This window comes from Phyllostomus discolor, chromosome 7 (genome assembly GCF_004126475.2).
Source record: "Phyllostomus discolor isolate MPI-MPIP mPhyDis1 chromosome 7, mPhyDis1.pri.v3, whole genome shotgun sequence".
In the NCBI taxonomy this organism is placed as follows: Eukaryota; Metazoa; Chordata; class Mammalia; order Chiroptera; family Phyllostomidae; genus Phyllostomus; species Phyllostomus discolor.
Window position 1 is genome coordinate 134,893,465 of NC_040909.2, and position 141,809 is coordinate 135,035,273.

Consider the following 141,809-nt stretch of genomic DNA (forward strand, 5'->3'; position numbering starts at 1 on the left):
GGCAGGCCAGGCTCCTCCCCTCCAGCCTCAGTCGGAACACTGAGAGCACTCAATGTGTCTTTTCCTATTGTGTGTTTATGACCTGTCTCTCCCACCAGACTGTGACCCTTCGAGGGTGGAGTTTAAGGGATGGTCACCTTTGTGCCCTCCATGCCTAGGAAACCAAACAATTGATGTGAACAGAGGTGGGCCAGGTACTCTGCTGATGGCTTCAGGGCCTTTTTTATCATCAGACCCATTTCAGAGATGAGTAAACTAAAGCTCAGATGGGCACAGGCATAGGCCAAGGTGACTCAGATGAGTGACAGAGCTGGGGCCCCAGCACAGGTCTCTGCCTCCAGTCTGGACGCGGTGCCATCTCAGCATGGCCCACCCGATGCTTGGGCGAGATCACCTTTCTGCAGTGTCGCTCTGCATTCATACCTGGGCCTATCAAGTGGCCACCAATACCTCGTGGTTTACTGAGTAAAACTGATACTCATTGTCCCTCATCTGTTCTTCTGGATTCTGGTCTCTGGCTGATCTCCGTGCCTTTCCCCTTAAAGCTCCCCACCAGCTAATGGAATGCTAGGGCTCACTGCTGTCCCCAAGCTGGCCTGCTCCCAGGGGTCAGCTCCACTATCACTCTTCTTTGGAATTCCCTCCCCCGTCTCTCACCCCAGTCCCTGCGAAGACTAGAAGTGGGAAGCCTGTCTAGTCTACAAAGCGCTGATCACAGGCCACCTCCACCAGGAAGCTCTCCCCAACTCGCCCATGTGGGAGGTGTCCTTCCTTCCCCTGAAGACCCACCGCACTTCTTCCCTGCCTGGCTTAGGGCAAGCGGTCACTTCCCTCCCTGTATTAGAGTGGCCTTCGGGCTCTGCTGGGGTCAGGCGAGAGGGTGGTAACAGTGAAGGGCAAGTACATGGGGCTGTGGATTCTTCCCATTGAGACCAACCGCCACTGTATCTGTGTGTCCACCTGCTAACACACCTGCACAAGATTTTATGTCAAGAAAGCACTTAGAGACGACAAATCTTGACTTCAGTGAGCCGGATGGTGGGCGATCAAGTCAAGCGACCCCAGGGCTGGGCAGGCGCAGTAGGGCCCACCTGGATGCCTGCAGAGCTGTGCACAGAGCGGGGGCTCCAACAGGTGTGGGGCTGACCTGAGCGCCCAGACGGGAACTTAGACAACAGCGTCCACAGAGACCCGCCTGTCAGCTCAGAGTGTGCAAAGTGGGACAGAGGGGCGCTGCCAAGTCTGGGCTGGCGGCCCATGGACCGCTGGCATGGGGCACGAAGGGCGGGGTCCCCAACCTCCGACACTGGGCCGCAGAGCAAACCCAGTGCTCTAGAGCAGGGGCGTCAGCCTCGAGGTTGCCTTCAAAGGGCCCAATGTAATTTCAGCTCCTTCACAGTTACGGAGCGCTTACGTGTATACAGCCCTGAACTTGTTTCGGCCCTTTGAAGGCAACCACGTGGCTGAGGTGGCCCCGTGAAAACGAGTCCGCCACCCCTGCTGTAGCGGGAGACACACGTCTCGGTCTCACTCTAAGGGCCCCGGTCTTGGGTGCCGTGGGTCTGGGTGGGGCCCAAATCCAAGGTCTCGGTTCAGAAGTGGGAAACCGTGCAACCCAACGGAGGAACTGAAACCAGGCAGAGGTTGGTTTTATTCTGTCCACCTCACCTCCTCAGAATAGGAGGTGAACAGTAGAAAGTGCAATTTTTGTAAATGCAGAAGAATGGCAAGACTGTAAGCTGAGACCCCACGGGTGAGGGCAGTGGACGAGTCCCCACGGGGTGGTCACCCCCCGCGGTGAGAAGCACCCTCGGTGCTGGAGGAGGGGATAACTGAAGAGCCCGGACCCCCCCTTTGCCTCGTAAGGTCACGCTCCCTGGGATGGCTGTCTCCCCGGCCCCGGGCTGCACGGCAGTCCCAGAAGACGACTCGGCACCTCGGTGGGGCAGGAGTCGGGGTGATTCAGGGAGAGGCTGACGGGAGTGCGGAGCCTCTGACACTTGACGGAAGGGGGCGGCGCGGCATGCGCCAGGTGGGAGCTGATGCACAGGTCTTTCCAGAAGCGGGTCCTACTGGGTAGGCAGAGGTGTGGGCTGGGGCGGGGTCCTGTATTGCTGGTGATGCCAGTCGCCTTGCCCACCCAAAGGAGGGTAGGGAGAGCCGCCCTGGGGGCCGACTGGCGGGAAGCACCGAAAACAGCACTGTGGAGGGGGAGTGCCGGTCTGCAGCCTCGCTGCCCCGGGGCCCCTGGGTGCCCTGCAGAGCCCGCAGGCCCCCCCGGCTCTGTGAGACGTGCACGGCCCCTAGAGCTCCTGCGTCGGCGGCCCCCCGGCCGGCTCCTCCAGGGGCTGCACGGCCTCCTGCACGTAGACGATGAACTCCGAGGCCTCCCCGCCCTGCGTGTAGACGGTCACCGTCTCGATGCCCTCCACGTCGTCGGAGGACACGACCAGGTGGTGCTGCTCGGCCAGCTCCACGGATGCCTGCTGCAGGGTCTCCTGGATCATGACCGTGTGGTTGGTGCTGGGCTCCTCCTCGGTGACCTGTGGGAGGGCGAGCGAAAGGTCACACTCGGCCTGCTTCCGGGTCCAGCCGCGGCCACAGAGCCACCACCGCTGCTCACGGAGCAACCAGTGCGCGCTGGAGCTCCTGGCCCCCGCAGGGACCCCCCCACCACCACACTCTGCGCTCTCCTCCCTCCCAGTGACAGGTGTAGACTGGCACTCGGTGCTGCCAGGCCACACAGCCAGGGCCAGCTGTCGCTGAGGGTGGAACCCAAGTTCAAACCAGAGTCTGTGCTCTCTTCTTGACGCCAGGCTGGCTCCCACTGGCGTGGGGTCGCCAAGGGTGCGAGGTTAGGAGGCGCCTTAGCACTTAGGTACTGCAGCTGTGCTGGTGGGCAGGCGGGGCGGCTGGAACTCCAGGGCGGGTGCATTTGGCGGTGAGAGAGGGACTAGGTCCAGCCCCGCCGTCTGCCTTTCCATGCGCCCTGGGAGCTCCCCCGTGTCTGGAGAGCGGCCTCACACTAGGACGGAGCGGGCACCCTGTGGGGTGCTTTTCCCCCGGGGAACGTCTATCAACACTAACCCCTCGGCCCTGTGGGGGGACGGCCTGCCCAGGAGAGTTCCCGCCACACGGCTGGGCGGGCGAGTGCACCGGCCAGGGGAGGGGACTGCTGAGTCCCAGGCCAGGGGAGCCCGCGGGCTCCTGGAGGGTGTGAGAGAGAGACTCTCCAAGGGGGGTCCCAAGGCAAAGCGGGAAGAGTGCCTGCTCCGTGCAGCTCCACTGCTCCCCGCCGGGAGGCCCGACACCCTGGCCTACGACCCTCCGTTCCCCACGTCACAGGACTGCTGGGAGAGCTCGGGGCTGTGGGTGTACAGCGGGCGCTGACTCGCCCCGCTGCCCTCCCCATGCCTCCGTTCCTTCACCCCCAGTGCTCCTGACCCCTACCTGAAGGGGCTGCGGGGTGCCGCCCACCCACCCACTCACTCACTCACTGCACCGGCCCGCTGTCAGTCCGCCCGGTCCCACCGCACCAAGCGGGACGAGGGCAGGGGCCGTGCTGTCTTGCACAGCCCTTCCCCGGAGCCCAGCCTGACGCCCGGCACACGGCACAGGCTTGTACTTGCTGAATGGTGACCCACTAGCTGCCAGAGGCCGCGCCCGGTGTGCAGGGGAACACCGGAGTCTGCCGGGGAAGCCGGCTGCTGAGCCACGGGACTCGGGCAGCAGTGTGGGGGGGCGGGGAGGGATTGTCAGCGGAGCAGAAAGGCAGAAGGCAGCAATGACCCCCAAGAGAGTTGGGGAGGGCGGGCTTGCTTGGGCAGCTTCCACGAGCTGCTGTTCGTGACGCTTCTGATTCCTGTCCCAGCTGCCACTGAGGGCTTCCTCCTGTCTGCCCACCCCTCAGGGACGTGCTGTGACTCCACGCCGTCTCTGGAGACCCCAGCTGGCTTGGAGGGGTCTCGCTGCGGCCCCCTGACTGCACCCTTCCCTGTGAGCAGGGGGCACTGTGACAGCCAGGGGGGCTCAGGTTTTGTTCAGAGAGAACAGTGGAAAAGGCCCGCTGGGGTGGGCCCCCTACCTAGGCGTGGATTGGAGGGAACTTTTCATTTGGCTGACGGAATTCACCAGAAGGTAGAGCGCCATTCTGAGTGGGAATTATTAATACATTTTGCCTGATTTGTTTTTCTGGAGTGAATTGAGACTTTTTTCCCTTCTCTTACTGCTTGTTTCCATTTCATTTAAATGGGAAATGTACGATGAACTAAGACTTCGGAAGTCAACACTGACGTATTTCGCCCTGAGAGCGAGCACCTGACAGAAGGCAGGGGGCAGGGGAGGGCGCACACACACGCTTCTCTCCTCTCAGCCGTCGGTCACGTCCGCACGGAGGAGACAGACGGGAGCACGGTGATTCACGCTGAGGGCCGTGCCCTCCAGGGCGTGCAGCAAACCCACTGCCGGTCAGGCGGGCAGGTGACGCAGGTGGAGGGGCAGAGTGCGCGCAGGTGCCCACATCCCCCCACCGCCCCGGCCACCGGCCGCCCCTCAGTGGCCACACCACCGGGCAGAGTTCCGTCTCCACCTTTCCAGAAGACTCGGTGCCGCCTGGCACTGTGAGCCGGCCTCCTGGCCGCTTCCGCACCCCTCCGCGGGCTCCGGTCCCGGCCCGGCCCGAGTCCCGGCGTTCCCGCTGCTCCTCTGCCCGCCCACACCCACGGAGCCTGGAGCACTGCTCGGCCCCTCCCCAACTTCTCTGGACTCCTCACCTGCACCCAGGCTTCGGCTCCCGGCAGAGCCCAGCGCCAGCCCCCACCAGCCCCCCCCTCCTTGAGCCCCATCACGGGCCCAGAGACTGAGACGGGACTCCGCAGAGGAAGGCGGGGCAGGGCATGGGAGGAGGGCCCTGCGCCACCCAGCCCGCGGCCCCCTGTGGGTGGGCGCCGGCCTGGCACAGCCTTCCACTCCGCTCACCAACAAACACCGACGCTTATTTGTCCACATTCCTTCTCTAAGTGTTCAGTCTACTCGAAGGTAGTCCTTTCTCCATTTCTGTTTCCGATTTTCAGCTCCAGCATTTTGTCCGCTAGAGTCTCCATTAAATGCATCCACTGCTAATTCTGAGAACAGCCCACAGGGTCCTTGGGGACGGAGAGAGCGACGGAGACAGAGGTGGGAGGGCCTTGCACAGACGCCCCGCAAAGAGCACCCTCCTTGGTGGGCACAGGTGTGATGGGGCTGCGCCCTGCTGCTGTCATTTCACGGAGCATCCAATGCTAGCGACATCCAGGGTCCCCGAAGGCCCCTCTGCCCGCCCTCAGGCCGTCTCCCCACCCCCAGGAGCTTTCCTAGCAGCTGTGCCAGCCCCTAGGCGCCGCCGCCCCTACACACACTGTGCTCTGCACACAGCCCGCGTGGGGACCAACACTGCAGAGGGTCTCGGGGTGGGAGGCTGCTTCACAAAGGGGTGCACGCGGCTCCTGCGGAGTGTGCCCCTCCCCCACCTCCATGCCCCCAGTGCGACCTGTTTCACACTGTCTCTGTTTCGTGTTGTTGCAAATCACACATGGACTTCCTTCCGTCCCTGAGAACCCAGCGTCCACCCAGCCCCCTGGACTCTCTTACCGGACACATCCCTAGCATTTCCGCATAACGTCTCCTGGCAAGGGCGTTTCTGTCCCCAATCACAAGCGGGGACACGGAAGCTTGGTCAAGGGACTCATCGGAAATCAAACAGCTGAGAAAAGCAAGAGCTGGACCTTGCTCTGGGTGACCCCATGTCCAGAGACCTGCCTCAGAGGGTGCAGTGTGACAGGGGCTAAAGGGACCACCTGTCACAGGTGAACAGGGTAATTCTTACTCCGACCCATCCCGGGTGGTTTACGGCCGGCTGTCTAGCTCCCAACCATTCCCTGTTCAAATGATCCCTCCAGGAGCCTAATCTGTTAGCACAGCCTGAAAATTGTTCTCCACGGGGGAAATTAGATGGCTCCACAGCGCCATTATCCCCCGAGACGGGTACTCCATTCTCCCCAAATGCGGGATCTAACACATCTTGCAGATAAATTATGAGCAGCATAGATAGCTTAATAGAAATCCTTAACCCCGGGGCCCACACAAATTATTCCTGAAACCGGGCCCGAGTCCCGCACTCGTGCCCACCTCCAGTGTCCGCCCGGGGTCTGGACCGGACCGCGGTCGGACCGGGCGCTCTGTCGGGCTCTGCCGCTGCTGCGGAGGGCTCGAGGGCTGCAGGCTGGCCGGAGCGCACTGGCTGCTCGCTCTCCTTCCGGTGCCTGTGCCTCACACGTCTGGCCCGTTCCCGCTTCCCCTGCCTGCCCTGCTTGCTCCCCACCCCCGCTCCCCTCTCCCCTTCCTCTGAAAACACCTTTCCAAGCAGGCTATGCTTTCTGCCCACATCCCAGCAACTCCCTGGAAGTGCCCTGGCCGGGGAGCCCTCAGTGAAAAGGGGTTCCCTGCGCTCCCATCCCTGTGCGGCCCCCACAGAACCCTCTCCCATGGCTCTACCGTAGTCCACGCTGCACTCACCATTCCCCCGCCCCCACCCCCACAACAAGGACGAGCTTCCCTGTCCCCGCCCCGCGCCACAGCCTGGGCAGGCACACGGGAGGGGCTGGTGGCAGGTCCAGAGCTCCGCACAGGCAGAACAAGCTGGAAGGGGTGACACAGAGGACAGTCTGGAGCAGTGGCCGGCCCAGTTTCTGTCGGACAGGAGCCCACCCAGTGACGTGGAGGTGGGGAGGGGCACACTGTTCATAGAAGGGCCCCTTTTGGCCCCAGAAGTCCCCAAGGCCCGTCCCCTCATCTCACAGAGGAGGAGCCCAGGCCCAGGGAGGAAACAAGTGCCCAGGGCCCCAGGTCCGGGGCCAGGGTCCGACCTTCCACCTCCCTGTCTCAACGTTGTCCCTCCCCACCCACCCACCCTGCGTGTGGCGGCCTCAGCCCAAGTGGCAGGGCGGGTTTGCTTCCCGGGAGAGCACAGGTGAAAGCGCCACGGTGCCCGGCCCTCGGGTGCATGATAACAGGCTGTCCCACAAACACAGTGATGCTGAGGACACACCGAGGCTCCGAGGTCACCTTGTCTTGTCTCGGCTGAGGGCTTTCCGCACAATCTGTAATGAGGAGCTCCCAGGGGCTGTGTCGGACCTGTGTCAAGCACTTGGCCTGCAGCCAAGGGCATAAGAATGCCCGGGCCCTGGCTGGGTAGCTCGGTTGGTTGGAGCATCATCCCAACATGCCGAGGTTGCAGGGTTCGAGCCCCGGTCAGGGCACATGCAAGAATGAACCAAGGAGTACATACATCAGTAAGTGAAGCTACAAATCCATGTTCATCTTCCCCTCTCTCTCCACCCCTTCCCCTTCCTCTCTCTCTTTAAAATCAATGAAAAAAAAAAATAAGAACACACCGTGGACTCCTCTGCCTCGGACGAGATGCCACAGGATGCCCGAGAGAGGCAGAGGCAGAGGCAGGGAGCACCGCTTCCCCCCCCCCCCCCCCCGGCCACCGAGTCCTCGCAGAGCCCCGATACTCTCCGGAAGTGTGTGAGGGGGCTGTCCTGCCACACAGGAAGAAGCCAGGAACGTGGGGGTCCACGGGGACCCCAGCCTGGTGTCCCCCTAGGGTGTCCCCCTCTCAGCTCCCGGGGGGCTCCCAGGACCTGCAGGGGGCCAGCTACCCCCTGCCCTCTGGTCAGGGCAGCATGCAGCACTCAGCACGCCACCTGGGGCCCAGCCGCTGTCGTCAGCGCACTGACAGTAGCGAGCCCCTGCGTCGGGCAGGGCCTAACGGGACCCAGTCTGGGAGGCCCGAAGAAGCACAGACAGGCGCTCCCGCGAGGGGGTGGGCTGGGTGTGCGCAGTGTGCGTGCGTGCATGCATGTGGGTGTGGGTGTGTGTCGGGGAGTGATTCGTGAGTGTGTGTGCATGTCTGTGTGTGCATGTCTATGTGCACATGTGCGTGCCTCCATGCAGGAACACGGGCAGGGGTGTGTGTGTGTGCACGTGTGCCTGTGTATGGGCACGGAGGTGTCGCATCCTCAGATGGCGTCAGGGACGTGCAACGACACCGCCACACCAGCACTTGCTCCGGGGGATGCAGGGAGAGCGGCCTCCGTGTGTGGCCCCTCCAAAAGGCGAGCAGCTGATGGAACAGCCACGGCTGACAAGATGCACACTCACGCTTCTCGTACACAGATACGTCAGGCTCCTCCTCAGCTCTCTGCTGTTCCACCGAGAATGTCACACGCGCCAGACACTGGCGGGCGCTGGAAACACCCGTGAGTCCTGTGCCCGCTCCCCGTGCTGAGAGCCTGCGGTCCGGCGGGAAGGACCTGGGCACTTCCGAACGCCCAGGGCGGGGTGGGGGCAGGGAGTGAGCAATGATCAGGGATGGCCCCCTGAAGGAGCTGACCCTGGCCTTGCACACTAGGGTTCCCAGGAGTCAGACAGTATGAACACCGTCTACGGTCCCTTCCACCACAGAAAGAAAGTCTCAGGCTCCACGACAGGGCGAGGACCCGTGGGCGGCAGACAAGAGCCCGCGCAGAACCAAACCCCAGGATGAGAGCCAGCACTGCATCCCTGCTGTTAGGCGGACGGGCCCCCTGGGTGCCCCAAGCTCTGGGGGAGGAGCTTTCCCCCCGGCAGGCGGGGTTTCGCTCCCTTAAATGACTGCCGGCCCAGGGCCTCCCCTGGCGCGCTCCACGTGGCCGGCCCACTTTGCAAGGTCAACAAGCAAGTGCACTGACTTTCTCAGCCCCGGGCTGGGACGGTGTGGTGGGCACTCGAGACAGAGGGAAACGGTAAATAGCACCCTGAATTTATAGAGGAAAGAAAAGGCATAAATAAGTATGGTTTATGTGGGGAGAGGGGCATCATAAATCCCCAACTGTAGGGATTTATAGGTATACACAGGACCAAACAAAGGGGAGAAACTTGCGGAAGCAGCAAAATATATTCACGGGCAGGGACAGGCCATTCACGGCCAGTGGAGACAAAGCCGTGGAAGGGGGATGTGAGCAGCGACTCACAGCCCCGGGAAGAGGGCAGGAGCCCCCCCACCCCCCGTTTTCCTCCAGGCCGTGCGCAGACAGCTGACACTTCTTCTTTTCTCAGAGTGCTGACCCCACCGACGGCCCACAGCCTGAGCTGTAGAGATCTCCAGCTAAGCGCGGCCAGGCCCACCCCGTGCGTGCCCCCTGCTCTCTGGGCCACCTCGGGGCCCAGCTGGCCAGCATCCTGTGACCCTGTCCTCACCCCAGGGCACTGGAAGGAACCTGTCCACGGGCTCTCACCTGCTGGGAACAGGAAGGGCGAGGCTCCCGGCTGGGGGAGAGGCGCCTCCCACCACCCCTCCACCCCCACAGGAGGACGAAAGGTTCCACGTTGGCCAGATGACACGATAGGCAGAAGGGGTTACAGACAGACACCTAGGCGGCAGAAAGAGGGGGCACACGGCAAGGACAGCCCACGTGCCTCGTGCCCAGGGGTCTGAGCACACTGAGTGTGTGGTCTCTGCGGTCAACTGACTGAGGACCACGGCCTTCCCTAGCTGGTTGTGGGAGATGGGGCGGACGGTGTGAGAACTCAGCTGATGGGGTACCCGTGTGCCTGCGCGGGGCGGGTGCTACCGGGCACCCTCCCCCCAGGGGGTGCCCAGCACACCCCTCCACAGCACACCCACAGGGCACCGGGCCCACGGCAGGCACTCGGCACCCACCGAGCTGCATTATCCTCGTGTGCGTCCCCGGACATGACTGGGAACCGCGCTGCGACAGTCGGAGCCCATGCACGGGGTCAGCAGGGCCAGAGGGGGCGCCTCACTGCCCAGGCTCCGGACAGGTCACTGTGCACAACGCTGTGCTTCCTTGACTCTAAGCCCAGACATGCGGACTGATGTTCTGTTTAGTGCCAGGGGCTGCGCGGGGGTGCCGCGTTGTCGGCGGGCACCGTGAATGTGGGGACGTGCTTCTCCCTGAGAACCTCGGCACTGCCCAGCAGCCCCTCCGGACAGGCAGGGATGGGCAGGGTCGGGCAGGGCTCGCTCACACTCCTGTCCCTGAAATCCCACCACCACCGCCGAGAGCGTTCCCCTCTGCACGTCACCCAGGAGGAACACCCTGCACCCTCCTGACCTTCACCGCCGCGCCCCGGGCGGCCGTCCTGGCAGGCTCCGGCCTTTCTCACGGCGAGCGCCCTGGTCGCCTGACGGGCAGGTGCTCCATGAGGCCGCGGGGACGTGATGGACCCCGCCTTCCTGGCTTCGCTCCCTGGCCTCCCCCCGTGCCCACCCCCACCCCCCGTGCTGGGAAGCCCTTGGCTTCCTTCCCCCAGTGCAGACTCCTAGCCCTCGGGCTCGACAATCCATCTCCTCCCAGCTTCCCTCCCTGTCCTTCACAGGGGTGACCCGCAGCCTCCCTGGGGCCGAGGGGACAAGGATAATGCAGCTGGAAGCGGGGCACCAGGCTCCTCCCAGGCCCTCCCTCAGCCACAGCCCCCGCCCAAGAGAGAAAGACACGCTGACCTCCCAGGGTGGAGCATTTCCATGTTCCACTGAACAGTGTTTATCGAAACGAAACGTAAACCATTGCAGTCACTCATCAAGCGGAGCCAGGCAAGTGTGTTAGTGGCCAAGTTGGTCTGAGGTCAGAGAGGGGAACCGTGGACCCCGCTCTCACGGGTCCTCCATCTCTGGGCACCCCCCCAGCACTGTCTCAGCTTGGATGTCCCGCCCCCTGCGCGGAGCACACAGTCTGAGACCCTGAGCTTCAGCCCCGCGAGGACATTGCCTCCCGGTGGGCAACCCCGCCCGCCCGTGCCTCCTGGCTCCCGGGGCTTCTCTCCCCGGCGGGAAGGGCCGCCAGCCTGACTCTCCTGGCGCATCTGCCCCTTGGCCAGCTCTCCCGTCTGTGCAACCCCTCTTGCTCTGGACCCTCGCCCCCTTCCCTTTACTCTGGGCCCATGGCCGCATGACGTCAAGGCATCCCCTCTTCCAAACCAGCCTGCCAGGGCCTTCTCTAAGAGAAGTACTCAGAATGGCTGCATGATGGGGGAGCTCTGGGGTTAAATCATTCCCAGATGCAAAATTAATGCATTTTACGTAATGCAACTACGTGCTTGCCTGCCTGGAGCGAGCAAAAAATCTGCCCCAAACCTGAAAGAGACCAAGTAATCTCAGCTGGCAAGGTGACCCCAAAGAGCAGGGAGGACCAAGGACAACCCAGCCACCCTGGCCATAGACTTGCCCCAGGACATGGGGACCCAGACACACAGGGGTAAACCAACAAACAGTATTCAAGCTCACAGAAAGTGGGATCTTGAAAATTATACCAACCACGCAGCCGCGGTGTGGAGTATAATAGACAAATTGGGGCTCAGGGAGAGGAAGGGGAGAGAGAAGCAGAGTTCAGGTGAGCTAAAGGTGCTCCACATGAAAGGGGGCTGGAGCCGAGGAGGGGAAAGCCTTTGCCCTCCGCTTTTTTCAGACGGCTCCCCATAGGGACACAGACACATCACGGGCCTTATTTTTGCTTTTAATCTTTTGCGGAGAAACAGAAATTGCAGCCACTGCTCTGGAACAAGAGGACTCGGCGGGTCACAGAAGCGACGGCAGAGAATGTGCGGTTCTGGAGACAGGCTGCCGGAAATCACCCCAGGGACGGGAACCTCTGAGCCGGGTTTTATTTAACGCAGAGAGAAAAGACTCCAGTGGCGAAGGGGGACAAAGGAAGGCCACAAAGCACCACGGATGGCGTGCAGTGACAAGGGACAGGAACCCCTGGCCGAGAGCCTCAGTAAGGCCTTTGTCTCCAGATGCCCGTGCTAAAGGTCCCCATCCGGTGACAGCGGAACAAATGTGCCGTGAGGGGCAGGAGGGGCGGGAGGTGCGAGAGCGTCTCCTGAGGATCTTCCTGGGTGCGGCAGTAGGACTGCGGTGTGATTAATGTCGGCGCGGCCCCAGGATCGAATAAACGGCACCAGCACCTCAACGTTCTTCGGGCAGGGGCCGAACCTAACCCATCAGAGTGTGCGGCTGAACACCGGTCACTCCCGTAACAAGGACCAGGACCAGGGGAAGAGGGAAAAGAGAGCAGCCACCAGGGCTTTGGTGTGAAGACAGAACGACGGGGAGGGCACAGATGGGAGACCTCCGTGGGGACCGCAGGCATCGGTGGGCCGAGGGACGGAGCCCAGTTGGCCCATCTGAGGCCAGGAGGCAGGGGCGGCGGCGCTCTCAGCCCCCGAGTGTGCAAGGGTCCGCTCGCCCACGGAAGACGCATGCTATCATCCCCTTGCACCGGCCTTCCAAAGGCGTGTGAATCTATCACACGCGCCATCACACCGCACTGTCAGCCAGCGTGAGACGGATGGGACGACCCGGCACACGGTGAGGAGAGACAGGACGCACGAGCAGTCACGGCAGGCGGAAGCGGCAGGCGCCATCCATTCTCTCGTGGTGCAGACACTCCTAATCTTGCGGGAAAGACTCCTCCGCTGAGCCACAGCAGCGGCCCCGCCCCGGCGGGGAACGGGGAATGAACGGTGGGGCAGGAGACACCAGGCTTTCGCTGCGGCGTGGAAGCAGCACGCAAACCCGCCGCAGTGGCAATGCCTCACACTCCCGGGCACGTGACCGGGACACAAAGGAGGCTGTGAAGGGGACAGGGGCACAGAGGAGAGCAGGACCGGCCTTCCCACTGTGGGCGGGTGGACGCCTTGAGTCAGGGAAGGTCTGTCTACACTACTGTGTGAGCCCCAAAGTGCTCTGGGGGACATGGAAAGGACGATCCCAGGGGCTTAGAATGTATCTGAGCTGGAAGGGACACCAACACAGGAAGACCTCACCCCGCCCCTTCTACGGGTGGATGGGGAGATCTCGGCTCAGCCCACCTCGCAACAATGCAGGGGCCCGTGTCTCCTGTCCTGACCGGAGGGGGAGGAGTTTCTTATGTTGACGTGAATCTTCTCTTAGCCTCTTGTTCAGTTAAACAATCGAATTAATAGAATGGAATAGTTGTTTTAATAAGAAAAATGGATTTTGAAGCCTCACACAAATACTTTCTGGTCCCTCACCCCATTATTTTGCCACGAGTCTTAAGAAATGGTCAACACCCTTCCCGGGGTGGTGGGGGCTGATTCTGGGCTCCCCCTCCTGTGAGAGCAGAGGGCGAGGCGCCTCCAAGCACAGCGGCTTCTGCCCACTGGATGCCCCTGTACAGACGGACAGACAGACAAGGCAGGAGGGGTTCAGGGACCAGAGGGCTCAGGGCCCCGCATTAGACACAGGGCGGGCTGGATCCGAGCTTCCCTGCAAGCAGGCAGCTGGGCTCTGTGGTCCGCCACAGCAGTGGACAGTGTGTCCTTGCAACACTAACGAGCTCCAGACAACGGGCCACAGCTCCGGCATGGGTTGGTCACCCACACACGGCCCCCCTTCCAGAGAGGTCTGCTGCCGGAACCGAGGCTCAGACTGAGCCCACGTGCTGGGCCCGGACTGAGGCTCCGCCTGCTCCTCTCCTCCTGTCCCGCCCTCAACTTCACCCTCCAGCTCCACCCACCACGGGGCACCTGCTGGAGGTGACAGAGGCATGGGAAGTTGCTGGGAGAGCTGGGCTGCTTTGGGCAACACTGGAATTTGGGGGGTTTGTTTTTTTTAAATCAGCAGCTAAGCACGTGGGGAGAGCACCCGGGAACCTGAACAAGATCGTGGCGGCACAACCCTGCCCACGCCAGGCTGAGGGTCTGCGTGCGGGCGGGCACTGGACCCTTCCCAGTCCTCCCCGCCCGGGCCCCAGCTGACAGCTTCGAAGCGTCCAGCACGTGGAGGGAAAACAACAGACGGAAGTGTGACAATCCTAAGGGGCACACAGAGAACCAGGGACGGGGCCAGAGACACAGGCCTGTCAACAACCGCTGGAACCGCTGGTCAGGGTCACTGCTGCAGGGGTCCCCTGAGGGAGGTGGCACCAACAGAAGGTCTCCCACTTGTGCTGAGCCCGGCCCTCCCCAACACCCAGCAACCCTCCGGGAGTCTCCCGGGGCACCGGGGCGTCCACGGTCCCCTCCTGCCCACCCGCTGCCCCACCCCAGACCCAGGCTCAAGGGGGGAACCCCCAGTGCTCGCGCGGCACCTGGGGCACCGGCCGACCTCTCCGAAGCAGCCGTCACTCTCGGTGGGGACTGCCGACCGACGTCTGCGTTTTTCAGTCTCTCGCCCGGTTCTGCTTGTTTTCTCCCATCTCCCTCTAACACACTATGCTGTTTACTTATTCGTGACATGCGCGTGCACCAGCTGCCTCTCTCAGTAGAGCGCAGGTCCCCAACCGCACCGCCCGTCTGCTTTGTTCACTGCGGCGTCCCAAGGGCCCAGACGGCGGCTGGCGGGCAGGGCCAGCGCAGGGGCGCTTGCTGAGTGAAAGAAGAAATCGTTCCCCTCGAGAGTCTACTTGCCTCTTGAGATCAGGCCCCAGCTGAACCACATGACCCAGCTGAACCACGTGACCCAGCCTGGTACGCAGAAGACTGCTCCCTGCCCCCCCAAAGATGTGGGTCTCAGAATCCCTGCAACCTGAGAGTGCTACCCCTCGCATGACAAAGAGATTCTGCCAGGGAGGGTAAACTGAGGGTCCCGAAATGAGGAGGGCGCCCTGGATCACCCAGGTGGGCCCCAGGGAACCACAGGGAGGCAGGAGGGTCAGCCTCAGGCACGGCCATGGGGCGCTGGAGTCAGAGGTCCACGGTTTGCTTCCCAGCCTCCCTCAGCCCACATACAGCATCCAGGCCTGCCCTGATTTTCATCCCAAACCCAGAGCCCCAAAGGCTGCAGAGTCATCACTTCCCGTTATCATCGATGAACTCCGATACAGAAGATTCTCTTTAGCTCGTGCTAATGCAGCATGAAAGAATACAATTATAAACAGCATACACTGCTTCTTTTAATGTGGAAAAGAAATTTTGTTTTTGGCCCTGTGGAAGATATGTGTGTGTGTGAACCAGGAAACTTCAAAAGGGTCTCAAAATGTGCTCTCTGACGGTAATTTCACACTTTTCCTGCAATACACAGCACGCGCTCTCTGACAAGGTGTTCCTGCTTTTTTCTCTATGGGATGTAATAATTCGCAGGACACAACTGGAGAATTGAAACATGAAACCCACAGCGTACTCTGCCCTGTTTGTGAGCATTTTCTGAGCAAGCACTTGGGGTGTGCTGTGTTGAGCTGGAGAGACACGAAGTCCTGGCATCACAGGTCCCGCCCAGTGAAGGAGGAGCCTCGGCCATCACGGCCCCGCCCAGTGAAGGAGGAGCCTCAGCACCATGGCCCCGCCCAGTGAAGGAGGAGCCTCGGCCATCACGGCCCCGCCCAGTGAGGGAGGAGCCTCAGCCACCATGGCCCCGCCCAGTGAGGGAGGAGCCTCAGCCACCATGGCCCCGCCCAGTGAAGGAGGAGCCTCAGCACCATGGCCCCGCCCAGTGAAGGAGGAGCCTCAGCACCATGGCCCCGCCCAGTGAAGGAGGAGCCTCAGCCATCGCCCCAGGGCCTGTGCAAGTGCCCTGGGTGCCCTCCTACCACAGTCTCTACTGCTGAGTCCTGAACTAGTTTATTCAAAAGAGAAAACTGAAACTAGTTTACTTCTCTAATCAAAATGGCTACGTTTACATTTAAATGACAGCACAACTGAAATCAGAGGGCGTTCTTTCCAGAGAGCCCGCGGTGCTGCGATCCCAGCGCTGCAGGTGGGGGGTGAGCGTCCCTCCGCCCACCCGCCCACCCTCCTGTCCCTGACCTGCCCGCAGCCTCGGTGGGGGGCTGGGTGCTGGGCCAGACGGACAGGAGAATGGCCGGACACACGTTCTCGGGGGCCGTCCCCCATGCAGTCACCCGAGACTGTGTTCAACGGCGCCGCTTCCTCAGCCCTGCGATCTCGGTGAGCCAGAGAGTCTGCGTGCGAACAGTGCCACCGTCCGCCACTGCGGACCTGCTCGCGCCTGTTGTACCTACTGCTCATCTGTCGTGCTGTCAGCCCCGCGCCTTGCAGCGTGTCTAAGCCACACCCCAGGCCCCAGCCTCCCGCAGCCTTGCGGTGTGCAGTGAGTCCCGGCCTGAGCAGCAGCGGTCAGTCCCGTTCCTGGATTGGAGACGCGAATCACACACAGTCCGCAGCACCTTCCTACAACCCTCAAAGGACCTGGTGCGCCTGAGACGTCTAATGTCCTCCGGCCACCCTCCCAAGCCAACCATGCCGAGTGCCAGGGGGACTCCAGACGCCACGTGACGCTGTGCCAGGGAGGGTTCCAGAGCAGGTGAATGGGACCCCCCCAAGACTGCAGGCTGGGAAACAGGAAGGGGGGGCTGCAGGGGTGCTCTGCCGGGAGGACAGGAACCTGTTTCCACCACACAGACCAGCAGCCCCTGGTGATTAAGTGTGGGCCTCCTCCCGCCGGACTCCAGTCCAGGGCCTCCTGAGAAAACCCACTGTGTGGCGGAGGGTTTTAGGACACGCAGTCAGACCGCCATCGAGATGTGCCCAGTCTTCTCTAAGGACCGAGAAATCCAGTCGAAGCAGAGAACTGCTCAGCCGGGAAGCCGGGACCTTGCCTCTGAGGGGTGCCCTGGGCACTGCCCCGAAGACAGCACGGCCATAGCCACCTTAGGGTCACCGAAGGCAGATTGCTGGGACCCATGGCTCAGGGTCCCTCTCTGAGGGGCCCAAAATCCTTACCCCTTTCGCTAAGTTAACTGCTTCACGTTTCCTTCTTGTTTTCTGTCGTGAAACTCGGTGCTACGCTCACAGTGGGGCTGGGACAGCTCTCCCAGCACACGCCCTTCCAGGTGTCGGCTCAGAGGTTGGGGATCAGCCCCGACGTCCTTTATGGCACCGCCCCAGCCGCACTCACTGCCCCGCTTCCTCGTACCGCTGCTCTCTCTCCCCGCGCTGGCTCACCACGCAGCCTCCTTTCAGTCCTGCTGACCTGCGCCGTGTCTTTCCCGCTGGAGAGCAAGCCCCTCGGCGGCAGGCCCGGGTCCCCCTGGCGCTCCCGACACTCTGCCGGACGACAGTCGGCGCTGACCGAACGCTGCTGACCACAAGACTAAGACGGGTAACTGTGTCACACTCTGCAGCCTGCACGCCAGTCTTCTGCAGGAACTTGAACTTCGGTGCGTCCTGGTGCTGACGTGCTTAGTGCTTCTGTTTTTTCAGGTATTTGCGTGAACCAGACTAAATCTCTTGTAAAATAAAGCAGAGGATGGTACAGACGGAAGAAAAGGATGATCTCATTATCAAGCACGCTGCACTTTACCAGACGCGAACTCTCCGAGGACGGAGAAGAGGAAATGAGCCACGCAGTGTGACAGTTAAGTCGAGTGACCTTTATTCACAAATCGATCGCTTCCCTCCTGTCGGTTCCACCACCCTGTGTAAATCCGATCAGGGTGATGTCAGACACTTAAAGGGCCCGGGCACCGGGGACCCCTCCTGGCTTCTCTGGCCGTCCCCCCAGTCCCCGCTCACTGGCGCCTCAGGCACCGAGGGTGGCTGTCCCCACAGATGTGTCCCGAGGTGCCCACATCATGCTCACTGTCGCTCTGGAACTCTTCCAAAGGAAACGAATGAAAAGTTCCCAGAATTTTCAAACATTTATTATCCCTTCGCCCTGAAACACACCTGGCCACACGGAGCTACTGACAACACAATTCCGTAACAATCGAAGGCAGAAAAAGGGAGGCCCGAGACCACACCAATTCCACGCCGGACTCTCCTTGGGGAGGGGACAGCCCCGAAACACGAGGGGGCAGGAGAGGAGGAGGGTGGGTGGCAGTGCGAGGAGACAGTATTTAGGAAGTCGGTGGGGGGGGGGGGGGCCTTACCTGCTTCACCACGGTCACCGTCCCGGGAGCCATGGCAACCACCGAGGCGACGGCTGCAGTGTCGTGCGTCTCGGTGCCTAGCTCGATGATCTGCTGGAGGATGTTCACCGCGGTGGGGTCCAGCCGGTCGCCTTCGAGGAAGGGACAGACAGGGGACCGTTGAGGAACCTGTACCGAAGGCTGCCGACCGCAACAGCAGCCCCTGGGAGCGGCCGCCCTGGCGGGGCGGGGGGGGGCTCCTCCCGGGGTGAACGGCGCTCGGTGATTGCTCACCACGAGAGCAGAAGTAATTTACAGGGCACCCGACGGCTTGCACAGCAGTTTTTATGGGAACATCTCGAAATCCTCCACAGCCCAGAGAGGAGAAGACGCCATGACGGTGTCACCCCCATTTCACAGATCAGGTCTTTCCGCACAGAAAGGCCGAGAGACTTGTCTCAGGCCGCTGGTCAGTTGCACCAAAGCCCAGATGTTCCGACGCCAAACACGGTGACACAGCCTGCCGCTCGGAACGGACGCCTGAGCAGCACCAGCCACCGCATGGAAGGCATGCAGGCAGGGGTCAGCCAGAGCCCAGTGCACCGGCTCTGGGCAAAACACCCAGGGGCGTCTCCATCGCCAACGGGTGTGGCGGTTCCAAATCAGCTGGAGCCGGGGCTCTGGTCTGATGGCTCCGAGGGTCGCAGCCCCCGTGGTCAGGCAGCTGCTGGGCCACCCGGGCCTCTCCTGGACACAGCACTCGGACCCTCCCCATGCCCTCACCGAAGGGAAATCACTGCCTGGTCCCCAGGTCAGCAGAACACCGTGAGGTCCCCGCCAACGTGCGCACCCTCCCGGACGGGCTTGCTGGGGGACGCGTCCCACCGCGAGGGGGTGAGGAAGAGGCGGGGGAAGCCGTGCTCTGTGGTAAGGGCAGGGGGTGGCATGACGACACAATCACGATGTTCGTGACCTGAAAACACTCACAGTGCACCGCCCTGGCCTCCCCCAGCCCACACACACAGGCTCACTCAGTCACTCGTGACTCATTCTCTCTCTCTCTCTCCATGTTTCAATTGTGCCTTGCAGCAACCACTCAGAACATCCAAAGACTAAGTAAAACATTTACCTTTAAAACTTACTGAGATAGGGATTAATCCAAAGAATGACCGATGTTTTCTGTAAGACGTCATGGAGATAAGGTGCGACCCTCGTCCACTTACTCCCTCAGTGACCTTGCATCAAGGCTGCCTGGCACCAGCCCAGGGCCTCAGCCCAGGGGACACAGACAGAGACCTAACGCCCCTCCCCTTCCAGGGCTCCCAGGCCCCGGGACAGGTCCAGGAGCAAATTCCTGCGGCTCCTGGACAGCCCCACGTGAGGAAGGCAATTCGGGGATGCCGTGGCGGAGTCGGGCAAGTTGCCAGCAGGTGGCACGAAACCCGAATCCCAACAATGGACAGGAGTTGGCAGGACAGTGCTGTGGGGGAGGAAACGGACCCCATCCCAGAGAGCACTGGGGCGGGTGGGGAGGTGGCAGCTGCGGGCCTGGTGGAGGCCAGGGCGGCCCAGAGGTAGGGGGCCGGCCGTGCAGGGAGCCAGGGCGGGCAGCTGCATGGCGGAGAGGCTGTGGAAGACGTAAGCCAGCCCATGGGTGGGGAGGGAGCTGCACGGGCTGCCTCGGCAGGGCTGCAGGACCACCCAACAGGAGGAAGGAAGCACGTTCACGCCAGGCCTCTGCTCTGGGAACTGCAGTGAACAGCTGGGTCCCCCAGGCCCATCTGCAGAACCCGCGGACGGCTCTGACGGCTGCAGAGCGGGGCCCTGCCCCCTGCAGCCCCGGCCGCAGTGAGCACGGCCCTGGCGACTCGCCGTCCCTGGCGACTGGCCCAGCGGAGGCCTCCACACCACTGTCTCACAGCCTGGGGCTTAGGGATTTAAAAACTGGTCAGAAACGGGGATTTTTCTAACTCTTATCTCCCGTCACTATTTAATGCTCTCTTCTTCACCCCCTTGCCTGTCCTCTGTCCCCCAAGTATCAGTAGGGCTGTGGTCCATTACATGAACTTGGGTGCTGCTCCGGCTCCGAAATGAGCATTCAAGAAGTGTTTTCTTCGCATAATGTCCCAGTCACCACTAGGCTGGCACTGGGTGGTTTGTTTTTTAAAATTGATCTCATGTCTCAAAATGAGGACGTTTGATACAAAAATCCTGATTTGGGTTTCTCAGAAGAAGCGGAAAGCGGGCAGCCCCGGGCCCACAGCTCTGGAGGCGGCAGCTGCATGGGGACCAGCTGTGCCCTCTGTCCTGGCCCTGCCACCCCAGCACCGCCTGCCGGGCGCTTCAGACCCTGGGACAAGCCACCTGGAGCGATGACCATGAAGTGTGGAAAGGGGACAGTGCCCCAGTGAGAATCCGGGGGACCAACTGCAGGGCCGGCTCCAGCCCCGAAAGCAGGAGTCTCTCGGCAGCGCGCTCACTCGGAGGAGCCCCGAGTCTGCACTGGAGCCAGGAGGCCCCACTGCCCTCAGGGGCTGTCCCGCACACTCGGTGGGACCTTGCGTGGGGACGCCTGGCAGTGTGGCCATGAACCACACCTCCGGGATGGCACCTGTGTGCTGCGACTCTCCTTCAGGGGGCAGAGGGCTCCCTGCCCGGCAACGGGGCCACTTCCGTGGTCTAAACCTGGGCCAGGGACTGGGAAGCCAAGCCACTGACGGACGGACGGCAGACCTCACTCATTCGCAAGCCCACTCGTCCCAAGTGTCCAGCACAGACCCGCTCGGAGGCGTGGGGCACGGCCTCTCACCGCTCTCGGAGGTGTATCTCAGGTCCTGCAGCGCAGCCACGGCGGCCTGCGTCCCCTGAACATCCTCTTCGGCCTCGGCGATGTGCAGATACTGGGTGGAGGGCTCCTCGGGGGCTTCTGCTGCCGGCTAAATAGACACAAGACACTGAGTGACCTTCTGGAAGACCGGCCGTTACCCAGGATCCCAGGGGGGTCACGTGTGGAGGCAAAACCAAAGCACGTTGCAGCACCTCGTCCACCCAGCAGACCCGAGAAGTCGGCTGCTCCGGTGAGAATCCCGCTTCCCACAGAGAAGCCTTCTCTTCGCAAATACAAGTCTCCAAAGCCAGCCTCGGGCGAGCGCCTCCTGCTGCGCATCCCTGCCTCGGGGACCAGGCCGTGCAGGTCAGGCCCGGAGATGAGACGCGCCCAGAGACTCGTGTGCGCTCCTCCAGGGGCTCCCCGTCTCCCCCCCCCCCTACCCCAACCAGCACTGCCTCTGACAGTCCCTATGCCCAGGGCCTCGAGCTGCCCAGCTGGCAGAATGGCCCAGCAGAACGGCCCAGCAGTGGCGAGGACAGAAGGGAGGGAGGACATGGTCGTCACAGAACACGGACGAGCCTGCAGCACACCACCCAGCACAGGGTCCGGCCCAGGCAACCTCAGCTACCCATCCGTGCCTTTCTCATTTTCGAGCGGTGGGTGCGATAAACAAAAGCGGACACAGAAAACACATCTGCGGAAAAAGAGACTTCCAGCTGGGAGGAGCTGAAGCGAGGCCCACAGGTGCCTCGTCCCCGGGGGGGGGGGGGGGGAGAGAACACAATTTCCACGAGGGCTGGACACCAACAACGACGACGACCTCTCTGTGGAGTGGACGAGGAGTCCCAGCAGAGCTGCACGGCGGGAAGCGTCACCGTCCCCGACAACGAACAGCGAATGGGAGGGCCGTCCGCCAAGCTCAGAGCAGCCAGTTGCGCCCCCTAGGCCCGTATCAGCAACTGACGCAGACCCCGGGAGGAGCAGGCGCGACTCTTTCACAGACAAGTCCATTTGGGTGTCTCAGCCTCACAGACACTTCACACCCAATAAATATGTGACAAACGTGTGAACAAGCGAAAGAAGCAGGTTTCCTTTCAATGATGGTGAAGCGTGTGCCAGCCAACACAACGCTGACCGGGTCCCAGGATCCCAGGACCCCCCGAGTCTGTGAACACCAGATGCTCCTGGGGCACGGCTTCCCCCTCCCCGTGGGGAAGCTCTGTGGGACCATGACCATGTGCAGGGAAGACGGGTCTTCACAAGGCGCTCCTGGGAGCCAGGTGGCGGCGGCAGCAGCAGCACAGCATCTGGGGGGGGGGCCTGCTCCCTCCCTTCCCGAGCCGAGTGCCCGCGTTTGCACCAACCCTTCCTTTGGGTCCACAGCTCCGCCAGAGGTGCGGGGACCCCTGCACAGGCTGCAGCACCTGGTGTGCCCCCCAGCAGTGCACGGGTGCTGGTTTCTCCTGAGCCGCCGCAGCAGCGGGGCGGAGGTGGAGCTTGTCTGGGTTCCTGCCAAGCTGACGGCCGAGAAACGCTGCCTCTGTCTAGTTTTAATGAACATCTATTCTGTGTGAGGTGATCGTGTTTTCGGATGTCTCATGCTCATTTTTCTTATTGGGCTGTTGATCTCTCTCATCCTTATTTTTAGAAGCCTTTATAGTGTACAGACAGTCATCCTTTTCCTAGGAGAGGGCTGGACATTTTTTTGTCATTTGTCTGAGTTCTTTTCTGGAAGACTTTAAAAATGTTTTCACGCAGTCATTTTTTTCCAGTCTCTCCCTTACTGAATCTGCGCTGAGACCTAGCTGGGAAAGGTCTCAAAAGGTCTCTACACTGTTGACTTACAAACGAATTTACTCACGTTTTCTTCTGGTATTTGTCAAACATCACTGTTTTTATATTTAAAATCTCTGTGCCTTTGGCTCAAGGCTTTCTCTATGTATGAGCTACTGATAATAGTATACTAATGATTTAATATATTGTCTATAGCAGTTTTCCATGGCTTTTACTGAATTCTCCAAAAACGTAACCCCGTCCCCTGCAGATCCGCATACTTTGCTGCTGCTCCCCCTTCCCGTCTCTGTTCGCTCTGCCTGGGCAGGGCCCTGGGGCCTCCATCTCCGCCGAAAAACGACCTCAGGGAGACACCCTCTACTCCTTCCCCATGGAGGAGGAGGCTGATGGGACTGAGACTCAGATGCTTATTTTTTCATTTTAAAGATACATTCATTAGCCCTGGCTGGTGTGGCTCAGTGGATCAAGTGTCAGCCTACAAACCAGAGTCACCAGTTCGATTCCCAGGCAGGGCGCATGCCTGGGTTGCGGGCCAGGTCCACAGTTGGGGGCACGCAAGAGGCAACCACACACTGATGTTTCTTTCCCTCTCTTTCTCCATCCCTTCCCCTCTCTCTCTAAAAGAAAAAAAAAGATTAAAAAAATATATATATTCATCACATTCCACTTCATGGACTGTTTGTAACCAGGGACCCTGAACTTCGGTGCACGCCTTTTCTGCGGGAGACGATCGCTCCATTCCCGCCGCAGTTCCGTCACTGTGGTGGGTCCCACGGGCACGGCCCTCCTACTGCACCACGCCCCCCCGTGCACTCGGGGACCCTCCGGCACTGCCAGGGCATGAGACTTTCCTCACACACTGCAGGGGCCGTCTCCGAGCCCCTGCTCCTGACCACTGGCCGTCCTCAGCTGGGTTCCGAGACAAAGCTCCTCGGCCGGGGCCCCTGACTCTGGGGCAGCGCTGACTGCGGTGGTTTGGGGGAGCACTAGGGCCACCTAGCAGGCAGAGGTCGGCGATGCTACCAAAGTCCCAAAACGCACCACAGGACAGCCCTACGGAAGAATTTCCAGGTCACCGGCAGCCCTGCTGATGGGTCATCTCTGGGTCTGTGACTAACGGAAGTAAAAACGGCGGTGAGCCACACAGACCCTCACAAAACAGGCTACACACATCCCAGAGGGAGAGACGCAGCGTGGCCCAGACCCCACCCAGTCACGCCCCTCAGATACGAGATATGACTTGAAAAGACCCCCCAGTTTCCCGGCCTGAAGACCCAGGGTTCCGAGGGACTGTCCGCGCCCGGGGCCTGGGCTTGCCTGGTTCGGGTTACCAGCGTTTAGAAACGTCAAGGTCAACACCGCACTCTGGGGCCTTACCTCCCACTTGGGCTCTCCTTCGCTCTCCACCAGCTTCAGGCCGTGCTTGTTCTTCAGGTGCCTGTTGAACTCCCACTTGGTGCCGTAGACGAAGCTGCAGACCGGGCACTTCAGGCCACCTGCGGGCAGACGGGGCAGGGGGCGCTCGCTCGCAGCACGAGAGGCACCCAGTTCCCCCTCCCGCCCCGGGGCCTCGCGTCTCAGGGACGGTTTTGTTTTCGTTTTTACATCCAAACCAAGCTTACCTTAGTAGCAGAACAGAATGGCAACAGTTTGCTTTTGAGGCAGAGGTTTTAAAACTTAATGTCTTTTTTTCCCATTTATTGAGCGAACATGTGCAGAGAGCGGCTTCTGCCGGCCCTCCACACCCAGGGTTCCCCATGCAAGGGTCCGTCAACCGCAGACGGAAACGCTCCCAAAGTTACATTGTTGCTCACGTGTCCTACACGGGCCTACCACGGTTGTGTCCGCAGACTGCCTTTTCCTGTCACTGTCCCTGAACAATACAGCGACCTGCACAGCACGCCCACTGGCCTGGGTACCATAAGCAACCTAGAGGCGATGTAAAGAGCACTGGAGGGGTGCTCGGGTCACAGGCAGACACTACAGTGGTTCACGTAGGGGCTCGGGCGCCTGGAACCACCTGCCACCAACACCGACAGGTGAGTGTGCACACCCAGTATTTCAGGTGCCCGAGAGAAGTAAGGTGAGTAACGGAATTCCTTCGGCTAAAGGGACAAGCGGAGCATGCTCTGTAATAAACTGTCATACATTTTAAGCTGGGAATGCTCAGGCACGATTACAGAAGTGTTTGAAAGGGCCCCAAGTTTCACACTCCGCCTGGGTGCAGGGAGGTATCGCTCCACTGAGCACCTGACCCTCAGGCCTCCGATGCCGACAACCACCCACCAGGCTGCCCTCTCTCCTGCCTGGGCCCTGGCACTCTGTCCGTCTGCTGCCTCCTGCCTGGCGGAGCAGGGCCCCAGGCCGCACGTCACCTACCTTGCTGGACAAGCGTGTCGGCCGCCAGCTCGCCGGCGCCCACGTTGGCGTACTCCTCGTTGGGGTGCTTCCGGTTGTAGTGCCTCTTCAGGGAGCCCGAGATGTTGCAGGAGTAATGGCAGTGGGCACAGCGGAAAGGCTGTGGGGACAGGGGGGTTGTGTTAGGGATGTGTGGGCCCGGCCTCGACCTGGCCCTTGGGAGAAGGGGTGGGCACGGCTCCCCCAAACATCCGCCGACAATCACCACCCTCCCACTGTGTGTGTCTGAGACCCCAGAAGCCTGAGGGGGCGAGCCCGCCCCGCTGGGCATGCTCCAGGGAAAGCGTGGCCTTGTTGTTGAGTCCTGTCTCTGTGAGACCAGCCAAGCAACAGGGCAAGGTGTCCCCCGACCAGGAGGGGCCCCTGCACACGCAGGCGCTTTCACTTCTTTCCTTTCTGTTCTCTCGTTTGCCCCAGAACTCACAGTTCCTGCTCAAGAAGAAACTGAGAAAAAAGCAGGACAGCGACACACCCCTCTGGTTCAGTGGACACCGCTCCAAGGGGCTCCCCCCGGCAGGTCACCCCGAGACGTGCCTGCTTCTCTGACTGAGCTGCTTCCTGCAGTGTCGGCCTGAGAGCACCAGCCCCGACACAAGTGTCCACCCAACGTCCACCACGAGGGAAGGCGCCCTGTTACCGCCTACTTCCGCCTGCCCGCACCCCCGCACCCCCCCCCCCCGCGCCAGACAAGGCACCTCCGGGAGAGCACACAGACGAGCCCCACAGCCCTGTGCTGCTCAGACCGCTGGGGGCCCGCGCGGGGAGACCCTGCCATCGGCCGGGTGGCGGAGGACATCCAGGTCACAGTCATCCGAGTGTCCCTCCAAACCACGTGCTGTGCGCCTTCACCGCGGCGGCTGGAGAAACCCCCTTGGGTGCCCAGGGCCCTCTCGGCAGCACGGCACCTTCCTGGCCAGCGGGAGTGGGGGAGGGGCGTGGGGGGTCCTGACGGGGCAAGTTCAACTGACCCCCAGCGCTGCCCGACGATGGAACCTCGGGCAGGCGGTGAGGCTCTCTGAGCACCGGCTCCTCATCAGCAAAGTGGGGGTAATGACACCCCCCCGAAAGGCTGTGAGCACTGAAGGACATCACGTGAACGGACACTCAGACGCCACAGAAACTGTCATTTGTTGTTTTCATCATCACTCACTCAGCCCACGCCGTGCCGGTGGGAGCCGCTGTGCCCGTGGCGTCCTCCACCCACCCTGACTCTGCAGCAGTTCGACTCATTCACCTCTCACCGCCGTGGCCCCGAAGGCCAGACCAGCTACGGTGCATCTGTGACCATGAGGCGCTGCCCCAGCGAGTAGGGCAAAGGTCCCCCCTCCCCTCTTTCAGTGGCCTCTTCCTTTCGGGTCTGCAGATGCACTGCAGCCTCCCATGCAAAGAGAGAGACCGGGAGGGGAAGGGGCATGGAGGAGGAGGGAAGAAAATGAAAAGGAAACCCTTCTGTCTGCCCCGTCCTCCTTTACAAGTCACTGCCCTTCCTCCGAGGCCCCGCCCACCCCAGTCTTGAAGAGCAGACCCCGCCCATGGCCGGCCCTCAGGGGTCCACCTCCGGTCCCAGGCCCCAGGATCCCCTCCAGCACTACAGGCCGTGCTCTCTTCCCAGACCTTCCACACACCCGTCATCTTTAGCTGGCTGCCACCTCCCGCCGTGACATTTGCTACCAGTGACAGGCGATCACCAGGCCCTCGGGGGGCCCTCTGAGCCGTCTCGGTGGTTTACTTGCTAGATCCCCTCCCCGGGCGGACAGTGCGTGCCGGCTGTCTCCCACGTTCTGTCCCCAGTCCTGCCTTGCCCCCTGCCACAGTTCCAGGGACCGCGTTCACGTCCTTGCCTGCTGGGTCTCTATGTCCAGTTACGGTTCCTCCTGAACCACAGGCAGGAACTTCCAACTATCTTGGGGTTTCTCTACAGCGACGGTCTGTGGGCGCCTCCAAACACACACAATTCCAGACTCACGCTCTTTCTGCAAAATCAACTCATCACCAAAGACAGAAACCTGAGCGTCATCCAAGATGTTTTCTTCTCTGACTGTTCCAATGCCTGAGTCTCGCGCAGGTTTCCTCGGAAACCTCCCCAGGGCCCGCCCCAGCCCGTCTCCACTGCCACTGCAGCCCAGGGAAAGGGGCTGTCCGCCCCGGCTGCGGAGGACCTGACGTGGCTCCCAGGAGGGCCCTTCTCGGAGGGGAGGACGACACAGGGAAGTTACCGTGATGAGCCACCCAGCTCCGAAACGCCCCATCCCCGGGAACTCCACCCCACGTCAAGGTCTCCCTTTGGTGGAGACGCTTTTTGCTCCGCTGCGTGTGCTTCCGTGGGTCATTCGTGCAGGAGAACCCTGTGGTTCGGCCCGCCGGGGCTTGTTACACAGGAAGACCTGGCACAAAGGTCAAAACCAGTCAGCCATCCATGGTGGGGCAGAGCGTAAGAGGACTAAAATGCCCATCCATGGTTGTTTGCAAAATTAAAATGGAAGCTAAAACATTTTTCAAGTGCATCCATCCCTGAATTAGCAAATACAACGCAATTGCGTTTGGAACGAAATGCGTGTGCACGAGAACCACTGGAAACGCCGCACTGCTGGCGCTGGGTGGGGGGCGGGCAGAGAGGAGGGGAGGGGCAGGTGAGTGAGAAACCGTCCCACAAACCCCACTCCAGGCCCGTCCTGCTCGGGCTCAGCTGGCAGACAGGTAGGCAGGCAGGCATGTCCAGGTGAGCCCAGATGAGAAGCCAGTTTCTGAGCCGCTGATTTCTAAGAGAACCTTCAGTTCTTACAGTTGGAAGGGAAGCTTTCAAAGACGGACTTTGACCCACCTTCCCTCCACGAGCAGACAGACAGTCCGTGAGCTCAGCGCCTGTCCTGTGCAGGGAGGACACCCCCCCTCGGCCCCTCGCAGTGCCAGGGTCAGCAGGAGAAACCTCCTGTCTGTGTCCTTCACCGGCTTTGCTTCCGCTCCCTCAGGCCCTCCATAACTTCTTACTGGAGATCCACCAGCTCCTAACTTCCACCTGGGATCCCCCCTGGGGCCCCGGAACCAGCCAGCACCGAAGAGATGATTTGGTTTCCCGTTCACCACTATTTTCTGAGCATCTGTCTGGCCTGGGAGCCCCCCGGGGAGGGGTATGGTTTGCCGCACAGGCAGCCCAGATCAAGTCCCAAAATGAGAAACACCCTGGTGGGCTGGGAGAATGGAGGCAGCGGCTGGGTGACGGCAGTGAGGCGGGGGCACGGAGGCTGAGGAGACACGGCGGGAGCGCAGCCAGACCGCGTGGGATGCGCACGGACCGTCAGCAAAGGGACCTCGGGCAATGCGAGTCCCCGCAGGTGTCGAGTGGGGGGTGGCACCCCAGCTTCACATTTAGAAATTTCACCCTGGAAGTTAATGAAGGGTGGCTTTGAAAGGAGCAAGGCGGGAGGCAGGGGACCAATCTGCCAGCTGTTGCCGACAAGAGATGTCGAGAGAGAGTTTGAGAGAGAGAGAGAGAGAGAGAGTGAGTCTGAGAGAGGTGGGGGAGGGAACGCCAGCCAGGCCTGGCAACCGAGACACTGCGGGGAGCAGAGAGGGGGACGAGTGCCCGCTCCCAGGGGGGGCGGGAGGAAGGCATCCTGCCAGCTGGGAGAGAGGGGGCGGGAGGCCAGCACCTTGGACCCCCAGGAGGTCAGGTCCAGAAAGGGGCTGGAGATAATGAGTGTAAGACTGAGGGGAAAGTTCTGGGCTCCGGAGGCGGAGCTGAGCATAGGCCAGGAGCATATGCCCTGGGACGGAGCTCAGCCACTAGAGAGCATGTGAGTATGTGTCGGGGGGGGATCCGGACAGCCCCCTGGAGCGTGGGGCTGAAGGAAGATGAGATTGTGAGGAAGGACAGAGGGAAGGATAGCAGGTGGGAGGGTCTGGGTGTCTGCTCTCACAGAGTCTGGGCAATGAGCTTCCCCCTGGAGCGAGGGGTGACAGTCAAGTGCAGTACGAATCCAATCAGATGGGGCGGAACAGGTGTCCACTGGCCCAGCCCCCAGGGTGGTGGGGGGGCATGAGCGCCCTCACTGAGAAAGAGGAGAGTTGGCTGAGTGCTGAGAACAGAAGGCAGGCCCAGGAGTGCAGGCGCGGGGCAGCGCTGGGCCTGGGGTGGACCCAATGATGTTTCAGCGGCGCGAGCATCTTTCTCCTGGGCCTTCAAGATGGTCAGTGTGGGCTGCAAGGAAACAACAGTGCGAGCGAACTTGCCTAGGCTGACACTTGACGTTCTCAGACTTATGTCAAGATAGCAGGGAAATTTTACTGTTTCATAATTTGAGGATTTACTGTTCTGGTTCTCCAGACAGAAGGACAGAAAGAAAGGAAACTAGAGGACGGCCAGTCTGCCCGCCGTGCGAAACCGGGTTCTGCACAGCTGGGTGAGAGGGCACGACCCGCACTGAACTTCCCAGTGGCGCCCAGAAAGGGACTCAGGCGACAAGCTGGGGATGAGGTCGTGCCCAAGGCCGTGACACTGGGAACGACTGTGTGCGCACTCACTTCTGACCGCCCGCCGGGCCGCGATTCGGGTGCGCAGCGTTCCCCGTGCTCCTCCCACTTCGCAGCAGGAGAAGTGAGGTAAGAAACGGATGATTACACAGGTGAGCACGTGACATGAAAAACCCTCCTTCATTTCATAAACGGTGTAAATGTCTAACCACTAACCACTACGGTGTGCACCTGCAACTAATATAAAGTAGTAACTGAGTGTCACAAAAGAAGAGAGAAAACCCTCTTCATGAGGCTTTGATGAGGACGAGAGGTAGCTTACATGAAGGACGCCGCACAGCACCCAGCAAGTGCATGGCCACTGTTACTAACGTCAGTAACACTAACGACACTTCTCCCTGACACGTGTAAAGTGCCTTGGAGGTTTACTTTCCTGCACCTGTGTGATGAAGTTTCCGCTGATGGAGAACGATGCTCTAACTCACCCACTGTAACCCCAAACGTCCCCAAAGGAGACAGAGGAGGAGCGGAGCCCCCCCCTAAGGACAGTGACGGCCCGGAGGAGCTGTTAACGGTAAGTCTGGCGCCGCCCAACTCAAACCGAGTGACGCCGGTGCAGAGGGGCCCCGGGTTCTCCAGAGCCGCTGGGGCTTTGCCTGCAGGACACCTGGAGGATGCAGGGCCCACAGCCCCTGCTGAGAAAACACGGCAGGGAGATGGAGCTTTTCTCATTAACGCCGCAGGCAGCCATCAACCCCCTCAAACGCAAGCCAGCACCAAGATACCCCGAGAAGTGCACAGCTGAGCTGCAGGGGGCGGGGGGTGCAGGACCCCAGTTCCTGAGAACCTCTAACCCGGGCTCTGCTCCCTCCCAGCCTTCACTCGGCTGCTGCTGAGACACGAGAGGCCTGTTGTCCGACCCAGACCTGGAAAGGACGGGCCGAAGGGAGCTCCTCCCGACGGAGCCTTCCTGGGTGTCACCTCGGGAAGATCACATGCAGAGGGATCCCCACGGGCAGCTCCGAGGGTCATGCCCACAGAGCCCCGTGCCACCCGACCTGCCGGGAGAGAAACCGGGATCGGGGCCACTGCCGGAGACCGCATCTGCACCCCTGGGCTGTTCGGGAAGGCAGCTACCCGAGAAGAAAAACAGGCACAGTCGTAGGGAAAAGAACCGAGATCGTAAACTGTAAGGTCCACGGTGCAGCTTACAGGGGAGACCCCCGTGAAGGGCACACTGACTTCTTCCCCCCATGCCCCGCCCCCCGGGCACGGGGTGACCAGGAGCTGCGCGCAGCTGCACCGAGGACGGAAAGCACCTGAGCCCCGAGGAGCCGCAGGGGCACCCGGACCGCCGTGCACTCGTGTTCCCGCTGGTCGCACCCAGGACGTCAAAGCCACGTCACCGTTCTGGACAGCCCCACCACGCCTCCTCCGTGTCTCAGCGGCCAACACCCAACCCACACGAGAGCCTGCTGATGTTTGGGGGCCTCATTCTTCGGAGTTGCCATGCCTGAGGTCCCAAGGCTGGGAGCCCGTTCCAGGGTGGGCCGCCACGGGGACAAAAGCACTCGGGGGCCAGGGGGCCAGGGGGCCGGGGCCAGGCCGTCCGGCCCTTCAACGAGCACAGAGCCGTCTCTGTCGTAAAATATGACCAGAGACAAATTAGACAATTTATAAGAATAAACGTTCCAAAACCACGGGGTGCCGCAAGTTCAAAAACGGCTTCATTGAGGCAATTATCTCATCACAATAAATAACGGTAAATCAATCCTCACTAATTGCTTTTCATGCCGGAGCTGAGATGTCTCTCCTGCTTTCCCTGATTATTGATTCTTTGTAATCACTTGTGCTGTCAAAAATGCAATATTTCCCGAGAATATACAGCTCATTATTAGACAGACAGGGTTTTAATTTAACATAAGTCAATCCAATTTCCTTCCCCCTCCCTCCCACAAGTGCTTTAAAAATCTAACGTGCAAGGCAGCAGAAGGTGGCCCAAGAGGGTTTCAGCAGGGGCATTTCAGTTCTGACAACCTGGTACATGGCCTCTGCGACCGCCCCCTCCCCACCCTGCCCTTCGTACTCCTCACGCACGGATGCGCGCTTCGAGGATACAAGGAAAACGTGCAACCCCAGACTCTTCACTCCCATCCAAGTTAAGAACCGGAAAGCCAAACAGCCAGCAGCAGCCAGAACCCTGCACTCCCCTCCCCGCCTCCCCGCCCCGCTCTGCCTGTGGTTCAGTAATTGCCACTGAACTCGGAAAACACTCCACCTGCCGAGTTCGCCCCGTCAGCGTTTTTCTTGAACATTTTGCCCGAGTTTGATAACTAAACATGTAACCGCAGGCTCGTACAACCAAAGCAGTGAGAGGGGGAATGGAGAAAGGGGCGAGAGCGTGCCTCTGCCCGGCCTGAGAGGGTCGCAGTCCTGGATGGAGACAAGGACCAAGTCCAGCGCCACCACTCACACGCTGGTGAGCACGTGACTGGACTGGACACTGGGTCTCAGTCTCCTTGCCTGTGAAATGGGAATATCAGCACCTACAGCACAGGAGTGTTGGGGGAAATCAGGTAACGTGCGAGGAACACCTGCTGTCGGGCCCAACCTGACGCTACTATAAAGGGACTGCCCACCCGTCTTCTGTATTCCGACACTAAATGTCTGAACAGTCCGCCTCGTGGTGGGACTCCTGGAGGCGAGACGGGACCGTCTCACGGGCAAGAGAGCCGCAGCACAAGGGGAGGCCCGGCGCACCGAGCAATGCAGGTGGCTCAGCGTTCTGAGGGCACTGAGAATCTCAGTCGGAGGACGAACTCGAACCTGCTCACAACGCCTGCCTCCAGAACCTCTGCCTATTTGGGGCCACGGCCGCGCTTCCCCCCCCCTTGCTCACCAAGTCCAGCCTGCGTGGGGTGAGGAGCGTGTTACCCGCACAGCTGCACCCTGGCCGACCCCGCCCGACGCCGCCTCTGCTCAGCTCGGCACCGAAGCCCCTGACCCTCCTGTGAGGAGCTCAGCTGCCCGGGGTCTCACGCGAGTGCGGCCTGTTCCAGCTGCCCGGGGACACACAGGGAGGTGAACGCCGCGGGGAGCCGTTTAGCTCTCCGGAGTGCGAGGAGGGGCCACGCCAGCTCCCCCCTGATCTGTGGGTATCTGTCCACCAGAGAACTTTCTGGTTGCTCTAGGTTGTAAAAGCAATAGGCTGGACATGACAGGATGATGTGTAACCCAATTAAAACATGGCTTTTAAAAGATGGCAGAGCTGAAGTGGTGAGGCGGTCTCCTGGGTTCCCAGTGCACATGGCACTTCCCTCTCTTCCAGCACTCCGCACGCTCGCTGCTGGTTCCACACCGCAGGAGCCGTGGACGGGGGATGGGGGACGGAGGCCGGGCCTCCTCCCACAGCCCCTGCCCCCCCAGTATGCTGCCTGGCCCACGGGGGCACGCAGAACAGGGGTGTGCCGAACAGGGGTGTCTGAGGCATGAGCACACATTCCGCGTGCTGCGTCCAAAGTCCAGGTGAAAATCTAGTACTTTGTGTGTCCTGATGTTGCCTCTTAAGATTCCAGATGTCGGACTGTGGTGTCGCACACTCCCTCTGGGATACTTAGGGAACGTTCGGCAGTGGTAACAAAGTCAATGGTTAAAACTTCCCCGACTTCTCACACTAGTTATTTATTTATTTATTTATTTATTTCACTGATTCCAGAGAGTGGGGGCAGGGAGAAAGACAAGGAAGGAAACATCAGAGAGATGAATATCCATCGGTTGCCTCTTGTGCGCTCCCTGACCGGGGACCAAACCTGCGACCCAGGCACGTGCCCTCACCCGGAATCGAACCTGTGACCATTGGTTTGCAGGATGCTGCCCAACCAACTGAGCCACACCAGCCAGGGCCTCACTGATTTTGTGAACATACTTTAGTTGAGGTAATTTTTTAAAGACTTTATTTTATTTATTCTTAGAGAGAGGGGGAGTGAGAAAGAGAAGGGGAGACGCAGCGGGGTCACTCAAAACAGCCGAAACCGGGCCGGAGCCGACTGCCCGGCATGAAGGGCTGACAGAACTACTCCTCCTTCAGTGGCCGCTGACCGTGGTCGGTACTTTCGCCCAACGTGACAAGGCCCAGGAACGGGTGACACACAAGCAAGGCGGAGCTGGGCACACCGGATGTGCGCTGGCACGCAGCGCGGCCTCTGGCCGGGGGTCGTGGTCCGCCTTGGCGGCGAGGGTTCTCCGCAAGCCGCCCGGCCGCTGCTCTCAGCCACGCTCCCCGGCACGGGCTCGCCAGCGGGGGCACGGGCATTGCCGTCTCCAGCAAGCAGTGGCTCACGTGCAGCGTGACCACGGTCACGTCTAAAACGGTACATGTCCGACAATTCCACACGGGAACGAAAGGCACACTCTAATTCTTACTTAATGAATGCTGTTGACTTTATTTTTAAAACGTATAAATAAAAACATGTAATTGTAAAAGGCAGTGTGAGAGCTCTTATTACCGTGCTTCCTGACACAAATGACACGCTGCTAATTATAGATGCAGACCTACAAACGCAAACCCGTTTCCTCTCGCAGGCCAGCCGGGCACACAGCAGTGCCATCCCGAAGGCTGAGAGGCCTCGTCTCGGCTTCGGTAAGACGGGGAGGGCGAGTTTCCCAATGACGTCTGTCACTGGCACAAAAGAGGAGCGGAGGAGCACGCACACTGTGTCTTTTCTGGCTCTGACGAAGACTTTCCACCACGGAGAGAACGTGAGGAGGAGTGGGGGATGCAGCAGGCAGCACGATGCGCCCTGCACCCCTGCATGTCCCCGTCCGAACCCCGGAACCCTACACAGCCGAAAGGAATTAGGACCACAGGTGGAGTTAGGGCCGAGGGTCGTGTGGCCTCAACATAAGGACACCGTCAGGTTATTCGAGGGGCCCTCGGAGTCACAAGGTCCTGGCCAGCAGGAGGAGGAGGCAGGGGAGAGTCAGACAAGAAGGAGAGGGACGCCGCGTCGTGGCTCTGAAGACGGGGGTGGGGAGGCCGTGAGCCGAGGCAGCCGGCGCTGCTGGAAGCCAGAAGAGGCCGGGGAGCGGGTTCTCCCCTCGGGCCCCAGAGGGAGCACAGCCCGGCGGCACCCTGGCTGGCAGGCCCCGAGACACTCAGCCTGTGTCGCACTGGAAGTGGAGTCGGGGGTAGCCTGTTACGGCAGTAATGGGCACGACCACGGGGCGGGCGGAGGGAAGGGACGGCGAGTTACTCCTCTCAGGAGGAGGGGGTTGGCAGGAGTCCCTCTGTGCGGCTCTGTGGGTCCCTGTCACCTGAGAGACACAACTCAGACCCTCGGGTCCCAGAAGAGGGCCTGGCCTGCAGGATGGGAGAAGCGAAGGTCTGGCTCAGTGGTTCTCAGGCCCGAGCCTCGTTCCCAGCGGGCTGCCACCCAGCGCGGAGGACGCCCAGACCCACAGGGAGTCCCCAGGAAACGGCCGTGACCGGAGGCCCAGCCTAGCTCGGCGCCCCCACCCCCCGCCCCACAGTGGGCAGGAACTGCTGGGGGCAGGAAAAGGTCGAGAACTACAACACGTGTGAGAGTTAGGCCTCAAGTCAAACCTCCCCCCCGATCCAGTGCTTCTGCACGTGCACCAGAAAGTGCACACGTCTCAGGAGGACGACGACGAGGACGTCAGGGCAGACCAGCGTTCAGCCACGTCTGCTTGGAGGAGGAACACCTGCCACACCGGAACCCACGCAGCGAGCCAAGAGTCCGGCTGCTCCTCTGCAGCAGCGAGGACGGCGGCAGGCCGAGCCGGTCTCAGGTCCTCGTCCGGACCCTGGGCGCCGCCGTAGCCCCCGGCCCTCCAGCACCACAACCGCACCCGTCTGCAGAAACCCAGAGTCCTCCCCCCAAACCACATCTGCCTGCGGTGAAATGCCACGTGACGCTCTCGACGTCCATCACGCACGAGCTGCGCGAACACCGGAGAGCCTCCCCAGCTGAGGCACTGGGACACTCCTGGCAGGTGACTCGGGCCTGACCGAGACTCACGCTCAGGGCACACGTGAAAGCAGCTGCGTGAGCAACGCCGGCAGCTCCTCCGTCTGTCTCCCCAGCGCCCCGCTCCGCCAGAGTGAGCAACTGAGACAGCGGAGGGAGAGTTCGGGCCGAGTGCTTGGAGACGAAGCCTGAGTTCTCGCTCCCTTGGTATCGAGAGCACAGTGACCCACAGCCCCTATCCTCGGCAAGCCACCTGGTTTCTGAGATACGAGCGGAGAGGGCAGGAGAGCTCCCGCCTCCCAAGGCTGTTCTGGGCACCCGATCAGCCTGTCAGAGGGGAGGGTCCTTCTCACCTCAGATGCAGTGATGGCACAGGCTGGTCGATGCGACAATGCAGGCCGGGATCGTGGGTGTGGGCTTGGCAGAAGAGACCAGCAGGTGGTCAGTAAACTCCTCTGAGGGCCAGGGTCTTGCTCCGTCCAGCCGGGGGGAGGAGACCCACGGTGGGGACACCCGAGTTGAGGGGCACGGAGCAGACGCTGGATGAGTGCCACCTGAGTGTGACTGGTGGTCCCTCCACTGCCCGTCATGCTTGGGGGGCGAGTAGTGGACAGTATCAGCAAACGTGGCAGGGGTGTCCAACCTGCGGCCCCTGGGCCACATGTGGCTCAGGATAGCTATGAATACGGCCCAACACAGAATCATAAATGTACCTAGAATGAGGGTTTTTTGTGATTCCATGTGGCTGTGTATTTACTGTGTGGCCCCAAACAACTCCTCTTCTTCTTCCAGTGTGTCCCGGAGACACCCAAAGGCAGGACCCCCCCACCAGCCAGAGCACCGCACCCGCCGTGCCCATGTGCCCATCGACGCCGGAAGCAGCCGCACCAGCACCCACCGTAAGGCCCCAGTTGCCATGTGCTGGGTGGGATTCTTTACGAAACAAATTCCCTGGAGCAGAGCTGTCGTAACTGAACGAGAAGCAATGGCCAAGTGACAACGACCGTCTACACTGCAGAAACACCCATTAGAGGGGCCGGGGAGGCGGAGAGCCACTGCCTCCCGAGCCCCGCCACATCGCTGCATGCTGGGCTCCCTGAGCTCCCTCTCAGCTCTCCAGCAGCCGCCAGGTGGGCGCCTTCACACCTGTCGGGTCAGGGGACTTCCCTGAGGAACCTGGGATCTGAAAGCACAGGTTCTTGTCCCTAGAGCCCCCTTCCCTTCCTCTAAATCACTGCTCCTCACACACTCCCCCGGCCTTGGCCTCCGAAGGACAGAGAGACGCCGCCCTTCTCAAGGGAGGCCGGGGCGCGGCTCCTTCACTCCCTGAGCACTAGCTGCGGGCCCGGGAGTGACAGGAGCCCCGGGAGCAGTGAAGGGGCTCTGCCCACCTCCCCCGGAGAGCCGCGCCCGCCCGGCCCTTACCTTGAAGGAGGCGTGCTGCTCCATGTGCCGGAGCAGCTGGGGCTTCTGCGCCGCCGTGTAGTCGCACACCGTGCACTTGAACTGCTTCCCTGGAAAGAAGGGGGACAAGGTGAGCGTGCCAGGCTGCCAGCTCCTGCCTGAAGGTGGAGCCAGGCACCACGCCGAGTGTGTGCAGACACCCACGCCACCCGGCAGTCCGCACCTCAGACGAGGTCCCAGCAGGTAGGGGCGCAGACGCAACACGGCCTGCTGGGTCCCCCACGGTGGAGCACGGACACCCGGCTTGGCCTGGGGAGGCCCGGGAGACACGGGAGGGACAGGGGAGCCTGGAGGTGTGGGCCCCGGGGTGGTCAGGAAGGTGGAGCAGCTGCGTGTCCCTCTGGGACCTAGTTTATAAGGTCTGGGGGGGTCACGAGCCGGCCCTAGGGAAGCCGTGTGGCCACGAGAAGTGCGGGCGCTGTCCTGAGAGCGGGGAGAGCCTGCTCAGGGCCGTGAGCCAGGGAGCAAGGTGTGCGTGCGTTCAGGAGCTCCTAGCTCGGGACGGGGGGCTGGGGAGAAGAGCGCAGAAGAAAGCAAACCGTGGCTCTTTCAAGAGGATCAACACGCGTGCAGACACTCACCGACGAGACGCATGGGCACGCGTTAGTGAGTGCACAGGGCCCACGACACGTTTCTCCCCCGGACTGGCACAAGTAAAACCTCAGCTTGCCAGAACACAGACACAGCTTGTGAGAACACAAGCGCGTACAGCCCGACGCGAACAGGGCCCTTCTCACAGCAGCAGGTGGGCGCCGAGCAGCATCCTTCTGTGGCGCACGCCTGCTGCTCGGGACCACGACCACAGCCCCTGCGTGTGGCCACGGAAACCCCGGCTCCTTCGGGGACCTCGCCGCGTTCGGACCAGCAGCGTGAGGTGGCCACCCCCTCCGCAGCCCCGCCCCTCCCCTCCCTTCCTGTGCGCTCTGGAACCCAGACACACTGGCTGAGGGCACCAGCTCACCCCGAAACCCCTTCTCACCGGGGAAGCCAGTGAACCCTGAGATGCCAGGCCAACGGCAAGGTCCAGTCCTTGTTCCGCCAGACTCCACCGCAGGAGGTCGGGCCCCGGCAACCCTCCGCGCTGCTCGGCCAAGTCCAAGTCCGGGCCCGCACCTCCGCTGCCTCCTGACGCCTCCCTGACGAGCTGTCCTGAGTGTCCCGGAGGCGTCCTCTCCCCCCACCACCTTCGCATGCTGACATCCCACAGCATCCATTCTCCCCCCCACCACCTTCACACGCTGACATCCCACAGCCTCCTGGCCCACACCCCTGTCCTGCCCGTTCTGCCAGCTCCTTGCATGTCGCTGTCCCCTGCAGGCTTCCATAAACCTTTGGTGCCCAACCTGCAACTTCCACTCTGACCCCTTCCCTGAACTTGGACTTGAATACCCAAGTATCTGCTGAATGAGCTGCTTAGCTGCCCCAAGTGCCCTAAATTGGACTCGTTGTCGTGCCCACCAAGTGGGTTCCACCTGCAGCCTCCCCAGTTTATCGCTCACCTGGTCACCCAAGTCAGACACCTGCTGGCCTTCCGCAACGCCGCCGCGGCCCTGCCTCCGCTCACCTCGCTTCTCTGCTTCTCCCTCCCAGATGTGTCTCTGTCCACTTGCCTGTTTCTGACACCTCCACCGCTGCTTCTGAGTTTCTCCCCTGGACGGTGGCGAAACCTCTGGATTGGCTTCCTTGGCTTCGACTGACCCTCCCATCCACCCCCCCGTCAACCACCCACCCAACACACACAGATTCCAGTGCCGCATCCTCCGTCCAGAAAGCCTAACGTGGATTCTCCCACAGCCCTCCCTGAGCAACCCACGGATGCCTCCCACTGCAGAACCCACCGAAGAATGGCCCAGAGAATGGCCTAGAGAGAGGCACCCCCACCCAGCAGGGTCAGGACAGCCCTCCTGCCCAATCCGTCTCCGCAGTGGAGGGAGGTGCACGAGCCCAGGGCCGGGCAGCCGGCAGAGCACCTGCTCGCTGCAGCCCAGTGCTCAGGCGGGAAGCCATCCCGGGGGGTGGGCGGGCCAGGCCACCACCCACTCCCTGCCCGGGCGGCTGGGGGGCTCGCTCTCAGACAGGAGCCCCCGCCCGGTGAACAGCTCAGCACCCGCCCTTCCCCTCTGTGTCGTCCCACAGCCCCGTCCGCTCGGTGAGCCCCCGAGGGCAGCTCCAGCTGCTCGGTTCCTTCACACGGAGTTCCACACACGACCACGGAGACAGAGCGGCGGGGACATCGGGGACCGGCCCCTGAAAACAAACCACCCCCTCTGCCTTCCGGCGCGTGGATTCCACGGGATCCCCGGTGGGGGGGGGGGGGTGGCGAGGGGGCACTCCCCCACTGTAAGGCCCCTGCCTCATTAAGTGCCCGCTGGGGTCAGTCGGCCCTGCCAAACCCAGCTTTACCGCCCCTCAGACTTGGAGGAGATTAAAAGACTTAGAAAACAAAGTCTCCATAAATCCAGCTGTTACTAGCAGTAACAGCTGGAGGCAGGAAAGGGAAAATGCCTTCACACGACTGTACCCAGTCTTACTGCTGAAGGGGGTATTTTGCGTAAGTTTTTCAGAAAACCGACCCGACCTTTCCCCGAGGACACTCTCCGAGCACAATGTACTGACTGTGGCCTCTGGCCGAGAGCGGATCCAAGAGAGGTCAGTCCGACCTCTCCCAAGCGCACAGGTGACGGAGAGTCATCGCTGCAGACGCCACTCTCACACTGTGTCGCTGCGCTCTGAGGACTGGGAACATGGACCACGGACAACAAGCACATCTACCCAGCACTTAGGACGACCCAACACCCTTGACGTGAGCACAGTCGTCCCACACCCCACCACGGCAGGCCGGGCACGCCCTCCCCAAACACCTCCAGGTCCCAACCCCAGAACCTGCAGAACCTCCTACGACAAAAGGGATTTTGCAGACGTGATCAGGGTAAGGGTCTTAGGGTGGGAGGTGCCCCGCATCATTCCGATGGACCCAGTGAAATCAGGAGGGTCTACAGAGAGAGGCGGGAGGGTCGGAGTCAGACAGCAGGCGTGACGATGCAGCGAAGGGACGGAGAGAGGCTGGAAGCCACCCGCTGCCAGCTTCGAGGAGGAAGGAAGGGGCACCCAAGCCTGAGGACGGGGCAGCCCCGAGAAGCTGGGAAGGTGAAGGAAACCGCTTCTCCCTCAGAGCCTGTAGAAGGCGTGCAGCCTGCTGACACCTGGATTTAAGGCTTCTGACCTCCGGAGCTGTCCCCTGATAAATCTGTGTTGTTTTAGGCCACTCGTCTGGTGGGAGTCTGTGACGGCAGCCGTGGGAGATGCGCACACCCATGTCACAAATGGGGACGGCAACGCGCTTGCTGGAGGCTGTGTGGGCCCAGGGCTCCGCCCCTCCTTCCCGCCTTCCCGATGCCCCTGCACACAGCGCTCTGCCACCTGCCGCTCTGCCACCTGCCGCAAGGAGAGGGCCCTGCGGGGAGCACCGCGCACTCTGCAGCAGGCAGGTGCTCTGTGGAGGACTCGGCCCCACGGTTCCAGCATCTGCGCGATTTCTGCGACAGCAAATCAGAACAGAAATAGCCACAGCTATAAAAACGCAGCTTAAAAAGTCCCTGTGCTTGGAAGGCTGAACCTAAAGCCGCTGCAGACTTTGAGAGTGCCCATTCCCTGTGATTAGTACATCAGCCCTGACGCCAGGAGGGCCGGGTGGGGATGAGCTGGGGGAAGAAACAAAAGGCGGCCCGGAGTCCGACGAAAGGACGGGAGCAAGTGCGGGACCAGAACCGGACTGTAGGAGGGCCACTGTGCCGGGCATGAGCAGCCAAGACCCGCCGCCCGGGGTGGTCCAGGGAACCGAGCTTCGGTCGCGTTGAATCTGCTCTGTAAGCTGCATGGTTCACTTTGCAGGGTGGGCTCCGTTACTCCAATGCACCTCGTCGCTCACGAAAACCGAGAACAAGAGCGTCGGGCAGACCCACGCAGGGTGCACACACAGAGCGGCACCCCGGGCCCTGGAGTCAGCCCCACTCCTGCCCACCGCCTGGATCCTGTCCACACAGACATGCCACAGACTGCCCTGTTCATGCTGCCTCGGCCTGTCCCTGCCCGGTACTAGGGACGGTGACAGAGGGCCAAGGATGCTGCAGACACCAGTCCCTGAGGCCCAGTACATGATCACGGGCAGATCAACCAGCTGGCAGCTCAGGGACCACTTGCTACCGACCCCCTGCTTTTAGAGTGCATGATTTTAGGACCCATGGGCTGTTGGGGCTACTTTATCCTAGAGGGCTTCTGCTCTTCCGAGGAAAGGGAGGGAAACCGCCACTGACTCCCCCAGAAGGTGCAGTCACGAGACCTCTTCCTGCAAACTGAAGGAGCGAGGGGAAAAGGCGCTTTCTGCACTCGGGCCTCGTTTCCGCACGGAACCCTCCGCCCACCGGCGTGAGGCACGAGATGCCCGGAGCTTGGGTAACTCCTCTCTGCAAACTTTACCAGAACGCTTCTTCACTCGAGTACGGAGGCCAGGTCAGATTGCAGGGAGGGGGAACCCAGAGGAATTAGCACGGAACTTCAAAGAGCTTTTCATTTCGTAATCAGGGAATCTGGCTGGATTACATAACATAAAAGCACTGGGCCATTTAGCCTTCCCCACCTGCTGCAGGTGAGCACAGTCAAGGGTCAGCCCCCAGACCCCGGCCACGGCCAGCCACTCTCCGAAGCCCAGAAGGGCATATGTGTTTCAGCCCGGGGTTGGCAGCAGGGTCTTGCGCACTGTCTGTGCGCACACGAGGGGCCTCACCGGGCCCTGTACAGCTCGCTGGCTCTCTCCGTCCACGCCGCCTGGCAAGCCTGTTTAACTGAAGTCTCCGCCCGGAATGACCTGCCTCTTAGAAGGCACAGTAATGAGCTCCTGTGGGAAATGGGAATGAACACGTAGGGACGGATTTATTGCTTTCAAGACGACAATAAACGTGGAAAATTAAATTCACAAGCAGGTAAAGGACAGGGTACCTACGCAATTCCTTTCCACTTCATTAAAAGACGCCCAAGAAGACCCATTTATAGTGAATGCCTCTGCCACAGTTTAAAGCACCTGATTCACAAGCGTTTGATGTAATGCAACTGAGGGGCGAGGCGGGGAAAATAGCTGGCCGCTCTCCAGTGCCGCTCCATCCCAGCCGCCTCACGCGGGGCGCACTACATGTCGTTCCCCCACTTTCAATCAACAGGACTTCCATCGCCAAGACCTTCTACAAATCAGGCACTGCTTTAGGTGCCGGGGATACAAAACAAATACAGTTCAAGTCCTGCGTGCGGGGCTCACGGTCCGGTAGGAGACACAGAAAACCGCAGATAAGGACGTACGAGAAATGGCCGTCACAGGACAGTCCACGGAGAAGTGGGGGGACAGGCAGAAAGAGTAGGAAGTGATGGGTGGAAGGCCCAGGGGTGCAGACACAGTGACAAAGCAGGACACCAGGTAGTTCCTGAGGGAGAGACGAGCCAAGCGAGAAACAACAGGCGCAGGCAGCACAGCTGCCTGGGGGGGTGTGAGACCCTGCGGCACGCGGCGGCGAGGGGAGGCCACCCTGGGGAGGGACCGTCCAGCACAGACCGGAGACCATGAACCAAGTGCGCACGGAGGATCGGTGGGGGAGAGCGTGCCGGGCAGAGGCCGGCGCCCTGGCATGGGCTGGACCTGGCGGGTCTGAGGAGCAGGAGACCAGCCCGTCTGGAGGGGGGGTCAGGGGCGCGGGGCAGATGAGTCGGATGTGCAGAGCGGGTGAGGGGGGCGGCCGGGTCTCAGTGAGGACGTGGGCTGTTACTCTGATGTTTATTTCAACAGGGGGACTGGCCACTGTGGCAGAACGGACCGCAGGGGACAAGGGCAGACGCAGGGGCACTGCTAGGAGGCCAGTGGCTTGCACAAAAGCCGTGCTGCGAGGGTGCAGAGAAGTGGCGTCCTGGGTCATGCCGAAGGGAGGACACTGGGTCTGCTCATAGATAGTCCAGCAGGACCCCAGGTTTGTGACTGGGGCAGCGGCAAGGGAGCAGTGACTGTCCCGGGGACAGCAGCACTGGCAACTAAGGCAGGGGCCCCACCCAGCCCGCTGCCCGCTGCTGCACGGCTGGGAGGAAGGAATGCTCCCAAGGTCTGCTACACAAAACAAAACAGAAAACAAAAATATGTAGCAGAAACCTCAGATGACCCTTGACACCTAAAAAATTTACCCTCTTTACAGAGCCGGGCAACCCCGGACCGCAGGAGACATGGACTTGGGGGACAAGGAGCTCGGCACTGCACCAAGGTGCCTTCCGGACCCGCAGGTGCAGACTGCGAGGCGGAGGTGCAGGGGCTGGAGCGTGCAGGGGGGACAGCGCTAAACAGGAGTCCGGGAGTCTTCCACGTAAGTGGTCAAAGACTGAGAGGTCGCCTGGGGCGTGGGCGTGGGCAGAAGGGTCCAAGGACTGAGCCCTGGGGCCTCCCGGGTTACAGAGACCAGAGCCAAGGAGGGCCCAGAACGGGGGTGGCTGGGAGCAAGAGGAAGCCCAGTGTGCAGGGGAGCAGCCCCCAGCGAGCCCCCCATTTCCCTGATGAGGAAATGGAGGCTCAGAGAAACAGTCATCCGACCAAGGCCGTCCTACCAGGCCATGGCAGGCAGGCAAGACTCCTTCTGCCGGGCCCTCTGAGGATGCCGGTCCCGCCACTGTGACCCTCGCCCACCATGGCTCACACCCGCCTCCCTGGGGCGTGCATGCGCCCTGCCATCACGGCACCTGCCTTCCTCAAGGCCGTGTGCCCCTCTTCCTCCCACGGGACTGTCAGCCCCTTGAAGGCAGGACTGTTCCTTACTGACCCTGTCCCCCCAGAACCTACCTCCATGGCCGGCACTCAGTCAGAATGCAACCACTGGTTCTTAACGAATGAATGGAGTTAGAAATCCATTTAACGCTTCCTTAAGGTCAAATGTGCCCTGATACTGCGTATGTTTTGGACTCGGTCCCTCTTTGGACTGAGCGTGGAAACCCTAACGTAGCTTGGATGACAGGGGCGTCCACTGGGCACGTCGGGCCAGGGGTGACTGTGGGCACTCAGGATGCTCAGGCTCAGGTGGGGACAGAGGCTTGAAGGGAACTGCAACTTGCAGAACGGGAGGTCGAGGCCTCCTACAGATGCCTCACTCCCTGCGCCATCCCCCCCACCCCCATGGCACACGTGCGTGAGTGCACACACACAGGGTGATGACCAAGCCCTGGAGGTCCTCGGCGCAGCCCCGGCACCGACCCAGCGCAAGGCCGAGAGCAGGCGGGCGAGGTCTCGTGGCTGCTGGTCTCGGGGTGGAAATGCCACAAGACGCACGCCCTCGCCTGCCTCCAGGGCGCCCCCCGCAGCTCCCGCTGCCCCTGGGGGCGGGGCCTCAAGTCTCACTTTCACTCGCTCACCGTCAGCAGTGTGGAGGAGCTTGTGGCTTTTCAGCGTCCCTTTGGATTTGAACTTCTTGCCACACATGTCGCAGAGGTGGGTCTTCTCGGTGCTGTGACGGTTCATGTGAGCCTTCAGGTTGCTCTTGCTGCGAGTCGCATACTCACACAGGGAGCACTTGAAGGGCTTCACCCCTGCCGGAGGAGAGAGGACACGCGTGCACGTTTACGTATTCATGTGTGTCCGTGCCCGTCTGCTCCCTACGCGCCCCGCACACTTTCCCCCCTCGTGTCCGGACGGGGAGGCCCCTCCCCTGGGGTCTGCCGCGGCCTCCCCTCTGCAGCCTTCGCGGACCTTCTCAGAGACAGTCCTTGCTTCCCTACCCACATGCCCAAGCCTGCAACTCCCCCATCCGCGGCCTTCTCATGGCGCACCGTGGTGAGCTGTCCCCACCTGCCTCTCCCTGCCGCCTGGGAACCCCGCCAGGGCACAGGCCCCAAGTGGTTTATCCAGCAGATGTTCATTCAATCCAGCTAAACCGAGTTAAACTGAACAGAATTAAAGCAGCCACAGGCCTCTGCAAACATCAGTGGGGTTGGGCGCCCAGGGCCAGATGTGAAAGCACTCGTCACTTCCTGAGACCGGCAGAGCTCCCCACCCTAGTGCGGGATGGGTGATGCCTGGGACTGTGGGCGCCCTGGCCTCCACAGACCCCGTCACTCCTCAAACACCCACAGCACCTGCTTTGCGGTGAAGACTGGCGCCTGATTTGAGGCTGGAGGCCCGGCCCCACCTGCCCTGTCCCACGGGAAATGCAGACCAGCAAAAGGGCCACCAGAACCTGGTGTGACACGGGGGAAGGCTGTGCCCGCACTTGAGCACAGGGGTGTAACAAACCGCAGGGAGCCCGGCCTGCTCACCCCTGACCTATTCACCCATGACCTTGCGGGGGAGGAAACTGGGCTGGGCCGCACAGTGGCGGGCGCCCAGGAGCACAGAGCCGAGGCGCTCACCTGCGCTCAGCGGGAAGGCATGTCCCAGCCTCACCGGGACCCCCGCTCCTCCCTCACTGCCGACCCCTTGGCTCCACTGTCAGTCCCTCCCTTCCTCAGGGCCTCCCTGCGGCCTAAAACCAGGCCACTGTTATCCTGTTGGTGGGAAGGACTGAGGCCTCCATCCCCTCCTGGAGCCTCCCTGCTCCCCCTGCAGTGCTCCAGGTCCCTAACGCACAGGAAGGGCCCACGTAGACATCCGGGTGGGCTCCCCCGGGCCCCACGGCTCGGGGCCTCAGCCCCAAGGAGCTGTGTCCTGACCCAGACACAGGGGAGAAAGCAAAGTTGGCGGCCGGCTGCCTGCAACAGTGCCCTGACCTCCAACTCCCCCAAGTCCCAGAGTGCTCCCCACACTTCCCTTCATGGAAGAGCACCCCAAAAGCACAGACTACACTCCTCCTCACACCTCCTCCCTTCCCGGCTCTGAGTTCTGAGGTCCTGCTGGCCTTCATCCACTCAGAACACCAACACTTGCTCAGCACCTGCTGGGCACAGCGCACCCTGGTGGGCATGGGAGGTACTGCTGTAACTGAGACGGCTGGGCCTCGCTTCTTGGTGCAGGAGTCAGGGAGATTTACTGACACAGCAACCAGAGCCATGATGAACTGCAGGCCTCTCATCCCTGCAACTGCAACTAAGTCAGTAACATGTAAATCCCTGGCCACGGCAGACTGGTGGGCCCGCTTCCCAGCGTGCTGAGGAAATTCTGACTGCAGCAGGCCCAAAGACACGGCTTCCCCGAACTCACTCCTCGCGGAGGTGTGCGGGCCCCAAACGCAAAGGGCGCCCCCCCCACCCCCGGAAAGGTGGGCACTCACCTTCGTGAGCCCAGATGTGCCGCTGGAGGTCGGAGCCGTTCTTCATGAAATAGAAATCACAGTACGGGCACTTCATGGCTCTCTTTCCGATCAGCCCTTTCAGCTGCACCCTCCTCCCGAGCACCTCGGAGATGGTGCTCATGGAAACCTCTGGAAGGGACAATGCAGGCGGGGCGTCAGGGGGCCGCGGGGCGCGTGGCGTGCGAAGGGGCCTCTCCTGAAACCCCGGCCCGTCCCGGCAGCCGAGGCGGCAAACCAGCACGCGCCTCTCAGGGTCACGAGAGAGTTCTGCCCCGAGTTAACCCAGAACCCAATCAGGCCTCAAATGCAAACACGTGTTCACGTGACATGGGGGCGTGCAGGAACACGGGGCGACAGACGGCTGGATGCAGAACGCAAGACCATCTGCCAGAGAACGGCCTCGCTTCTCCCACAAATCTACATCTCGGGGGAGGAAGCAGGGGCCGGGGGCGTCCTGTGAGGGTACAGGGTGCCGAAGTGACACACGACCGAAAGCACAGCGCCCGGGTCTTGACCCAAACAGGCCGACGGTGAAAATACACCCCGTGTCAATGGGGGACATTTTAAACAGACTGGCAGGAGGTGGGAAGAAGGGGTCCTGGGGGCTCTTGGCCTGGATGGTGGGTGGCACAGGGGTTACGCCGACAAACCGGAACTACAGATGCACTCTGAAGTTCCGTTTATGGGGAAGTGGCATGAAGTCCGGGACATCCTTCCCAACACCCCAGGAAACAGCAGCACGGAGGCTGACACGGGGCAAGTCCAGCAGCACACAGACCACTGGGGGCTCGGCTGTGGGCACGCGGGAGCCCCGCCCCCAGGACGCCCCTGGGGCTGCGGGACAGCGCACACCACCGGAGTACAATGCGACTGCGGTGGGGAGTCGGAGGGACCCCCAGACCGGGGCCACCAGCGCCTCCCTGAGAGCAGGGCTCTGGGAGACAGCACTAAACGTCAACAGGAGCCAACCGGCAGAGTGGAGGAGGCGAGTCCCGGGCCGTGAGAGCGGCAATGACGAGACAGGGATGCCCGGGCACCAGGGCCTCGCCCTCACGCAGCTCAGTGGTGTGTGACTGACCGGCGGCGGCGGCCACTCCACCTCATGGAGGCTCCTGGGCCGGGGAGGAGGCCCGCACCCCCCTACACCACCACGGTGGGCAGCATGAACTTGTGGACGGGAGGGGCAGCCCGGGCGCCTGGGGTGGGCTCCAGGTCAGACGTGCACTGGAAGTGGCTGCATAGGGGCACTCCATGTTTACATGGGAGGGGGGGGGGTAGATGAGGCAGGTGACTGTATACACCCCCAGCTCTAAATGAGGACGGCTGTTTCCCTGGCGTCACTCCTGCCTTCGCCCCCACCCCCTGCCCCCACGTCCATCGGGAGCAGCCCGCAGGCGACGCTGTCTTAAAGTGAGCGTGAGCACCTTGACATTGACCCCCCTCTGGGCCGCAGAGCCTTACCGGGATGGTTCGTCTTGATATGCGACTTTATCAATCGATCTTCTGAAAAAGACTTTTCACACACAGGACAAGAATAACTCCTTTTGTCCTTAACAGAAAGAGAGCACAATCAATTGGCTGTCTGTTGCCCCCCAGGCTCCGTGGAGACACCGCCACCACCGCCGTCACCACCGCCGCCACCACCGCCGCCACAGCAGCCGGATGCATAGTGCGCCTTTCCGAGGACGAGACATGCAGCCGGCACCTGGCCCCGCACAGCCCGGCAAGCTCAACAGTGGCAGGGGACTGACGTCACCTCCATGTCAGCGGGAGGGACGGGCTGGGGGGGACGGCAGTCCTGAGGAGGTGACCAGCCAGGGGAGGCCGGGCTGGGCCTCGAGTCCACACACAGACAACGCTGCTCCGGGACCCCATGCACCGAGTCCCCGGCACTCAGGCAGGGCAGGCGTGGGGTCGCGTGTCCTTGGCTGCGCCTCTCCGAGGACAGGCACTGTCGTGCTCGGGTGACAGGGTAAGTAAAATGCTGAGGCCAAGGGCTATGAGGAAGAGCTAGAGCCAGAGCCCGAGTGTCCGGAGTATGGGTGCCCCTTGGGCTCCTCCTGCCACCGAGGCCGTGTCCCACCACGCCTGTGGGCGTGGAGCTCACCCGGTGCAGCGGCCACCCTCGCCGAGCAGGCTGACTGCGGGGCCGCGCCCCCAGGCTGTGGCCTCTGCTCGCCTGCCTTCTCACCCGAGCTCACGCAGGAGCTCCTCCATGGGGCGGTCGTCCCTGCGGGCGTGTGTCAGGGTTAACCTGGGTCCCCCAGATGCACGCGTGAAAGTCCTAGCCCCCACACCTCAGCCCTTACTCGGAAGCAGGGTCACGGCAGATGTAATGGGGTCGACGAGGCCACCGGGCGGGCTGTGACCCAGTACACCTGGTGTCTAAAAAGGGGCGCTTGGACACAGACGTGCACCCCGGGAGGACCCCCTGTGAAGGTGAGAGCACGGGGCACATGTCCACAAGCCCAGGTGCCCAGCAGACTGCCAGCGGGGAGAGCCCTGCCGCCTGGGGTCAGCGTCAGGTTGACACCTCGGTCGCACGCTCCTCGCCTCCAGAGCCCACCGCGGGGCGTACGCCACCGCTGCTGCTCCAGCCACTCGGTGTGCAGAGCTGCGTCACAGCCCCCGAGAGGTGAGGGCAGGGCTCGAGCTGAGCAAGGAAACGGAGCAGCAGCAGCTGGCGCTACCTGCACCACGGGCAGGTGCTGCAGGATGTGGACCGAGGGGCGGTTAGTCTGGGTGACAGGTTCCACCCCTGCTCTCACCCCTAGCGTCCCCAGCAGGGCAGACGCCCAGGGGAGGCGGCCTCGGTGCAGGCTGGGCGGGCCGAGAGACAGCGGCAGACCCACACACAGCAAGCCTTGGAAGCGTGAGCAGCCTGAACACGCTTCACCCGTCCACGTGTGACAGCGTGCCAAGAGCTGGTGGTGAGGACCCGGCGTGGCCAGATGAACTCAAAACCAACACCAGACCTGCAGGGGCCATGGCGAGTGTGCTGGGCTGGGTCGTGTGCGCTCGGGAGGCTGTGAACACAGGCCCCGCCCCTGGGGTTTACAGGACGCCTGGTGCCCGCCACTAAGGCGCACCCTCGGGAAGCTCGGCCTGGCTCTGAGTGCTCTCCGTGAGTTGGGGAGGGGCTCCCGTCCGCACTGACCCCCTAGTGCAGTCCACCCACACCCCGAAGTAGTGATGACAACAAGAGCACCACGCCTTAGCAGCTGACCGCGTGCACTGCGCTGGGCACCGCTGCACGTGCCCCACCCTCACAGGCGTTTGAGAGCCTGCCCGAGGCCACCCCCCCACGGAGAGCAGAGCTGGGCGTCCAGACCAGGCCTCTGCACTCCGGAGCGCTCGCCCGGTGAGTCTCGGGGCTCGGAACCCTGCGTTCAAACCCTGTCTTCACCGTGTATCAGCGGGGGCAGCTGGGGGCACGTGATGGGACACATATCCGCACCTGAGTTTCTTCAAAACGTCAACAAAAACTGCCTCCCTCATCGGACTGGTGGGAGGGCCGAGGAGACTGAAACCACACAACGTGGACTTCCAGTCCAGGCCCAGCCAGCAGGAAAGGACAACAAGTCTGAACACGCTGAGAAAACCCCAACTCTTCTGAGGCCCGAGGGGATCACGGGGCAAGTCACCACCTCCAAACAGAAGATAGAGCTGAGAACCAGGCTTCCTGGAGCAAAAACCCACATGCAAAACCTTCCTGAGACGCAGGACAACTGTGGGACACATCCGGGGGACCCAGCGATGCAAGGACGCCCAGCTCCGGTGAGTTTTACCCACACGGGCTCAGCCTGCTCCCACAGTGACTACGGGAGAAAAGCTGTCTCAGCTTCCGGCAGGGGAGGGAGAGGGGCACCACTCTGAGATACGCCAGAACTTTCCGGTCCTCCTCGCACAGCCCGCCCTCAGGGAAAACCAGCAAAACAGCCAGCGGGCAAGACGGGAACCCACGGCGTGTGTGCACGGACCCCCGGAGTGAACGAGGACTCAGTGAAGAAAGACAGGCGGAATGTCCCCAGACACATGCAGGTAAAAGCACACCTTTAAATGACATGAGTCAAAGAAACGATCCGAAGGAAAAATGGTAACTCATTTCAACCACACAAAAATGAGAACTCAGCACAGTCTGTAGGAAGCAGTGAGTGCTGTGCTCAGGGTAAATCGACAGCACTGACACGGATGTCAGAAACGAGGCAAAACCTCAGACCAACCACCTGAGCTTCCACCTTAAGGAAGCAGGGGAAGAGCATGTCAAAATCAAACCAAGCAGAAGAACTAAAAATTACAGCAGAAATCAATGAAATAGAAAATTAATAATGAAAACACATCAATGGAACCAAATGCTGGTTTTTTACGAAGATCAATAACATAATTGAGCCTTTAGCCAGGCTAAGCAAAAAGAGAGATGCCACAAATTAGTGGCAGCAGAAACGAACGAGGGGATGCACTGGGGGCCACGTGGCTGCTGAAAGGACGGTAAGGGGGCACCGTGAAAAACTCTGCCCACAGGTTTGACAACCGACATGAAATACAGCAATTCCTTAAAGCAATAGACCATTGTTTTAGCAATAAGGAAATAGCAATAAGCGATTCCTTAGAAGATACCAATGGCCAAAACTCACACAGAAAGAAATAGACAATGTGAATAGGCTTGTATCTATTAAAGAAATTGAATCAATAGTTAATAATCTTCCAAAACAAAAAGCACCAGGCCCAGGCGCAGATGGGCTCACCAGGGAACTCCACCGAACAGTTAAGTAGGAAGTTACACTAGCTCTCTGCAGCTCCTGTAGAAGACAGAAGCAGAGGGAGGGCCCCCTAACTCGCTCTGGGAGGCCACGTCCCCTGCCACCAAGGACGGACAGAGACATCATCACAAGGAAAGTACAGGCCAGTGTCCCTCACCAACACAGACGCGAAAACCCTCACCAAAGCGTCAGCACATCCAACACACCGATGGACGAGAAGACCTCGGCCCCACGACCGACCGAGGGGGCTCCCCCCGGTGTGCAGGGCGTGTGTGCGGAGGGGGAACACGGCACCCCTCTGTACTTTCTGCTTAGTTTTGCAGTGCCCCCACACCGCTCTGAAGCTGACATTTGTTTATCCAGAGAAGCCCGTGCTCGGGACAGCGTGAGGGCTCCGCACGGCTGGGAGAGTGCTGCTGCTGCTGCTGCTGCCGTGTTCCAGGGACGGGGCAGCTCGGCCCTCCAGCTCCATCCTGGGGGGCGGCTCGAGAATCCGTTTGTTCGAAAAGCGAATCGCCTCTCCCCATTGGAAATGCAGTATCAGCGTGGAAGGGCTGTCGGGGCGAGAACCGAAGTTTGTTCGACAGCCGAGACTTTTTCCCGTGAACCACCTGGTCGAGCCCCGAATTGTTCGAGATGGAGGTGGGGCTGTGCTCGGCTGAGATGACGGACCTCTCTCGCAGGCTGTGCGCGCTGGGGCCCTCCGAGGGTGGGTCGGAATGAGCATGCCTCAATCCCTCTGTGGGTCCGATCCCTCTGTGGGTCCGCTGCTGGTGCAGACCGTCTCCTGGGGCTGGTGTTCCCCAGAGCATGCTCAGGACAGGGTGCTGCGTACTCAGACACCCAAGTCCCTCTGGACAGCCAGGCAGTGTGGGTGGACGCCCTTCCCAGCAAACGTCTGGGTTCCAAGCGCCACCTGCCAAGCTCGGACATCCAGGGGGTCCAGGCAGCTCTGGGAGGCCGTCTGGAGCTTTCGGTCCAGCCCGAGCCACAGACTTCCACCCAGACTACACCATGGGCAGGAGGCGTCTCCCAGGGTGCACCCCTGTCACTGTCTTCCTCTGCCCTTGACCCTTCCACAGGACCGCGGCACTCCCAGATCCGCGCACAGGAACTTGTGTTCACGGTGACATTCTGAAAGACACGGGGGGGGGGGGGGGGGGGGGCGGCACACGTCCTGGAGGAGCCCCCCCCGGCCCCACTCCCCGTGCCCTTGTCACTGGAGTTGATGGAGCCTTCAGGAGGAGGGCTTTGAAGGAGTTTACAGCGATCACCCGAGTCCTTGCTATTTGATTTTTTTCCTTTTAATCTCTGACAGTCCGAAAGCAATTTATCTTCGAGCTTATCAGGGCCCCGCGTTTCCTGATGCCTTTGAAGACTGTCAGAAGGACACAGGCTGCGGGGACGGGTGCTGGGAGAAGGGTGCACTCTTAGGAGTCATTCACTCCTTTTCAAACCTCAGCTCCGCACCGGAGATGAAAACCCAAACTGACAAAGCAGACTTAAAAGGAGCGGCGGTTAAAAGCATTCCCGGCAGCGGCGAAGAGGGAGAGCTCCGTGCGGTAGTGACCGGAAGAGCGCCCAGCCCGGGAGTTTGTTTGTTCCAAGGGAGAGACCTTCAAAGCAACACAGGACTCTGCAAGAAGGGAGGTGTCGGCAGGAGGCCGCGGCCTCGGGACACGTGCAGCCTGGGGCCCACGCTCAGAGCCCGAGCTCTGCTCTGGGCAAGCCTGGCCTCGGTCTCCGCCTCTGTACCGCCATTAACTGTTGCGTAAAAAAGTTCACCTATAAAGGGTCTGATACCAACTTAAACACATAAGGCGACTCTACTCGGAGCAAGTTCTTGGGAATCGAAGTCTCAGTCAGGGCACCTGCTGCCCTCCCTGGGCCCACCCTTCATCCCCCAGACCTCCCAGGGCCCCATCAAGGGCCGGGCTTTGTGCCGCGGGCAAGGGGGTGAGATGCTGAGCCCGCCCTCGAGGGGCTCACAGGCCGGGGCAGAAAGGGAAGTGCCAACACACAGAGGCCACTGTCACTGCGGGACACGCCCACGTGCGGAGAGGACACGAGAGGCGACGCTGGCACTGTGGCTAATTTGCACAGTTAGAAAACAGCCAGAGAGGGTGCCATGGGGGTTTTGGCTCAAGGATTCTCCGTCCACCGAGAGCAATGGTTTTGCCAGGCTGCGGCGCCCCTTCCTTCGGAGCTGGACCTGGGGCCGCCGACAGGAAGCTGTTCTGTGTGCGGGATGCTCTGGTGGCCCGCGGTCTCTGTGCTGTGGACACACGCCCAGCAGGGCAACACAGAAACAAGGTGGCCTATGGCCAAGGAAGAAAAGACCATGCGCTTGTAGCTCCAGGAAAGGAAACGCCTGTATCCGATCATTTAGGTTAGGTAACATTTTCCTCCCCTTAAAAAAAACAAGACCGACCCACTTATTTCCAGAGCGATGCTGGGGGCAGCTTCTGCTACTTGCTCTGTGCGTTGCTGGCAACATGTGATTTTAGCTTACTTGCAGCAACCACAGGTAGGATTTTTTAAACTGTGTGTACCTTCTTTAGCCAAAAATAGACTCCGTGCTTCTCGAAACCAAGGGCCGGCATCGACCTTAAACCTGTGAAAAACCACCACCCAGACGGACACACCACCACCACCACCACCAGCCCCCCTCCCCTCCTGCTGTCTGTCCCTGCTCCTGAGGACAAGGACCCGCGCCGTGTCCCCTAGGAAGGCCATCTCACTGAATGCCCACCGCGCCCCTGGAGGTGGGGCCTGTTGCCCCCACTGCACAGCCCAGGGGCCGGACAGGTGAGGCGGTGAGGCCGCACCGCTTACAGGTGCTAGACTCGGAACGCAACACCACACACGTGCCCACTCCCAGCTCGGGCGCGCAGCTGTGACCGTGCCCCGTGCCGGTTACCTGCGAGGCGTGCGGAGCAGGAGCACGGGCCGGAGACGAGGGGGACGCACTGACACGCTCCGCACATCCACCACACGCTGCACTTCCTGATAGTTCAAAAGTCTGTGTCAGGAGAGACTCACTTCATTAACCGACTCCCGGGCCCCCCCGCGTGTGATGACAAGGGCGTGCGCCCTTGGGGTTGTGATTCGGGACGTGTGGATTACATCGCCTGGGACAGGGACTTACACACGTGTTTAATGGCACTCACAGGCCATCACCCCCTTCACACGGCCACCCCGCACATCCAGGTACACACACCGAGACGTGCCCGCACTGAAACACGGACACGGAGGCCTCAGAAAGAGAACACTTGCCTTGGGCGGGGTGAACGACACTGGGGATTTCTGTTTCACTCTATCCACTCCCTTGCCCAGACAAAGCCGCTGGGGCCCCTACACCGCGTCACCAACCCCCTGGGGGCACCGTGCACGCTTCCTAGTCTAATGCTCGCAGCCCCGAGGACGGGACAGAGCACCCTACCCCCCGGCACGAGAAAGGTGAGGCTCAAGGAGGCTGAAGGACTCACCCTGGGTCACAGAGCCCCTCCCACCGAACAAACACCGTGTTCTCTCGGGAACCCCCTTCGCAAAGCTCCCCCGGTGCTGTGAAAAGTGGGTTTGCTCCGGGAACGTGGGGGACTCATGCCCTCAACTGGACCCCCACGTTTCCTTGATTCTGATACATCCTCGATGGTCAGTCACCCCTTCTAGTTACTGATGGGGGTAGGGGGATGCCGGGAAGACACTGCCCTGAGGGTGCGCGTGCCTTCCAATCATTAGTGGGCCCTTCGCTGAGACACAGTTTTGGAGAGTCACACGGGAACCTAGCCAAATTATCCCGGAGCCCTCTCACAATGAGATCAGACCTGGGCATGGGGCCGTTTGGGGTGGGGGTGGGAGTGGGGGTTAACTTTAAGTTCCCTCACTGTCACACTGCATGGGGATCTGTGCTAAAAACAGGTAAGTCCTGGACCAAATGGCAGGGCCCAGCCAGCCTTCCGACACCCCCGGCCTCACTCCCCAGGCCACAGGCAAGGGGACCAGGCCCCCGGCCGATGCGAGGGCTCTCCCAGGGCAGGACAGCGCCGCACCCCTGACCGGGCCAGACCGGCCCCTGAGCAGAGTCTCAGCTGGACAAGGGCGTCTGCACTGCGCCTTTTCAGCGCGAAGCTCATTGGTGCCGCCAGGGGGGAGCCCCACCGCCGCCCAGGAAAGGCGGGCACGGCATTCACCCCCCCATTCCGTGTGAAGGGTCCAGAGCAGGGGAATCCACGGAGGCGGAAGTGGACGAGCGGCTGCCGGGGGCGCGGGGAGGGGAGTGAGCAGTGACAAGCTCCCTCCAGCAAGAGAGCTTCCTACCAGGTCGGTGCATCTCGGTGCCTTTGGCTTCACCACAAAACAATGTATAGGCTCGAAGGACAAATGCTGTCTAAACCCGTAACACCGGAGCCCGTTTTCACGAGCGATGCTACCTCACCACAGCGGCAAGGTGGACCACCGGCCTCCGGGAGCGTGTTCAGCCCTCCCGTTCGCTCATGCGGGAGCGGAAGGCTTCCCCGTGGTGCCTGCCACCTGCTCTGCCAGGGGCTTCCGCCGCTGCTCCTCAGGCCAAGTCCTACTCGCCAAACTCAGAACACCTCCTCCGGGCAGCCCTCCTCTACCCCGACCTGGCCCTCTCCAAGTCGGTCTGCATCGGCCTTGCTCACCTCCCTCAAGGCCATCCTGTCCACCTGTGCACCCCTGGCACAGCCCGGGGCACCTCGAGGGCAGGGCTAGCTCTTGCCCACCAGGGACACCCCAAGGCCTGGCGCGCACAGCTGGGGGGCTGCAGCGCACGCTCACCTGCAGGAGCATCTGCCTCAAAGGGAGGAGCCGCCTGCATCAGTGAGGGGCAAGGCTGGCAACAAACCTGAGCCCCTCCGAGACCACGGGGGTGTTGCCAAGAGCCAGGACGCCCCCCTGTTCTGTGAGGTCAGGGAGGCGCCCTCCCTTGTCCCCTCACTCCCGCTTCGCCCTGGCGGTCCCTCCCAGACGGTCCATCGCTGCGGCACGAAGCGCAGCACAGAAGCGCCCCTCAGTCCCCGTTCTCCGGGGACAAAGTCTGCTGCCACCTCCTTCCTCCAAACGGAGTGCCGGTGGCCCGGAGACCTGCCCAGAATGGCATGCTGGGAAGCCGTGACCACGGCGGGGCACGGCCACAGGGGCGTGGCTCACAGAGAAACACAGGGGCCTCTGTCCCTTCCCAGCAGCGTGACCGAGGGCAGCTTACCACTGGGCTCTGCGACAGGGGGTCCTCGCCTGCCCGGGGGCGGAAGTCGCCCCCACCTCCCGGAGGTGGCGTGAGAACTAAGCAAGGTCACACGAGGGCCCGTCCCCCCGCACACCGCACACCGCCGGCTCCTTCTCGAGTGTGGAGACTGAAGAGAGGGCCTGGCTGAAGCGAGGTTCCTGACCCCTGACCACGGGAGGCGAGAAGTTCACCGAAGGAAATGAGAGCATATGGGATTGGGGCTGAAGATCACAGGGCGTGTCCCCAGTGCACCCCTGTGGACCAGGAGCCCCAGGGATGCGGCCGGCAAGCTGCACACCACGCCCACGGGCAAGAGCACGGCTGGGCTGGACCCCGAGTCCCTCTGTCCCACGCAGTGGGCAAGGGAAATGGGAGTGGAGGAAAGAGGCAGGTCCAGACCGTCAGCCTCTTTTCCAGCTCCCTCACCCCCATCGGTCCGCAGGCCGCATTTCAAACTCTCTAGTCCAGAGCCGCAAGTTCCAAAACGGTCAGTGGACTAAGCACTAACACTGACCACCGACCGTCACTGGTGTATGATGCTCACTCCATGCTGGCACTGCTCTGAGGACGGGCAAACTGGGGCGCGGCCCTGTGACCCATCTCCAGGCTGGAGCGGTGGGGGGCAGCCTGGCTCCAGCTCCCCCGCGGGGCTGGGACCCCTGAGGACCCTCGCTGCTCTGGAGTCAGCTCCCTGCCTCTTGACCTCACATGAGCCCCTGGCGGGGTCACGGTAATGACTTCTGCCACCTCCGCTGCCCCTGCCCCGAGAGAAGCCGGGAGGCAGGAGCGACCTGACAGCAACTCTAGAGGGAACCGGAACGCGTACTGAGTAGAACCAGGCGACACGCCACAGCCGGCACAGCCGTCTGCACCGGCACCGAACGGAGATCTTCATCCAGAGCACCCCATCCTCACCCCCCGGTAACTCTCGGACACCTACACCCCGATGTACACATGCAGATGTGTGCACACGTGTGCATGCGTCTACTGTGTTTATAGTTGTGTGTGTGTGTGTGCGCGTGTGTGTGAGACTTACAGGGGGATCACTTCATAAATTATGTAAATGTCTAACCCCTATGCTATACATCTGACGTTAATACACTATATTTTACCACGTACAATGTACACTTTTTTGCCCAAGTTTTTAAGGGAAAAATAAGGGTGTGCATTGTACACAGTAGTACTAATTCCACATCTATACAAACATTTTTAATTCTTTTACTTATGCTTATTCATTAAAAGTGTAAATCTAGAAAGCAATTAATGATATCCATATGCAAAATAATATGATAATTGTTTTGTTTCTGGAATACAATAATCAGTTTTGTTTCTAAATGTAAAAAAATAAAGAATTGAATTAAAAAATTTAAACAAAAGATTTTTTCCCTGGACGTTTGGGCCAAAAACATGGGTGCGCATCATGCACAGCAAAAATGTGGCAATATTGAATGCCAACCATAACCAAAAAGAGTCATTTAAAAACTACATTATGTGGCCGTGGCCGGGTGGCTCAGTTAACTGGAGAATCCTCCTGTGCACCACAAGGCGGCAGGTTCGGTCCCCGGTGAGGGCACTCACCTAGGTGCAGGCTCGATTATAGGTCGGGGCGCCTACGGGGGGCAACAAGTTGATGTTTCCCTCACATCAGTGTTCCCCTCCCTTCCTCCCTCTCTGCTGAAATTAATAAACATGTCCTCGGGTGAGGATTTAACGTCTGTGCACGTGTGTGTGCATATGTGTGCGCATAAAAGGGACGCATACTTTTTGATATGTATTTCCCACAGAAGGCCACCAAGTCTCAGAAAGGACAAGTGACTTGTCCGATGTCACGCAGCCTGTGCAAGGGCTAGAGACAGCACCTGGATGCAGGGTTCTGACCCCAAAGGGCGTGTTCTGACCTACCCACAAAGCCTGAAAAACCCCACCTTCGCCCTCAGTGACAAAGTGCTACCGTGCCAGCAACGCCGGTGCCAGCAGACAGCGGCACGAACACTGCACCGTGTGCAGCCTCCACCGGCGCCGCCGGCAGCACGGAAGGGGACACGGCGGGAACACAGCACGTCTGTCTGGGCCCACCGCGTCCCCTGGACAGCGCGTCTCGACCACCTTCGGTGTCAGCCTCCTCGGTGGATCGGGGTTCTCAAACTGAACGTTCACCCGCAGGGCTGCCTGATCTCCCAGCCGAAGAACGAACCCTTCCACCACCATGGGCACGGGCAGCACCTTGAACACACGCATCCCTTTTTAAAAAATAACATCGCCTCACAGCAGCCTCTGGACTTCCTGCAAACGGCACAGCCACCAGCAGCAGCTTCACCCTGCTCTCTCTACCAGCCAGACCCCGGGCTCGGCCCTCGCCAGGCGCCGCCTGGTTTGATCTCCCCACGACCTTCGGCGGTGCCGTCGTCATCACCATCGTCAGCCCTGTGGTCAGCGACCCTTCCGCACAGCACTGGACACCCTCGCTTCACCTCGCTCCTGCACACCTTTCTCCCGCAGACTCCACCCCACGCGGGAAATTTCGCACAGAAAGCAAAATGTATTCCATCTAGAAGGCACCCTGGGGTGAAGGCTCTTGTGAGGTGCAGAGCCGGTGCTGTGGGAAGGGCCGCTCTGGTTTCAGGGTGGACGCCGACACGCCGGACTGACACGCAGCGGGGACGCCTCCAAATGCATGGCAGTGAGCAAGCCGGGAGCACCCAGGGGAGACGGGGCCGCCGCTCGGGCTTCTACTTACCAGCTCTGTGTGCACTTTAAGGTGTGCCTGCAGCTTATATTTATCTGGAGTCGAGTAGTCACAGCCATCAGTGGGACACTTCAGCAAGATGTTACTGTGTTTCTGAATTACATGGCGTTTAAGGCAGTTTTTGGTGATGGAAGAGTAATGACACTGGGAGCAATAATACAGATGTTCCCGGGTGTGGGTGCGGACATGCATGTCAAAATGCACTTGGTACCAAAAAAGTTTGCCTAAAAAAATATGTTCACGTGAGAAGAAGGAAGTTTCTTTTAGACTGAGTTTGACTTTTTAAAAACTACCACCACTCCGCAACGACCACCTTCCTCTACGTCTCCCGCCTGGGCGGGCCACCCTTCACACTTCCCACCACACTGCTGTCGGGGGCTGCTCTTCGGAGGTGGGCGGCTGCGAACACTAAGGGGGCTACTGCTTCCGCCTGGCGTCAGAGCCGGGAGGGGAGGACACGGGTGTCTGCCGAGGACCGGTTACGGTGCCCAGGGCTGGATGCACATGCCGGTGACACCTGGGTCACCAGGGCGGCGCCGGACCTCCCGCTCTCCGCGCTGCCCGCTCCCCGGGGACGCAGAGGCCACGCCTGCTCTGTGACTGGAAGGTCCTACTCGGGGCCTCCCCGCCAAGGGCTGCCGCCACGCCCCCATCCTCTCTCTCTCTCTCTGCTCGTCTAGCCCTCGGCCACAACGCAAGCTCTACGCCAACCGCGTCCTGTGCCAGAAGAAAGACTCTTCTTGGGTACAGCTCCGGCAGAGGCCGTGGGCTAACCCTCCGCATGCAGCCTGACCGAGCCGCACGGCTCTCTGTCCCGTCACCCCGGCCGTCTCCGCAAAGCCCGTGCACGGGCGGGTGGCCGCCCGCGGCTCCCCACAGACGGGCACGGCTCGCCTGGAAGCCGCTCTCTGCAGAGACGTGCGCTCCAGCCGCACGCGAGGCGGGCGGGCGGGCGGACGGAACGAGAGGCCCGCCGGCTGCGCCCCGTGCCTCCCTTACCACAGTATTCACACTCCAGGTCTCCGTACACCTTCCGGAGCCTCTCGCACAGGCCGGGGTCCATGCGCCTCTTCTGCAAGCTGTCCAGGACCCGCAGGAAGGCGTTCATGCTCGCCCGGTGCTCGGGCGCGGGGGTGCAGAGGTCGGCCTGGCCCAGGGCCGCGTCCTTCCCGCCGGCCGCCGCCGGAGGCGGGTCCGAGGCCTCTGCTGGGTTTGACCTGGGGCACCTACTGGGATCTGGCCCCTCGGGCGGGAGGGCAGCGGCCTTCTGCCCTTCCCCTGGGGGGCTCTCGGAGGCCTGGGCCTCCTGGCCTGCGGCAGGGATTCCGGCCTTGGGCGGCAGCAGGGTGACTTCCTCGTCCTGAGTCTGGGTGGGGCCTCCGGGCTGGGGGTCCTGGGTCTTCCCAGGAGCAGCGTGCACCTGGGCAGAGAAGGGGTCGTTTTTCAGCAGCAGCTCACTGGGAACGACCACCCGGGGGGGCAGGCCCGCGGGCTCCACCGCGGCAGCCTCCAGCGCACAGGACGGCAGGGCAGTGCTTCCGGCCTGGGGGGCGCCGGCTAAGTGCTCGGCCGGGGCAGGCACCTGCAGCAGGGCCTCCGGCTCCTTCCGTCCCGCCTCAGGCTCCGCGTCCCCGTCCCCGGGGCAGGCCGCCTCCTTGGGCGCGCTGACCCCCTGGAACGCAAACTCCTCTTCAGCCAGCTGCAGCTGGCTGCCCAGGGACTCCTGCTGGATGTCGCCCCCGGGTTCCAGGAGGCAGAAACTCTGGTTGATGGAGCTGGTGAAGACGGCCGCCTCCTGGGCGGCCCCGTGCACGTCCCGGATGTGGGCGCGCAGCCGGATGGAGCTGACGAACTTCCTGAGGCAGACGGCGCACACGTACACGAAGGGGTGCTTCCTGACGTGCAGCTCCAGCGCCTGGTACTTGGTGGCCCCGTGGCCGCACAGCTCGCAGGCAAAGGGCCACTTGTCGCCGTGGACCAGCATGTGGCGGTCGCGGTCCAGCTCGTTCTTGAACTTGCGCTCGCAGATGTGGCAGTCGTAGAGCAGCTGCCGCTTGCCCTCCCGGGTCAGGAGGCAGAGCTCGTCCAGGGCCTCCTGGACCGGCTTGTCCTGCGGGTCGTGCACGTGCCGGATGTGCTTGATGAGGTTCTTGACGTCGGAGTACTTCTTCCTGCAGAAGCGGCAGTGCTGCTTGATCTTCTTGTGCACCCGCTCGACGTGCACCTTGAGGTGGCCCTTGCTCAGGCAGGTGAAGGAGCAGTAGTCGCAGGAGAACTTCTCGCCCGTGTGCTTGCGCAGGTGCACGTTGAGGTTGGCCTTGATGGCGCTGGCGTAGCTGCAGTGGGAGCACTTGTACGGCTTCTCGTTGGTGTGGATCCTCAGGTGGGCCTGCAGCGAGTGCTTGAACTTGAAGACCTTGTTGCAGTACTCGCAGGTGAAGATCTTGAGCTGGGTGGGCCCTAGCCTGGAAACAGACAACACCACGGTTACCGCTGGAGGCTCCACCTCCTCCCAGGAACCAAACAGCGCAGGCTCCAGAGGGAGCTAGGTGGGGCTCAGGGTCGGGGGACGCATGCACTTATCAACCAGCAGGACCAAGGACCATTGAGAACAGAAGCAAGGGTCCGTGATCCTGCACTCCCAGTCTGGGGGGCGACGGGGGGGCAGGCTGGCACACGGCTGCACCCTGTGTGGGACACATGGACTGGAATGTGAGCAGGGTGAAAGAGAAAGCCACCCCTAACCTGGATGGAGGAGGCTGGGAAACTTGCCGAAGCAGAGAAGTCTGAGAGCTCAGGCCCAGAACAAGGAGGAGGAGGAGGAGGAGGAAGACCATGTCACTCAGAACGTACTGGAGAACCAGCTGTGTGCTGGAGCTGGCCTGCACGGTCCCGGGCAACTCAGCGGGGACCGGAACGAACCCAGTCTGCTCCATGGGACTGCGCACCACCTGCTTCGGCTCGCTCGGGAGCTCCGGGAACGCAGACCCGCCTGTCCCTCCAACCAGCTGGGGGTGGCAGCCTCTCCCTCTGCTGCGGGTGCCCACGGGAGGGCCGCCCACGAGCGAAAGAGCCCGGCCTTTCTCCAGGTGCTCACTGCCCCCAGGAAAGTGGCTGCGGGGTCTGAGCGGAGTCCGGAGCAGGACCAAGCACCTTGAGAACTGAGCTGCCGCCTCCTTTCTGCTGAGGACGCGCCTGCCCGCGGACGCGTGTGGCGCTGAGCTCTCAGTGAGGCGGGTGCTCTCAGTGAGGCGGGCACCCACGGGCCTGGCCAGCCGCAGTGGAGGACTGCAGGTGGGAGCAGGGGCGGGGGGGTCAGTGTCTAGTCCTCTGGCACATCACGGGAGGCCCCGTGCTGACTTGTCCCACGGGACTTTCTCCCGCTGACACAGAATCTGCACCTCACTCCCCTGTGTCAGGGCTGGGTCCGAACCCGGACAGTTCTGAGTTCAGCGGTCAGTTACTAACCTCGTTCGTCACTTATTAATAAATGAGCGCCACTGATTAACACTTGCCACGCGCTTCGGGCGCTGCTGGATCTCACGTACGGGGTGGAGGAGAAAAGCGTAGTCCCCCTCGGAGCCCTTTCCTTTCACAGGGCAATGCGTGTGGGGAAAGAGACGGCAATGACAACAGCTAATGACCACTGAGCACTTAGCATGCGCCAGCCCCTGTGCTAAGTCTCTAATCCCAACCCTCCCACTGTACCCACTTTACAGATACAAAGACTGAGCCGGTGCCCACGGTCATACAGTTAGTGAGCGGTGAGGCCCGGGTCTGCACCTGAGCAGACTGTCTGTCTCCAGAGCTGGCTCGTTCCTCCTCGTTCTCTGAACTGTGTGCAAACACCACACACCCCAACCCCTGCCCGGGGGGCCGTACACAGGGAGAAGGCCCCTGTGCGGGGCGCCCATGCTGTCGGGACAGCCATGCCTTGTTTCTGAAATCAGCAAGTGACAGTCACCAAACCGCTACAACATGCAGGGGGACAGGAGCTGGCCACGAGCCAAGGGGGTGGGCGAGGCCTTCTCCCCCACGAGGGCCCCCTCTGGACGCGTGTCCAGGGTCCCCGGGGAGGCCTCAGAGACACGAGCGACCGCACGGCACCGTGAGCCAGACGGTGCTGAGCCGCCCCCGCCGGAACCGCCGGGTCTGTAATTACGGGCCTCCCCCCACCACTGTGCTTGATCAACACAGGCTGCCTCGTCCTTAAATCAAAAATACTCGAACGGATCGCAGTCCACGAACCCCGGAGGGTACACTTCACAGGGTATAATTAAAATATTCAAATGTGGAAGTTACTGGTAGGCCTGCATGCTGAATCCAAGGCCAATTTAAGGAAAGTCATTTGGACTTTTCTCAAATGGTAAAGATATCCAGAAGGCGACAGATTTTACTGGTGCAGAGAACACCAGAGGAAGGGAGCCTGGACTCGGAACGTTAATTAAACAAACACACCACGGCACCCCCTTCTCTAATGCCAGACCTGGGTGGTCCTAGGAGAGCCCTCGGCTGCGCTGCACTGCCAGACAGACACCTCAGTGCCCTGCGTCCCGAGGAGGAGGTGAACCCGACGTGGACGCCCAGCGGCCCGCATCAGACTCTCGAGGGCAGGCCACTGCCTGTGACCGTGAGTGGACGTGCTGGGCTGCCAGGCCCCACCAGCCGGCTCCAACTGTTGGGTTACGCTGCCGATGCCCCCCCCCCCCACCCGCTGTGGGAGAACACAATCAGGTGCTCTATTCAAAGGGCCCGGCCCCTGGGGCCGGAAGGAGGAGCAGAAAATCCCACGGAAGGGGCTCACTGAGCTGCTTCTCTCCTGCCACAGCTCAAGGCAGGAAGCTATTTGAGGCTCCCGACGCAGGAGACGACTTCGCACATTTTTTCCATTCATTCATTATTTCGAAAAAGTGTTCCAGACGCTGCAGATGCACAGGGACTGAAAACACACGTGCCCCGTGCTCTCTGGGCGCTGACCTCGTAGGGGAGCACGGGCCAGCCCGACAGTCCCAGCACACGGAGCAGGGGAGACCTCGGGCTCCCGACTGTGGTGGGGGAGGACCGGGTCAGGGCAGACTGGGCTCCCTGAGGGGCAGCGCGGGCCTCCCGGAGGGAGGGCTGGGCGGCTGAGCAGAGAGCCGAGGGACGACTGGGGGAGGGGCGGCATCCGGGAAGAGCGGGGGGCACCTGCAAACAACAGGGGTTAAGGAAGTGAAACAGGCCCAGGTGGCTGGAGCCAGAGAACCAGAGGGCGCACGGGAGGGGCCGGGCCAGGTGGGAGAGGGGCCGCACTGGAAGGCCTGAGGCCAGGCTGTCCCGACAGCAGGGGAGGCCTCGGAGGGTACAATCCAACGGGCATTTTACAGAGACACCCTTGGCTGCCATGTCGGAGTGGAGAAGACTATAGCACATCCTCATGCTACAGCATGTGCCCCCAAAGAGAGGTCCTGAATAATTTCAGCAAGAAGAAAGTACGATGTGGCTAATATTAAAAGCAAGATACGAAATTGCTCCTAAAATATAAACTCAATTCTATAAAATATATGGGCTGCAAAAAGGCTGAGAAGGAACACTCTAAACTACTAACAGTGGTTATCCCGGGGTGGTGAGCTCACGAATGACTTTACTGGAACTTTCCCGGGCCTCCCGAAGCTCCTACACACTAAACCTGAACCACATCTGCGTGCAGCCCTTGACTGGGACGGCCTAATGACAGACTGCTGTAACCTGAAGGTGTGCACCTGTTTCACAGCGCAAAACTGCCATGCCAATGAAGTCTCTTTCATAACAAACACTACAAAACATTAACAGGATGTGTAGCACAGAAACACAGCCTAGCTCTGCTCATTAAATACTGAGTACCAGTCTACCCACAACCGGGTCAGCGTTCAGCTGAAGCCCCCCCCCCCCAACAGACCTGGAAACACTGTGAAGGTAAGTAGCTAAGGTCTACCTGAGGTGAGACCCCAGTGATCTTCAAATTTAACCCCATTACAGGTTTGCCAAAGGAACAAGCGCGTTCACAGCTTCACCGACACATCCGGTCGCCCCCACGCGCGAGAAGGGGGACCGCGCCTACGAGGCAATGAAGCCCCCACGTGACACCACGGTCCAGTGGGGAGGGAGCACCGCGGGCACCAGACGCTTCTCAGCTGTGTCACCACTCCTTCTCTCCGCGGTGCCGAGGCCGACTCTACAGGCACTCTACGGGCTGGCGTCACAGGAGCTCGCCGGCAAAACCACCTGCGTCAGGGTCACAGCGGAGGGAAAGCAGGTCCCGGCAGCCGCCGTGTCTGTCCTGTCCTCGCTCACATCCCCGGTCCCTGGCCCAGACCAGATGTCCAGCCTGCTGACCTGAACTCCAGGAGGGACACGCCCCCCTGCACCGTGGGCTGCAGACTGGCCGGGAGAGGGGCGGACTCTCCGGTTAAACCCAGACACCAGTGCCCTTCCTTCACGGAGCAGCGCCCCGGTCAGCTCGCGCGCCGTGCTCTCGCCCTCGGTGGCGGCACGAGCGCCGGCCTCTGGCGGGAGTCACGCAGAACACACACTCTACCTGCTTGACTTCATGGGCTGCTCGTACGGTGTCTGCTGGATCGCGTACTCCTGGTACCCCCTCCGGGGCGCCCGCTCGGCGGAGGTGGCCTCGGGGTTCGTGGCTCCTGTTTCTGGGGGCCCGGCCTCCACGGGAACAATCTTGGTAGCACCTGCGAGGAGGCACAATGAGCCTTGTGTTACAGAGGCACCTCGAGTGGCCCCGACCGCAGCCCGTGCAGAGAGCAGAGGCTGGGTGACACCCAGGTGTCAGTCTCCCTTCAGGTCACACGTTTAACGTGCACGTGCGCGTGGGGAAAATGGGTACACCTTCCAATAACCTATCAAAGGGTCCTGAGGTCCACTGTCACTTGATCTGCTTATTAAAAATACACAAACATATAGATAGATACAGACACGTTTACCTGCCAGGTGTTATGTGAAATCACATGAGTTGAACTTTACGTAAATGTAAACTTGCATCGACAGCATGGGGTAGTGGTCCTGGCTAATGTGCTCAGTGGGCTGGGCACTGTCTCCCACAAACCAAAAGATCGCAAGTTCGATTCCCAGTCAGGGCACATGCCCGGGTTGCAGTCCAGGTGCCCAGTAGGGGGGATGTGAGAGGCAACAAATTGATGTTTCTTATACAGATAATTCTCTCCCTCCCTTTCTTTCTTTAAAACTAAATAAAATCTTTATTTTAAAAAAACAGGGTGGTGGGCAGGGCAGGGGGAGCAATGAGAAAAAAGGTGGGACAACTGCAAATAAACAAAAATAAAAAATATAAAAATTTAAAACTAACAGCTAATAAAAGAAAAGCAGCACGGAGCAGAGGGAGCCGCCAGCCCCCGGTGAGCAGGCACGGGCACCGCCGGGGTCCAGCCCCGGGGTGAGCTCCCTTCCCGCCCCGCGGCCTCTGCTCCCGCCCACAGAATGAGCAAAAGGCCGGGGTGAACACACTCAAAGGTCGCCTTCTGTGTGCAGCTCTGCGGGGTGAAACGGCCGAAGACCCTTCACGGCAGCAGACACTCCAGACGAGTGTGCACTGCACGCACGCACGCGCAGGTGTCTATCAGGTGTGCCAAAGAACAAGCTCCGACCCCCTCTTGCCTCTGCGACAGCAAAGGACAATAACTCTCCTCTTCACGCCCCCTTAACAGACATCTCAAAATACCTCCACCAAGTTGTAAGAAACCATTGTAGGAACTTCCTCTAGAGACAACTGAGAACAGGAACCTCTTGCCTGGGATTTCCACTCCCCGGAACAGAGTAACACTGCTCTGAAGCAGGGTGGGGCAGCTAAAGTGACTTTCCAGAAAGTTCTTCCAGTCACAAATTTTATGTGGATGATTCTCCACTTACCAGCTTTCTCGGCACTGAAGTATTAAGAGGCATTTATTCAGCATTTTCACTTTAAATAATGAGTAACTATTAGTATTGAAAAAAAAGATGCTTAAAAGGCACTAGCTATTTTTAAAATCCTAAACTTAAGTTTTAAAATTTTATTTTTTCACACCTATCACCCCAAACAGATAAGAGAAAAACCTATTATTTTACTTCAGAACCCATAATAATAAAACTGCTCTTAGTCTAAAGTAAGCCTTTCTGGAAGAGACTTTTTTAAAAAAAAGTAGCATAATACATCCACCTGCTATCTCCTGTGAAAGGGAAGGGAGACGGACACCCCCAGCACTGTACAGTGTCTGATGAACCCACTGAACATGCATGAGAGCAGCGAGGCGGCGGGACGGAACAATCAGCACGGGGTCGGAGAAGCAGCGGCCCCACTGAGCGCGGTGAGGGAGGGGTGTCCGGGAGAGGGGCTGGGGCAGAGAGCGGAGACAGAAAGCCCGTCCTTGGCTGCAGCACCCTTGACCGCAGCTGGGGCGGGAGGGGCACGGGGCGGCTGCAGAGTGGGCGACCCAGGCGGGAGGGGCCTCCCCCCTCCCGCACACAGCACACAGCACGCACCGCCCTGCCGTCATCCCCGGTTAACGGGTGGTGGAATGGGGACCCCAGGGTCCAAGCCGCCAGGCTGCCCTCAGTACAGCCTTGCCCGAAGGTCCCTGTCTGGTCACTCCCTGCTCGTCCTGGTCACCTGGGATGGCCTCGTGGGCAGTCAAAACCACGCTGACGATGGGCTTCTTTGCTCTGGACGCCTGCCCGGCCTCCTTCCCCGAGGAGACCCGCTGGACCTTCTCCGTTCTCTGCGTCCGCGGTCTCCGAGGGGCCTTTTCGCGATCTTCCTCCTTAAACTTCTTCTCCAGGTCCAGGTCAGACTCGTTACCTGAAGAGTGAACACCGAGATGGAGAAAACGCCCTTCCGAGCAGAGACAGAGCCGGAGGGCGCCCAGAGCCCATCTAGGGGCGGTGAGGGGACGTGCCTGCGACCTGCACAATGGTCCCCGTGGGGCAGGCCGCCGCGTCCCTTCAGACGCCATCCTGGGTCCTCCCACCTGTCCTCGAGTCAGTGAACAGTCCCCTGCACTCCCGCTGCAGGCCACGGCCCAGGCACGGGGATGTCCCCCGTCTCATTGGCACGAACCCCACCAGGCTTCAGAGTCACTCACGAACAACTCTGGGTGGGAGAGAGCACCAGGTCCTGCAGCCTGAGAAGAAACCCGTCACTTCCCCGCCGTATGGCGAGCAGGCGCCTCGCATGCACCAGGCAGGAGGACCCAGCCTTCCGAGGCGCCCTCGCAGACCCTGCCCGGCCCCGGGGAGAGGCCGACGTGCAGACGGTGCGGTCAGGGACGGCCCCAAACACCACCTAACGGGAAGGGGTCGGGACAATGCGGGCAGGGAGGGTAGACTCTAGCTGACAGGTCAGAAAAGACTTTCTAAGGAGGCAACCCTTCCGTTAAATACAAAAAACCAACATTTGCGGCAAAGGACAGGTGGTGGTAAAAATGGCAGCGTTCCATTCAAAGAAAAGGTAGCAGAGACGAGGAGCAGCTGTTACCCAGGTGCCCTGTGCGGCTCCCTTTGGGGAGAAGCAGGGCGGCGGAAATAAAGCCAGTGGAGGAGCAGCTAGGTCCCAGGGGACTGGAACGCCGTGGGAAGCCTGGAACCTCCCGTGAGCGCCAGAGCTCATGAGGCCCGGGCAGCACGAGTGACCTACCCTGTCAGGCGAGGCTCGGGACAGGACACGGGCCCCGGCTCCCGAGCAGCCAGGGCTGCGCCGGCAGGTCATGGGGCACAGTCACCAAGTCTTTTGGCTGTTCAAAGGCAGACTGGAAATCCAGATTTTTATATGACATCTGATTTTTTCAGGGTTGACTCTGATCTAAAGATTTTTAAAATAATGGGGGAGCCAACCAAAACATGTCTGTGGCCCCATGGGACCCGCCTCTCCCCTGCCAATCTGGAAGGTGATGGTGGTGGTGGCGGGGGGGGGGGGGGGGGGGCTTGATTAAATCTGTGCTTTAAATCTGCACCAGCACTGGGAGAATGATTGAATGTGTTCAAAAGACATTCACACGCACCAGAGGGTGGCCATGCCAGCCACAAGCATGACAAGAGCTAACCCCATGTGGCCAAGCTTGGCGTTAGCCTGAGTGGCGGGAGCCTGAGGGGCGGGAGCCAAAGGGGCAGGAACCAAAGGGGCAGGAGCCACCGTGACAGACGTCCAGGTGAAGACAAAGGAGAGAGCGAGCTCTTGAAGGCACAGCTGTCCCGGATTCCAGAGCAAGATGCAAAGAGAGGGCAGGAAGGGGCAGGGCTCTTCCCTTGTGCAGAATCACAGCCCCAGAACTGAAGTCAGCTGTCCAAGGACTACTTCCTCATGACAAGCACACACAGCCCGAGGTCAGAGAGGAGCTGAGTGGGTGGCTGGCTGCAGGAGCCGCAGGCAGATAGGCAGGCGGACAGCGGGGGCTCACAAAGGGCTGGGCTACCAGAGGCGAGGTCGGAGCCCTGCAGCCATAGGCCAAAGCCAGAAGCATGGAGAGACCAAAGGGAGACAGCCCAGGTAACTGGGAGCTTCCTACGATTCAGGTCCACCTACAGCCGGACCCGCGTGTCTGCGCCCCAACAAACGTCCAAAGGCAGACATCCGATGGAGAGGCACAGACTCTTAGGGGGGCAAGACCCTCTCAAGAGGAGGCAGGGAAGGGCCTGGCTTGTGCAGACTGACCGAAGCCGACGCTGGCTTTCTCAGTGCTACGAACAAAAGTCCGCGGGTGCCTGACCCCACCGTCGGGTGCTCAGCACATCTTTAGACCTGGTGGAGGCAGCTTTATGGGTTCCTCTGAACTGACTGGGAAAGGTCCTTGTCATGTAATTAGCACCAACACTAAAGACGTCAACGCAGAACTGAAAGGAAATAACGGCAGGTGAGATCAGGAGTCACCCGAGCGGCACCTCACTCTCCGCGGCCAGGGGGAAGGAGGCCAGGACCAGTGCGCGCCTGTCCCCCGAAGAGCAGGGCGCCCCCGGGGAGCCAGAGGGCGGGCTGAACAAGCGGTCTCCAAAGTCCCTGCCAGGGATCGGTCTTCTGTGATGTCTGATTTGCATCGTCCCTGGTGGCGGGTTTTGTCTCATTGTATGTTACTGTTTAGCGGCTGTAATAAAAGCATCTGAAAGGCCTACAGATTGCCTGAGCCACAGAAGCTCTTTTTGTGGCCTCTATATTGGGTGACACGCCTGCATTAATAACCACAGCAGAATGTGGGAGGATGTCAAGGGGTAGAAACAATGCATTATGGGATTTTTTTTTTTGCTTTTTTAAATAATGCTTTGACACAAATAATCGGGAAGATGGTGGTGTAGGCAGACATCGCTCACCTCTTCGCACAACCACATCAAAATTACAGCTCAAATATAGAACAACCATCACTCAGAACTGTCAAAAATTGAGTTGAATGGAAGTCTGACAACTACGGAATTAAAGAAACCACATCCATCCAGACATGGGGCGGTAAGAGGGGCGCAGACATGGAAAGGGCCGCTCTCTCCCCCACCTGTGGTGGATAAAAAATTCAGGAAGGATATCTCAGGAGCGAGGAGTCCCAGCCCCACACCAGGACTCCCAGCACAGGGCTCTGGGGTGCCAGGAAGGTAAGTCCCCACAACTTTGGCTGCAAAAACCAGTGGGGACTGAGTCGGTGGAAGAAACTTCTAGAGCCCCAAGAAATTCCTCTTGAAGAACCCACACACAGTCTCACCTCTGCAGACTCACTCCCTCGGAGCTCCAGCACGCATAGGGTAGCAGCTTGAAGGGCACCAGTGGCACGAAGGGAGGAACCGAAGTGCCTTGCATCAAAGCAGAGGCTATTGTCCCTTTGGAACCCTCCCCCGACATAGCTGACAAGCTGGTGGCACATCTGAGACTCCAGCAACTTGGTTAACACCGTTTCACCAGCCTTCCAAATCCCCTAAGATCTGCCACACCCAACTTAAGGGCCCACCCCAGCTGCTCTTCCAGATGAATGGCTGGTCTTGGCTCAGCTTCACAACTTCCTAAATTCTCTCAAATAAGCAACAGCTGGCCTCAATGAGCTCTAGGTGGGGCACTATCAGCAGCAAGATTAGCTTCACAGCTGGGCTTCACCTGGAACTCTCCAAGCCAGCACAAGTAGCAGCCTTCTCAGATTGCTTTATAGTTCAGGCAATCTGAGCTAGACACAGGTGGGGGCTGACCTTGGCCTGCACCACCCGTGAAACCCCGGGGCCAGCGCAGCCAGTGCGCAGCTACAGGCCACATCAGAGCACCGCTATCCTGCCGCTGCACAGCTGATCCTCCACTGAGGGTGCAGGTTGGTGGTGAGTGGCCCCAGCCAGTCCTTGCAGCTGACTGACCTGGGAAAATGCCTCCCATTGAAGTGCCAAGAGCAGCCAAGGCTCACCTACAAGAGGAGGGTGCACTCGGCCCACAGAAAGGGTGCACCTTGAGGGGGAGGCTGTGCCACTGGACACTACAGGACACCTGCTACATTAGGGCACACTACACCAAGACACGGAGTCAAAGCAGCTCTACCTAATACACAGACACAAACACAGGGAGGTTCCCAAAATGAGGAGCCAAAGAAACACAGCCCAAATGAAAGAACAGGTCAAAACTCTGGAAAGAAAGCTAAAAAAAATGGGATAAGCAATCTGTCAGATGCACAGTTCAAAACACTGGTTATAAGGATACTCAAGGAACTTAGTGAGGGTCTCAACAGCATAAAAAAAAATCCAGTCAGAAACAAAGGATACACTAATTGAAATAAAGAACAATTTACAGGGAAACAACAGTAGGTAGAGCAGATGAAGCTGAGAATCAGATCAATGACTTGGCATATAAGGAAACAAAAAACAATCAGAACAACAAGAAAAAAAATGCCCCCAAAATGAAGATAGTGTAAGCAGCCTCTGGGGCAACTTCAGGAGGTCTAACATGGCATCATAGAGGAACCAAAAGGAGAAGAGGAAGAGCAAGAAATTGGAAATCTACTTGAAAAAACAATGAAAGAAAACTTCCCTAATTTGGTGAAGGAAATAGACACAGAAGTGCAGGAAGCACAGAGAGTCCCAAACAAGATGGAGGCAAAGAGGCCCACCCCAAGACACATAATTAAAATACCAAAAGTTAAAGAGAGAATCTTACAAGCAGCAAGAGAAATCAGTTAGTTACCTACAGGGAAGTTCCCAAAAGACTATCAGCTGACTTCTCAAAAGAAACTTTGCAGGCTAGAAGGAATCGGCAAGAAATACTCAAAAGTCATGAAAAACAGCGACCTATAACCAAGATTGCTCTACCCAGCAAAGCTATCGTTTAGAATCAAAGGGCAGACAAAGAGCTTCCCAGACAAGAAAAAGCTAAAAAAGCTCATCATCACCAAACCATTACTATGTGAAATGTTAAAGGGACTTATTTAAGAAAAAGAAGATCAAAACTATGAACAATAAAATGTCAAAAAATACACATCTATCCACAAATGAATCTAAAAAACCAACTAAGCAAACAAGAACTGAGACAGAATCATGGATACGAGAGCATTTTGATGGGTGCCAGGTGGGAGGGGTGTGGGGTGATGGGTGAAGAGGTGAGGGGATTAAGAAGTACTAACAGGTAGTTACAGAACAGCCGTGGGGGTGTAAAGCGCAGCACAGGAAACGGAGCAGCCAAAGCACGTACACGCAAGACCCATGGACACGAACAACGGTGGGGGGATTGCCTCTTGGAGCGGGGAGTGCTGGGTGGAGGGGGACGAAGGGGGAAAAACCAGGACAACTGTAATAGCGTCATCAATAAAATATAATTCAAAAAATAAATAACGCTTCTATTAACGGGCCCTGCTCCGAGGGCCTCGGGAGGGTCAAGCGTAAGTGAGCTCAAGGCCAGGTGCTGCCTTTGAGCTGAATCCGTTGGGAACTCTCTAAACTCAAGGTCTTCGTCAGGTGCCAGTGGGGGCTGGAGGGGACAGGATGATGGCAGCGTCCTGTCACTCTGAGGTCTGGGGCCGGAGTTCCCGCTTCCTCCTGGCTCCCCCTGGTCTGTGCAGATAAAGGCCAGCTTGGCGGTGGAAGCTCAGCAGTGGCCACCTCACACCAGCCCCCAGCCCACGTGTCTGCTGGACTTCTGACATCAGGAACCACGCCTTGTCATTTCTTGACATCTGTACATCTCTTTACCCCTAGCACATCAACACAATTCTGTGTGTTTCATTTCCTCGTGAACAGAAAGGGTTTTAAAAAGCAGCCGCACTGGGCGAGGTGAGTGCAAGCCCTGAGGTGGAGGCAGACACTCACTCATGGGTGGGAGCACACCCCTCGGAGCTGACGCCCGGCTCTGCAGGGTCCCTGGCAGCTCACACATAGGACAGCGTTCTGACGACCAAGCTGGCAGCGCTGCCTGAGGAGCAGAGACCAAGCATGCATCCTGTTTTAAGGGAAACGAGCAAAAACCCAATGTCCCTGCTATTCTAGAAAGTTCCCATTTGCCCCTCCAGGCCCACCCTCCATGACTCTCCACCCAGCTCCCAGAGGCTGACCTGCGGGGTTCACAGAGGGCCCACTGTCCTCTGGCTCCCCGCTGGGTTTGGCCAGTGGAGGCACCAGCAGGGGGTGCCTCCGGGGAACAGAGCAGCTGCTGTCAGTTCCTTAGGTTGGCTCCATCCTCTGCCTAGGCCTCCTGCTCTCCCGCGGAGTGGTGGTGAGCACGGTCCCCTCCTCCTCCCAGCCCTGGGTGACACCACCACCCGGTGTCCCCACGTTCCCCGGACCCGGCCCTGCCCACACCGTCACCAACAATCCTCCGTCGAACTCTCAAGTCGTCACCCTGAGTGCACCACCTGCCTCCTGCCGTGTCCTGCGGGCTCCCCGGGAACACCCCAGCCAGCTCCTCTTTCCCTCCCCAACCCCACCTTCATTCCCTCCCTCTAAAGCAACCGCCGCGGCTCCCGCCCGGCTCAGCACGGGGCTCCGTCCCGGGGCCCGTGAGTGGACACCGTGCCCAGGCTTGTCTCACTACATTCCCTGAGTCACTTCCACCACTGGCCATCCTCCCCCGTCCCCAGGGATGCCTGCCCAGCGGCGGGTCCTCTGCAGGCCACCCTGCTGTCCTGTTCTTCTGCTTCCATCCAGTCCCCTGCGGAGCCACCGGGGGCCCTAAGGCCAGGGCTACACACACAGGTGCATGACATCCCCAGGGACACCCGCCAGCCACCAAACTCAACGTGGGACCAAAACTAACTCATCCTCTTTCTCCTAAACCTGCTGCCCCCCGTGGGTTCTCAAGGTCAACGGGGCTACCCTCCACCCCAGCATCCAAGCCAGAACCTGGATGGCCCCCCTCTCAGCCCTTCCAGCCTCCTGCCCACTCCAACCTCTGCCCCGGTCCTGGGAGTCCCACTTCCTCAACAGCTCCAGAATGTCCCCTTCTTTCGACCCCCAGCGCCACTGCTGAATTCAGACACTGTGCCCTTGTGGGGCCACGGCACCGCCTCCTTACCATCCCCACACGGGCCACGTGTGGACTTAACAAATGCTGTTCCCTCTGCCAGCACTGCGGTCCTCACCTTCCCCCCCTCTCCCTGCCCCCACCTCCACTGCCAGCCCTTCTTCAGAATACGAGGCCCAGGGCCCTCAGACCTCTGCCCAGGCCCTCCCTGGCCACCACCCTACTCCCCCAGGCTGCTTCGGAAGCACATTCTCTGAGCTCCCCCAAGACTCTGAGTCCACAGAAGCTCATCACAGTGAACACGAAGGGTCCCCGTCACTGTCTGCCTGGCCCACGGAACCGGGCAGCCCCCAGCATACGCCTCCGTCCCCTTGGTGTCACACAGCCAGCAACCACCCCTGCCTTGCACCCACACCGCGTCCCGCTGGGATCCATCAATGAATGACCTACAGGGAGGGTTCAAAACTACCCCCATATTCTCAGCCCATAACCTAACGTGCACACACACGAGCACACACACACACACTCACACACCCCTGCACGCCCATGCATGCATGCATGCATGAACACACTCTTAACTCGGATGAGCTTCTGAAACCATGCAAAGAAAAATGAAGGTCATCAATACCAACATCTGAAGTAAGTTCCTTTTACCTCACCATGCCCCTGGTCTGTGCTCAGCGCCCCCGCCCCCATCCTACATGAGCCCCTCAGGAGGGGTGTTGCTCCGTTTCCCGGCCCCACACTCTCGGGGGTGGGACTGCGTCTGGGTTTTTCCCTGCACAGGGCCCTTACTGGTCTTGCCTTCAAAAGGACAGGCTGGCGAGGGGGCAGGCAGGGAGGAGTTAATGGTTCGGGCAGTCACGCACGGGCAGGAATGTTCACGTGCGTTCATTTACAACTGACGCTGCACTAACACCCCAAAGTACCAACGCTACATTGCCCAAGAAGTAATTAGCTCTCAGAGCGCCCCGGAGAGCCCAGTGCGGTCGGCCCTATCACCACTGTAAGGCCCGGGACAGCTGCCGGAACAGCAGACTGATAAGGGGTTACATTCCGGGCTCCCCACCATCCACCCCTCCGTGCTCACACAGCAGTTTAAGACACGAATTAGCCCACATTAATTCCACCTGACCCACTGAGTGTGCAGCACTCCCCCTTCCCTCCGGCTGTTCCGCAGCCTCCCGGCCCCCTCCATCGCTCTGAGGAGACGCCAGGTGAGCTCCTGCCTGCTGCCGTCCCCGGAGAGCCGGCTGGGAGAGCCGGCACAGGAAGGGCGGGAGGACCTCGTCTTCTGGGTGACCCCTTCTCACCGCGCAGGCGCTGTGGGGAACTGCCCAGCACTCTTCAGAGACGCCTGTGCTCCCGCAGCTGCGGGCTATTGCGTGAACTGTTGAGTTACCTACCCCACCTGCTGCCCCGCCCTGCTGTCTCCCACCCGGTGGGCCCTCTGACTTCTCCTACCTATTCGCTCACCTCTCTGCCCTCCTCTGCAGGTGCGGGACCCCCTCCCTCCTGCTGAGGCGGCTCCACACAGCTGGGGGCACCAGGCGCAGCAGCAGCCCCTCTGGCTTTAACGGCCGCCGGGCCAAGGCCGTCCGTCCCAGTACCTCAGCCCTCAGGGCTGCCAGGGCGGGAGACAGCACTCCTTTTCACATGGGGGGGCACCATGCTCAGCAGCAGCTCGTCTTGGGAACAACCATTCCTTAGAGTAAGGCCCCCCGTGTCACAGGCTCTGCCGCACGCCATCAAGTTCCTCCACGCAGGACACGCGGCAGCCCACCGAACTTCAGACAGCAAATTCGACAGAGCCGCCCCCTTGCCTCCCAGCACCACGGAGCAGGCTTCCACCGCGCCGTCACCGAGCAGCACAGCCCCAGGCCGGCCTCCAGGATGCGGAACAAGAATGGCTTCCCTCAAACAAAAGTGTCCCAGCAGGAGTCCTGCTTTTTGGGAGCGGTTTCTGGCTGAGGCATCTGAACGGTGGGGCCGGCCACTGAAAAGGAGCAGGGAGGGGCGTTTGTAAGGAGCTGGACACCGAGCACAGCACCGCACACGCCACGCAGCGCGCACTGCCCCGGGACGCAAACCACAGCACAGGCTCGGGCTCAGGGGACTCTGCACAAGAAGGATGTCTTAAGTCCCCAGGACACTGCTGGCAGAGGACTGCACGGGCATGAAGAGGAGCCACCAGCAGTGTGTGGTAGGGACAGTCGGCAACCTTGGCCAGCTCTCCCCACCCTGGGCGCGTGGCAGGGCTGCACTTCCGGGCCGTGAAGTCGGGTGGGGCCACGCAATCAGTTCTGACCAATGAACTGCATGGGCAGAAACGACAGATGCCACCCCGGGCCAAGGGGAAGCCGTCAGGGCTCCCCTCCCCTCTAGCAAGGCGGACAGAGGGGGTCCCAGGGAGGGAGCGTCACTGTCCAGGGCAGACCCCACGCTGTGAGCGTGCCGGAGACAGGGCAGGGTTGAGACCACGGCCCAGATCTCCTCCAGGTTCCGTTCGCCTGACTAATGCAGACTTGTGGGAGGGCCGACCGGGCAGCAGAGGGAAAGGACGTGACGTTACGCACTCGGCACGGAGACCAGCGTTACATCCGGAGCCCGGCGCTGCCCCCCACCGCCCCGACTGCGCATGTCCAAACTCCACTCATTCAGAACACCAGGATGCGGCAGCTGCCATCAAGTCAGCTGTGCTGCCGACACAAATGTGGCAGAAGACACACGAAACACAACCTTAACATAAATGCCTTGTCTTCTTTAAGAAGGAGTTAACAAGAGCACCTGTTACAACTCTCTCTGCATAAAATGGCCCCAGAAATAACAAGCTGGGAAAGGTTTCAGAAATCACCTTTATAAACCCGACACACTGATTTCTGTAGGCTGCAAAGTGTTTTTCAAAAACACCAGCTGTTGCACATAATGATATAAAAAAATCTGTTTTCCTGGTTTCTTTTACTATTCAAATGCAGAATAAAACAAATGTTGAATACATATCAAAAGTGTTATTTTAACTTGCTACGGTTCAGTGCACAGAAGTCTGTTTTGTTTTCCTCTAATTGTTTTAACAAGCTAAAGAGTCAAGGTCAATTGTTTGAAATGTCACTAAGCTGCTCCTGAGAAAGCACGTATTAAAGCAGTTACGTGAGGATTTTCCGAACTGGGATCTGGTGCTTGGCACACGGAGGAGCGCGGAGCGATGGGGCGCAAGGTCGTCATGCCTGCGCGTCTGAGCGGCTCGGCAGTGGCCGGCGCTGCTCCCTTCCCGTGTGGGGTTTGGTGAAGCCCCCTTAGTCTCTCGGATCGATGGCTCAGGAGGCCGTTACTGCAGCTTGTTACTACAGCGAGGTGGGGATCTCATTAGAAGGGCCGGCCGCTGTGCCCGCTGCCACCGCCGGAGACGCCGCCACACTAATGACGGGGCGGAAAGTGAGCGCCGGAGCCGCACGGAGGGCACTTCATTTCTCGGGAGGCAGAGCGGGACCTGAGAGAGGCGCACGCCCGTGAAAGCAGCCCATCCCCACGAAGCAGGGGCCAGCCTGGCTGCCCGACACAGGGGGTGGCGCGGGCTGGCCGCAGGCTGTGAGTGGGGGGACGCGGGTGGGGAGACGCGAGTGGGGGGACGCGGGATGCTGCCCCAGCCCCACCCCGAGTGAGCGCGGCTCGGCGCCCCTAGCTTCCTCAAGTCTGAACTTACGAGACGGGGTCTGAAAAGGCGGGTTTCCATGTTAATCTTAGGGCCCCATCCCATGGGACTCAGTTAATATTCCTGAAGTGGGAAACTTGCAGAACTGGGGGAACGTGGGCACCTGCCGGGGGGCGGGCGGCGGTGACTGTGAAGCCGCAGCGCCAGGGAGACTTCCGGTGACGGCGCACTCCTGTCTCGAAACGGCGGTGGCGGCTGCGCACACATGCGCCGCCTCCTGTGACGTCCTGAGGTCGACGCTGCGTTACGTCGGACGTGACCACGGGGGGGGGGGGGGGGAACCCGGGAGAAGCGTATGCGAGGTCTCGCTCTATGATCTTTGCAAATTCCTGTGAATCCATTGTTATAAGTGCAAAGTTTTACCTGTGAAAGGGTTTCTCAGACTTTGAACCAGACTGTTACTATTTTCTCTGTGGACCCTACGGTTTGAAATATTTTATCTACCAGATCACACATATGAAGATAATCCCTTTGCCCGTATTTATTGTTCAAATATATATCGGCCCTACCTCATTAAGAGCAGAGACTGTCTGACCCTCTCTGCAACCCCACATCTCTAAGACACCCCTGCGACTCGGGCTCGGTGGGCATCAGCCCCCAGATGACACGCTCAAGTCAAAGTCTGCACCCGGGCGGAGTCCAGGATCACCACCAAAGCAGCAGCACCTTCCCGGAGAGGCGAGGCTGGCACGAGTATGCGCCACTTCCCAGCAGTAGCGGAACCAGCGAACGCTGCCCCGCGCAGCCGGAGCTCTCTATGGCCAGCGCGGGCGGCGGTTACCTGCGTCGCCCTCGTCCTCGCCCAGGTTCAGCACAATGATGCAGATGTGCTTCCGCAGCTGGCGCGTGTTGGAGAACTTCCGAGAGCACTTGGTGCACTCCAGGCAGCTGGGAGCCGGGCTGCGGTCCTCCTCCGGGGCCAGCGGGCAGGCCGCGCTCGGACCCGCGTTGCTTTCCGCCAGCTCCTCCTCGGTGCTCGGCTTCTTCGTGGACCCCTTGGGCCTGCCCCTCTTCCTCTTCATGACGGACAGCTCTGCCAAGGAAACCAGAGGGCGCAATGGAGTCACAGGGGCGACAGCGCAGGCATGCACGCAACTTCCACACCTGGGAATGGGTCTGGGGTCGAGTTTTATGAAAAAGAGCTTAAGAACATTCCAGAAACTGACAACCACAAACAATAAATACCTTGAATGCTAATATATTTGCATCTAGATGCTAAGAGGTGGGGTGGGGCAAAAGTAGGTTTACAGTGGTTTGCATGGAAAATAGTGCATAATAAATAAATGATAACACAAGAACACACCCTGTGTTTTGTGTAGGCACAGCTGCAAGCCTGCACAATCACTTCTGCAACGCTGTGACGGAAGACATCCTCTGGCGCGGCCTGTGCACCTGCTGCCTCTCTGACGCGGCCGTCAGCCCCCGGCGACCCCGCAGCTCCCGCCCATCCTGGTCTCAGAAACCGCCCATCCAGGTCTCAGAAACGGCCGGAGGGCTTCCCACAGAGGCCTCTCGGAGGCCCGTTACACAGCTATGCAAATTATTCCAAGACATAATTATCACGGCCAACTTTTTTGGATAAAAAAAGAAATAATGATGATAATCTAAAGCCACAAATTATAGGACTAAAGATAACGACATTTTCAAGTTTCCTAGCGACCTAATGATTTAAGTGTCACGGTCAGAGCTGCTTTAGAGCAAGTTTCAGAGCATGTTACCACTTGCATTTCTTCTTAATTAGCGTTTGTTTGCAGGCATCTGTCTCCAGAACGCAGGTGGGAACAAAGAGGGGTGCGCGGGGTCCGGGAGCCCAGGGCTCTGGGGTCCTAGGTGATGTGACTTGAGAGGGACACAGAGCAAGGCCGAGCAGGGAGCTGGCACCCCCTGGCTGATGTCCCACCTTAGTCCACTGTCCCGCTGGGCAGGCTTTCCAGCATCCTCTTCAAGTCTGAACACCGGGGGCAAGGGTCTCAGGTTCTAGCACCACCTTGGGGGAATGGCCACCTGCAGGATTCGGATGCCTTCAAGATCCCTCCCTGCTCTCTCTGTGGCTGCGACTCTGCACAGCACGTTGCCCCCAAGTCAGACAGGGAGGCCCCAGGACGGTCCCGGAGTGGAGTGTGCAGGGCAGGAGCGACATGGCGGCGAGGGTTCTGGACACAGGACCCCGAGAACTCGGGGAGGCTGCACCATCCCCGAACGCCAAGCCAGCTCTGGCCTCTGTACTTCCTTCTTTTTCATCTTTTAAAGGTTTTATTTATCTTTAGAGAGAGAGGGGAAGGGACGGAGGGAGAGAGAGAAACATCGATGTGAGAAACATCAGTATGCACCTGTCGGGGGTCAAACCTGCAACCCAGACATGTGCCCTGACCTGGAATTGAGCTCGTAACCTTTCCCTTTGCAGGAAGAGGCCCAAACAACCGAGCCACACCAGCCGGGACTGCACTTCCTTCTTACTCATATTCTTTGTCCTGTAAAAGCTTCCCACCTTCCGTTCATTCTGTAGTTCTCTGAATGGAGACTGTCTACTCTGTGAGGTATTCAAGTTTATTTGTATCCCCTAAATTACTTTCTTTAATCGTTTTTAACATTAGGAAAAGAAGCTTTTGGAAAATGAGTCGTTCCCTATGGCCCAAGTTTCTAGTAGGAAGAGAGGGATGAGCAAAGCGCATCTCCACCCTGTCCCACATCCACAGTGTGGGGGCTGCATCCCCACAGTCAGAGAACAGTCCATGCCCACCCAGGGACAAAAGCCAGCAAGGGACAGAAAGAACCAGTCCGAGATTTTTATTCAATCAAAGACAACGTGAGCATTCTGGAAAAAAATAGCCCAACATAACAAAAAATCTACATCTGCCCGTCAGTCAACAGTGCAAGGCACTTTCCCGGCTGTCACCTCATCTTGTCTCCATAAAAACCTTGAAGACGGATGCAGCCAATGCAAGTTTCACTCCAGGAAGAGAAAGGAGGGCCCCAGAGGCTGAGGGACTTGGCCGGTTTTCCAGAAGCAGCTGCTGCACTCACAGAGCTGGGATCTGGGTTTGCTCTCTCCCGGCCCAGACCCTTCTGCTCGGTCACATGGCCCTCAGGTGGGTTCTAGCCAGGTAAAGAAGGCCAGTGTGTGGGGTACTGAGAATACTGCCCGAGGGGGAGGTCGACCCGGGTTCAAATCCTCCCAGAGCCCCGGTTTCCAACACGAAAGAGAAACACAGACCGACTCTCTCTTATCGAGTTGCTGTTAATAAGAGAAATCCACCAAAATGCTGAGCCCAAGACTCAGGAGGGGCTGGGTAAATGGCAACTGTGTATGGTGATGGGCACAGTCATCAGTATTCTGACATGGACACTCTCTGAGAACTGGTCCCCGCCCAGCCAGTCCACTGTTAGGTCATGTGATGCCTCGATGCACCCCCTTTCTCCTGCTCTTTTCATTTAAAAATACCTCACACACCAAGAAAGCCAATGCAGACTCAGCGGCGTCCTTACGCCTGAGCCCATGGACACCCGGACGGGCCAGCCTTCCCACCTCTCACTCTGCAGCCCAGTCTCTCATCAAACCCGCTGGAGGACTTAGAAAAATCCTGAACACTCACACCGCCAGGCCCTGACAGTCCATCTCCGAGACGTTTATTTCCAACCAGCCCAGGAGACACCACGGAGATGATAAATTATTGCTGAGAAACGAGCGAGCATGCGCCTTCCAGGCCTGTGGGCCACACAGGAACCGCTCTGTGTGACCCACAGCAGCCGGGCCCGGGACACAAGGCAGCAGGAGGCCAGAGGCACCCTCAGCCTGCAGCCTGCCTGCGTGTAACAAGCAATAATGTGGACTCACCACACTAACCAGCGATCATTACTTATTAAGCACGCACATCTCAGCCCTGCGAGGAGCACTCCTGCACGCATCCTCATCAAAGCCCCGGGGCAGGTTTAGTGTGATGCCCTTTCTGCCGAGGAGGGCGCTGAGGCTTCAGAAGGTAAGTTCTTGGGCCCAAGACAGAACCAATCAATGGCAGAGCTGGGACTGGAACCCAGTTCTGCTGGCGTCGGAGTCAGTGAACTTTACCTCTGTGTTGGCTCGGGTAAAATCACAGCACGGAAATAACACCTTTTGACCTGTAAGTGCTGTGCACAAATGACGATGGGACTGCCCAGCTACCAGCCTCAGCACGAGCCGACCCTGACCTGAACCCCAGGTGGAGGATACAAAGGGGAGGGGAGGGCTACTAAGCACATCGTGCACCTGGCAGGGACTAAGGCATTATGAGTATTTGTCTCAGAGCCTCTTTTAAAAGAGGGCCAGTGTCTTCCGTCCCTTGACCAGACGACAAGAGCCACCTGCCTGCACCACCAGCAGTCTCCACGGCTGCCGTGCCGGCTGAGCCCTGCACGAGGCCCGCGGAGGGTGGTGGGGGCTGACACTCCCCGAGCCAGGCTAAGCTCCCTGGCACTGGTGCGTCGGTCCTGAGCACATTTCAAGCTTTTCTACTCGGAGAGCAAGGCTGTTCCCGACTCAGAGGCCCAGACGCAGGGCTCCTTTCTGTGACCCCCACCAAGGCCTGTGGGCCAGCCTCAGCCCTGCAGGACTGAAACCTGAGTCTCAGACTCCTTCCCCTGCCCTGCGCTGCCTGCCCCCATGGATGGAGTGGCTCAGGTTCCAGTGGCCACCAGAACAGCAAGTACCACGTGCCTACATGCACGCAGAACGACCCTACTTGGGCTAAGCGCCCGGAAGAGGCAGCACAGATTTAAACTGGGATGCCCACCGCCCCCGGGACACCTCCTTCAGCCCAGTGACTAGACTCAGCATCCCCCCTCCCAGCCCAGACTTAATTCAGAGAAGCACTGGGGTCCGCTGGGGCCTCGCTGCCACCCAGCAGCCAGCAAGCAGACCCAACAGAAGGAGAGCCCAGGGCCGCCCCAGACCCTGCACCCAGCACCGTACCCAGGCGTACTGCAGGCGCCCGGTTACCGAATAAAGAAACGTAATAAGGAAACGGGAGGGGAGGAAAGACAAAAAGGAGAAGGGAAGTCCTTCTCCCGAAAGTCTGAAGGCAGGAAGGACATGGAGGAGCAGAAACTCCTCCTCGAGCAAGCCCAACTGCCCAGCCTCCCCCAGGATGAATGAGTGTGCACACACACATTCTCTTATACACACACACACACACACACATACACAGGAGGGGGAGTGAGCGTGGTCCGTTCAACAGCTTGTTCGTGGACCACAGCCAGATTTGGTTAGAAGAAGGGAAGGAAAATGGAAGGGTCTCCTGCAGACCTCTTCCCACATGACCAGGAAGATCAGAGGCTCTGAAACGAACCAGAGGATTTAGGAACCTTCGTGTTATAAGGGGATACCAAAATGATAAACCAATTACTCCGTTAAAAGTTTAATTAAACCACTTCAAGTGTCTCTCAACCTAAAATGAATTGTGAAGGTTAAACCTGAATAGAAATCATTAGAGACAAACTAAGCCTTTACAAGCCTCAAATTTTATGGACTTGCACAAAGAAAAATACAAGAACTTGGAATTCTCAATAAAAGGTTTTTGAAGAAATTTTCTCATATTTAGAGTTTGAGTTACTAAAGACTTAAGAAATACGTTTTTAAGTTATACAGAACAGGCAACTAATCTTTGTATATACAAGTAAATAAGAGACAATGTATTTAAGAATGTAAGTCAAAAGTAAATTAGCCCTGGTGGGTGTGGCTCAGTGAACAGAGCACCGGCCTGTGAACTGAAAGGTCACTGGTTCAATTCCCAGTCAGGGCACAAGCCTGGGTTGCAGGCCAGGTCCCCAGCCGGGGCATGCGAGAGGCAACCAGTTGATGTTATCTCTTGCTCGTTGATGTTTCTCTCTCTCTTTCTCCCTCCTTTCCCCTCTCTCTAAAAATAAATAAGTAAACATTTAAAAATAAAATAAATTAGTTAATAAGGAAAAAAACGTATAAAAGTAGCGCAGTGCTAAGAATGTGATTATACCCAGAGTTCCACAGGAACACGAAGACATTTTGACGCTGGATGGACCTAAATCCTTACTTACTGCCCCCCGCTCACTGCCTAGGTACCGTGAGGGCCGGCACGCCTCACTCCACCGTGCTGCGCTGCTCTGTGCCTCCCAGGCGCTGCACTTGCTACGGTCGGAGAGTGAGACTCTTCACCAGCAAGAAGATGACGGCTCGCTTCATGGCAGTGGTCACTTCACGGGGGCAGTCAGAGCCAAGCCCGCAGCAGTATCTCCCAGGTCTGCCCGGCGCTGTCCGACCTCCTCTGCTCTCCGGGTCACGTACCCCTCCATCACAGAGTCGGGGCGTCCGGCCGAGTGGGACTGGAGGCCCGAACGACAGTACCCGGCCAGGGCCTGGGCCAAAGAGTGGAAGCAGCCCGCACGCCTTCCTCGGGCGTTCCCAACAAGCGAGAGAAAGGGGCAGAGGCAATGAGCGTGCCCCAGGAAGGACAGAACCGACACACACGTGTGGGGCCGCAGGAGCCCAGAGAAGGGCCTCGTACCCACCCAGGCCCACCCAGGCCGAGGTCAAGTTCCTAGAGGCCACCTCAAAGGGAACGCGTCAGGACCGTGCAGGGTGAGCCGGGCTGAGACGCCTCCGGGGGCCTTCCGGGCAGAGCCACGACCGGGGCTGCAGGCTGGTATCATGAGGGATGGGAGGAGCACAGGGGGGCGGCATGGGGGGCTGGCTGCGGGAGAGACACAGAGGAGGGGTCCCCAAGAAGGAGGGCGGGGTTCCGGGTGAAGTCCTGTGCCGTCTTGCACTAACGCCAGTGAGGAGGGACAGGGTGAAGTCAGGTGTGTGCACCTTATAAAACACCAACGCACGCAGTCCCGCATGAACTCCTATCTGCTTGTGGCCGTGCATTCATTTACTGTTTATAGGCGAGGTGAAAAATGACAATTATTTTACCTCTTATTCACATTTCATTTTAGTAGGAAGATCTTAACAAGCAAAGCTGAATAAAAGGAGAATGAAGAGGTTTGTAACAGGCTTTCCCAGAGTTCTTTTCATGTTAATCCTTCAGACTCCTGTCTGCCACAGGAATGTCACAGAAGAGATTAGCCACTTTCCCAAGCGTGTAGGTTCCACTCCAGAGGCCGGGACAGCAGCACCTGAAGTTCCTGACTGAGGCCGTGACGCCACCTACCTGCCCAGCTACGCTCCTTGGACAGCCCAGGCACCTGAGCGGCTCCTCGGGGAGTGGCGTGGGACCACCAAGGCTCCACCTGCCAGGTCGGGAAGGCTACGCCTAACTCACCCCCAGACTGGGTGGCAGAGAGCAGGCTGGCTGAGCTTCGAGGGCCCTGGCACTAGGGGATTCTTTTTTTTTCTGCAGCTTTATTACAAAATCATTGACAAATAAAAATTGTGCAGATTTAGGCTGTACCTGTGATTTTCAAGAGGTACGAGATGATTTAATATAATGTACGTCTACACTATGTAATGCCTCCTGCCATCGAGTTCATTAACAGGTCCATGGCCTCACATCGCGACCGCATTCTGGCGTGCGGCTCGAGCACGGAAGGTCTTCTCTCCTGGAGGCCAATGCCAAGGCGATGAACAGACTCGGTGTTACCCACAACCACCACGCCGACCGTTCGGTCCCCAGGCCTCACCCTCAAGCCTGGGCACTGTCATGGACACCTCCCCCTGCCCCCCACCCCGGGCAACCCACGTTCTTTCCCCTGGTTCTCTGAGATCCGCTGCTGTGGATTCCACACGTGGAATGTGGGGCCACACAGGGCTGGTCCCCCTGTGTCTGGCTTACTGCACTCAGCATAGCGTCCTCCGGATTCATCCATGCTGCCAACGGCAGGACTTCTTTATTTTTTATGGCTGAAGAACGTTCGAGTGTGTGTGTGTGTGTGTGTGTGTGAGAGAGAGACTTTCCAAGTCCGTTCCTCTGTCTGTCGACACTCAGGTCGTTCCCACAGCCGGTCTGTCGTGAAGGGCGCTGCAGTGACCATGGGAGTGCTGGCACCTCCCCGAGACCTACTTGACCCCCTTTGGACGCATGCCCAGAAGCGGGACTGCCAAGTCGTATGACAGCTCTGTTTTCAATTTGGTGAGGAAGCTCCATATTGTTTTTTCCACGGGGGCTACACCGGTTTACACACTCTCACCAGGTGACAGGGGTCCCCTTTCCTGCACGCCCCCTCCAGCACACGAGCCCTTGTCTCTGTCATGACCGCGCTCTAACAGGTGCACGATGACCCCCTCATGGCAGTACTAACGCTCATGTCCCTCACGGCTGGCGGTGACATTGAGATGACGCCCAAGTGCCTGTCGGCCACCTGGACATCCTCTTTGGAACAAGTTTACTCAGGCGTTTGCCTGTTTTGTAATCGGGTTACTTGGTAGACTCCTGGTGCCTGACATGGACCTTTGTCCCCCCTCCCGTCCTCCCGTGCAAACAGAACCAAGTGTGAGCCGTTGGGTAGGATGTGAGCACGAGAAACCGCCCAGCTCGCCCCTGCCTCCTCGGTGCCAAGGGGACAGGTCTGTTCTCAGGCCCAGGTGGGCAGAGGGAGGCCCGGGCACCCCACCGATGGCTGTCGATGGGGGGGGGGGGGCAGGCTGCAAACACTGCCGTCCTCCTTGTCCGCCAAGACGGCCACGGGTGTGGGTTCTCTCCGTTTCCACCTCACGAGGCTCAGAGGAACGGGAACGGCTTCTCACGTCTCAACACCTTAACGCACCGCCAGGTGTACTCTTCCGAGCACCCTGGGAAGGTCCAGAGGGACTCGTCACCCAGCTCGCCTCCCGTCTGGAGTCTGCCCTCGTTCACCGAGCCGGGCAGGCGATCCGTGGGCCGGCCCGCTTATTAGAAGTGCATCTGAGAATCCCCAGGAACGAGCAGTCGGAGTACTGGTGTGGCTAACGAGCCCTACGAGGGGACGGTCACCGCCCCAGACGGGGCTCCCGCACAGCAGACCGGCCGCCGTCGGCCACCACGTGAGAAGAGGTGCGTGTGGGCTTTCTGCTAGCGGCTGCCTGCCGCTGCTCCTCCTGGGCCGGCTGCGCTCTTCGCCTGCGGGGGCCTGATTACCCTGCCCGGGCGCCTCCCCCGCCCTCCGCCGGCTGCCTCCCATGCCGCTCGGCGGAGACTGCGGACGCTGCACCCCAGGCGTGCCTCCCCACGCACGCCGTGACCGTGAGGGAGTCCGTGCAAAGCAGAGCATTTCGCAGCTGGAATCCTTGGTCCAAGTATACACAACCAGTTCAGAAATGCTGTCTTTAAGAGCGTATGTATTTACTTATCACGTGTGTTACAAGAAGAGCTTCCTGTAGCTGTACTGTGACTTACTCCTCACGGCCGGCCCGCCTTGCAACGGGAACAGCTGTCTGTATTTAGGTAAGCCACGTGAGGCTCAGAGACGTAACGCCATTTGCTTCAGGTAACACAGCCGGTAGGAGCTGGAGCTGGGTTAAACCCCCACTTACCTGACGACAAGCACACACCGTTCTGCCCGTTGGATGACGCCTCCTCCCTTCACTCACTCACTCACTCGGCCTCTCACCCCTCCCTCCATCCACCAGCCGGGCACAGAGGAGCACCCACAGGCACCGGGGGTTCCACCGCAGCCGCACCCGAGCAGACCTGCACCGTCCTAGACTGTGATCGGGCTTCTGGGCTGGCTACTCGGGCTCCCCGTGGATCTGTGCCCACCGGACAAAAGCCCAGGACGCCAGACAGGAACCCGGAGTCCACGTATCTGAGGGCGCATCAGCGTTGCCGCCACGGACACGCACACCCTCGGGGTGGCTCCCGCCCGGCACCCCCCACCCCCCTGCTTACCCTCTCCGGCTTTCCTCGGGTTGGCGGGCTCAGGCGTGCTCAGAGGCCTGAGGGGGATGATGATCTCGTCGACGTTAACCCCTTCTTCCGCGTGCTTCTCCGACACGTGGGAGAGCAGCTCCGACTGACTCGGGGAGAAGAGGTTACAGCACTTGCACATGAAGATGGCCGGGTTTTCTGTAAGAAAACAAAGTGTTATTATGTGATTGCGTCTTCACAGAAACAATAATCACCTCCAACTGCCTAAGCAAAGCACTGAAGGCCACCCGTCTGGGCCTTCGCTGGCCTCCAGCTGACCGCATCTCTCGTGGACTCCGGCCCCGCCAGGAAGCTCACTCCCCCCTTCCGGCGGCCCCTGCTGCCAGAAAAGCCTTTCTTCCGTTTTTCAGAACCTCAGTCCTGGACCACGTCTAATACCGACGTCCCCGCGACCCGAACCTACTCCACAGCCTGGATTCCAGTAACAGCACAGCAAAGTCGAAAACGAGGACGGGACCTGGAAATTATATCTGGCCTTCAAATGAGTGACCACGCCGATGGCAATCAGGGGTGCCAGCTGCACTGTCCTGAAGCTGGGCACAAGAAGAAACGAACAGAATAACACCTCTCAAGAGCCAAGACGCCTTTTCACTGGCTGGCACAGGAAGTGAGAACAAGAAGAACGGGAACCTGTCCCTTTCCTAAGCCACTTCTTCCCTGTTTAAAGCATCATCACCATTCACAAACAGTTCCTGACAGTCCATTATGCTCATCCGGTGTAGCAGGCAGGGAGACGCAAAGGAAAAAACTGGTTTTTGAGTCTGATATAATCATTGTAGGCACATATAAGAATATTAAATTTAGGACCCTGGCTGGCTAGCTCAGTTGGTTAGAGCATTGTCCCGATACACCAAGGTTGTGGGTTCAATCCCCAGTCAGAGCACATACAAGAAGCAACCAATGAATGCATCAATAAGTGGAACAACAAATTGATGTGTCTCTGTCAAAAATAACCAATAAATTAAAAAATACATATTAAATTTAGAATCCAATAACAATTAAAAGCTAGAGTTTTTTTTTTTAACATTTACACTGAAAGGAAGGATAGGACAATGGCCTCGAAGCCAGACACCCAGGCCAGATGTCCAGCCCCAGTCCCTAAATGCCGTAGTGGGGGTGACCCTGGAGGTGCAGTAGGCGCCTCTCGGGGGCAGAATCTCACAGGAACCGCAGGCAGCGGGCCCACTCTGCAGCGGGACACGGCAGGCACTCGGAAACAGCAGCCTGAACCAGCCCAGCTCCCCCCCGACGTACGTGCCCCCGCCCACACAGCTGTGCTGCGGCTGAAAACCGCACTGGTTCCCATGGGCACTCACCACCGCCGGCCGCAGAGGGCCACCTGGCAGTCCTACCGAGTCCCCAGGCCACGGACTCCCCGTGGTTGGGGAATGAACACACGGTCCCCCATCTGCTCCACACCCCCAGTCTCACCTCCGGCCGCTCGCCTGCCTGCCTGTGTCACTGGAGCAGCCAGGAGAGACCCCCCCCACCGAAGCCTCGCCCACCACACCTGCAGCCCCTCGCCTCCGCCCGTCCACCGGCCTCACCCCGGTTGGCGTGAGCGGCGGCACGAGCAGCGGCCGGCTGTGCGCGAGGGAGGGAGATCGGGGGAGAGGCCCACGGGGCAGGCAGTGTCTCCACCACTGACGCTGGTTACAGCCGGTGGCTCCTGGAGATGAGAAGCAGGCCGAGGCTGCTGAATCGCTGGTGGGGCTTTCAGACTCTCCAGACAGCGCACCCTCGAGCCTGCACCCAAAGGTGTCCCTGCAGCCCTCGCCCCGGAAGGCCGCCGGACAGCGGGCATCGAGAAGGCCCGCGCACAGCCACCCATGGCACTGTGGCAGGGACTCCTGCTTCTCCCTCCCAGTGGCCAAGTCTCCCTCTCTGTGCCCCCCCACCCCCTGCCATCAGTTCTCCCATCTGCAAACCAAAACCTCTCGCTCTCCACTTGCCCTCACCCCCACCTCGTTTTCCTGCCCCATCGGGCAGAGACCAGACAGCCAGGCGGCAGGCGAGCACGACCCGGCCACGGGGTGGACAGGGCCCACCGGTCACAGGAACAGGCCCCCTCCAGACTCAAAGAAAGGGCTTCTCCACGAACAGGCAGGTGAAGTAATGGCCTGCGAGAATGCTTTCCTCCCCAGCAGCACATGAAATAGAAATTTAACAAAGCAGAACATTGCTTCATCAATGAGAATCTCTCACGAATACAGGCGATCGATATTTTATTTTTTCCAAGATATGCTTTATTCCTAAGGACCCCAAAAGGCTCCCCAACTAAGAAGAGACTGCAGTAACAGCGTGCTCTCCGTGTGGGGCCACGCTGGGTTCAGAGTGCTTCTGCGGGTCCCGCAGAGGGCCCACCGTTCAGGGGGAAGGGGCCCGCAAGCCCCACTCCACAGGGGAGGAAACCGAGGCTGAGAGGGGATGAGCAGCCTGCCCGAGTCACGGCTGGCGGGAGGCAGAGACCAGACTCGCCGCTCCCTGCTCCCGACGGGAGCTGCTTGGCTGCAGACCCCGAGCCGAGGGCCTCCGGGTGAAGGCTGAAGCGCTCACCGCTATCGCAACGGTATCTGAAGCGGAAATCACCACGGAGAAGCACGTAATCCCCACGTCGCTTATCAGTGTCTCCCGTGTTCATTTCAGCACCTGGCGTGCAGCGGCCCTGGAGCGGGCCCCACGGCAGGCGCCGGGACACGGACAGGACGCAGGCACGAGGCCCCGCCACAGAGGAGGCCACGGCTTCACAGGAGAGACCGACTCGTCACGGAACAACCAGATCTGGGCGTTTTTACTTGAACTGCTTCCCGACGGGCCCGTAAGTAATCTCGATTCCTGTCTGCTTCCGGGAGGAAGGGGCTTCTGTGACATCTGTCTCACGGAGAGAGCTCCCGGGGACCACGGAGTTGTCGCGAGGGGTCTCAGTCCCCCGGCGCGGCAAGTGCTGTCAGGAGGGGGGCGGAGTGCCGGGGCTGCGGCACAAGCAGGAGGACTCGGCGGCCCTGGGGGCGCCAGGCCTTGGCTGCATGCTGTCAACCAGCATGTGCTCCCCGGGTGTCTGCTGCGTGTCCAGCCCTGTAAGGTGAGGGGGCTGGACCTGGAGCCCCGCGGGTGCAGGTGGGCACAGCACACACGACCTGGGCCCGCCGTCGGCCCCGGGCTCCGCCGTGCAGGGCAGCCCGGGAGGCTGGCCAGCCCCTGAACTGAGTCACAGAACCACCGGGGCCCAGAGCAGGAGGGCGGGCGCTCCCGGAGCCTCCACAGTGCTGGGCCCCCAACACCGTCTCGTGGGTGCCTCCCCGAATCAGCTCAGGCGGTACACCCACCTCCCGGCCAGCCCAGGCTTATGACCCCCATTCTACAGGTGGAGGATGGACGCTCAAAGGGGCTGACCTCCCTCGGCCGCACAGCCAGCCGGCCCAGTGCAGGGTCAAGGTGGAGCCCAGCTGTACCTGACCCAGCCCGGGGCCCGCACAGTGCCACACGGCCCTCCCAGGGCCAGCACCGGTGAGGAGCAGGGCTGTCTCGCTACCGACGGTGCGATGTTTATTTACGAGCAGCCTGGGCCGAAAGCCGGGTGGAGGGCGCCTCGTCCCCTCTTGCACGGGGTCCGTGACTGCCCCCAGGACCGGAGATGTCACAGAGCCGCGCGGAGACAGCAGCAAGCCAACGCGGATCAAGTGTCAGATGGGGCCGCCTCCCCAAGCACTGAGAGCTGTTCATCTGCCAAATAGTAGCACAGGAGCTATTTTCATTATTATAGCAGGCTCACATGAAAAAATGTATCTTACACCCTGGAACATCCTTATTATGTTGTCAGCTAATCATGATGAAGATGCTATAATTTGGATGCATTTTCAGGCCCAATTACTGGGCGCTCGTCCTAACAAAAGGATTCAAACGAAAATGACGTGTTCGGCACAGGGGAGACAGACCGCAGAAGTCTGGGGTTTGAGCACTCGATGCCTCTGAATTACCTGCCAGCTTTTAATCTGCCGCTCGGTACTATGAAAAAGGAAAGCCCACCAATAAACAAGTCCTGGTTTCCCAGCGCTGACTCGCAATCAGCTAGGCCCTGTCTGTGACCTCTGACATGCCCCTGCTGACCATCGCCCTGCCTGGGGACCCCGGAACAAACGAGGGAGATGCACCGGAACGGGCGGGGAGGTCCCAGGAGGTTGGTAGTGCCGCTTCGATGCTGGGCAGGGCCGCTGGTCGCTGACAGGTGCCCCCCCCCTTCCTCTGGGCACCGGAGGCACTTGTGGCGGCTGGAGCCAGCCTGCTCCTGAGCGAGGCCCATCCCCCGACCTCAGGATGGGGGGGAGCCTTGAGCTCTGGGGGACTGCTGTGCGCGCCATGCCTTTGCGGGGCGCCGTCCGTGCCGCCGTGTGCAGCACCTGCAGCCGGAGCCCTGCCCGGCCCAGGGCCACCCCCCCCGCAACCACGGTGCTGCTGGGGACACAGTGGGCGCGCAGTATAAGCGCCAGATCGACCGAGGGCCACAGCCGTGCCGAATGTCCATCCGTAACCACAAGAAGATCAAGTGCTACATCTCACCAGACGACCAAATTACTGCACTTAAAAGCGACGGCTTAAAAAAAACTCCCTCCCTTCCTCCCCTCGGTGAGCACAGATCACCCTCTCCGCTCCGCAACTGTGTTTTACTGGGACCGACGAACCTCAAGAGCGCTCAACGGCCAGACCTCGACTCCTGTCACATCGTGTAGCTCATGAGAAGTGGGTGGCGCGTGCTTTCAGAGCTGTATTTCTGGCCTCGCGTTTTCCACCGGCCCCAAAGTCATTACATTCATGACAGCGGGCAGCTCCCGGCAGGAATGGGAACATGCTAACAGCACAGAGCCCGGCGGCCGTCACGTCCCGCGTAACGAATGCAGCCTCACGTGGCGGAGCCCGGCACGGCTGAAAATGCCCTCTTCCTTCACCTTCAGGAAGGAGGCCGGGGTGGGGGCAAAACACCGTCCCCCCACTTACAAACAGGTTTTTTACAGACCACACAGCACATCGTCGTCATCAGCAGCACCACACTCACTGAGAACCTGCTTTACCGAGTGCCGGGGTTCGGGGGGGGGGGGGGGTCGGGACGTAAGCCCTCCATGTGCGACTCGCCGAGCATGGCCCACGCGAGGCCCCTCACTCCGCCCAGCAGCCCCGTGGACGGGCTTCACAGCTGCCTCCCCTCCTGTCGGAGACAGTGCCACACCCCCACCCCCCACCCCCCCGGCCCCAGGAGGTGCCGACACAGGAACCGCACACTCTGGGAGACACACCACTAGATGAGGGAACACTGCCGCGTCCACTAGGGGGCCCTGGCTGCTTACCACGCCCATCGGGAGACGCCTCTTGATTTCAGAGATGTGACGACGTGAGTGGTGACACTCGGTGACATTTCCAGATCCCAAAGTCAGGTGCTGCCCGGTGTAAGTGCCGGGAGGCTGCACGTGAACTTGGGGAAGCCCGACTCCGGCCCTTTCCCCTTCAGGCCACGTGTCCGCACCCAGCACCCTGCATACTCGCTCTGGCTGGGAGCCCCACTTCTGGGGCTGTGACCCTGTGGCAGCACGTCACGCCCTGATGTCCAGAGCGGGAGGGAGACAAACGTGTGCGGAGTGCCAGGTGCTGCCACAGGCCTAGTCACACTCAATCCCACCAGCGGGGCCGGTGCAGCCCGAGAGGCCCCCCCCCCCCAGGGAGACACGGAAAAATGCACCCCTTCCTTCAGACGCCCACGCCCCATGAAAGAGGTCCCAATGTTGTGATTCTGTTGGAACAAGACACTTTACTGCCAGTTGCCAAAAACCGTCCTAACGAACGTGCAAATCTATCGTGTGAAAGGGGTCCCCGTCAACGTGGCGCCTTTGCGCAGCGGGCCACCCGTGCAGCTGTGCCCTGGCCCCGCCCGTGAGTCAGCCCTGGGGTGTGGGTCACCCACGTTACAGAGGAGGCAGCTGCATGTGGCCAATGAGGGCAGATTCCGGCCTGGGGGTTCCGGGGCTGCTCGGCCAGCCCATGGGCAGCTCCAGCACGAGGCAGGAAGCTGGGCACGCTGGCGTGCACAGTGTGCGGCTGTCTGCACGAGGACACGCCCACCACGTGCCGCCGCAGGGGAGCACGTGGAGGACACAGAGATGCCCGTGGCTGCGGCACTGGGGAGGCTGCTCGGGCAGGACAGCTGGGGGCACCACAGCGAAAAGAAGAGGATTCCTGCAGGCAGGCAGGGCAGGGTGCGCACCCAGTGGGGGGGAACGCGGCGGGCCCCAGCCCCCACAGAGCCTTGCACCTAGGGACGGCGAGCACAAATGCAAGGCACAACTGGCAAGCTGGGTGCCTCTGGAGCATGCAGCAGCTCCTGGTCCTCGGAGAACCAACGCGGGATGGCAAGGGGCACCGGCCTCCCCGGCAGGAGGCCCATCTGAGAGAGGCCAGGGCCAGGCACCCAGGAAGCCGGCCCATGGGGAAGAGCGCCGACCTCCCAGGTGCGGTCAGCGGGGTGGAAAGGCTGGATCTGGACCTGGAGCCTCCCGAGTTGTAAACACCAGCCATTAAAGAGATTTCCTCACGGCTGACGAGTCTTTGGTGTTTCTCTCTGAGGCTGACAGACACTCAGCTGGGCTGGGGAGGCCGGGACGGGGGCACGGCGACTCACACACCACCCGTCATTCTCTCGGATGGTGTGTTAGGCTGATAAGTAGAAGTGCCTGGTGTTCAGGTTAGAATAAAAGAAGAAAGGAGAGGGTGGAGGGAGGAGGGGGAGGGAAGGAAGAAAGGAAGAGAAGGAAGGGAGGGAGAGAGGGAAGAAGACAGACAGATGTAGCATCCACGGGGAAAAGGTGTTCCTAACACAAGAGACACGCAATGCAACAAGCTACCGGTTGGATGCGCAGAGTCCAGCCCTGGGTCAGGTGAGCATGGCGCCCAGGCACCAGAGGGCCCGTGGTCAGGGCAGGCCGGGCAGGGGAAGGCACGCCCACCCTCCCGACCCAGCCCGGCTGCAGAATAATATTAAGCTGCCTCCTGTGTCCGTTCACACAGAGCATCATCTGTGCCTGCACTGGGTCCCCCCGCTGTCCTGTGGAGGCCCCCGGGACCGGAATGCACCATCCCCATCCCCACGTCCACCACCACCCCCGTGTGATGCAGCAGGGAGCTGGGACATGGAGAGTCAGTGCGTTGCCAAGGAGTCCCAGCCGGATGCATTAAAAAGCCCACACTGGACCGAGCTGACCTTCCAAGCTGACCGCCATCTCTGCCCCCCCTCCCCCGCGGTGGCCAGCACCGAGCCGGGAGATTGATGTGCTGCTTCCTGTGTCAGGACGGGGTCACCGTCAGGAAGACAGGCCGTGGTCCCCAACCCACAGCGGGCATCAGGGTCACAGGGACGTTTCAAACAACCAATCACGACTAAGAAGGGCAGCTGCACCAGAAGGGGGACTTTGATCCCCAAGTCTGTCACCATTCACTGCAGCAACTCATCTGAGGGCGGCAGCGAGCTGGAAGATGGGGTATCAGTGGTGGGTGCTATCACTCCCCAGGACCGCGCACTTAGGGACCACACCCACTGCACAGCTTGGCAGCGGCTCCGGAACCAGGGGACAGAGGACCACCACGCACAGGGCAGACAGCCATTTCAGCAGAAACACAAAGACACTGGCCGTCACCCACACAGACAGCACAGGGCCTTCGGTCATTCCCGGGCGGCACATACACGTGCTAGCGGCTCCCCCTGGTGGCCGGCCAGGGCACTACACCCTGCCTGCACTGAGGAGCGTTAGCAGGGCTGAGCAGGGCTGAGCAGGGCTGAGCAGGGTGCGAGGAAGGAAAGGGGGCTAACTAACATCCACTGGTTCCTGCCTCCGCCGGAAGCCTTCACATCAGTCCCGTAAGGGGGCTGCTCTCCCCATGTTAAGATGAGTCGACGGGGCCCGGGGAGGGGCCGCAGTCACACGGCAAGGGAGCCCACAGGAAGGGCAAACCCTGGCCGCTGGAGGCCCCACGGCAGGGTCACCATGTGCAACGCCACCGAGGCCGGGTCTGTCCCCGCAGCCCTGGCCTGGCCCCGCCACGGGCGAGTCAGACCCACTCCCACGAGGAGGCTCTGTCCTTGTCACAGTCAGGCACTGCTTGGCCGGTCTCCCGCATGCACACCCAGGTGGTATGCACCCCTAAGGGTGCTTCCCCACGTACACGCCCCTTTCTGTGCCACGGAAGCGATGCTGAGTGAGGACACCTGACTCAGGCCCGGACGAGCTTCCAGCCACAGGGAGCGGCAAGGGGCGCCCGCTCTCGGGCCCGTTGGAGCTGCGATGGGTTCCCCCAGGTGGGGAGCTGCAGCCGGGGCCTCGGGAAGGCGGAGTTCTGGCTGGTCCCATGGGGAATTCACGCATGTTTGTGAACACGCATGGAGCCATGCCTCTATTTTACACACACTTGCGTACATACAAGTTACACATCAATCTTTAAAATGTAAACGTGAATCTGAAGGAAGACACTGGGGAGGAGCAGGGTCTGACTCACAGGCGGGCCCCTTACTTATGCCGGCACGGTGGGGCGACAGAGGGGAGCTGCCCCGAGGCCCGGACCCGGACCTGGACCTGCCTTCTGGGGGGGAGGGGGGACACGGTGTCCGCCCTGTGCCCAGCTCATCAGTGACCCCCGCACCCCAGGCACCGTCCCTCCGGAAGCAGGGGGCCTGGAACCCCCCACCCCACAGTGGCGGCTCACCTCCAGCGTGGCATACACTGTGGGGGTCTCCGAACCTCCTCAGGCCTCGGCACTCCCCTCTGAGCGATGGGGGGCCCTGGTCAGAAGGGGCCTCCGACGGTTTTACAGTGGAGCCTGGTCTTCGAGTCTCACCCAGAGGCTAGTGTGTGCGCACACGGACAGACCACCTGGGCCAACACCGGGACGCGAGGACAGCCCCACCCAGCGCCGCTTCCCCCACAGCCGGGAGGGGCCCCTTCCGCACCCTGCCCCCCGCCCCCCGAAAATAATCTCCACGGTGCCCTCCCAGCTCTGGGGCTCAGGGACAGCAGTTCCCACACGCGCTCACCCTAATTTGTGGCATTATTATCATGCATCTCATAAAGCGCTGATGAATGTGCCAACTTCTATAGCTCACAGAGTTAACATTTTTATTAAATGCAAGGGAGAAATCCCGTGAGTGTTCCTTCACTGGAACTGGATTAACAAAACAACATGAGAAATGCTGGGTATCAGCTATAATTAAGGCTGGGCCGGCAGCGGCATTTTAATTTTATGCATCCACATTTCTTCCGTGCTAAAACTTGGCATGTTTTTAAGTCATCGTTAAACGCCCTCAGAGCGGGAGCCCTGGCGATGCAGCAGGCCCGCCTTCAACCCCGGCCCTGCAAGGTCAGGCCCTGCCCTGGGAGAGCACCCCAAACCCTCCGTGTAGGCAGGCACAGTGCCTGCTCTCCACGGGCCGGCAGGACCCCAGGCGGAAGTACGGGGAGCTCTGAGGGTGTGGGCCCCCCCGCAACCAACCCCAGGAGCCCTCTGATGCCACAGCTGCCCTGTGCAATTACCAAGCTGGCCCTGGAGCTCACGCTGCGCCTCTCCAGTGCCCGGGTCTCTGGGGCCACCTCCACAATGAAACAAAATGCACAGCCCTGGCTGGGCGGCTCAGTCGGTTGGAGCATGGTCCCTACACCAAAAAAGGTTGCAGGTTCGATCCCTGGTCAGGGAGCATGGCTAGGTTGTGCGTTTGATCCCTGGTCAGGGTGCATTCCAGAGGCAACTGATCGATGTTTCTCTGCCACATCGATGCTTCTTGTTCTCTCCCTTCCCTTCTCTCTAAAATCAATAAAGGTGTCCTCGGGTAAGGGTCACAAAAGAATATGCAAAGTCCCCTCCCACTTTACAGTGGGTCTGAGGGGACAGCAATGCCCACGGCCACTCTGCCACCAGGCCCTGAGCTTCCAGTTTTGTTATGTTGGTCTCTTTTGGTTCCTTCAGGCGGCGGATGCATCTCTCTTACTTCTGAAGGGGAAGGACTGGGGAACTCGGAGCTTCCGCACCAGAGCCCCTGGCACACTGCAGGTGCAGATGAGGAGACACGGTTCCATGTATCCCTGCCGCGGGCGGGCGGGGAAGCTGGCTGCTTGCTCTGAGCCCCGGGTGGGGCGGAGTCAGAGACAGGAAGTAGCAGCCTGGGTGGGTGGGACCGAAGGCAGGTGTCAGAGACGTGCAAATTCATCTTCGGATCTTAAATACCCACTTTATCTCTGATGACAGGCCAAGGCCAGTCCCAGCGATACAGTGCTCTGAACTTGACAATGAATTCTAGGACAGCCCTGATCGGTGTGGCTCAGCTGCCTGGTGTCATCCAGAAAAACAAGAGGTCACTGATTCAATTCCCAGTCAGGGCGCATGAGACAGGCAACCAATCAGTGGTCTCTCTCCAGCTCTGATGTGTCTCTCCTCCTCTTTCCCCTTCCTTCCCCTCTCTCCAAAAATAAAAAATAAATAAAATTTTTTTTAAAATGTAATTCTAGGAGAAAGAACTGTTCTTTAACATTCAAACATGTCTAAGGTCTTTTTAAATTCCAGAAGAGATCTTTACATTTAAGCAAGAAGAGAAACAGGGGAAAAAAAATTCCCCAGCCCTCTCCCCCCCCCCCCGCCCACTTCCGCGCCCCGCCAGGACGACCTGGCCCACACTCCTGGTGACAGAGACGTGAGACATGTGTTGGGTGTATTCATGCTCCAAACACCTGGGCCACTCTGTTCTGATGGGGGGGGAGGTAAGTTTTAACTTATTTTGTTTATTAATCTCATAACTCAGCATTTAACGAGAGAACAGAATAAAGCACACACTATGCTCAGCAGGTTTAGCAACAAGTAAGGCACAGACCTGCCCTCCAGGAACACAAATAAATCCGTTTTGTTGATGACACTAATTTTAAGTGACTGTGGTGTTAGTTATTATCTGTGGTCTGATTTTATAGGCTCTTGCCCTGGAAGGGACCTAGAGAGGTAGCAGGTCCAGCCCCCCGGCCAGTGTCTGGGGCCGGGGGCCGAGAGCCCTACCTGACCCTCACCCCCGCCGAGTCTGGGCAGCTCTGGAAGCGCGGGCAGCCCGCCCTCTCCCAGACCCGGCTCCAGCTGGCGCGGCTGCGAGCAACCCTGGTGAGGCCGCTGCTTCCACCCAGCGCTGGAAGCATCTGTGAGCCTCGCGCCCCTGGCCTGCTCCCCAGCGCGCCGTCCTCAGCCCAGCTGGACGGGCCCTGGCCCCGGTGGGGCCCACAGTCCCAGCTCAGCCCACAGCCCCCGCCTCTGCAGACGGGCATCTCCCAAGCCACCTGCACGGGCCCTCTGACATGCAGGTCCCCAGTGGGAAGTGAAGGGCAAGGAGAACCGGCCTCGGTGACCCGGCTCCGAGCTGCGTGCTGGGAACTCCTTCTGCGAAGTGGGGAGAACCGGCAGGCGCCTGCTCTCTGGTTATCAAACTGGTTTTCGTTTTTCGGTTCAGGAGCCTTAGATCACTTAATCTTAGGTGATCTAAGATTACTTAAATCTTAGTTCTAAGGTTACTTTCTCAGAGAGACTTTTCTTAGTCACCATTGAATATAAGCTAGGGCCCTTACTTTCTCTACCCACACACCCCGGCAATATTCACCTTAGTGGAAATCACTACAATCTGTAATCGAGCATTTAACTGTGTGTTCGTTAAATATGCTTCCCCAAAACCATCAATATCATTTAATTCCAAATACAGTTAAAAGCCTAAAGAGATCGATGTTAAAGGTCAACAGCATGTTTACCTATAAACAGAGAAACACTACACTTCCTGTCACGAGATCATTTCCAGAGTGTCCACGGGAAAAGCCCTGAGAAATACGCAAGTTAACCAAGTCCCTTTAACTCTGGCTCCCACATCAGACAGTGTGCGGGGAAGAAAGGCCCATGTGGGTGGGACGGCGGCAGCCACCCCAGCGGAGGGGAGGCAGCCCTTGACCTCCGTGGGCCCGGACCCCCATCTATAACTTGGGAACAAAGTGGCGTCCGAATGGAGGTCCTGGGGAGGAGAAACCAGCCCCAGATGAAGGGGCTGGGAGACAGGTGCATGGGAGGGGAGGCGGGCAGAGCCCAGGCGGGAGCCCAGAGTCCCGGGGGAGCCCCCTTCCGTCCGACCTCCACTCCTTCTGGGAAACCTCCCCCCGGGCATCTCTGCCACTTCCTACGTCTGAGTCCCCACAAAGAGAGAAGCAGAATTCACTCCTTTCCCTGAAATACAAGAAATATACCCCTTCCAAAAGTCACACACTTAGAGAAGTTAAAAAATAAGTAAGCGAACAAGTGTGAGGGGAGACCCTGGAAACAAACACAGACAGAAGCAAGTGCCAGGAGCCCGTCTGGCAGGAGCACCCACCGGGGCACTGACGTGGGCGGGGAGGGACGGGGAGGACAAACCCCAGCAGCTCTGGAAGCCGGTGCACACGGTGGGCCTCAGGCCACGGGAAGGAGAGACCCACAGTGGGCCCCCTTGTCCACGGGCACAGGGTCCGGGAGCCCAGTGGATGCCTGAGCCCACGGACAGTACCGAACCCTACATACACTGCTTTTCCCACATGCACGGACCTCTGGTAAAGTGTGATTTCTGAGTCGGGCACAGTGAGAGGTTAACGACGATCATTAGCAGAGCAGAGTGACTGTAGCCACACACTGCAGTGACAGCTATGGGAATGCGGCCTCTCTCTTGAAGCCGCATCGTACCGTACTCACCGCCCTCGTGGGACTCCGTGAGATGGCCAGAGGCCAAACCCGTTCCTGAGTGCGTGTGACTGTCCCTCACTGGCAGTCCACGTCTTGGTGTCATCTGCTTCCGGGGACCCCTGGCTGAAGTCCTCGCAGGGGCTCAAAGCTTTCCGGCGCAACACGCAGCCATCAGTCGGGACTCATTTTCAGCCCGTGTCCTCCACCCGCAAACTGAACGTCTTCTCCCTCTCAACCCAGCGCTTAAGAGCCCCGCACCCATAGCTCCGCCCCGCGCCCACAGCTCCGCCCTGTGCGGGGCCACGGCAAAGCCAGCCCGATCTCTCATCCCTCCTCCACCGTTGAGGGCGGATGCGTCCTGACCCCACGCCTCCGTGGCCTCCGCACACCGCACTGTCCTCCTCGCTGGGCTGAGGACTTTCATTTAGGGATTCTAATGCTTTATTCACAGCTATTTTCCGTACGCAATCACGTTCTCTGTGAATAATAGAATGTTACCTGTTGGTTTGTTTCTTCTTTTCATTCTCTCCCAGGGTCATGCTTGTTGATTTTAGAGAGAGGAAAAGGGGGGGGACCCTCTCACAGGTGCCCCGACAGGGGACTGAACTCGCAAGCCAGGCACGTGCCCTGCCTGGGAACCACACCACGACCTTTCAGTTTGCAGGATGATACTCCGACCGACTGAGCCACACCGGCCAGGGTTTACCAGTTTATTTCAATTCTTACATCTTTTTCTTATTGGCTAGCATCTTCAATAAAAGGGGAAACAGAAGTGACAACAAAAAGCATTCTTACTTTATTCTTAACTTCAAAGAGAAAGCTTTCATTGCAACACCAATACATATTTCCTTGGAATTTTTATTTTATTTTTATTGTTTATTTTTCAGTTACACTTGACATTCGGCATTATTTTATATTAGTTTCAGGCGTACTACTGCATATGGCTGGACATTTGCGTTATTTACGAAGTGATCCCCTGGTAAGTCGAGTACCCACCTGGCACCACGCACAGTTGCTACAATGTTACTGGCGACATTCCCTACGCTGCACTTTAAGTTGGGAACTTCCACCTTTTCACCAAAAAAAAACACTCTGAGCTCGTCTCGGGCACACCAGAACTGCCAGTGTCCCCACACTAAGGGTGACCTGCACGCAAGCCCCGGGTGCCCCGACAGCCGATCCAGGGACCTAGATGCGGCGAGCGAGGCACAGCCGGGAGCGCCCACAGCGTGGGGATGTGAACAAAGGGACGGTCCGCTCCCGAGGACGGAGGGAGGTTTCATCACACCACTCAGAATGGTGCACGATTTAAAACCCTCGGGTTGTCTACTTCTGGCATTTTCCCTTCGGTATTTTTGAACCACACGGCTGACTCTGGGCGGGTAACTGAGACGGCGGAAAGGGAGACCGCGGGCAGGCGGGGACTACTGCGAGCAAACACTAAACTCCGGTCGGCAGGCCCCTCGTCCCCGGGGCGTGCGGCAAGGACCCCACGCACGTTCCAGGGGGGAGCGAGCCGGGGGCTACACTGCGGGCAGTGGCGGGCACTGCTCTCTCGGTGGGAAGAGGGGTTACAACCTTGGAAAGGGGAGGGCAGAATACACCCCGGGCGGCTGGGTCGGAACTGGAGAGATCCGTCCGAGCTCAGTGGTTTCTAAGATAAAAACACACAGATGTGTGAGCCTCTGTGCATCCCTTTCCCAGCTGTGTCTGCCGGGCGGGCGGAGCAGCCGCGATGCCCCAGCAACCACGCTCACCACGAGCCCAGATCCCGGCTTCCAAGCGCCCCTCTCCGCAAGCAGAAGCCAGGCCTCCCCGCGGAAGCAGCCGACTCCAGGGCCCCGACAGCACTGCCCTGCTGCACGGGACGCAAGGGGGCGCTCGCGGGAGGCAAGGGTGTGGCGCGGGCACTTCGAATGGCCACACGCGGGGCACCCTGAGTGCTGGATTAAATAAGGGTACAGGATTATAAACCGCTAGCGGAAATAAGAAGTCAGGAGCTCGAGTTAATAATAAAAAGATAGACGAAGGAGAAAAGGACATTGTGGGTCACACAGAACGACAACTGGCAGATGCAGAAGCAATGATGGAGTTGGAAACGAATCACCTAGCAACCGGGATAGTAACTGATTCCAGCGAGAATCACCAACGGACGCTAACACTGGTGAGTGAAGGACGTTCACGGAGTGAGGACCAGCAGAATAAGCACACAGTGTCCGAGCATCTAATCGCCAGACGTTTAATCACAAAGGAGAACAACTGTAACTTTGCTGTGGAGGCACCTGACCTCCTGGAGCGCAGCACCGCCCCCAGCGGGACAAAGGACTGCGTGGCCTCCTGCCGGAACCACCGAGAACTCAGCGCTGCCTCCCTGAATTCCTCCCGAACTGCAGGATGTGAACGGAGTCGGGAGCCAACGTCACGCAGAGCCCAAAGGAAGGACGTTCTACCAAGTAACTAGCCCGTATTCTTCAGAAGCATGAATCTCCTGGAACGCAAACAGAGGAAATGCTCCAGACGAACCCGGGACGGGGGCACGCCCACTGAGTGCGGTGCGTGACCCGGGATGTCCCCGGCTTCGTGGACAGTCACTGGGACATCGCTGGGGCGGCAGGTCACACTAGGGGTTTCTGCTGACGCACTATAGGGAGGGCGCTGCGCCAGCGCTGTTTCCTCACGTTGACAAGCGCAACGTGGTTATGTAAGAGGAAGTCTTCGCTTTTAGAAAGTATTCAGGAGTGGGTAAAAGGGCACTACGTCTGCCACTTCATCTCAAATGGTTAAGAGAGGGAGAGGGCACATTAGAAATTCTCTGGGATGCCCTCAGTCAAGACATGCACCCACAATTCCCGACACACCCCGTCTTCAGCCCCCCACGGCGCACCTCCCTCTCCCCGACAGACGCACACACAGAGGGAGCATGAGTCAGGACCCAGGACCGTGGAGAGGAGCCAGCCGCCACAGCTGGTCAGAGCACAGACGGAACCCCTGACTGAGGCAAGCAGCGGGAGCAAAAGGTGGAAGGGACGGAGGGAGCCCCCTCACGAGACGCTCGAGGGCCAGAGGGAGCAGGACCGCTCGGACAAGCCCGGGAGTAGGCTGGCTAGGGTCCAGGGTTCTCAGTGATGACAGACAGGAGAACAAGGGTGCCCTGGTCACACCTGCAGTCCCTCCGGCCACAGCTCGGGCTCAAACCTCCAAAGGTCAGTGGAACCATCCAACCAAGTGTGACAAGTCCAAACCAGGATTCTTGTCCCCCCCTGGGGACCACCAGGGCTCCAGGGCACAGCGTCCTCCTGGCTTCTTCTCACCTTTGACCCTGGCCCTGCACACGAGCCAGGAGGCAGTGCCCACATCCCAACCGCGTCCCTGCCTACTGATGTCTTTCCACTCCTGGTGCCAGTTCCTGCCACCAAACTCTACTCCTGGTCGTGCCCCTCACGTAGACACTCCTCGCACGGCTCCACTTAGACAGCGAAGGCGGGGATGGACAAAAAACGCAGGTGGTTTTCCCCGATGACTCTGTTTCCTCCTGCCCGAGCCACCTCGGCCCAGACTCAGTCTGGGCAGAAGGTACCAGACTCCAGAGTGCAACCGTCTGCAGCTCCGCATGCTACATGGTTTGGAAGAATGACAACAAAGCCTGTCACCCATGGTACAGCCGTTTTGATACTGATATGCCACACATAACCCTTCTATCAGCAAACTCAATTACCTATGCTTTATGTCACTTGAAAAAGGGGGTGGAGGAAAAACTTCAAACCTGCAATAAATGTATAATATGTCTATTTGCTTCACTCTCAGATAACCGTTTTCTTTTTTTATTGGATTTTTTTTTTTTTAGAGAGAGAAAGACATCAAATTGCTTTTCCACTCATTTATGCATTCATCAGTTGCTTCCTGTCTGTGCCCTGAGTGGAAACAGACCCCTATCCGGACAACACTGTCACCAGCCAAGCCACCCTGCCAGGGCGACTTTTTTTCCTTTTATGAGATTAAAGTCTACCCCCGTCTCCATCCACAAATGGGTGGGTGATGCTGCAGGGAGCTACCCAGTGGAGAGGTCGGGTCTAAGCAGGGAGGGCCAGGGGAGGGCCAGGGGCGGGCCGAGGCCCCCGCAGAAGCGGGACGCAGGGGCAGCATCCCCAGAGTCCCAGGATGTGCCTGGCGAGGACTCTGGGGGGCAGCAGATCTCCGGACCCGGGCACACCTTCCTTCCGCCCTCCCCACGGTTCCAGCCCTCACAGTGGACACTTGCCCTTGAGAAATACCAAAAACAGTGGAATCTTAAAAGAATAAACAGCTGAGAGCAGAGAGAAAACTTAACTCTAGGCTAAATCCCTTCCACGAAATTAAGTCAGCCCATCTGGATGGGAGGTGTTCAGAAGCGGCGTGCGTGGACCTATCTACGAAAGGAAACGCAATGGAGGACATTCTTTTTAATATCTCTAATTCTCGACTGCCCTCGCCCTGGGCGGAAACCCGACTACTTCTGATGCCTATCTCTGAAAAGGTATGTGAATTACAAAGTAAACAGGAACCACTTTACAAGGAAGAGGAGAAGCCGGCTGAGAAGGGAACCAGGCAGTCAAACATCCAGTTTCCAGGGGTGACGTCTCAGCCCGTTTGCCACCTGAAGGCTGGGCCTCGGGGACCGGCTGCAGCCCTCTCTCGCCAGTGATTGCGGTGCCTCTCCTCCATTATATAACCAAGCGAAACAGGAAACTTCAGAAATTAGCTGACCACAGGTTGACAGCAATACATTAAAAAATGTGATCTTTTCTCATCTATCCTGACCAGAAAGGAAAGGAAACTACTGCAAATGCCCGGGTTTCTCTTTAAAAGCTGTCAGTTCCAGAAAAGGGCAATTGAGTAGTGAATCAGCAGTTAGCTGGCCGACGGGGGGGGGGGGCGGGGGGCACCACACCCAGAAGTCATGATTTTTCAGTTCCAGGGAAAGCCACCTCCCAGGGCGAGGCCACCACTAATTCCTAACTGGGCAGGCCTGGAGGGTAATTACGCCCTAGGCCTCTAACTTCTTTAGTAAAAGGCTTATCTTTGCCTTATGCAAGTCCTGCAGCCTCTGACAGCCCCTTGCAGACCCTCCTGCTACAGTGTGACCACCCTCCAGATAACTCGCGATCTCCTGAACCATCCCATAACCCAACCCCCGCCTCGAGCTTTCCCACATTTTCTAGTCCTCTTCCTTGCATTCCCTCCTTAATTCCAAATGCATAAAAGAAGCTGAAAACTGTCATTTCTTGGAAGCGTTTTTTCAGCCTATGGAGGTCTTGCTTCCAGGCATGTCCTCTGTTTGGCTCAAATACGTTACTATAAACATGTTCTCCAGGTTTGGATACTCTTCTGTCGACCTAGGAAAGTGTGGCTGGCTCGTTTAGGGCCCTGCCACTCTTGGCTAGGGGTGCGACCGCTGTCATTCCACGCCACCCACGCCTGAATCAGACACATCAGCGAGATGAGGGCAGGACCGAGGCCGGAAGGGCTCCTTAGCCCTGCCTGGTGTGGGTGTGGGGCACCGTCCAGGGCAGCTGTCTCGAACTCAGCCCGAGAAAGGTGCTCCTGGGGATGGGGGGAGGGCACCCAACAAACAGCCAGCAAACATAAGATCCTGGTGTCTTCTGGAGACACTACAGCTGCTTCAGGATGAACCAGCAGGCTCAGAAGCAGTTGGGGGGGGGGGAGGCAGTCATGGAGGGTAAGTCCGGGGGCTATTAAGTGTGCATTTGCGAAGGGGCACTGGGCTCTTCGAGGAAAGCAGACCCACAGGGACAGAAGGTGGTGAGTGAGTGCGTCTGCATCCATGTTTTCATCCGATACATTCACACTGAGCCCTTACTGTGGACAGGAGTTCGGACTTCATTCCAAAGGGGAGAAAGTGGATTTTCAAAGCCTCAGCCCTGCCATTTTAAAACTGGATAAAATGGGCCCCTCTAAACTTTTGTTCCTCACCAGTAAATGCCACCCAAATTAGAGTTCTTGGGAGAACTGAGCCGTAAAACCTGAGGTCAGTGCTGGGGTGTGCTTCCAAGTTCATGGTTAAGGGACTGGAACCTGCTGTGACGTTAAAGTCCCATCACACCATTGCATCCAGCCAGCCAAGAGGCTGCCTCTGCTGGCAGGCCAGAAACCAGAAAGGGCTGCCTGGAGGAGGTGGCATTTGTGCTAACTTTAAAGAGTAGTGGAGAGCTAGGCAGAGCTAGGCAGCAGCAGAGGGTAAATTACAATTCATCACAGCATGTTGCACGATTACTCAGATGCTCGTTAGGACACTAAGAAACTTTCCTTCAGTAGCTCAACTGAATCCTGTCCCTTCAAAGCACTGGGGCCGAGTACGTGGTCTAAAGGAGCTACCCATCTCACAGAAGAGAAAACGGAAACCAGGAAAGGAGGCACGACAACTCGGCCGCACAGTTGGCAGCGCCGGGATTCGAACCTCCCGGCCTGTATTCGCCAGCTACCCTTAGCTGGCGCGAGCCCCAGCGCAACCCGTTACCCTGGAAATGGCCAGAGTACGCGCGTGCGCCGTCTCCCCTTTTCCGCCAGCACCCTTGTTACTTTTTTTTTTTTTTTTAATAAAAACCAAGGCGGCGGGATACTGCCAGCGACTGAGCGTGCTGTCGAAGGACGCTGCTACGTCCGTTCTCCGCCCCGGGCCGCGGATCCCTCCGCCACCCGGAGGCCTGCGCGCTTCTTCCCGACTCCAAACCCGAAGCGGCTTCGCAAGCTGCGCCGTGCCCCACCCCCACCTCTTCTCCACCCCAACCCCCAGCCCGGCTCACCTGCGGCCCGCGTCTCCATGGCAACGCCCCCACCGCGGAGGAAAAAAAAGCCTTGGGCTCTTCCGGACCCCCTCCCTTGCCCACCGAGAAGGCGGGGCGCCCCGCTGATGCTTCGCTCTTTATTTTTATTTTTTTAAGAAAAGAGCCGGCTAGCTTATGGCGAATCTGCGGCATCCAACATGGCGGATGGAGTCTTCGCCCTCCTCTTCACGGGGTGCTGACGCCGGCGTAGCGGACGTCAGCCTCGGACGGCCCTCCCCCAGCGCCGAGCGCGGCCTGGCTGCCTGGGGTTGCTGCGCATGCTCGCGCCAGGGACCGCGCTTGGTGTCCCGCTCCGAAGATTCCGCTGCTCCGCGTTTTGAGCCATGCCTGGGAAGGAGCTGTCGGGAGCGCTGGAATGCGGATCGCAGGATTGGGAGTCTCCCCGGTTCTGCTTGCTGACAGCCAGTGCTTGGACCCACGTGGTGTACAGCGACGGGGCTGGACTTGGAAGGAGAGTTCAGAGTCGGTTCCCCAGGCCTTCCCGTCACTAACCAACCTGGGGCAGCGATTTCGCTGTGCTTGGTCTCGGTTCACCAATGTGTCAGGCTGTGGTCTCGGCCCGCCTCGCTCTCAGGTTGCAGCGCTTCCCTAAGTGGGATGCTTTCGCCCGGAGGTACCAGACTTGAAAGAGCCCGTGCAGACAGAACAAACCTGGAACCACCTCGAGGACGTGCCTTCCCCCTGCCCTCTGGATTGCCTTTCGGCAAGTGACCGTGGGGCGTGAGGCCACGCAGCCTCCTGCCCGCAGCAGTGCCCGGTTGAGAAGTCGTGGCCTTGTTGTCGGTTTTCGATATTAAGGCGGTCAGCTCTGCCACCTTTCAGGTCTCTGCTCAAATGACATCTCCGAGGGGGTCCTCCCAGACCACCCCCTCTAAAGTAGTCCTTCTAGGCCACTGTCTGTTTTCTGCACAGTACCGACTACCATCTGACATTTTTTCTCGGTTGCTTGCCTTGTCCCCCTCGGTCACCCCTGTAGCCCCAGAAACTAGACCGGAGCCTGACAGCTATTTATTCAAGAAATTAATGAGCCTGTGTTGCTTGTATTGTTAAGGTTATTTTCTGTTCATAACAAATAATAGGGTTTTTTTTTCATTTATGGTAGTAATACGAAGTTTTCTTTTCAAATACAACTATGCACATCTCTTTTAAATTAGTTAACTTAAAACGGTACACATGGAGCAGGGACAAAGCAAAAAACAAATGTAAAAGGGGACCTCGAGTGGTGAGAAGGTTGGGAGACTAATTTATTTTTATGGTTCTCCTGCGGTGCTCGTTTCTGCCTGTTGTGGCTTTTCCTGGAATGACCTGCCCTTCATTGCTGCTCAGTTTAATGAAATTCTCTGTCACACAGCCCTACAGCTCGTGCCCCGAGTTCCACAGCCCTGCTCTCTCTCGCACCCTGCGTTCCCCACCCACCTCACACTCACCTGTCTGCACAACCCTCTCCCCGCGAGCTCGGTGCACACAGGAGAAGCCTCTCACGGGTCTCTGCCGCCCGTGTCTGCCCGCGCCCAGTGCCCGGTGGGATTGCCGAGGGCACACGCTCACGCCCACTGCCACCTGGTTGTCAGGACTAGAACTCCGAGGACAGTGAGCGCAGGGTGATGGATGGCATCCGACTTCTCGGGAGCCTTTCCACCTGGTTCCTTAATCCCGTTCTTGGGGTATAAGCAGTCAGGACCAGACCCCAACTTTGCCCGTTAAATACACATTCAGAGATGTCTCCACCGCCGCCCCTCATTTCACCCTCACCACGGATGGGCAGCACCCGGGCAGAGGAGGACCGTTCTCTGGCAGCTGGGGAAAGGCACGTCCAGGGCAGCTACGTGCTCTCTGAGATCACACAGGGAGTCAGGAAGGCCCAGGTGTGGAACTGGTCCTTCCCACATCGTCACCTTGCCATCCGGGAGGCACCCAGATGAGCCACCACACCCCCAAAGAGCCAAGCCCTAGGCCATGTCGGGTCACGGCGACACGCCCCGTGCACCCTTATCAGGTGATGGACACTCGGGGGAGCCCGACACTGTGTTCCGTTTGGACATGAGCTGCTCGCTCGGCAGAACGCTGCCCTGACACGCTCTCCCTTCCGGAGCTATAAATATTGACGATAATGACTATTTTGCTGGGGATCGATTTCTGTCAGGAAGCCGGAGTTGTTCTGGGTTGCCGACAATATTGGTTTTGTGCTGAACGCCTTTCCCGCCGTGGCGTTTAATGTTATTTATTGATCAGCAGATGGATTGCTCCTGGATGGAACCACAATGAATTTTGGAAATGAAGCAATTTAAAAAGTGTTTCAAAACCCCATTGCCTCAGAATGTATCACAGTCAAGTCTTCCAAAAAATAAAATAAAAGCCACTGTGGACTTGGAGTGATGGTCCCGGGTTGTTGGGACAGCCATGATTTCCTCCATCATTTCCTTCCTCCTCCATCCAAAGAAGAGTCACTGAGCACCTGCTCTGCTGAAAACTGTCCTGGCCACAGGTGTGCAGAGACACCCGAGTCCCTCTCTAAGGGACCAGGTTTGCAGATGGGAAGATGAGTCCACCTTTGGCTCCTCCGTCACCTTGCCGGGTGGTGCACACATTTTGAATCAGTGAACATCTTTATTCTTTTCATTTGCCAGGAGTAGCTCAAACTCCTGCCCTCAATTAATGAAGAGGCATTCGTGGAATTAAATATAAATTGCTCAGAATTATATAATGAGTGGCACCCTGCTTCCTTGACGGTCCCCAGAGGAGCTCAGCCTCCCACGGCCCGCACATGAATGAAGCTGTGTCACTGAGTGTGTCATCGTGAAGTGGCATTTCGGGACAAGTCAGCAGTTACTTTACATAATTGTATTTATGTCAATAATGTTATAGGGATGTCTAAAAGCTATAGGACGGATGTGCATTTATGTGAAAACAGAATAATCATACACATATTTTTATTTATAAGATTCTTTCTTGTTAAAGGATACGTACAGGTGTCCTCACAATCATGATTCTTGAGGTACACAGAATGGTAAAGTCGGATAATCATTCTGAGAAAAGTGCTAAACATCAGAGTAGGCACATCGAAGAGTCCATTTAAAACTGTGTGAAAGACCCCTGGCTGGTGTGTCTCACTGGACTGAGCAATGACCTGCAAACCAAAGGGCCGCTGGTTCGATTCCCAATCAGGGTACATGCCTGGGTTGCAGGCCAGGTCCCCAGTAGGGGGCACACAAGAGGAAACCATACATTGTTGTTTCTCTCCCTGTCTCCATCCCTTCCCCTCTCCCTACAAATAAATACATAAAATCTTCAAAAAATAAAGTTGCATGAAAGAAAGGGTAGAGTGATAGTGAACATAATTATGGCCGGAGCAGGCACACCTTTCCTAATTCTGCCTTTTCAGTCCACTTCCCCTCAGTACCCAACTGTCGATCCCAGCAGCGTGTTTCATCAGCAGGAGCCAGGGCCCCTGCAAAGAAGCTGAGGCCCTGCCCCGGAGCCGGGAGAATCAGGATGGCCTGGCGCGTGTGGCTGCTGCCGGCACACTATGTGCTGCGAAGAACACTGGGCCGGTGCCGAAAAGACAGAGGAGTCGGTGGCAAGGGCAGGGGCGTCCCTCTGGCCAGGCGGTGGCAAGGGGCCCGTCACAAAGAATGGCTAGACCTACCGTTGTCGATCAAGTTCAGCCTGAGTCTGTGAAAACCGTGATAAAAAGGAAGGGTTAATGTTATACGTATTAAAGCACACATATAAATGTGTAATCACAACGCTAGCTGTGATTCAAAGGGTAAAAATGGGATATTTTAGTGAGTAGGTAAGTTTGGCCTACAGGGGGTTCAGTTTTTCACTTCAAGTTCTGCGTATCTGTTTATAAAATGCTACAGCTGCACACGGTGAGAAGAGCAGGTAAGCTTACCATGAGCAAGTCAGGGACTTCCAGAAAGAGTAGGGACTGCACGAAAATCAGGGAGGGTGGGTCAGGACCAGTGATCTCACAGATCACCAGGTAGGGAGTTTAGTCATTGGCTTTGTGAGTTCATGGATTAGCCAAAGTGCTGGGAGAACGGCTGGTAGACACACTGTCATACGGCCCTGCTAATTAATACGAAAGGCTAACGATGCATAATGAAGGTCGTTGTAAATGGAGGCAGAACACCGTGTGCCCAGGAGGTAAGGTACACGGAGGTAAAGACGGCAAGGACTCACTGGTAAGTCCTGCTACAAAGCAGGGGACCCTGGCCTGGGACGGGGAGCCCCCCCCCCCCCCAGCAGACCCCTGCTGCCGTTTGAGTTGCCTTGAAGGATTGGGTGTTCCCACCCAGAATCCAGCAGTCGCCGACCCAGCAGCTGGGATTTCACTCAGCGCACCTGAGAAGGAGTTCCCCTTTCTCTCTTGGGTCTGCTCTTACAACCCCGGAAAAGTATAAAAATAGGTTTTGCAGGGGTAACGTATTGACTGGCACGATAGTTATGATTCTTACAAACGGGCTTAGGTGTGGGTACAGTAAAGCCTTGGGTGCTTTCAGGGCGTTTGAAGCAGTCGGGAGAAGGGATATCAGACACACTAAAACAGGATAGTTTGACCAAGTGTGTAAATGGTAAAAGGCAGTTTATTTGTGGGGTCTTAGGCTTTGACGAGCCGTCAGTGTTTAATAAAGGAGTTTAGAGAAACAGTAGGTTTATAAGGGTAACAGGGTGACCTGAAACCAACTACAAGTAGCAGTACTGGGGCATGAAAAAAAATGGGGATCCCAACACCATGAAGAGCCTAACAGAGTGCCAGGCCCACTGCGGGGACCCCAGAAACAGTTGTGGACAGAAGGCTGGAGAGATGGGGGAGGGGGAGCCCCAGGGGGAAGCTAGTGGGTGAGGAGAAGGGACCGGGCACCACTGGACATGCATTTCGTGGCTGTGGTGTGAGCAGCGAGGTTTTAGACGTTCGAACAGGGAAAAGCCACGGGCAGCTGCGTGTCCCTGGCCAGAGAGAGGGCTGGTGGATGGACGGTTCGTCCCAACGTGGAAACACCGCGAAGCCACCCGAAGAGTGCATCAGTGGAGACGAGGGTGTGCACCGAGAGATGTCGCTGGGCAGAAAGGCGGGGTGCAGAGTGTCCGGGGCACGCGGCGGCCGGAGAGCAGTTTTCTAGGGTAGAGGTGAGCCGTGCAGGAAGCAAGCCCCGGGGGGTGGCAGAACGCAGGCATTTCCCCCAAGAACCCCAGAGTCGGTGACTCGTGCTGGGCAGCTGTCAGACCGCATCCAGCACTCGGGGCCCAGACGCTCTGGTGGCCAGATCAGCTGCCAGGGAAGTGAGTCAGCGTGCTGCCGCCAGGGCAGCTGGAGAGGAAACCCGGCAACACAAACAGTGCGGCCCAGCCTCCCAGGGCTGGCCAGGCCCCTTCCTGCTCATCCTCCGGCACAGCCTCCCACACCGGCCCGCGGAGCAGGGAGGGCGTGGAGGAGAAGCTCCATTCTAAAGACAGAGAACAGCAAACCAAAGTGGTTAAGTGACTTCCCCAAAGTCACACAGACAACAGCAACCTCGGGGCTGGGAACAGGGCCCGGTGACAATTGACCCAGGCCTTTCCGCACCGCCCCTCCGTCACCCGCCCAGGTTCTGAAGCCTTGTCCAGGGCATGGGTGATGAGTGGTGCCTGGTGGGAGACGCTGTTTTCCATCTGCAGCTCGCAGAGCGTGCAGACAGGCGGGCGGGCCGGCTGGGGTGCGGCAGCCCGGTGGGGCTGGGCCAGAAGTGTGGTGTGGGAGCAGCGTGGCAGAGGAAGCCTCGTTAGTGAAAGGTTACGCCCGGCCTGCTTGGCCCAGATGTCCGTCCGCTGTGAGATGCCACGTCCCACTCGCCCTGCTGGCCTGTGTTTGACCCTAGGGCAGTCCACGTGTCCCCACGGTTTTCCCCGAGCGTCGGATGAGCAGGCTGCCGGAGTCGCAGCTTCCCTGGAAATGGTCAGCTGCTTTTCTTCCAACAGCGAACTCAAGTTCAAGGGCCAGCGGCTGTGCCGGCCTGCCTGCGGCCGCCTCCATCGCCGGTGCGGGAGAGACAGGAAGGAATAACATTCTCACTCAGGCCTTTTCAGCCCAAACCGAAGAGCTCCTGGGCTGGTGGAAGAGGAGGACACGGCGTGGAGGAAATGAATGTTCCAGACCCCTCCGTCGTTTCTGGGGCACGTAATTGCTTTGCATCTAAGCAGACAAGCTACCCCTCCCCTAACACCCAACCATTTCTTGAAGACATCAGGCCTTTTTACCACTCTGAGCCTTGGCCCGTGTCTAGAGTATTTCGCCTGCATTTCTCTGCCTGTTGGACTCCTCTACACCCCTCAAAACCCTAACCAAATGCCCCTTGCTCTGTGAAGCTGTCTACTTCCCGGGCAGAGTTAGTGACTCCCAGACACCTTCCTTGTGGTTCTTACACATCGTGCTGCACCTGTTAACGCAGCTTCCGCCCTGCTCCTCCAGGCCAGCGGCAGGGACCAGCTCGTCTCGGTACACCCTCTTCTCCCAGGAGACGAGCGGAAGAAGCTGGTAGGGAACTGACCAGCTAGAGTAAGGAAATGAAAGAACTGCCGGTGTGGAGGCTGAGCAACCCCTGGGAAGACTTCGTTACGAAAAAGGGGCCACACCATTCACTTACGCCTAAGCACTTATGGAGCACCTACCAAGTGCCAAAACTGTTCTCCAAGGAGGCACAAACGTGGTCCCAGGCTCTGTCCTCCAGGACTTCCTGGCTCACTGGACACATAAGAGGATGAAGGTGGTGAATGCATAGGAGAGGAAAGTGTGGGGGCAGTAGCAAGGGGGTGCAGCCTGGCCTGCAGGGTCAGGGCAGATGGCCAGAGGGCGGAGCTCAAGAGCAGCTGGGGGTCACAGGGAGAGCACTTCAGGCACAAGGGTCCACCTGGACGAAAGCCAGAGGGGAGGATGGGCATGCTGCACGCAGGACGTTGGGCATGAGCACAGGCGAGAACACAAGAGCGCAGGGGTCACCCTGGGACTTCCAAGGTGACCGACCCTCCTTGGCCACTCTCATTCAGGGTCTGTTTTGAGATGTCCCTCCACACCCCCACCCAAGGCAAAAGGTGACTTGTGCTCGGGCTCTCGGCAGGCCAGCCCCCTCGGGGCCAGCAGCTCACATCGCTGGGACAGCTGCCAGGCTAGAGCACAGCTGTCCCGAAAGGCGAGCAAGGAAGGGGCCACGGTGTCCCCTGTGCACCTCAGGGTGACTGACACATGCTGAGCGGGAGCCCACACTGCACAGGCCAGGGAGCTGGGGGGAGGGACGTGTTTAAGACATCACAGCAAGGTACACAGGCATGGCAGAACAGGCATCACGCACCCGGGGACCCGGTGCTGAAACGCCCCTGTGCCCGACCTGGGGGGACGGACAGCCCTTATCACAACACATGGCTGAACCGCGTCCCGCCAGACTCGGTGTGTTGGCTCTTTAACTGCTAGCCCTTCGGAAAATCACTGCATTTGGAGAGAAGCCTTTGAAGGGGTAACTAAGGTAAAGGGGGGGCATATGGGTGGGCTGTAATGCAGCCCGACTGGTGGTGTCCTTACAAGACGCGGCGATCAGGACGCAGACACACACAGAGGGAAGACTGCGAGGATATGCAGGAGAAGACGCCCATGCACAGGCCAAGGACAGGGGCCAGGAGGATACCGCACACGCTAACACCTTGATCTTGGACTGCTAGCCTCCAGAACCGGGAGGAAATAAAGGTCGGTGGTATTTGTTATGGCAGCCCTGGCGAAGTAACATACAGCCCCTGAGAAACCAGGGCGAGCACTGCCCAGAGGATTCTGGGAGCCAGAGGATTCTGGGGGCTGAGGGGATTCTGATCGAGCTAACTGGTCAACCCTCTGCAGGCAGCGTCTCGGACACCCCCCATAGCCCCACAGAGTACCCACACCTCCTTCTCTTCACACCCCCCGCAGCCCAGTGCCTTAGCAGTCAGGGCCCAGGGGGAACTAGATCGCCCCCTCCAACCCGACAGTTTAAGGGGTGTTTCATGTTTCATAGAGCGCCTCTCTATGAAGGTGTGGGCAGGGGTTAAGAAAGGCAGAGAGAGAACACAGCCCTTTGGGCCCCTCTCCCCCAGGCCTGCAGGCACAGGGGAGGGAGTGCATGCGGGACCCCAGGGCCAGGAGAGCACGCTGGTCTGGAAAAGCTCACCTTGCAGGAGCTGTGGCCACGGGTGGAGACACACCACCGGCCCTCTACAACTGGAGAGGGAAGGAGACCGAAATAAACGCCCAGACCTTACTCCCCTCCACCCTCCTCATCTCCTGCCAGTGTCCCCTTGGTTGGACGCAACCCGGGGACACCCTCAGCTACGCATTCCACGTGCCTAGAGCATCGTGGGCCGAGGGAGCCTTCGGGACGTTCGCCTCCCTGACTGCAGGCACACACGCACGGGGAGCAGTTCCATGAACGCACGGTCCGGCCCGCAGCAGAGGACGGGCGGCCAGTCTTCCTACCACGAGCACATCTACGGAGTTCCTGCCCAGTGCCGGGTCGGCTGGGGGGCAGCTGGAAACCTGGAAATAAGCGGCCGTGGGGGTTTCAAACATCGCCGAGCGCTGCGGAGCTGATCAGCTCTTTCGTCACGCTGCCTCGTGCCGTGCAGGGAGAGGGCCCACGGGCTGCTCACCAGCTCATGTGCGACCTGACCGTTCACGCCCCTCCTCAGGAGTCTGGGGGTACCGCTCGGCGAGCGTGACACTGGTGTAGGCTGTTACACGGGTTTCCACGAACAGGCTCAGGCTGCCACCTGCCTGGGTGCCCCAGAGGGAGGACCCGCAAAGGGTGCCGCTGGAACAGGGAGCCCCGTGCCCTGGTACGGAGCGGACGTGCCGTTGCAGGACCAGCAGTGAGCAAGGCACAGGGGCGGGCCCGGGGTGTACCTCCTCTGTGTCCACCGCCCGTGGTGCCAGCCTGTCACATTCTTTGGGACATTTTTTTAGCTCCCAGGATTAATGTTTAAAAATTATATGGTATTTTTCCTAAGGCCAATGCTAAGCCCTTCGGCAATTACCCGGTTCTCTTTGGTGTGTACGGGCAGCTTCCCCAAATCACAGGTAGGACAGGGAGGGTTGTAAGGCCCCTGGCAGTCGCCGCCTGGGGTCATGTCCACCGACATGGACGAGCCGCAGATGGAATTGTGCAGAGCAGTCATAAAGCAGGCAGACTCAGGAGCATCTATGCAGATGCTTCCCCCAAATCCGTGAGGCCCCCTTTGAGGAATCACGAAAGGGGTGTGTGGAGCCGGCACACGGTCTCCGTCGGTTGGAAGTTGGAAGCAGGCTCACTCCGTCCAGGGCGGCACCCCGGGGTTCCATCTCCACGAGCCGCTTCATCCAGAGCGCTGACCTGTGGTTTACAGACAGGTCCACGGGACCCGCCGCAGACGAGCTGACCTCACACCGTCTCCCGGGTCACAGCCAGCTCCGGGCAGGGCTTCGCCAGAAAGGAGGGCACGTGAAAAAATGAGAAAAAGAGAAGGAGAAGCTAGCCACACATCAAAGCTTGTTTGCAGGGAACTGCAAGGCATGTTGGCCCTTTGGGAGAAGGATCTGGGTGGATCGGTTCACAAACGGGGGGTCGTACCACTTGTTTTCACCCAACGAAAGGGCCAACATGGCCACACACGTTTATTGAACCCGACCCGTGTTTGTGGCCCTCCGAGGCTGAGCCGCTAATACATGTATTAGGATACATGTATTTCTGAGTACGTATATACAACAGGATTTTCCATAAGAAAAGTTTTGGCCCTGGACAGCTAGCTCAGTTGGTTCGAGTGTCATCCCAATAGGCCACAGTTGCGGGTTCGATCCCCAGTCAAGGCACATACAAGAAGCAACCCATGAATGCATCAATAAGTGGAACCACAAAGCGGTCTCTCTCTGTCTCTGGCAAATCATTAAATTAAAAGAAGAAAGTTTTCCCATAGAAAGTTTAAAAATAGATAGATACAGGGCAGCTGTTGGCCGGCGAGACCCTCTGTCTCGGGGTCTGTGACGAGACCCTGACCACAGAGTTGGATCATCCTCGAACTGGGACTGAAACCCAGGTGTCCCCACGAGGAAGAGGAATTGATACCCAGCGGACACTCCCTGTGTGCAAGGAAGGCGCATCTAACACTCGACACGCACACTAATTCTCAGGAACTATCGTGCTCCTGCGTGCCCTGCCCGTGCGGAAGCCGGCCCGGGGGAGCGTGGGAACCCAGTCTGTAGCAGCAAAGATGTGGCGGGGGCCCAGGCCCCCTGGATTCTGATCCCGAGCTCCTGAGCTGCTCCTGGGTTTTAACTGCTAACACAGTTCTTATAGGAGCACTGCATGAGTATAAAAATAAATGGTAAGCCCCACGCTAAGAAATATTATCCAGTTACCCACTGGCTTTGGCTGGCCGCAGCCAGGGCTGCTAAATCTCATTAGCGGATGGCTGTGCTGGCTGCTTCTGGGCCAGCACTGACCACAGGCCCAGCTGGGGGCAGACCTGGTCTCCCGAGGAGTTTTCACGGTGGTTTCTCTCTTTGAAGCAAGCGGTGGGGGGGAGCATGGGACAGAGGGTAGCGGGAACAAGGCGAGAGGCTGGCTGGCTGTCGCAGGTGCCCAGCGAGGGCAGGCTGGAAGGCAGGGCAGGCACACTGCGGGTGAAGGGTCTTAGCACAAGCTGAGTGGGCCTGGAAACCTGTGCCCAAGTCAGGAGCCACTGACCTCCACATTGGACTCTACTGACACAATTCTCCCCCTTGCTCATCCCCCACCCTGCCCCGCCCCGCCCCAGCCTCCAATGCTGAGTGTAAAAAGCGAGAGAAAGTTCCCTCCTCATCCAACACAGAGAATGGTGTAGGGTGAAGGTCTGCCTTCCTGTGCTTTGCAACAATTTCCATGCGATCTCAACAGTTAAAAATCAGGAGCTACCGGAAGAAGCCTTAAATGCTGAGTGAAAGAAACCTGTATGAAAAGGCTGCCTACCGCACGTTTGCAGCTCTGTGACGTGCTGGGAGAGAAGAGAGACAGCGAAGGGATCAGTGGGGCCAGGAGAGCACAGGAGCGTGCTGCTAGGCCTGCCCAGGATTAGGCAGGAGCTGAAACCCTGGTAGGAGCAGGCCCCGCAGGGCAAGTGGGTACTTGACCGAGGCTGGGCACGCCCAGCCCAGGGCACCCCGTGGGCTCAGGTACAAAGCACAGGGTGTGTTCGGGACAGGCAGGGAGGGCTCAGGGGGGCTGGCCCGCAGCCACGGCCCAGACGGTGAGTCATTTTGCAGCTGAGTAAGAGCGAGCTCCCGCAGCTGCAGAGTCTGTGGACGTGAGGGATGGGGAGGGGAGCCGGAACCTAATCCGTTTATCAGCTCTGCCGGGCCTCCCCTCTGTCCGTCCTCCTGGAGTTTGTCAGCAGGTCGCAGTCCGGGGCGTGTGAACCACCTGCCCTGCGTTCCGTGCCGGGGTGGGCTTATGGGAGCGAGGTCACGTGGGCGCCGATGGGTGCTGATCACCTGTTCCTGCTCCATGATTTATTAGAGGAGGCCGTCCAGCCCCCGCTCCTGCACACGCCTGCCTGGTCGCCCCTGCCGGGCTCGGGGCCACAGGGCTTTCAGGGCAGGTGCCTTTATCCGGGGCCTGCGCGCTGGGGGACTCAGGAACACCCCGCCATCACTGGCCACGTTTTGCCGGGAAAGTTTCCCAAGGTTTTCTCAGAGCCTGAAAGGTTCTCAGGCCCTTGCACTGGCAGACGCCCAACCACAGGTCCCCAGAGGCACGGGCTCTTTTTCCCGAGAGCAGGGACACGCTGAGGGGCAGCCTGGGGACCAGCACTGAAGTCAGACCACGGGCGTAGCTGATCCCGTGGCCACTCGGGTGATGAGTCACTCAACTGTTCAGTTTATCCACTGTCTTCGAGGTTTTAGATAGACTTGTGTACTTTCACGCTTTGCTCCCTTTTCACTTACCAGCGAGTTTTCCCTGACACACTAACCTGCACATGAAATCCCGAGGAAGTCACGAGACCCGAGGGAGGGGGGTTTTGCGTGTTTCTTCGTTATAAAATAAACCACTCGCTCTTGCGGCCTCCAGTGGAGATTAAATCCATACGATGAGCTTACACTTGATTCCTTGATTCCAAGAGGTTCACACGGGGTTTTTCTCGGCCTCCAGGATTATGCAAAATAAAACACGAATCGGGATTTGCGAGAAGTCCGAACAACAACAAAGATAACATCGGGCACTGTCGCATGCCACCGTCGTCGGCCCCTCGCTGACACAGGGACTTCCTGGCGATTTCAGGAGGCGGGTGGGACACGGGCTTGAAGGAGCTGAGCAGGCAGGTCCCGGCCGGAAGCCCGGGTCTCAGAGGACCCTCCGAGCAGGCTGGACGGGCTCCCAGCTTGCACCAGTCCCAGACATTGGAAGGGAGGTCTGTTAGCTGGGTTGTGGGTGAAGAGCATGGCCGGGCCCCCAGTGATTACAATGGGAGCACCCTAGGGAGGGAGTGGGGAGGGGGTGGGGGCCGAGAGGAAGTTAAAGCGTCCACACTCCAGCCACCTGCTGTGGGCAGCCTCGCTCGTTCATTCTTCTCACTGCTGGCAGGTTCTTTCTTGGGGGGCAGCTGCCCGTTGACCCCCGTGACCACCGGCCATGCACAAGTAGGCCTGCTCACCTCCCACGAGCTTGGGGCACTGTCAACACACAGTTCAGGTAGGACACGGTGGCCCTGCCTGCCCCCCGGGACCAAGCGATTGCTGGAGACGGGTGGGCTCCACGCCCCCGGAAGTCCTCGGGCGCGACCAGGTCTGTCCTCGTCGGCCGCTACAGGCGGCTCCCTGCGAGATTTCGTTTGAAGAAGAGGTACGGCTGTTGGAACATTTTTTAAAAAAATGTTAAATATAGTTCCATTGTACTTCCCAGAACTGTTACTTTATGAAAATAGGTGCAGGGGGCAGTGACGGCTACAGCACCAGGAATAAGCTGGGGAAAAGCACGCGAGGAGTTCGGCAGAGCTCTGCGGACAGTGAGTCAGGGCTCTCTGTGTGTGTTCGATCAGCGTTAAACAGATGCGAAAAGCTGTCTACAGGTTAGGGGGTAAAGCTCCCTTTCGAACATTGGATTTAGGACCTATCTTTAGGGTCCTAAGATTGCTTGTGGAAGCTGGGACTGCCCAGCCAGGTCAGGGGTTAAGCTGGGGGCAACCCCAGTGGGACGGTGAGGAGCTGAGGCTGGTCGGTTCATTCAAGTTCCAAGTCAAATCGAGTCCCTGACGGCCGGGCAGGCGACGCGCCCAGAGTAGCCAGTGGTGGATGTAAGGTGGGGTCTGACTCCGCCCCTCCTCGAACCCCTGTCTCTTAACTCCTATCCTCGTCCTTGTCTTCAAGATTGGGGGCTTCCACCCCTGGCTGGCGTAGCTCAGTGGATTGAGCGGGGGCTGCAAACCAAAGTGTCACAGGTTCGATTCCCAGTCAGGGTACATGCCTGGGTTGCAGGCCACGACCCCCAGCAACCGCACATTGATGTTTCTCTCTCCCTTCCTTCTCTCTCTAAAATGAAATTAATAAAATCTTTAAAAAAAAGATTGGGGGCTTCCAGTTCAAATATTCGAGCAAAGGACCTGGTTTCCCAAGACAGAGCCAGGGGCTCATTTGCACGCCAGGAGGTCGCCGTGCATGCGGCTCCACCCAGTTCTCGCCGTGGTTGTTGTGCACATGGGAGGCCTCACTTCACTCACTCGCAGGGCATCCCGACGGTGAGAACACCCTCTTGTCACCATCTCCACCCCCTCCCCCAGTCTAATGCAGCTTCTGCCTCAGTTTCCCATCCACGTAGAAAAAGGAAGTCACTTTATGAGCACAAAGAAAACAAGCGTTGGATGACCTGACCCCACCCAGCCTCCTGCCCCAAAGCCCCTGATCTCTCGAGGCAACTCTGCCAGGGTTACGACCCGCCTGCCCCCTAGGGCTGATCAAGCTTGCCTGGCCCTGGGGCTGGATGCATGGAAGTCGTGCCCTGAGGCTGCAGCTGGAACCCTGTTCCAGTGAGAAGAGGGGAGAGCTGAGCAGGCGAGGTGATTTTGAACCTTACTGCTTTCTCCGTGACCGCTGATGGTGTGGAATCACGGCTTTCTTTTGCCCAATTTGGTTAGTACAAGTGCCGTATACACCCCGACTTTTATGGGAGCATCCGACATAGGCAGATGTAATTTCTAGGCAAAGGAGATTTTATCAGGGGATGAAAAGTCGAGGTTTCCCTCCCTTGCTTCCTTGCAGGTTTGATCTGAGATCCCACTGAAGGAATTCCCTCAAGGGTTACCAACACTAGTATTGCTTTGTTCAGTCACACACACACACACACACACACACACACAAATCCGGTGGGAATACTATATTACCATTATCATCCCCGTTTTATACATAAGGAACTGGAAGCCCAGAGAAGTTAGGTAACTTGCTGAAAGCCACAGCGCTCCGACTTCTAGAGGGATTGGTCCCAGGTCTGGCTCTGAAGCCTCGGCCGGCAACCATGCGTGAAGGGTGATGTTCCCCTCCCACCTCGAACCCTTTCCCGGTGTTCTTTTTTTTTTTAATCAGTTTATATATATTTTTTAAGATTTTATTTATTTATTTATTTATTAGAGAGGGAAGGGAGGGAGATAGAGAGAGAGAGAGAAACATCAATGTGCGGTTGCTGGGGGTCGTGGCCTGCAACCTAGGAATGTACCCTGACTGGGAATCAAGCCTGGGACACTTTGGTTCCCAGTCCGTGCTCAATCCACTGAGCTACGCCAGCCAGGGCTTCCCGGTGTTCTTCATTCTCTGGAATTCCATTGCCTGCTGCTTCACAAGGAAATCCTTTCAGGTTTCATTGCCCTGACTTGTGGAAATCCTTGAATTCGAAATCTATCATTCTGTGAAGTTCGTCTTAATTCTACCCTTTGCAGCACACTGGACAAGCAACCAAGCAGCCAATCAGTGAAAAGGAATCCCTCCTTCTGATAGCCACCCTGATGTCTATAGCCCGCTCTCCTGTTCCCTCCAAGTCTACACCTCCCCAGATCTGCTCACACGGCTTGATTTCCAGACCGTTCAACCCCCCACTGGCCCTCTGGTTAACCCTTCATGTCCTTCTCATGACGAGACACCCCAAAGTGATGAACAGTCCCGCCGAGCCTGGCACGTCTAGAGCACATGGGACTGTCACCCACTCGATACAGGCACTGTGCTTGTGCCAAGGCACCCTCAAGTCCACTCGCTTTGCAAACAGCCGCGCCTCGTCATTGGCTCGTATTTCGATGGCACTTGGCTGAACCTGGTGTCTCTGTCAGTTATACTGACATCAAACCAGACCCTCTCAACCCTGAACGTGTGCTACTGAACTTGGACAGACCTACTGGTTTGCATCTTGTTTCAGCCCCCTTTTGGAACTCGTTCAGACCCTTTTATGTGCGAGTCTGCGAGGCAATGGATAAGCCCTTCTTTCAGTGCTGGGTCATCCGCGCGTTTGCTGCTAAGGAGGTCTTCTACCTCCTCATTCAGGTATTAATGAGCGTGCAGTTCTTTGAGGTTGGCAAGATAATTTAACTTTTTCATCCTCACCTGAGGATATGTTTATTGATTTTAGACAGAGAGGAAGGAGAGAGGGAGAGAGAAACATCGATCGGTTGCCTCCCATATGCACCTTGACTGGGCACTGAACTCACCACTTGGGTACGTGCCCTGACCGGGGATTGAACCCCCAACCTTCTGCTGTATGAGACGATGCTCCAACTAACTGAGCCACCTGGCCAGGGTGTAACCTGACAGTTCTAAAAGAATTATTAATGTCTTGACTGAACAGCACCCATGCCTGGTGGAAACTGAGACACGGTTTGTCTGTGATCCTCTCCTTACCCGGGAACTCGGTCATTCTCTTAAAGATGGAAATGAGATTAATGAGAAATAATCTCCCCTTGGAAAAACCATGCTGATCTTAGTCATTACTAATAATCACTACCCATCTGCCAGAAACGATAGCCTCGTGTTTTCGGAGGATTGACGCTGTTATAATTTATTCCTGGAATAGACCTTCCTCCCCTTTCTAAAGATCTTCAGAGTGTTTGGAAACCTGTTTAAGCATACTTTCTGAAATCTCATTCATATAAATAATTGACTTATATGAATATTCTTCCTACTAGATTTTCAAAAAAAAATGTAACACTTCTTCAAAACACCACATCAGCAAGGTTTTAACAATGTTTCTAACTGCTGCTATTTATACTCCACATACTTTTGAGAGACAGCTAAATATACTGAAGCTTGTGAAACGCATTTATGGAACTTGTAACTGTGAAGACCAAATCCAGGTAAGTCATGACCTGCAGAGCTGCAGGAATCTAGGCCACTTGTTTTTCTGTGCTCTTATGCTGAGATAATCTTTGCCTCACTCTTCCTGAGGCCCTAGAATGTTGTGTTTCTAATCCGCCCCCCCTTTTTTTATCACACGAAGGCATCCTCTCCTACCCAGGTCTGAGTGGACCAAAGGAGATGGAAATCAATCTGAAGCATCTCTGGTCCCTGGTGCCGTTTGAAAGCAACCCGGGTTTTGTTCCGGAGGAGGTCCAGGGTAAATGACATGTGGCTAGGAATCAAAGCCTGCTTCCCACACTAAACAGGCAGAGTGTGTTGGCTAGTTCTATCTGTCCACATCCTTACCATATCAAATATCCATTGCGTCTCAGAAATATCAGGGGACTTGGGCTGTTCTTTCCAAAGCATTTTTTCACTTAAAATATAGTAAGTAGACAAGTGCATTAAACACATTTGTGCAGTCGGTGTAACAGATGGCTGTGAAGTGAGCACCCACGCAATCCCCCCACCCGCTGGGGCCCGAGAGATGCTACTAGCGGCACCTCAAAGCCCCTCCATGCTCTTCGATAGCACCAATCCCTGCCCTACGGGGGTGACCGCTCTCCTGTTATGGGAATCATTTCCTTGTTTGTCTTTGTGGGTTGATTCCTCCTGGATGCATCCCTCCACCATATACATTAGTTTGACCTGTTTCTAAACTGTTTAAACATGGAGCTACATTGTACTATTCTCTGTGACTTGCTTTTTTGACTCGACAGGGCAAGATGCATTGCCTTATGGGCATACATCTAAAACATTTATTTTCCTGCTGCAGAGCAGCACACTGTGTAAAATACACCATATACATCACCCCATCCTACCTGTGCTTCCCTAGTCCCTTTAATTAAGTAATTTAAAGTAAGTAAATTAAAGATATACGGAATACCTACTGCAGCATCATCCATGGCGGCTACAAGGCCAAACACCATGTCTTTAGGAAGCCTCCTCCCTCCTCCTTCCACTGACCACTGTCCTGTATCTCTCTTTCCCATCACAGACAACTGTTCTGCAAGGGGAGCAGACAGCCGTAGAAGGTCGGGCCCTTCCATGACCTTCCTGCATCTCGTGACCCACTGCAGAAAGACGTCTTGCCTGATTGCTGAAAGGGCCCTCCCCAATTGCAAGCAAAACCAGACTAAACTTGGGGCGCATGCACGGCCCCCATCGAAACCTCTCCCCTTAGCCGCCCCCGCCCCTGGCTCCCGACCCCCATGCCCAGCTCACCTGTTTGCCATTTCCAGCTGCCCTTTCCCGCCAAATCTGCTGAATGTGAAGCCAGCTGAGCTCTCTTGCGATGATGTGCAGAGTTTCAAGGTACTTTTGCATTCTCGATGCAAAGTTTCAAAAGTTCTTTCTCCCTCCCCATCTCACTTAGAGGTCTTAATCAGACCTCAAATTAAAAAAAAAGAGCCACGGAAGTCACGCCACTCGTCTGCTCTGTGTTCCTGGGCCAGAATCTACATGGATGAACTCGATGGAGAATGGATTTGGGTAGTAGGGCCTGGGGAGGGCAGCGCAGGGACGCCTCTGTGTGACAGTGGCCATGGTAAGAGACGTTTCCCAGGTTACAAGATAAGGCAGGAAGTAACGGCAGGAAGCTCACTGAGACGCAGGGTTCTGAGCGGGGTGCAAGTCTGACTCCCACAGAGGCACCGGGGTGCATGGGAAAGGCAGCTGGCCCTGCCGCCACCAGCGGGGTATCACCGACGAGTTCCTTACACCCCGTAGGCCTGCAGTCCCACGGCTGCAAAACTGACATAACACTCCTTCGCTCTGGAGGTTCCTGGGGGAATATCCATGAGATAACAGACAGGCAGTGGCCGAGAGGTGGCGGTACAAGGGGTCCCAGCCGCTGCTCCCTCTAAGGAGGGTCCACCACGTGGGGTCCCCGGAGTCCTGGCCTCGGCGCGGGGCTGGGCTGGGCTGGGGGTGCAGCAGAAGTGCAGGCTCACGCCTCGGGCCGGGACTCGCTGCCAGGGAGACAGGGACTGGGGTGACAGGTGACGTGAGCAGGGAGGAAAGACAAGAGCCGACTGCATGGGTCTGAGGGGGCAGTTTGGGGAGTTTTTCCAGCCCGGTCCTCCCGCCACACTGTGGTCAGAACACACTTGAACCTGCTCATCGGACCGTGCTGCTCCTCTGCTGAAACGTCCCCCACACCAGCCCGTCCTGGCCAAATGCCACGCCCCTGAGCCTGGCAGGCAAGTCCCGTCACGCTCTGGCCCCCTCCCGTCCCTGGTCCTCTCCTCTAGCTACTTCCCTCACATGCCACCCCTCACCCTTCGGCCGTCTGGGGCCAGGTATGGGTCCCCAAATGTCCCTGTCGACCTTCATTTCCATAAAATGAGTATGTTCAGTGGGCATCATGACAAGTCAATACAGTAAGATGTGGAAATAGAATCAGTTCTAAATGATGTATTTAGATGTCAGTGTAATCATCTATGAACATTACAAATGTTGAGGTTGACGGGCCCTGAGTGTGTCATCTGCCTGGGCTGCCATAAAAAAATGCCATAACCAGGAGGCTTGGACAATGGACCTTTGTTCCTCACAGTTCTGGAGGCTGGGAGTCCAAGGTCAAGGCGCCAGCCACTTGGCTTCCTGGCTGGCAGATGGCTACCTGCTTGCCGTGTCCTCAAGGGCAGAGAGAGACACGCGAAGCTCCCTGCTCTCTTCTCCTAAGGACACTAGCCCCGTCAGCAGGACCCCCACTCTCATGGCCTCCTCTAAAGTCACCCCCCCCACAAAGGATCCATGTCCAGGTGCCGGCACCCAGGGGCCAGGGTTTCAACACGTGGGCGAGGAGGGGGGCACAGTTCAACCCACAGCACTGAGCAAAGAGGGGAGTGGCTTCCCAGGGCCGTGGGAGGGAGGGTCTGCCTTCACCAGGAAGCACAGAGCTTATCTCCTGAGTGACTAGGAGCACGGGGAACCAGATTCCAGGATGCGTTCACACGTGGTCGGTGATTAGCTGGAAGAGCTATAAAAAGGCTCGTCCTAATAATCCCGCTTTGGGGAATTCATCCTAAGAAAGTAATCCGAAAGATCAAGAGAGGTGTGTGCACGACGATATTTATTGCATTATTTACAGTAATGAAAACGGAGAAACCCACAGAGGGATGCTTAAGGAGTTACCAAGTAAATGTTTGTTGAACGAACCAGCAAACACGGGCTGAATATAAAGTGGCAACTACAACAGTCAAGTCCAGGTGGGCAGCATGAAAAAAAAATCTTCGGAGTAAGTAAAATACACAAAACATAAAATTATAATGAGGCAGCACTACTACCGCTGTATAAACACAGCGACAGCAGAGGGACACGACGACGGGTAAATACCGATGAAAATGACCGTGGACTGTTTATGAGGTCACTGCCATCACTTCCGCCAACGCACGTTTACGAAAGATCCTGCTCTTTTCCCACAGCAGAGCCACTGGCCCAGGGACGGGGCATCGGGCCCGTTTGCCGGCAGCCGGAGCCTCGAGAAGGTGTCCTTGTCTGCAGCCTGCCCGAATAAACGCCCGGCCTTCGGGGCCAGCGGGGAAATATCTGAGGTCGGTGCAGCGGGAAGAAGCGTGTGGTCTATAGGGAAGCACAGGACAGTGGTACCGGGGCACGCGGGGTTAGGGAGGACTTGAACTATTGAAGGAACCACACGCTTAGGCCAGACCACCCATGGTCTCCCGTGTGCGGGATGGGACACGGGGCGAGAAACGGGGCCCCTGTGCGCCCCTGAGCTGCAGGGAGCTACACGGTGTGATGGAGGCCAAGCAGAACTGCACTTGCTCTCACTGGACACCAATACTGGAAGGAGAGAGAACCAGATACTTGGCGGTAGTTACGGCACGGCTGGGTGTTGCATGTGGATCGTCTGGTAGTGAATGTTCCCTCAACGTAGAGCCACAGACAGCCAGAGCTGGGAGAGGGGCCAAGGTTGAAAGGGATTAGGTGGTGATTCAGCCAAGGGCACGCAGTTGGTCTGTAGTATCGGAGTAGAGACACGAGCTTCAGAGTCGTGCAGACCGAGTTTCAAACTCCAGGACTGCTACTCTCTAACTAGGTCTCCCCCGTGCCTTCCCTCCAACAGCTAGTAAGACAGTGTGCGTCCCTGGGCGGGCCAGCCTCGCCAGCACCGATTGCCCCGCTGTGCACTGGACCGAAGGCCCCCCGAGGTGGTGCTCCCCTTGGGTGGCTCGGCGTCTGCCTGCCCACGACACCAGTCCGCATAACTGCACCCCGCCCCGGGGAACCCTCTGCTCCCCGGCTCTCGGGCCACGTGCTCTGTGTGGGCCCGGGGCCGTGAGCACACCCTGTTTTCCTGGACGTGGGTGGTGGGTAGGGGAGCGTGTGTGACCCAAGGACAGGCTCGGAGGGTGAGATCTGGGCAGGAACGGAGGAGAAAGTGCACGGGTCCTCGCCCCCAGTGGGCCTGAAGCCAGCCGGGAAAGGCCGGAGCTGCTGCCGTCTCGGTGGACACGGAGGCCCCCAGGGCTCCGCCGGTGCGGTGGGAGGCAGAGCTGGGGGAGGGGAGACAGAAATCGCACCTTGGGGTTGGGGACACCACTGAAGTCCAGGCACCAAGCTGTTCTCGAAGCCAGCCCTTCCCTGGGCCTGGAGAGCCCACACATCCCTCTTGTTTCTGTTGGCTTGGCGTACTTGAGCTAGCTTGAGTCCAGTTGCACTTGGGGTAGTTTGACTTGGAGTTTCTCGCACTCGCAACCTGAAGTCTCCTGACGGAACAGCCGCCCTTGCAGGGAAAGAGTATGGACTCGAGGCCCGACGTAGCCCCAGCGCTGGGTGCTCGTTTAACCAATGCCGGCTGCACCCTCTCCTCCTTTTCCTTCTGACCGTCCACCTTCCTGTCTTCTCCTTCTCTCCCTTCTTCACCAAGTGTCCCCTTCCTGTAGGCCCCGTCCCTACACGTCCTCGTTTGCCGGGAGCACCGGGTCAGGGGCGCTGCCCCTCCTTGTAAAGCTCAGCCACTTAAGACGCTGGCGTAACCTCAGTCAGCCCCACCCATGAGCTCGCCAGCCCTGCCGCGCTCGCCTTTGAAGTCAGACCACGTTCAGAACGACCCCTCACACTTGTGCGGCCTCTGGTCACCAGCCACGTGCAGACTCCCGTGCAATGTCAGCTGCGTGTGGCGCTGGGGCCAGGGGCTCCTAGGGTCACACCCACTCCTCACAGGAGGAATCAGAAGTTCAGCCGTGGGGTAAGCACAGGAACCACACACACACACACACACACACACACACACACACAGACCCCAGCACCAGACCCCCCTCCCTCCCACGCCGCAAGGGAAATGGCCACGTGTGTGGATCCCGGGCGGCTCCACCCAGAGCTCCTCAGGGCCTGCACACCGCCCCCTCGGGCGCTGGCTCCTTGGCTGCAGAGTTGCTCAGCTGTGTCCCTTGCTGGGAACGGGTCTCAGCAGCAGGGACCGCCACTGCCACTCAGGGCCACGGGCTGGCCTCCTCGCTTCAGTGGGCAACGCGTGGAAGGCCACCGTGGCTCCAGAGCTCCCCGCAGGGTCCTGGGAAGCTGCAGGCTTGAGAGGGACGGAGGGAGAGGTCTCCGCTGCAGTCCGCTGCCGGACCTCCCTCCGGAAACGCAGCCTTCTCCATCGCCCTCCACCTCCTCCTGCTGCCTTATTAAAGTTAGATTCTGCCCTGGCTGGCGTAGCTCAGTGGATTGAGCACAGGCTGCAAACCAGGCATCGCAGGTTCGATTCCCAGTCAGGGCACATGCCTGGGTTGCAGGCCATGGCCCCCAGCAACCGCACATTGATGTTTTTCTCTCTGTCTCTCTCTTTTTGTCCCTCCCTTCCCTCTCTAAAAATAAATAACTAAAATCTTTTAAAAAATTATGTTCTTACAGAGCTCACTGCCCGACTTACTGACATATATACAGCGGTGGGCACAAGTAGGCTTACAGCTCTCAGTATGCAAAGCAGTTTACTCTTGTATTATTATTTTATTTATTTGTATTATGACTGTAACCCTCTTTTTGCCAACTCCTGTATTTAGCCACTGGGATACAAATTTACTAGGAGGCAGGCTCCACAGGAGGGGGACTTTGAAACACTCACTACGATACCCCTGAGCCGACAACAGTGCCTGGCATACAGAAGATGCGTCTGTGAATGTCTGTTGAGTAGACGAGTAAGTGTGTGAATTAATCACCTTTACAGCAGCTGTGAGTCACAGGAGCCATCTGAAGCGTTGCCGCCTTTTATGACTGAAGAAACAGAAGCCCGAGAATGTCCTGGAACAGGGACAAGCCTTATAGCTAAAGAATGACCCTGTGGACTTCTAAAGGGCTTCTTGTCCATCCGATTCTACTAAACCACAGCTGGCCCAAGAGTTAGAAAACCGGGCTCTCTGTCCTGGCTGTGTGGGCAATCCTGTGACCCTGGGCAATGAGAAAACTTGAGTTTTCTCAGCCATGTTGTTCTAATCACGCAAATGAAGGCAAGGGCTGTTCTAAAGTCTCCAAGGTCCCTACCAGCTTTAAATGCACCCTGGCGAGTTAATCATTGCCACAGTGTGTTTCCCTGCCTTAGAACACAAAACGCAGGGGACCTGCATCGAACCAAGGTGTAGATGCACGGCTCCGTGGCCTCACACCCTGCCAAGTCCACGCGGCCCTTTCTTTTCCCTGGCAGCGTGCCGGGTAACTCGTGGGTTTGCGGGGCGGCCGCTCCCCTTGTCCTTGCTGGTTCTCTCATCTTGGGCAAAGCTTCTGTCTGACTTCTCTAAGCTCCAAATCTCTTTTGTGAAGATGCAGTGGGACAATGTAGTTAAGACCGAGTTGACACCGTGGTTGCTCCGGAACTGTAGCAGATACTGCCGACGCAGACACACGGGCCGAGAAGGCTCACGGACAGTGGTCTGAGGGTTACCACAGGTAGCTCCTGTATTGAAAACATTGCTTAACTATGCGACTAGAGTGGATGCAGGGCCCGTGCATTTTTTTCTGGGAAATAAGTTATTTAAACATGCAATCTTGCACAAATCAGTAAAGGCAGTAAGAAGACAACCGTGAATGTGGCTCATAAAATCAGCGTGGCTCTTGCTGGCCGGAGGTGAAGGAAAAGACCATGTGGCAAGAACCACGTTAGAGTCTCACAGACACGCCATCCCACTCAGGGCTCGGTGAACACGGCCAGCACAGGGAGCCCTGCCCTCCGGGGACAGCCATTCACATGTATCTGGTGTGCGTGTTCTTATTTTTATGTTCTTGAAAAAAAATCTATTGTTTCGTATACATTTAAATGAAACTATTGTGTTCTACATCTCTCCCTCTGGCTTTACTGGCAGTCACTAAGCACTATGCATGAGAGACCCCTGTCCATGTCCCCGGGTGGGTGGCCAGCACAGCACCACAGTGCCCACGCTCCAGTCCTCTCTGGGTGACACCCCTCGTCGGGGGCGGGGGGGGGGGGGAGACTGCTGGTGGGAGGGCAGGCCCGCACGGCCACTCTGGAGAACAGCCTGGCCGAACACTTGGTGCCAGCCACATTCCACTCACACCGGTGATGCTACTGCGGGTGTGCCCCGCGGGGGGAATCCAGGACGGAGGTGTTTACGAAATCCAGGAGCTGGGGAGGGGTGGCCGTGTCTCGGAAACGGGCGTGCACAGCGCCTGAGGGGCAACCGTTAAACGGTCAGGCCTTTGCTGAGCTGGTTCCTGCGTTCGGCCGTCACTGAAAGTTGGGCTATCGATGTCAGTGTATCGTGTGCATTACACATGAGCATTACACTAAAAACAAAAGTAACACGTGCTGCAAGCCCACCACCTCCTAACTCTTTCACCGCGCTGCACTGTCATCTGGGCCCTGGAGGCCACCGCACTCTACCGTGCGGTGGAAATAGCACCTAACACGGCCCCACGGCAGAGGGGCTGAGGGGCTGAGGGGCAGAGGGGCCGGGCCCCGCCTCGTGTCCGGGACATCGCGCTGCCGGCCCGAAATGCGCTAAGGTGGGAAGAATTGCCCCGTGGAAGTCAGCAAACACTATAAACCCAGGTGTTTTGTTTTTGTTTCTCCCTGAGAACCAACCGTGAGACGTTTACCAGTGGCTGGGGATGGACAGTAACCCTCCTTTATGAATGGGGAAAACGGGGCTCAGACCGTTATGAAACTGACCCCAAACCCTACAACTTTCAGGAAGAGAAAATCGGGCCCGGGCCCAGGTCTACCTCGACCTGTGCTTTGATGAAATTTAGGAGCTCTGCCATTCAGACTATAAAGAGCTCCTTACCTTACCACCACCCGTGTCCTTTTTTTTTTTTTTAAAGAAAGTTCATTGGCTGCCAGCACCAGGGTACAGCGCGGAGCCCAGCAAAGCAGCTTTGGGGAACACCCGCCTCCCGGCTGAGCTCTGCGGACTGAGTCCTCACGGGCGGCTCCGTCCGGATGCCCAGGTGCCGCTGCTCACGGGGAGAGTGAGGAATGGGTGAGCCCCCGCCCAGGCGACATGCACCCCGTCACGGGCACGCCGGCTGCGGCACGTCAGCCCCTCTTCCCTTCACGGCGCTGGTTAGTGAACCACGCTGTCCGCACGCTGTGGGAGGGTCTTGGCCCTATCTGTGCCGGGTCACCAACCTTAACCTTGGTATCTGTTCATACAGAAGCACTTCCTAAATTTTCCTTGGGGAGCGGCTTAAAACTTAGCCGTATTTTCTTCCTATTTTCAAATGTCTGTTTTCTCCCTCAGGTATGAACTCACCTAGTCATCGGAGAACACAGACAAAGCCCCTTGTTATGTACACGACCCAGGGGAAATGAAAATGAATCAAGTGTGTCCCTGACCTTGAGGAGTTCATACTCCAGCATGAGACACATACATTTAAATTTTTTTTAAGATTTTATTTATTTACTTTTAGAGAGGGAAGGGAGGGAGAAAGAGAGAGAGAGAGAGAAACATCAATGTGCGGTTGCTGGGGGCCGTGGCCTGCAACATAGGCATGAGCCCTGGCTGGGAATGGAACCTGCGACACTTTGGTTCGCAGCCCACGCTCAGTCCACTGAGCTACGCCAGCCAAGGCTTCATTTAAAATTTTTTATTGATTGATTTGAGAGACAGACAGATGGACATAGATTTGTTGTTCCACTTACTGATGCATTCATTGGTTGCTTCTTGTTTGTGCCCTGACTGGGGATTGAACCTGCAGCCTGGCGTATCAGGACGACGCCCCAAAAGAGCGACTTGGCCAGGGCTCAGAAGCACACATTTCAGACGCGCAGCTCTGACGAAGGCCCACAGGGAAGGCACATGCACAGGCCGTGGGGCCGCCTTAGCCCACTCAGTCTGCGGTAACAAAACACCACAGACTGCTCATCAGCAACAGAGATGCGCTCCTCACAGCTCTGGTGGCAGCGAGGTGCCAGTATGGCCGGTTGGGTGCTGATGGGGGCCCCCTGCTCAGGGCTGCAGATGGCTGACTTCTCGCTGTGCCGCGTCATGGTGGGAGGGGTGAGCAAGCTCCCTGGGCCCCTTATTCAGGCACTAGGCCCGCTCATGGGGACTTTGCCCACACGACCTGACCATCCGACAAAGGCACTACCACCTCATACCACCCTGGAGGTCCGGGTTTCAACACAAAAATTTCGGTGGGGGTTGGGGGAACACACACACTCAGGCCGAAGCATGGGATAACTAATGTCATAGTTTACACCGAACTTCAGGACACCGATAAGTCTCTTTGGCCAAAGAAATGGTAACTTGGGCCCTTTATCAAAAGAAACAAGTGTAGAAAGATCTAGCTTGAATGAGGTCACTCTGGCACAGATTACACTGTTTATCAGCTAAGCACGGGGAGAAATACAACATAATGGGTGTCAGAAAACACCGGTTCAAGTTCTGGGTGGCTCCCTTTAGCAGGACGTGATTTCTCCCACCTGGGATTCAAACTTTTCCCCTTATGTATCGGTCAGGGTAAGGGCTAGGCTGCCATAACAAAGACACAGCAAAAGCTTTCCCACCAGAAGGTAGGTTCAAGAGAAGGGAAGTTGATTTCTCTCTCCAACAGCGGCCTAACTGACCTAGTTAGTGGAGTGAATCTGCTCCAGGAGGTCATTCAGGGACACGGATCCTTCTGCCTCGCTGTTCCGGCACTCCCTGGGGTGTTGCCTTGTTGGCGTGGGTGCGGCCGGGCCGCAGCGTGCCCGGGTTCGGACCACGGAAGAGGCACACGGCCCTTCTGCTCACGTTGGATTGATCACACGGCCGTCCCTGGCTGCGAGGGAGGCCAGTCTTCGGCCGGGGTGCTCTAGGCCCAAGAAAAAGTGGAGAAAGGACTTTGAGAGGAGAACCAACAGGCAGTCACAGCCTGAGACCAGAGAGCTGGGCAAAACTACTTCTTCTATGACTTAGTTCAAATATTTTATAAATCCAATGCTCTCTAAAAACGTGAAGAGGAGGTGAACATTACTTCGTATAATTACAACCGTTCTCCATCTTCCGGACCGTTCAATGGTCAAGTACAGAGGTTAACTAAAGTGGCAGCATACAAGCCCTGGCTGGCGTAGCTCAGTGGATTGAGCGCGGGCTGCAAACCAAAGTGTCGCAGGTTCGATTCCCAGTCAGGGCACATGCCTGGGTTGCAGGCCACGGCCCCCAGCAACCGCACATTGATGTTTCTCTCTCTCTTTCTCCCTCCCTTCCCTCTCTAAAAATAAATAAATAAAACCTTAAAAAAAGTGGCAGCATACAGATACGCAACTATTGGATTTCCTAGACCAACATTTTAAGAGAGCGTTTTAATTAGGAAAATTTCCAATGTACACAGAAGGAGGGGAAATAGTGTAACAAGTCTCCCTGTACCCACTGCTAAGCTTCCACCGTTCTCAGCGCCCCGCTGGGTGGTCGTGTTTCATGCGTCCCCCCAGACGTCAGGGCACCTCCTGTACTCAGTGTACACCCGGACTCAGCACGCTGCGCATGCAACCCCACAGGGCGAGCAGACGCTCCGGGGCGGGGTGACCGCTGGGTGACGCTCGCCACAGCGCTCCTGGTCTTGGACGTCAAACCATTTAATTCCTGCACAACCTGCAGCAGCACCGAGCTTAAGGCACTCGTCCAGCATCACCCAGGCAAGGAGACGCCAGAGCTGGACTCACACCCAGGCCCTCCGGGTGCAGGGAGGCTACGCCTTCAGCCGCCACGCCACCGTGCGGCTCCCCGGGAATTCACCTCGGCGGGCTCGAGGCTGAACCAACCGCTCACCCACGGCTTCTGCGCGGGACGGGCCGCTGACAAGCGCTCCCGAAGACCGGTGAATACACCGTCCTTAAAAGACAACTCAGGGCGTCCACCCTCCCCCAGACAAAAGCATGACTCGTTCAAAACCACATTCTAACGTGTTTGTAATTCACAATGTCAGGCTCCTTTCCTTCAAGTTCTTGCCTTTTAACTCTTGCACACCACCGTTGTCCAGATCTTTGCGCTGAGTTCTCCTAGGGCACGCTATTAGAATAGTCTTAAAGGTTCTAAAGAAGACTGTAACTTGTAGAGGTTTACACGTATCCAATTGGACCCTGGTTAATTTAGGTCAAGTGTCCAATACAGGGCCTCACGGTGGGCTCACTATGAACACTAATTTCCCTGACTCCAACAACCACAGGAAGTGGGCGGGAAGGCACGATCAGTCAGACCTGACAGACGGACAAGCGAGCAGGGGTTGCATTTCCTCAGCCGCCCTTCACACCCACTCCCACGCGGGGCCCCTGGTTCGGTTCAGTGCCGATGAGCCAACTCTTGCAATTCTTTGGATGTGTACAGTACTTCTTCCTGGAGGAGGGCTTTGATTGGCCAGCGTGGGCTGGGCTGGACCCGCCTCTGCTGGTCAGGAGGAAGGAAGGGGGAGGTAGAGGCAGCTCCTGGGACAAATGTCATTCTGTGGGGCTCCTGCTTCTGGTGGTGTCTTTGCAGTGTCTACAGTCAGAGAAGAGGGCTCTCCTCTGGCAGGGGGGCAGGGCTGGGGGAGGGTGCTGCTCCTCCTGGTGTTGGGAGCAATCCGGGGTTCAAGGTTCCCAGGTCTGTCTGGTCAAATACCCCTCTCCCACGTCTCAAGGTCTCCTGGTTCCTGTCCCGAGCCCCGACGATGACGTCCGAGGCTGTCAAGGCCGTACTTGTTCTCCGGGAAAAGTGGGCCCTGGGACAGCATCCCAGCCGCCTGCCCACGGCAGTGCAAGGGGGCGGTCTCTGTGCTTCGGGGGGACCATTCTGACTTCTACAGCACTGCTCGGGGTCGGTGGTGGGCTCACTGAGCCTGCCATCTTCTTTCCCTGTTCAGAGGCTTCTAAAGACCAGGAACCAAAGTCAAGGAGTCCGACATTCCTTGTAATCGACACTGACCCCACGTGTTTGATGTTACCACGAGCCCTCGACCCAGTGCCGCCCCTCCCACCTTCCTCATTCCAACTCACCACGGGTGGGCATCTCAGGCATGGCCATGCCGCCTGCCCCTTCCCAACATCGGTGGGGGCCCGCTCACTCCTGATTGGTTCCACACTACTTCGAGACCACCAAAAGTCTCAGCCTGCGTCCCCAGAGCAGTACGCTGGGAGAAGTACTTGCATACATGTTTGTTTATTTGGGGACCTTAGCTCAAGGAGAAGAAACGGGGCCCAGAGAGAGCAACACAGGGAAGGGAGGGAGGGACACAGTCCGTCCACGGGTGCTTCGCTGAGCCGATCACTGCCGAGAGGACCCGGGGCATCCTTTTGCTGGGTGGTCCGGAGAAGCCACTGCTTGAAGGTGGGCAAATATTTCTTGACTGGCTTTCATCCCCTGGTGGGCAAGGGTTACCCATGGGGTTTTTAATGTGTTAAAGCCTCTCATTATAATTGTGGGTTTGTGCTCCTTGTAGATATCAGTTTTTGCTTCATGTGTTTTGAAGTCATAATATCAGGAGATAAGAATTTAGGATTAGTACATTCTGCTAGTGGTTTGGGCTTGTTACCATTATAAAGTGATCTTTATTCTTAGTAGTGCTTCGTGCCTTAAATTCTATTTTATGTGATAATACTACGGTATAATTTTCAAGTTAGTGGTATTCACATGCTTTAGGAGACTTCTGTAAATAGCATATAATTGGACTTTAATCACCAAGCTTCTGTCCGCTGGAAGACTGCCGTTGGAACCCCCTGGTGCAGGTCTGTAGGTGCTGAACTCTCCGACTCGATTGTCAGAAATATCTTTCTCCCTCCTTCCTTGAAAATATTTATAGTGACAATATTTTAAATTTGACTATTTCTTTTACTCATTTCATCACTGTCTTTTGACTTCTCTTAATGCTACTGAGTCTGTCTCATTTTTCCCCATTTTGTGTGCTTTTAAGATTTTTCTAGTTACCTTTAGTTTAGTTACCTATAATTTCACTATGCTGTGGATTCCTTTTTATTATCTATTCGTATAGTCTCTTGAATCTGTGGACTAATGCCTTTCACCATTTCCAGAAAACACAAAGTGGACTCCAATCCTCTCCTCTTCTGGGGCTTCAGTTAAACATCCAGATCTTCCCATTGAATTCTTTACCTCTTACTCCTCTGTTTACTCCTCACCTCCCATATTTTCCTTTCCATTCTTCATTCTGTATAATTTCTTCTAAGTTTCTTGTTCATTCTCTTTGAGTTTAACCTACTGCCAAATACTTCCAGTGGATTCCAGAAATCTACTTAGATCGTAATTCACTTGTTTTTCAGGGTGTGGTACTACTCATACATGAAATTCACCATCTATACTTTCTCCACTGCTCTGAGGACCACCCTCCAGCACTAGGAATAAATAATGGTCTAACCATTTGCACGCATCCCCTACAGCCATCTGTGGAATGGTTTGTTTTCAACGCAGAGTGGTACCTGCACATCTAGAATCCCCGCAGGGCAAGGAGAGACTTGTGAAAGAGTGCCTAGGAAATTCCACGCCTCGGAGGGATACACTTTTATTTTTTAATTTTATTTACTTATTTTTAGAGAGGGAAGGGAGGGAAACAGAGAGAGAGAGAAACATCAATGTGCAGTTGCTGGGGGCTGTGGCCTGCAACCCAGGCATGTGCCCTGACTGGGAATCGAACCTGCGATGCTTTGGTTCGCAGCCCGTGCTCAATCCACTGAGCTATGCCAGCCAGGGCACGCTTTTTTTTTTTTTTTTAAGATGAGAGAAGAAACAGATGAAGCCCTGGAGAGTAAAAGCTTCGTCATCTTTAGAGAAATATCACACGCTCTCACTTGGGAATGCAGTGGAGAGTATCTGAAATCAGGAATTCTGGATTTCATTAAAATTCCTCTGCTATGAATTAGCTATGCGACTATCTGGGGGTAAGTCACAAATCTACCTGGTTTTTAATTTTTCTCCTTTGTAAATGAGGATGAAATGAGGTGCTGCGAACTCTTTAATTACTATTCACATGTAATATTACCATCTTCTTATACCACCGGTCTGGGCACCGAACAGGAGCGCGGCAGCGGGACGCAGGTGCTGGGCGGGTCCATCTTCTCCAGAGGAGGAGGAGGAACGGAGGAGCCCGGAAACCAGCATCCCAGGGGAGGCCCTCTTTGCCACTTACCTTTACCGCTGACAACGGGGTTTCCTACTGCGCAGTCACTGGGTCACCACAAAGTGGAAAATACGGACTCGGGTCAGGTGGACCTGGTCTAACCCCACCCGAGACACACGCTGTGTGGGCGGGGACACCGCCCAGCCTCTCCCAGGCTGTGTCTTCGCCTATAAAGCAGGGATCGCCTTCCAGGGTAATTGTGCAGATTTCCTGAGATACCTCACAAAAAGTTCCTGGTAATGTTCTGGGCTGGCAGGTGCTCAGTCAACGTGAGTTCTGTTTTCCCTTTCACAGAGAGGAGCTGCCGCACTTATGAATGTAATTTTGTTAACCATTTGTTAAGAGTTCACTGAAAATGGTTAAGAGTTCACTGAAACCCATTAATGGAATTACATATGGAAGAGAAAATTCCAGTAAACACTTCCAGAGAACTTTCTGCTCTGTGGTAACTGTCTTCTGGGAAAAGTAAAATGCCAAGTCGGGCATTAAGATAAAAGAAGCTAAAACACTACTGAAGAGTGGTTTTGAAAACTGCTATACAGTGAAATGTGTATTAAGTCATACAGCTTCCAATTCATTCTGCTCCATGTTTTATTGACTCTCACTAGCTCTTAAATGTAAAGGAAAAAAATCTCCCTTTCATGGACACGGTTTGCTATTTCAAGAGGAAGAAAATGCAAGCAAAGAAAGTATCATTGGTCTTCTTCCCTCTGATTTTTAAACTGCCCCCACTGAACTCCAGAAGTACAATCCAAAGAGCAGTGTCCTTTAGCTGAAATTTCAGCTTAAATGCTTCTACAGCTTCTCAGCTGAACCGTCATTTGTAAGCTTTTTAAAAATTAATTATTAAAACCATTTCCATTAGTCTTTTGTTTGGCCGCCACACAACCATCTTTCCTGTGCTGTTTAACGAGTGGAACGCCACCAGCGTTAGCTATAAATACCCGGCACCAGACGCGAGGAGAAGGCCTGTGACTCATGCTGGCCCGCTCCCCAGGGCGCACTCGGAGACGGCTGCACTCTGGGGGACGGTGCCGGGCCCGCTCCCGACCCACAGCGCGCTCCAGACCAGCCCATCACAGGGAGAGCGCGCTCTTCTTGTCCGTCCCGTCCACTCTCTGTCGTGGTTCAGAGTATCGGGACACTTCATTCGCATGGTCCGTTGGTCAGGACCTTCTTCCTGTCCTGTGTTCTGCTGGGTGTCCGTTCAGCCATCAGACATTATTTGTATTGCCCTGCCTGGTGCGGCTCAGTGGGCTGGGCACCATTCTGCAAGGCAAAGGGTCGCCGGTTCAATCCCTGGGCAGGGCACACCCCTGGGCTGCGGGTTTGGTCCCGGGTTGGGGTGCATAGGAGGCCATTGATTGATGTTTCTCCCTCACATCAATGTTTCTCTCCCCGCCTCCTCACTCCCTTCCCCTAAAAATATATATTTTACAAAACATTTTATTACCAACTGTGTGCCTCAAACTGGAGGAAGATTATTAAATGTGTTCCTGCCCTCAAAAAACAAACAAAAAAGCCCACAATTGCAGTATGGGAGAGCTGGACAAATAACTGTTATAGTGTAGTCTCTTCCACATCAGAGGAATAAAACGAACACCCTGGAGGTCCAGACCAAGGGCATCAGGAAGATTTCTGGGCAAAGACCGTGTAGAGGGAGATTAAGTGCCAGTGAAATAAAGGACCAGGAGGACAGAGGACCGTCCCCAGCTGAAGGCCAGCAAAGGCACGGGAACACAAACAGAACTTTCTGGAGAACTAAGCACAGTAGGGAATGACCAGACTGGAGACTTCTCCGAGCCGGTGGCCGAAGAGGACGGTCCAGAAGGCAGGCTCACACCGCCAGCCTCCGAGCTGCGCCCCTCACCTGCCACCAGGGCGGGGGGGAAGACTGGGGACGCGGCTCAGCAGGTGGACTCGCATCTCGCATGGGGCCTGAACACTGGGCTCCGGTGGAAGACTTCTCTTTAAAGCGCCAGTCCCACCATAAACAGGACTCTAAAACCACCCATCTGGATACTGACGCGTTTGTGCTCAGACGAGGAACTCGAGCCTTATCTTCAGACGGAGCGGTGGAACGTCCTGTTTCCGCCTTACTGCCCAAGGACAGCGCGTCTCCACGGGAGCTCCGGCGGTAAAAAACCTGGGAACTGTTGGAACCACGCTAACGATAAGAAATGGAATCTGATGACGTTGGCTGGTGGAACATGGGTTAAAATGTTGCAAAAACACTGCCGTGCAGCTCAACGCATGCTGCATGGGACATGCCGAGGGTACAGGGACGCACTCACGTGGTGGCTCGCATGCCCTCGGGGCTCCGGACGCCGGCAGAGAACGTGCAAGCAGGGGGGTCTGCCATCAGTACTTTTTATGTGGTTACTAAACACGTGGAAATTCAGCAGTTGCAACGCTCACAATGACCTCAAGTCCAAAGCGAGGCTTCCCTGGGCTCTGGTTACAGCTTCCCTTAGGGAGGTCTGGCTCCAGGGACGTGATTTAGTCCTCTCTAAAAATCACTGCCAATAGAAATAAAAACACACGTAAATACCTATTTTATAAGCCCGTTAAAGCTGGGGGAAAGCCTTTAAAACCATATTAGAGCATGTAAGGACGACATCCCTACACAATCGTTTCTGCAGTAAGGATCACTGCTGCTTTAAAATGACACTTGTCATTGACACCCATCTCCATCTTTTCCAGAGTATTTTTATATCGATTACTTTGTACTCACGGCCCCGAAGGTAGGACGAATGTGGTGACTGAGGCCTGACACATTCACATAAATGCAAATGATCCGTGAACCGTGCACAAGGATGAGGCAGAATCCAGGCCTGCCGAACCCTACCCCAGGGTCTCCAACCACCAACCCGTCACTCCACCTTAATGCCTATTTTAAAAAGGATCCTAAAATATCAGTCGCCGTCCACAAAACGTTTAAATAGTTCTCTGATATGGTCTGTTTACAAGATTATGGATATGGTATCACAGCCTTTATCCTGACCTTGGGGTTGGCCGTGTTCCCGAGTTCTGAAATGAGTGGACTCTTTCATCACCCCCAGGTGTCTCTGACTCCCCACGCGGTCTCAGGAACACCCCACTCACCCGCCTTGTCCCAAGGGGGACCCAAGGACTGCCAGAGGCGGCTCAGTCAGTGTGGGTGTTCTCCTCTCCAAGCCACAGTGCTCAGTGCCAGGAGGCAGGGGACTGGGGGTGGGGGGTGGTCACAGTCATGGCTTCCCCTTGCTAAGAAGGCTCATCTTCCCCTGCAGGGTTCCAGCTCTCCTTCAAGTCCTACCTGTTCTGAGAAGCCTCGCCCACCTGGCTCCTCCCACACCAGTGTCTTCTTTCACTGCCTCCTATATTGTTACTTCTCTGTACCAGACTCTTTAACACTCAGATCC

At 58.3% G+C, this 141,809-nt stretch overlaps 1 protein-coding gene across 1 annotated transcript; it reads right to left on the reverse strand.

The window, feature by feature from the left end:
- Positions 1–1,633: 1,633 nt before the first annotated feature.
- ZFAT (zinc finger and AT-hook domain containing) lies at positions 1,634–107,615 on the reverse strand. Its single transcript, XM_028534076.2, has 16 exons — positions 107,424–107,615; positions 87,832–88,008; positions 78,801–79,052; positions 67,525–67,713; positions 65,446–65,596; positions 59,889–61,354; positions 58,881–59,113; positions 47,594–47,681; positions 46,112–46,261; positions 44,262–44,435; positions 36,795–36,883; positions 24,874–25,012; positions 23,872–23,990; positions 20,680–20,806; positions 17,892–18,022; positions 1,634–2,543 (listed from the first exon to the last, which is right to left on the reverse strand). Exons 1-16 carry the CDS (start codon positions 107,440–107,442, stop codon positions 2,304–2,306), a joined length of 3,744 nt encoding a protein of 1,247 aa, XP_028389877.1. The 5' UTR covers positions 107,443–107,615; the 3' UTR covers positions 1,634–2,303.
- Between the last annotated feature and the right edge of the window lie 34,194 nt (positions 107,616–141,809).

Bases quoted from the DNA above. Each gene is read 5' to 3' on its own strand.
- ZFAT (XM_028534076.2), bottom strand. The intron at 18,023-20,679 runs GTGAGAGGCCGT...CCTTCCTCGAAG, and splicing joins GAGATACACCTCCGAGAGCG to GCGACCGGCTGGACCCCACC. The intron at 2,544-17,891 runs GTAAGGCCCCCC...GCCCTCCCACAG, and splicing joins CGGTGACCGTGGTGAAGCAG to GTCACCGAGGAGGAGCCCAG.